The 143,644-nt window shown below is 37.9% G+C and overlaps 1 protein-coding gene, 1 long non-coding RNA gene and 2 pseudogenes across 4 annotated transcripts; 3 read left to right on the top strand and 1 right to left on the bottom strand.

Annotated features, from left to right (window-relative positions):
- The first annotated feature begins 35,731 nt into the window (after positions 1–35,731).
- LOC120604353 (uncharacterized) lies at positions 35,732–36,356 on the top strand. The gene is made up of 2 exons (XR_005653313.1): positions 35,732–35,829; positions 36,166–36,356. It is a non-coding gene; the product is annotated as an uncharacterized LOC120604353 (long non-coding RNA).
- Positions 36,357–49,271: 12,915 nt separating this feature from the next.
- Positions 49,272–137,069, top strand: GLCE (glucuronic acid epimerase). Of its 3 annotated transcripts, none has more exons than XM_039865193.1 (5): positions 49,272–49,407; positions 86,125–86,215; positions 125,555–126,150; positions 128,142–128,387; positions 133,305–137,069. In XM_039865193.1, exons 3-5 carry the CDS (start codon positions 125,568–125,570, stop codon positions 134,327–134,329), a joined length of 1,854 nt encoding a protein of 617 aa, XP_039721127.1. In that variant the 5' UTR covers positions 49,272–49,407; positions 86,125–86,215; positions 125,555–125,567; the 3' UTR covers positions 134,330–137,069. The 3 variants fall into 3 exon arrangements, with proteins under 3 accessions (XP_039721127.1, XP_039721129.1, XP_039721128.1); XM_039865194.1 differs by lacking the exon at positions 49,272–49,407 and adding an exon at positions 76,778–76,789; XM_039865195.1 differs by lacking the exon at positions 86,125–86,215 and having other exon boundaries at positions 49,282–49,407.
- On the top strand, positions 95,162–95,280 carry LOC120604793 (uncharacterized; annotated as a pseudogene).
- On the bottom strand, positions 103,323–103,656 carry LOC120604463 (heat shock factor-binding protein 1-like; annotated as a pseudogene).
- Positions 137,070–143,644: the final 6,575 nt, after the last annotated feature.

The raw sequence follows: 143,644 nt of genomic DNA, 5'->3' as shown, positions 1-143,644 counted from the left end.
GAGCTATCACTAGTTTGCTCTCTGCCTTATTCATTTTGCTGTCCCTCTCAATAAATGTCTGTGGAATGACTATTGATATTACTGATGAGAGGCTGTGAATCATGTCAAACGTTATACATCTCAGATCATGCTGCCACTTTCCTCCCCCAACTATTTTCCCCTCTGACTCAGTGTTACCCCAGTCCCCAAGGTTGGAGCCTGGAGTTGGGGGCTCTGACTCATCCCAGTGCCCCGTCCCCCACCCCATACAGGATCTCTTGATACGTTTTACTTTCTGATCTCACTACACCCCAGTTCAGACTCTTCAGATCCCATGTGGCTTAGGGGTCTCAAGCTTCCTGCTGGTCTTCTTTCTTACACAGTTCATGGTGTCTAAGAAGTTCTTTCTAGAGCCTGGCCAAAACAAAACACACTCCCAGCTCAGACACCCTCCATGGATCCTCATCACCTCCTAATGACGTTCAAACCTTTATCTTGACATTCAAGACCTTCCATAATCCAGCCCCATTTCACATATGTAGCATACAAATGTTCTACTCATTAGCCCTATAAGCATTCTTTATGCCTTCAAGTCATTGTGCTTGGCTTATGCTGATCCTGCTGCCTAGAATGCCTTTCCCAGAGTTGTATCTATATAAATTCTGCTTATTATTCAAATTTCAGCTCAAATACTACTTCCTCCATTCCTGACCACCTCAACCAAAAGGGACCATGAATCCTTTATGATCTCTTAAAAGTATCCTCCTGTTTTAATTCACTTATGACCCTTTGTCATATATCTACTGAATTGTGATGATCTTTATTCACCCTCCATCTACGTGTGACTGGAGGCATTCTGGACCAGGGGCTAAGAACCCAGGCTTTACAATCAGGAAACCCTGGAAGTATAATTACTTTTTCTTCCTAGTAGTTCAGTAACCTTGGGCAAGTTTCTTAACTTCTCCGATCCTCAATTTCTTCACATGTGTAATGGAGAGAACTTTGTAAGTTTACAGTGAGGATTAAAAGAGATAGTCGTACATGTAGAATGCCTCACAAAGAACCTGACAGAAATGATAGTTATTATTATAATAACAACTGTCATTATTACTAGGTCGAACTCTCCTAGAGCATGATGCCTCAACTCGTGTGCCCACAGGTCACCACCTGAGATCTTGCTAAAATCCAGCTGTGACTCAGAAGGTCTGGGATGGGCCTGAGATTCTGCATTTCTAACGGGCTCCCAGGGGCTGCCGATGCTGTTGGTCCAAAGTCAACACTTGGAATAGTAAAGTCCTAGAGGGCAGGGCTTGTGTCTTGTACAGCAGTAGCTCTCTCACAGAATCTAGCATGGTTTCCTGCACAGAGTGGGGCATCATCAGTTTTTAAAATGAATGCATCCTCATGGTGGTGGCAAGAGTGATTTTGCACATAGCCTTCCTTACTCAGAAGATTACACACACATACACACCACCACCACCAGCTAATCTAACCTTGCATAGGACTGAGATTTCCCAGTAGCCCAGCTGCTGTGTTTCAGAAATCAGTGCTCTGAGATGGAACTGGCTGTGCACTAACCTTACAGCCCTGATTAATTCCCTCCCTTTGTTTGCCTCATTATCGTGATTAGGTTCTGCCCGTAGCATAGCAACGGCTAATTGTAGGCTGGTTGCAGAGTGCATAATTCCCGCTATTAAAATTTTATCGAGGCTTAATTGCGCTCCTTTCTGCAGCAGCAAAGCTTCAAAGTTTCAAAAAAGAGGCAATGTGGTTAGTGGAAGCTGATTTTTTAAATCTTAGCAAGCTTCGTAAAGCCCTGCTCTGCAATATCATTGACCTTGAGATGGTTTCCTGTGGCCAGAAAGAAGCCCATCATTTATTTATTAACCCTCCACAAGGTCTGAAAACAATCCCCTGTGGCCAGGCAGAAAGCATATTATGGGTCAGATGCTATTACAAGAAAACCCCAAAGGGCAGGCCAACCAAATAGTTTGGCCATGTGGGCATGTGGGTGGGAGAGCTGCAGTTTGCATGCGGAAGTGGTGCGGTGTGCAGACAGGTGTGTCAGATGGCCCGGAGCCACTCAGTGGCCCTTCAAAACCAGTGGCAGAATCCACCGGCTTTGAAAGCAGTTTTCTAGGAACTCGACTGCCAAATTGCCCCAACCTGTGCCTAGTGATGAACCCATTAGCAGGTACTTTCTAAAAATGGTTTCCAAACCTAAGTGATCACTAGCGTCACCCAGGAGCTTGTTAGAGCTGCACACTTCCAGGCTCCAACTCAGACCTACTGATTTGGAATGGGGGCAAAGGGAAGTATGGGCTAGAAACAGCTCTTCGGGTGGTGCTGAAGCTGAGAGATATTGGGAATCACTAACTTACAGCCAGGGGAACTCTGGGAAACAAAAAAGGCAGCAGAACCAGCTGCCTCCTGGGGATCTACCCACTCACTCTGCTTAGCTTAAATGGGAACCACAAGGCCTAATGGCACGGATGGCTCTGGGTCAGTTGTTCTCAAACTGCAGTGTGCGTTAGAATGACCTGGAAGGTTTGCTAAAACAAATTACTGGGCTCTACTCCCCAGAGTGTCTGATCCATTAGGGCAGGGGAGGGGCCCGAGACTTTGCATTTTTAACAAGCTTGCAGGTGATCCTGGTGAAGCTGCTCTAACGACCACACTCTGAGAACCACTGCCCTAAATGATTCTCCAAATTTGGACCAAATGTCTCTGAAAAGGACTCCATTGGGTTTTTTAGTCCTTACATCACTGAGCATTGCTTTACATGAAGACTCTGTCCTTGTGTCTTAGGCATCTTTCTATAATCCAGAAACAGTGATGTGTTTATAATCAAACTTTGACCTGAGACATTATGAAGGAGAAGAATCCGGGCTCCTGGATTTAAACACAGTAGAATACAGATGAATCCACTACTGCTTTACCCTTATTAAGTCAAGCAAGGCTTTTAAAAGGAGGTGGGAATTTGGGCACTGCTTAAATGAAAGGCAAGTTATTTGATGGGCTGACCTCAGGCTGGGAAAGGCTTTAGATAAGGTGCAATAATGTAATTATGGTGAGTAAATGGGAAATAACCATGAGCACATTTTATAGAGAGGAGATAAATTGAGGGAAGGGGGATGGTGAGAGAGCGCGGGTTGCAACTCAAAACCTCAGAGGCCAAACAGTAATAGAAATGAGTGAGGTAGACAAATCAAATTAAAACTGTGGTTCCAATTTAAACAAGACAATATGGAATGGCAGGGCCTATGGTAATGTGGAGAGCCCTGGCCTTTCTATAAGGGGAGCCTCAACTCAACTCTTCTCTGTTGTTGCCATGGAAGAATATGGGCCCAGGAATTGCTTGCTCTTTCAAATTTTCAAGAGAAGCTGGGAATCTGAAATCTAATGTGAGATTTCTGTACTTTAAAAAACTGAGCCCCAATCAAAATGTCTGTTGGCTATCAGTTTATAACACTAAAGAGTTTAGATTCTACTTCCTAGATCTTGATACACTAGAATGCTTCTGTAGGAACTTGGCATATTTTTTGCTTTTGGGGGGTAAGGGTTAGTTATTAAGAGAAGAAAACAAAGAGTAAGAAAGAGAAGAAGGATGAAATCATGGAAAACATTGTAAAAAGAAGGAAACTATTTAGAAGAAACCTGAGGGATTACATAGTCCTATCCTCTACATAGAGAATACCTCGCCTGTACAACATCCTGGTGTGGTAGACTATTAATTTGGTTGTCCTTGTGGAGTCCCTCCTACAATGACTCTGGGCTTGGCCGATGGGTCATTAGCAAGTATGATGCAAGCAAAGGCTTGATAAATCCTTGCATATTGGAATGTGGCCTCTTGGAATGTTTACTTTTGGGATCCAGCTGCCATCTAAAAAGGCTAGCCATGTGGAAAGACCATATGCAGAGAAAGAGAGGTCCCTGCCTTTCAGCTGTCCTTGCCAAGGTACCAGGCATGCAAGTGAAGCCATCTTGCACTGTCTGATTGCAACCGTGTGGGACCCCAAGAGAGACAAGCAGAAGAATCGGCCAACTGAGCCTCAGTTGACCCAGAGTCATGAGGAATTATAAATCAGTGGTTGTTTTCGGCCACTAAGTTTTGGAGTACTTTGTTACACAGTGAAAATTAATGGAAATACCTAGTAAGCAATTGGCCTATGAATCAGATAGGATTCTGTGGTGCAATAAAAAACAAATATTTGGTCTTTGTCCCTGGTTCCTGCCACGGAACTTCTAAAACCCTTGGCATTCCCTGAATGATACTATCTTTTGTATGCCAATGAGATGACTGCTGGCTGGGAACCCCTGGATAGCTTCAGGATGGGGGTGGTCACCAGAAAGATCAAGTAGACAAGCATAATTAGAGGGTTGGAACTTAGAGCCCTACCTCACCCCACCTTCAGGCAGGAGAGAGGGGCTGGAGATTGAGTTTAGTCACCAGTGGCCAATGATTTAGTCAATCATGCCTATGTAATGAAATCTCCGTAAAAACCTCCAAACAGCAGGGTTCGAGGTGCTTCCGGGTTAGTGAACACATGGAAGTGTTCGCACACACCCATACCTTGCCCTATGCATCTCCCAAGTTATATTTTTTATGATAAACCAGTAAACATAAGAAAAATGTTTTCCTCAGTTCTATGAGCCATTCTAGCAAATTATCAAACATGAGAAGGGGGTTTATGAAAATCTTGGATTTGTAGCTTGTTGGTAGAAGTATGTGACTGATGTCTGAAATGGGTACAGTCTTGTGACACTGAGCCCTTAACCTATGGGATCTGATGCTAACTTCAGGTAAACAGTATCAGAATTGAATTGAATTGAATTTTTGGACACCCTGCTGAGGATTTGAGAACTGTAGAGATTCTGTTTGGCTGGAAGTAACATCTGAGCCACAGTGACTTAAACAAGTAAGGGGTTTATCATGCTCATGTAATGAGACATCAACCTGTGTTTCGTTGGACAGAACCAGCTGCCCCAAGGAGGGCCGGGGAAATGTGACTAACATCCCAAACAAAATAGGAGTTTTGACTAGTAAGAAGGAAGGAGGAATGGGTATATATTTTGCAGTGTTTGCCACTACCTGCTTCTGCTAGGAAAAGAAACATCTTGTGTTTTTCTCACGATTTTCCCCTTCTCTACTAAATTTAGCCATAAAACCACAGGCCCAGCAGCCCCAACAGCCAGCACATATTCATCCCATGCTTGAAGGGAAAGGTCTCTGTCTCAATTTAAGGGCTCAGCATTTCGTATTTGTCTGTCTGTTTCTTCCAGTTTCATTTCATATGAAGCTGATTGATTTTGAACTTGATTCAGCCCATTGATATCACCACTACTGAGAATAGGTCTTAGGGCAAGCAACTTTAAATTTGAAGCAATGGAGATGAGCAAACATTTTCAAATGAACATCTCTTCTGCAAACCTTAGCAGACTTCCAGGATGTTTGGCACAAAAGAAGAGGCCATGAAGGAGCTAAAAATAAAGTCTGCAGTTTACATAGTTAGCCGGTGGCCATTTCATGAGTTAGAAGTGCCTTGGTGGGAGTGGGAGAGAGGCAATAAAAGAAAATGAGATTGAAATTCACTCGTTTTCTTTCTTTTCAGCAACTTCTTGGAAGGAGGAAATGGAGATAAATGAGACATAAAATAACAGAACTTAGACTTGGAAATGCTCTTAGAAATAAATTATCCAACATTTTACCCATTTGAAAATAGTAATAGCTAATATTCGTTGAGTGTTTTCTACATGCCAAACATTATACAAAATAATTTACTTGCATTCTTTAATTTTACCCTCACCACATCTCTGTCCTACTATTTTAACATCTGTTTTATAGGCATCAAGTTAAGTAACTTATTCAAGGTCGCAGTGAGTCATGGCAGGAACAAAATTCCTGGTTATGCACTGCCTCTCCTTAGTTCTTTCTATCCCATCCCATGACAACTTCTGCCTCACCACTCCTGGCGATCCACTTCTCTAGACAACTCCTTACTGGAAATCTTGGTTGCTCAAAAACCCACTCTCACTCATGAGTTAAGCTAAAGTCTACTTTTCTGGAACTCTTGCTGTCTGGTCTGCCCATCAAAGTAATACGTAGGCCAGTCAGTCCCTCTGCTCCATGAGAGTCTTCCAGTATCTGCACTCCACAATCATGCATCTCTGAGCCTTTCTCCTCCAAACTAAACATCTACAGCCATTCTAACCCTTCCCCAGAAAACTATCCTATAGGCTGCACTTCTTCCTCAATATATACTGCAAATTCAAACTTCTATAGACACAAGACTAGTAATGAAAATAAATAAAGCAGGACAGGTACAGTAAAATTTCATGGCCTTGTCACTCTCTTATTTTCCTTCTTTTCATAGCGACATGGATACAGAGATGTTTTTCTCTGCAGATTCAATGATAAAAAGCAACTAATCCTCATTCTCGCTGCTGGGGGACAACAGGGAGTGGTGAGCACTGTGACAAACTGGCAACGACATGCTTGATCTAAAGGAAACAGCACTCAGATCCCGCCAAGTGTTGTCACTAAAAAATGGTGCCAGATCTTCTGAACTTTTCAAAAGTTGCTGGAAATCTGGGTTTCTATTTTAAAACTTTTGATTTTTGTCAGATCGGATTTTTTTATTTTATTTTATTTTATTTTGTTTATTTATTTTTTTACAGCATTCTGTAAAGCCAAATAAAATGAGGTCTGCAGACTGGATCCAGCCCCTGGGCTTCTGGTTTACAACTACTGTTGTTGTCCACCAGTTAGAACCAATATCCTGATGAAGGCTGGCCAGTCCTGAAGACAACAGACCCCTCACCTTGCTTGACCAAAACATCATGCTTCTAGGAATGCAGACTAACTTTCCAATAGCTTTTTCTAGTGGCTGTGTCATATTATACTCTAAGTTCACATGGAACTGTGGCCAAGTGAATAACTTCAAGTCTTCATGTAAAGTGTTGTCCAGCTTGACCCCTCCTGCCATCTTGTGCAATGATATTTTGAACCTTGTTACATGACCGTAGATTGCTAAGTCTGAACTCTCAGCTCTGGTCTGGAATTTCCAGATTGATTCCTGATTGAACTATATGTTTGGCCCTGGGTCTCAGTTTCCCCTAGGGAAACCCTGCAGCCAAGAGTAGTGTGACCCCGGCCCAATACCTGTCCTAGCACCTGGCTCTTTGCCTGTGGTCTGAGACTTAATTCCTGCTTGTCTGAGAGGACATGCATTGTGCCAGGCACTCTCCTTGGCCCTGTAGCATCCATTATCTCTCTTAATGGTGAACCCACTTACTTCCACTGCCATCTGGTCCACATTTTTCAATTGACCTGTTTTGATTATCAAGGAATTTATATTATTCATGCTCTTCCTGCCTCGTTATTGTGAGTAATTGAGAGCAGGGATCTGAGCTATTCAGCAACCTGCACAAAGCCAGCAGTACACGCTCACTCAGATTCCCACTCTTTTTGTGAAATCTTTGTGAAATAGCTCACTATTTTCATGGGGTTGTTGTGAGGGATCTATTTATAGATGTTAAGTGTTTATAATGGAGCCAGGTATGTGGTGCGCACTCATGAATGTTAGTTTGAAGCAGTAGCAGGCAGAGAGCTCATCCTGGTCATTTCCTGGTCTAGCCCCCAGTAGCCAAAGAGAGACACCTCTTCTCTAAGGAAATGTCACAAATCCCCTACCATCAACAAGCTCAACAGCAGGCACCCCGAGTTGTTTTTATGACAAAGGGAAAGATTTGACTCAAGTGATTCACATGGCCCAACGGATGGCTTCTGAAAGACCCAGGCCTGACTACTGCCTCTGCCAAATACTTGTTGTGTTACTTTGGGCCAGTTGTTTAACCCCTCTGAGCCCAAAGTGCTCCATCTGTAAAACTGGGTTGCTAATATGTAGCTTACAGAGTTATGGTGGGGTTAAAGGAGATTTGTAGTAAAACACCACCACATGGTAAGCACTTGGTACAGTAATGATGATGAAAATACTGAGGTGCACTCTATCATTGGCCCTTCCCAGTGAGCAAAAGCAGCCTTCCTTTTTTCCTGCCAGATCGGCAAAAATTAAGTTACAAACTTATTGCTTGGTTGTTGTAAAAAATTTCAAACAAGTGACACAGGCATTTATAAAATAAAAAGTTGGAGTCCTCTGCACTCCTGCCTACTTTCTAGAGAGAGCCACTGTTAACTGTGGTGTATGTCCTTGCTGATGTTTTTCTACACACACATGCAATTTTTAAAGCAATATTAGGATCATACTATATATACTCTTCTGCAGCTTGCTTCTTCCTATAAGATTTTCATGGCCTTTTTTTCCAAGTCAGAGTACATGGAGCGAGTCCAGCATTATAGGCTGAACTGTGTCTCCTAAAATTCTTATGCTGGAGCTTTAACCCCTAGTATCTCAGTGTGTTACTGTTTTTGGAGATAAGGCCTTTAAACAGGTAATTAAGTTACAAAGGGCCATTTGGGTGGGCCCTAATCCAATATGACTGGTGTCCTTTTAAGAAGAGGAAATTAGGACACAAACAGAGACCTCAGACACTTGCATAAACAGAGAGATGACCAGTAAACACATAGCAAAAAGAAGGCCATCCACACATCGAGGAGAGAAGCTTCAGAAGAAACCAACTTGCTGACACCCTGATCTCAGACTTCTAGCCTCCAAACTTTGAGAAAACAAATTTCTGTTGCTTAAGGCCCCCAGCCTATGGTATCTGTTACGGCAGCCTTAGATTAGTCCTAGATAACTAATGTATCCAGCCTCTCATAAGTCACAGACACAGAAATGTGTTTGTTGATAAACTTTTAGGTTGCTTACAGTTTTATGCTATCACTAAAGTGCTTCAGGTAATATCCTTGCAATGTGCCTTTTGCATATACGTGAGGATATCTGTAGGCTCTTTTCCCATATGATATGCACATCTTTAAAAAAATGTTTAAATTAGTTGTACCAATGGAAACTCCAACAGTATAGGCAAATTTCTGCCTCCCTTTTCCCCAAAAGCATAATTTTAAGGACTTATATTCTGTGGCCACAAAACATAATTAAATTGATAGTCCATAAAATATGACACTCTTGACCTTGGCTTTGCTCTGGCCTATTCTAAAAACTTGGCCCCATCAAGCCACCTGCAGAAACATGCAATTTTCCTGAATGGAGAAAGCTCTCACCACACTTTATAGTCCCTTCACAGTGAAAGCAAACTCAATAAGAACAAAGAGACATGCTGCAAACAAAAGTATTGATTTTAATTTTTGAAGAGTATAAATAGATTTGAATCGCACACAGTGTATTGAATTCGGGGATAAAATATTTCATGACAATCTGCCAATATATTTGTCTTCTCATCTTTCAACAAATAGGAATGGGGGCTGCAGAAATGGACAGAGGTTGACAATGCCACTCAGGTAAGCGGCGTTATTTTGAGCTGAGTTGATGCATCTGACTAGCCTTTCGTTTAGAAAGAAAAAATCCGAAACGAAACCATCTTCTGTGGTGGAGTGAACTTGTGGGTGCCATGGCCAGGTCCTTCCTGGAGAGTATAAGGGAATTCCCCAAACTTGAATGGCTTGGCTTTTCCCTCCCCCTTGCTCTTACTCTTTTATATGTATGGATGTGCAAAAAAAAAAAAAAAAAAAAAAAATTTATTAAACAGAAGCCACGACTTATTGGCCACTTGGAGGATGTGTAGAAGAAGAGTGGTCATTCTGCATAGTGGCCTACTGGTTTGGTGCTAGTGTGAGAGAAAAGGTTGCTGTCAGTTGAAATACTTCTGGTCATTGATCTTTGTACCTATCTGTCTCCCACCATGGACCATGGGTTACTTGGGAGCAGAAACCATCAAATCCATCTCTGCTCACAGCCCAGCATAGGTCCTGGGCACTGATCCTCTGCTCATCTGTTGACACACTGTTGAGATAATCTCATCCAGTTTATGACCTAAAATACCATCAAGAGGCTGACAACGCACAAATTCATGTCTCGAGCCTAGAACTCTCTCCTTATCATAAATTCTAGCATTTATATCCACCCTACTCAAAACTTCCACTGGCTCCCAATTTAACACAAAATTAAAGCTAAATTCTTTGCCATGGCACAAAAAGCCCTATCTGATCTGCCCCTTCCTTGCCCACTTTCTCTCTCTGACCCCTTCTTCTACTTCTCTCTGTCTCACCCACCCTAGTCAGCCACAAAAGCCTCTTCTCTGTTTCTTGAATGTGAGAGTCATCTCTCCCGTAGAGTCCTGGCTGTTCTCCCTGCCTGGAAGTCTTCCCCAGGTGTTCGTGCTCACTCGGTGCCTCCCGCAAGTCTCCGTTCCATCCTTGCCTTCTCAGACAGGCCCTACCCTGACCATTCTACTGCAAATGAACCCTCTGCATTCCCACTCTGCTTCCTCTGCTTTATCTTCCTTCATAGCATTTATCATCATCCAGCATGCTCTATACTTCACTTGTTGTTTACTTCTTCCCTCCCAGGACGTAAGTCCACAAGGGCAGGGATTCCTGCCTGTTTTGTTCAGCATTGAGTCCTCCGCACTTAGAAGAGGGCATGTAGCAGGGGTTCAACAAAGATTTGTTTTGTGAATAAATACATAAATAGCTGTTGGTACACTTTTCCTATCGTACATTTATGTCATTCAAAATTCAAAAGGTACAAGATTTACAGCAAAACGTCTTTCTCTGCCCCCTGTCTATCCAACCGCACTTCAGTTCTTCTCCTCAATGGCTGCTGATAAGTTTCTTTTCTATCCTTCTAGGATTTATATCTATGTATCTATTAGCTAGCACTGGTTTTTAATTAACACGGATACTTGAAGGTATTCCGTATCAGCACATAAGAACTTCCTCACTCCTTTTTACAATAACATAGCATTTCATGGTATATGTAAACCTTAAAATGATTTAACCTCAATTAATAGATATTTAGGTTGATTTCAATCCCTCGATAATCCAAACAATGCTGGAACGTTGTATATAGGTTATTTTCATCACTGTAGTATAGTACATTTTAAAAATAACTGAACTTTTAAAATAAAATTTTTAATAAATGAACTTTTGGCCCAATACCATGTTTATGAGGACTGAGTCCTCCCCATTCCTCCAGCCAGGGCTAGACATCTCATTCCGGGAGGGGCTTTTGTTCAAACCCAGCTGAAAGTAACAGCAGCAGTTCATCGGATGCTTGCTGGACAGTAGGTATCATTCGAAGGACTTTACTTAATCCCACTTAATCCTCTATTGGAGAGGGATTAGTATCTCCATTTATAGTTGAAGAAACTGAGGATCAGAGTGGTTAAGTAATTTACTTGCCTGAGGTTAAACAGTAAAAATCAAAAGCAAGATTCTTTTCCAGGTCTCTTACCTTACACTTAGCCTCTCTGTGCCTCAGTTTTCTCAGTCATAACATAGGGATGATAATAGTGGTTATTTCATAAAGTTGTTCTGAGTGTGGAAAAGGAGTCAGCAAGGAATGGAATGGATCAGAAATAGGTGGGAAAAGAGTTCGAGGCAGGTCTCCATGAATGTTTAAGAATAGACAGTGTTTCTCAAAGTGTCATCAAGGGACACCCACATTAGCATCACTTTGGATGCTTATTTAACATGCAGATCCCTGGGACCCTTCCTAGATTTCTTCAGGAGTGGAGCCTAGGGGTCCATATGTTAAACCAGCATCCAGGTGATTCTGATGCACGTTGAAATTTGAAAATTCCAGGCCCTGGATGTGTGTGTGCGTGTGTGTGCGTGTGTGTGTGTGTGTGTGTGTGTCTGTGTGTGTGTATGTGTGTGTTTACTGGCTTTATCCAGATAGCCCTACTGTGGCTCTATCAAAAACCTCTCTTCACCTTTCCACCTCACTCCGCACATATGTTATGTTTTCTTCGTCACCTGCATACCCACTAATCTATGCAAAAGTGATTCCTAGACTCTAAACCTAGAATTCTGTGTGTGTTTCTGATTTCTTTTGTTGGGGGGAAGCAATAGATGGCCCACAAATTATGTGAAGCTGGAGTCTTAAAGGTACAGGGACCCATCTGGCCTCTGGTGTAAAGATCACCCAGTGCTCCTGGGTTTCCACAGTCACTCTGGTTCCCTGAATCTTAGGGTTAGTTCTGACGACCCAATACTGTCTGCAAACTAAATAGGTGGTGAAAATTTAAGTAAACAATATTTATTAACGTTATGATCATGTTTGGCATTTTCTATTACTAAATGATCTGGTACACAGATATTATTCACTTAAATAATCAATCACTGTCAACAAATTACAGGATGCAGAGAATGAAATTAGCAAAGTGAACTATGGATATAAAATTCATTTGAAATTCAATTTAGTGACAACATTAGCTTTCAATTAGTCTGCCCAACTGTTTGAACATCTTCCTTTTGCCCAGATTTTTTTTTTAAATAAATGTAATTAACCTTTTTACTGTTCAATTGCTGTTGGGTGCAACAATATCATTATTACATGGCTTCTATTGTTTGAGAATGACATAATTAAATGGTGACTTGAGATGAGGACATCAGGGCAGTCCAGGGGCTATTTCTATAGCTTCTACTCCTGACTAAGGGGTGGGGAAACAAGAGGGGTCCAAGCAGTAGGACTGGGAGTGCATTTGAGCTGAGGCTGCCACAGTGAACATCTAATATTGCTGCACTGCCTCTGAATTCTCAAAGAAACCTTCCCAAGACCTGTCTCACACTCCAGATCCCTCATTCCCTAGTCCACATGAAGTGGTTTGCATTTCACGTTTTCTGCCTATTCCCCGAAAATTCTGCCCCTTCCCCCGCTATCTGACACCTTTAATCCAGTCACTCTAGCTGGAGAGCTGGAGTCCCTTCAGACTCCTGCCTCTCCCTGAGCTCCCACAGACAATGAGTCATGTCAGTCCTTCACATCTTCTTCCAATGGCAGCTGCTACTCTCTCTTGCTGTCTGTGCCTGCCACAAGCAGTCTGGGTCCTCATCTACACACCCTTCTTGTTCGACTGCCTTGTTACGTCCTTGCCTCTATCCCACAATCCACCCCGCACACTTCTGCCAAGCTTTAACAAACCACTGCCACCAGACTCAGTACCCTGCCACCCTTCTCCACCCACCCATCCTCCTCCTTCACCACCCACCATGGCCTCACCCATTCCACTTGCCTCTGTTTCCTGCCTGTACCGAGGCTGCTCTTCAAATCCGTCTCCTGCTTGCCTCCAAACAGGCCTTGTACTTTCCCGCCCTCACATCTTCGCTCATGCCAGCCACATTGTCTGGGGGCGGGGGGCGGGGGGAGAGAGACCAACAACAACAAAGAAACTTTTCTATTTCTCTTTTTTAAAATCTTCCTTAACCAGGCCCAGCTCAAATGCCGCATCTGCCATTAAGCCTTCCTGGCCACTCACCAGGCTCTGAAGATCGGTTTCCTTCAAATGGCTCAAGCATTTATTATCTGGGATGTTCCTTTTGATCCTTAATAACATGTTTTGTGATTTTCCTCTGCATTCTCAGCCGAATAGTACATACTTTGAAAGTAGGGACATGCCTTGTGGTTCTCGTTTCTTGTAGACAGCTTTGCCTAATGGGTAAAGCCGTTTCGAAGCCTTTCCTCAAAAAGGACAACACCAGTTTCCTCCTTCTCCTATGTACAGGGCTGTCTTGAGGTGGACAACTCAGCTGCGGGGAGAGCAGGCAGCTTGGGCCTTGCAGAGGTGCATAGTGGGCAGTCTGGCAGGATTTCAGTGAGGCAGGCAGGGACCAGCACTACAACATATGGACATCTTGCTTGCTCTGGAAAGCTGCCTCATGTCAGCTGCACCTGAGATGGTGTTGGTTCTGAACTGCATCCTGGCTGGTACAGATGTCCCCTCCCCCAGCATCACTTCAGAGTTGCCCCTGCTGCTGAGAGAGGTGGGGAGTGGTCATGTTGGCAGATGGATGCAGCCTCACATCCTCCCTTCATGAGGAGCCCAGGAGAAATAGTCACATTTAGATATTAGGAATCTTCTCTCCTTTAGAGCCTGGTAGCAGAATTCTGCAGGACTCTGTGGAGAATTCTTGACATCCTAAAGGGGGTGGCCCCAGTGCTAAACTTGTCCCCTGTTAGTTCTGAGGGTAAAAAGAAACAGCCTCACTAATCTCTGAGCTATAGCTTCCCTCCCTTCATGCCCAAGACCAAACAATTTCTCTCTACATTAGCTAGCTACCACTTATGTGCCAAGAGTTGTGCCAAGAGCTCTTTACATTTATCTCATTTAATTCCCACAGCACCCCTATGAAGAAAGGTGGTTTCTGTTTTAGAGATTAGAGGTCTGAGGCTGGGAGAAGTTAGCAAACCCACCTGACAAGCAGAGCTAGGTCAGAAATCAAGCTGGGTCTAAATCTCCCCTTCCAACCACCACCCTGACCTTACCTCTCCCAGGAGTTCTAAAACCCCATTTCCTCTGGGAAGCCTCCTTCACCAGTTGCCTAGATTATAAGATTGCCCCAACTGTCCCAACAGCATGAGGTACTCTGCCTGACCTGTGTACTTATGAAATGTGTGACTTTGGTGATCACCGTACCATGTTCCCTGTGGGCTGACACAGCATTTGGGCTGGAGCCAGGTGTCCTACCTCCAAAGGCATCAAGGCATGAAATGAGAGTCTAGGTGGGTCTCAAGTCACTGTGACAATTGAGCTACCTTCTCCCCCAGCTCACACACGCTTTGGAATACTCTCTGAGATAAAGCCAACAAGACAAGCTCCTCTAGGCCCTTTCTTGGTTTTAAGTTCTGGGTTAACATGCGCTTGATGCCTCAGTAAAGGACTTTATCTTTCTGTACCTCAGTTTCGTCCTCTGTAAAATGAAGTCACCATTCTCTACTTCATTACTTGAGGTGTAAATGAAATACATTTAAAATACATTAAATACCTAGCACTGTGTCTAGCATATTGTGGGTTTCCCACTAATGTTGATTTCTTTCAGATCCCAAATAAGTAACCTGGAGCGTAACTGTGCTTGGGAAAGTGAAGTCTAAGTAATGCCCAAATCACAGGCAGTGCTGCTGGTTTTAAAGATTTACGGACCTCCTTTGTTCACTTAATTTTAGGTTAAAGATCACCTTATCAAATCAGTGGCTCCTTTGTACTCAACAGAGGGGAGATGGTGTGGCAGGAAGAGCTTTAGAATTTGGGCTTGAATCTTGCTTCTGTCACTTATTGGCTGGGTAGTCTCTCTAGGCCTCCACTTCCTCATCTTTAAAATGGAAATAATAATGATACCTCTCGAATTTGGTGTCATGATTAAAGGAATAGTGTTGGGCCTGGTGCAGCTATTAGTAAGAGCTCGAAAATGGCCACTGTTGTCATTACCAGAAAAGTTCTTTGAAGTCTTCCTGAGATGTACCAAGTTACTTGCTAGGAGCTAACCATTTCTTTTGCATAAGCCATGGTCCAGAGATCTGACTACCTAACTGTGTACGCACGGAGAGCTAAAGATGAATACTAATCTGGAGTTACAGTCCTGGTCTGTGTATCTACCCAGCTGTTTCCTTCTCACAACCACTTTTCTCTTTGGAAGTTTCAACCTTCAGCTAGAAGAAGTAGCAAAAGCATAACCAGTGTTCCTGGGCCTTTAAAATGCCTCTGCTTAAAACTCTAGAATCACCAGAGGCGCACTCTAGTTTTTCCTCAAACCCCAGCTCGTTCCATGGGAAACATGAAGAAGAATAGCTTGTTATGCTTTGTAGGGGAGCTCCCACAGGAGCATCTAGGACAGTGGCTCCAAACTCCGCTACACATTGGAATCACCGGAGCAGCGGTCCCTAACCTTTTTGGCACCAGGGACCGGTGCTCCTATGAGAATCCAATGCCTGATGATCAGAGGTGGAGCTGAGGTGGTGATGTTAGTGCTGGGGAGCAGCTGCAAATACAGATGAAGCTTCTCTTGCTTGCTGGCCGCTCACCTCTGTACAGCCCAGTTCCTAACAAGCCACAGCTCAGTACCAGTCTGTGGCCCTGGGATTGGAGACCCCTGAGTCCTGGAGAGTCCTGACCCCAGAATTCCAATTGATTGATTGCCAGGGCACAGGGATTTTTAAAAGTTCTCCAGTTGATTCCAATGTGCAACAAAGATGAGAACCACCGAAACAGAAACCCTCAAGCCTCTTAAGTGAGACTAGTTACCTTAACCTAATTTGCCTGCAGACTAAACCCGCCCTTAACTAGGAGTCAGGAAACTGGCTCATTCATTCATTTATTCAAGTATTATTGCTTCTAATGATACCTCCAGGGCTCTTTCCCTGCTCAAATCAGTAGAGGAACTTCATCTAACACTCAAAACCCTTGTACTTAATCTTTCTGCAAATTACTTGTTTTTCTTCACATCTGAATTTCTTGAGGGTAAAAACTGGGCCTTATTCCCAGAGCCAAAAATTTTAAGTGAGGGAATGCATGTATAAATGTATGAATGAATGAATGAATGAATGAATGAATGAACAGCGGGAGTCCAAGCTCAGAAGGGAGGCAATATCACAGAGAACATGGGATCTGGAGAAGATAGGTTTGGGCTCAGATCCCAGTTCTGCTACGTTACTAGCTGAGCTGCTTTAAGCAAGTTACTCAGTCTCTCTGAACCCTACTTTCCTTATCTATAAAATGAGGATAGTAAAATCCTGATAGTGCTATTATAAGGAAGAGATGATATAATTCATCTAATGTGCTTTGCTTGGTGCCTGGAACATAGTAAATGCCCAGTAGATGTTAGTATTATTAGAATGGGCAGGGGGCTGGTGTTAGAGCTTCTTGGTCATTCAAACAGGAAGCTCCATCCTGAGCCCTAAGTGTGCCGGTGAAGCAGCTACCCCGGCCCTGGGTAGGGTGCCTGGAGGTGAGCAGTTGTTCTGCCTTTTAACCCCCTTACTGCTTTGTGTCAATTACTGGGCAGGTGTGGGCAGCGGCTGTGACTGGGCCGCAGCTGCTGTGGCCTGTCAGCCCCCTGTCAGACTTACCCTGAGGGCAAATACGGCTCCAGCTTTTCCCAGCGAAGCCTCTGGAGCAGCTCCTCAGCTACTGTCTTGGTTTTCCCTCTTGTCTCCCTCTGTACTTTGGCAGTTCCAGCCTTCTGCACAACCAGGGCTAAAGACCAGGCACTGAGGTTCCCTTCCCCAAAGATCAAGTTACAGAGTACATTCTCTGGCTCCACCTTGAAAAACATCAAAGGCTTGAGCAAAAGCAGTCTGCCTGGGGATGAGGAGGCAGCTGCCTACTTGGTATGATTCCAGGGTGGCTGGAAAAATCCCTCAAGCCCCAAATACTTTCCTGCCGTAAGGTTTAACCTCCACCATTAGAGACCCAATCTTATCATTTGAAGCAGCAGATCTCAAAGCGTGGTTCCCTCAGCAGCAGCAGTATCTGGGAGCTCCTTGGAAATGCAAATTATCAGGTCCCACCCCAGATCTCCTGAATCAGGATCTGGGGGAGGCAGTATCTGTGTTTAACACACACTGCAGGTGATTCTGATGCTTTGGTAACCCCACTGAAGGGAGGATGTTTTCCAGGAGGGGTAAAACTCATCAGTGTGATAGTTCAGATTTATTGCTCAGCTTGCCGGGCTGTGAGGAGATTGGGACAGGGATGGAGAGAGGGGCGGGAAGGTCTTGTCTGGCTAGTGCTGCAGTCAGACATAGGTAAGACTCCTAGCTCTGCTTTCTAGTTGTGGCCCTGAGCAAATTATTTAATCTCTTCAGTTTTGTTTGCACCACTGTAAACTTCAGATGGTACAACCAATTCAAAGGGCCAGAGATGAAATAAGATATATAAAGAAGTATACTCGCACACAATAGGTGCTTAGTGAATGCTAATATCCTCTCCCAACTCACCCCCCACCTTGTTTCTCACAGGGAAGAAGTCTGGTTGGAGTGCCATGCTGGGGAGAGGGTCTTACAGATAGGGAATTGTGGATGTGGATGGGATGCTGAGACAGAGAAGGAGGCACAGAAATAAGAATAGGAACTCCATAATTCCCCTATTCTGGTTTCCTCTGTTTTGCAGGGTCCCAGTGGCCTAGTCTCATCGCCATCCTTCCTAGATGCTGGGTGGGGCTGAGTCTTTCCTTACGTTTCGCCTACTTCATTCTAACCTCTTTCTTGCACATGACTTACAGGTCTAAATGTTTCCTGCAGGAAGATGACTGGTAGAAATAGAGAAGTAATGAGCTTTTCTGTAACTTCGGGTCTTTAGGATTAAGAAGAGAGCCAGCAGTTGACACAGAGTCCACCCTGGAGATCTGACGCTTGCCCAGGCATTGCCAGGGCCTCCCAAGGAGCCAAAAGGCAGGCAGCGGAGAGCATCTCAAGAGAGGCAGATGTGCCCCTGGAAAAACAGATGTACATGCACCAGAGCAGCCTGCTTCCCTTTCTTTTACAGCCTGTACATGCATCTTGAGCCTTAGATGGGAGAACAAATTAAGATCTCAGTCTCACTAGGCAGTCTCACATGATGTGGTTCTGGAGTAATGACACCCCAATTTCCCTAGCTCACCATCACCAGGAATTCCAGAATCAATGTTTCATAATTAGTTTAAGAGTTTATCCCATTCACATCTCCATTAAGCTCTGTTGTGGGCTTTTTAGTCAGTCAGCCTGGATTCAAACCCCAGCACTACCATTTGTTAGTTGTTATGTTCTGGGTTAAATATTTAACCTCTTCGAGTCTCGCTTTCTGCCTTTGTAAAATAGAGACAGAGATTATATATTTGTGTACTGTGTATATATATTTATAATTATTTCAAGAGTTAAAAATATGCAGTGCTATTTGGATTCCTTATGAACATATCCCCTCTGCCTTTTTAAATGAACATATTTCTTTAAAGCTGCAGAAAGAGTGGAAGGAGTAAGGACTGAAGTGAATGGTTGTGATCAAAGATGGCTGTATGTTTCCACTAGGACTCTAACTTGGGTGGACTTGCAGACGCCACTGGCACACACCACTGGCACACTGCACTGTCAGGGTTGTGGAGGAATCCAAGACTGACTCCAGTCTCAATAGACAGAGTGTGTGGCTGAGCAGAAATGTCTGCTCCAATCTGGGCAGGGGGCCTGGGCACATGTGCAACCCACATTTGCCATTTCTGCTTTAGTTGCCTCCTCCCTGAAGGCAAAAAGTCAGCCTGTGACTGTTGCAATTACCGGCAGTGGAATTATAGAAGGCATTACCTGGGATCTTCAAAGGCTCACACTGAAAGAGTACCTTAGTCTCTTAATGGAACACTGTCTCCTGGTATCATTTTGGAAGGTTGGAGCTGTCCCCAGTCACAACACACCTCCTCTTGATCTTCATGATGAAAGTCCTTAATATAGACTGGTGAGGAGAGAAAGAGAAGAATATTCTCTCTGTAGTGGCAGGAGACAGATGTGGGGTAGGCTGTACAGATCCTGAAGCCCATTTTGTCAGGGGAGGTGAGGACTAAGGGGTGGGTCAGACCTGGAGAACCCAAACACCCGGCGGCACCTGAACCCCAGCCCCTTGGCCACGCAGGGAATCAGCAGGAAGTCTGCAAGACACACAGGCATTTTATAATATTAATCCGCTAGATCTTTTTCTTCCTGATCATCTCTCCCTCTACATCTGTGGAAGCACTTTGGAAAGCAGCAGCAGTGTATCTGTGCAGAGTGTCCACGTGAGGTGCCAGGGCAGGCCACTGGCCCTTTAGAACAGCAGGTACCATGCCTGGGGCCTGAGGGATTCTGAGGGACCATGAAAAGGTTTTGATTTTAGTATTTTTTGAAACTACAAGAAAAAATGAACATAACAATGAATATAGAATAATGCATCCAGTTGCAGTTTAATCTGTTTTTATACCAATGCAATCATAACCTATAATTTTTTATTTTTTTTTAATTTTTATTTTTTGCGGTGGAAACAGCCCACAAAGGCGAAAGTGCCCAGGGCCCAGGGAAATCATAATGCAGCCTGAGCATGCGGTATGAAAGGGATTTGAACGGGGTCTGGAGGCGGAGCTGTGGTCCCACTTAAAACCCTGTTGACCCTGTGACCTTGAACAAATCATTTATCTGGGTTTGTGGTTTTCCCATGGTCCAGTGTCCTACAAGTCAGGAGAGGACTGAAGGCTCTTCCTCTCCCCTTCCTCTCATCCCAGCTCTAAGGAGTTAGCTGTGAGCTGTGTGAACATGTGTAAACACGCACTAGCTGTATAAGAGGTCAGATTCTCATTACCTAGAGGGAAGGTGGAGACCCACATGCTCATCCTTCGGGGCCCAGCTCAAGTCACTCCCTCATCACCAACATTCCAGAATAACTCACTGCTCCCTCACTGAGCTTCTGCAGCCTGGACTGCCAGACATAATCCATCCAGGGATGACAGCCTGCGCATTTCGATCCTTTCTTCACAATGAGGTTTGCACACCTCGTGAGGACAAGAGTTATTTTTCTTTTCTTCCCCCACCCCTTTGCCTAGCAGAGTGTTAGGCACATGGTAAAGAGGTGAGAGGCCAACTGGACAGAGTATTGGACTCCCACTGTGTGACAGCCAGGCACTTGAACTCTGTGTGTGCCTCAGTTCCTTCATTGGTAAAATGTGGTGAGTGAATGAAGTCAGTGACTTGCCAACTTAAAAAAAAACGTTCAGTAGTGGGACCATTTTGTGCAATTGGAGTCAGCACCCTAATATCTAGAACAAATGAAAAGAGAGCTGCTTAGGCTGAAGCAGGGGTGAGACACTCAGCCTACCTCTTCTCCTCACTGGCTGAGTGATTTGAAACCCAGTGGAAGGACTCCCAGCTGACCTTTTACACAGGGTAATGCTCTGCATGCCAAATGTTTCACAAATACTAGTGGTTGGCCAACTGGTTTGATTTCTACAGGCCGGTCAGTCCTACTGCCACGTTGAAGTGTTCTGTTCCATGGCCCTCCGCCCGGTAGTATCTGGACATTCCATTCCATTCTGTTCCTTGCATACACGGCTGCCCAGCTGGGCAGCTGAAATGCTGCACTGTCCCTCATGGGGAGGGAGGACTCTGTATCTGGGTCAGGCTCATGAGTTTTCATCATATTTACCATGAGACTTAGGGCTCCCTAGGGAGGAAGAAGCTGCTTTGAGATCCCTCATTGTAAGCTATCTGATGAGTGGCTGCTTTTCTCTAAGCTCCTTGGATGAAAACTGTCAGGGGAGATTTCCTAGCTGAAATCCTTTACTCTCTCCAAAGCTGCGGCCAGACACTCTTACGCACTCCCAGCAACTCTGACATCCTTTCCTTCCCAGCCAAGTATTTCACTTACTAGCCATGGACCCTCCGGGAAATCTCCTCAACTCTTGAGCCTTGGCACCCTCATCTACAAAATGGGGATATCAACAACTAGTTGCAAGGTTGGTACCAGCTGGTACACATCAGTGGAAGTATTCTGGTGGTCAGAACATTCAAAGGCATCCATAGCAGTTGGCGAAAAGCCACTGCCCTAAGCCCATGGATTTCCCTCACCCTTAAACACTCTATCTACCCCACTGTGGAACCCCCAGACATCCACAGAATCAGCAGCCTGAGGGCCATGTCTGACCCAGCAAGAGCTTGCAGACCTGGTGCCAGAGATGTGGCCAGAGTCAGTTCTGGCAGGTTGGTATCGAAGCCTTCCTGGTTGTTGAATACTTTCGTATTACCCTTGGCTGTGGTGACGCAAAATAATGTGCCTTTGGCACCCAGGACATTAGTTCCTGGAACACCAGAGAAATGGCAATTTTTACAATCCTCATACTTCACAGCATTGGGCCTCCTAAGTTTGCTTTCCTCAGTCAAAGCTCAACCAAAACATATCCTCTTTCACTTTTTCATACCACCCCTTGTTTCCTCTATCGAGAGCTGAGACATTGAGGTTGGTGCCTTGTTTGTATGTTGATGTTTAAATACTTTTAGATACCCACTGTGGTTTTATGTCTGTCTCTGGATTTATTTCAGATCAGACAAGGTAAAAAGAAGTGAATCCATTTCGTACAAAGTAGTACAGGAGGGCCTCTTCTTAGCCATTAATCTATACTGGCACATGCACAGGGCTGGAGCTCAGTTCACAATGTATGTTCAGAAACCAAAGCTGGTTTTCCCACTTCACAGAAGCCCACCATGAGGACTGAAAGAATCCATCTGACTTGCTGAGCACTGTGGCCAAGCACACATTTTCAAGTAACATATTGCATGCTTCTTAGTGCCTGTAGCTCGTTGAATGGTGGCCCTCCAAAAGATATGTTTATTGTATGTCTCCACCTGTTAGACTATAACCTCCACTGGGGCAGGGATCTTTGTCTTGTTTTTTCACTGGTATATTCCAAGTGTGCCAAGCACATGGTAGATGCTCGATAAATAGTTTTTTGACTGACTGACGTTGACTCACTACTTTTTCTACTGACAGGAAAGGGGAAAGACACAGTGTAGGGCACACTCTTTCCCTGTAAGGGTGTAAACTGGAAGCTGCAAACATTGCATCCACTCACATCCCTGTGGCAAGAATTAGTCACATGGTCACATCCGACTGCAAAGGAGGCTGGAAAACGTAGTCTTTATCTGGGGTGCTATATGACCATTCGTAGTCAGTGAGTGTAGTTATACAAGAGGAAAAAAGAGAAAACCATATTTGGAAGAAAAACTAATAGTCTCTACTCAAAATGATGGCCGAATAAAGATTGTACATTTCTAATAAGCCCCTGGGTGATTCCAATGCAGTAGGGACAGGAACCCTGAAAAAAAAAAATCAATTTCACAATGTGTCTAAGACAAAGTTCAGAGAAAAGAATATTCTATTCAGTAGACTACTCACTTTATAGGTGAGAAAACCGAGACCTAGAAAGATGAAGTAAATTTCGCAGACACCTAACAAGAGAATACCTTTGTAGTAGGCCACAAAGGGGCACAACTGACCTGCTACCTAGTGACAGCATACCTAGATTACAGGTATGTGCAATTCCAAATCAAGTCTTATTCTTAGCTCACCACACCTTCTCCTGAAAGATGGAGCCAATGACAAGGGTAATACTTTATGCCAAGGATTCTCAGTGGGGGATTTGCAACATCAGCATTATCCAAGAACTTTTAGAAATGCAAATTCTCAGGCTTCACCCCAGACCAGGGTGGGACACAACAATCTGTGTTTTAACAGTCCTCCAGATGATTCTGATGTATGCTGAAGTTAACTTTAGGCAAAGGAATGAAACTCAGGGCAGTTTTAGGGATATTTTTCCTGGGACTCCTCAAATAGCCTGTCCTGCTCTGAAAGATCATTTAAGGACCCAGCAAATGGAGGGCCACTAAGAAGAACAGAACTGAGGCCACAGGTAGGTGTCTTCTGTTGGATGAGGTAACTTTCCAGGGACCTAGGGAGGCCTATGGCTCAGGCCCAGAGCACTGGAGGCAGTGGAAGCAGGCATTCTGGCTAAAGACCAGCCAGTACCTAGTTTCCATCTCCTCAGAGACCCAGATCTACACTCTCTTACAGCCCAGTGGTTTCCTAGGCTGCCTTAAGATGCCAGCTTCTTTTTCTCTCAGTTCCTGAAAACCAACTTCATTTTTCTGTAAGCATAATCTGTAGATTTTCACAGTCTCTTTTCTTCTGTTTCTTTTCTCCTTTGTTTAAAATAAAAATGTATCTGAAGGAGAGAAAATGCCACTCTGTCCTTGTCCATAAATATTAGCAAACTAGAAATTAGAGATCTGGGAGGAAGACTGCTTAAGTTCGGGGGGTCCTTGGAGATTCCAATCATTGAGATTTCCTCTACCCCTCCAACTGCAGAAAGCCACTGATTAAATCGAACCCCAAAGAATCCCACTCCAGTCAATCGTTTTGTTTGCTCCCCTTAGCCTTGGCTGTCATATTCATTGTATGACCTTGAACCAGTCACCTAATCCCACTAATCCTTAGTTTCCTCAACTGTTAAAGGAAGGAGTTGAACAGAGTAAGCTGACTTTGTGTTTCTTAGCATTAAATATGGAAATCTAGACATTTGGGTACAACTGACCTGCTACCTGGTGACAACATACCTAGATTACAAATAAATTACCCAATAGCCCATCAAACCCAACCCACAAATATGAGTGAACAAAACCCCAATTTATTATTTTATTATTTTTTATTTTTTTATTGGTTTGCAGCCTTTATTATTTTTAAATTTATTATTATTATTATTATTATTATTTTATGAACAAACCCCCAATTTAAAGAAAACAATATTGTCAGTAAAGTTTTGTCAGCATTTAATTTGTCTCTGTCCTAATGAGTTTAGGAAACCAGGTGAAAAAAGAATCCCTTACAAGAATGGTCAGACAAGCTCAAGTGCCATATGCTTAGTTTGCTGTGACCCACTTCTCCATCCATTCATCCATTCATTTATTTTACATATCTTCTTCCAAAAATTATTTAAGGCAGATTAACAAAGCTAAAAGCTATTACTTTGTTAGTGTGGGGAATACAATACCTTTACTGTGTTGAGAGAGAAGTTGGGGGAAGGGCGGAACAGAAGACAGAGAAGCTAGAATAACTGACAAGAAGCTGAGAAAAAAAGAAAATACAGTTCCTATCTAGCAAAGATTCATTTACTAAGCAAACAACCCTTTCTATTTTTCTTTGGCTCTGTTCTGAAAAGGCCTCCACTGAGCAGTATCGATTGGAGAACTGGGCCACCATCCCCCTGCCAGGCAGAATCCATCAAGCCTGCACCAGCACTTGCAGGAGCTGGTTTTCCAGCTCTGACGGAAACAGGATCCCAGCAGGTTCTTTGTAGGAGCCAGTTTGGGCCTAAGCATGCCTCGAAGAGCGGGGAAACTGAAGGAAGATCAAAAAAACTAGGGCGGAGGGCTCAGAGACGTTGCGATTGGCTTCCTCTGGATGCCGCAGGCCTGGCACCAAGCCCCTGCCCTGTGAGCTGGCCCAGCTCATTGGAAAAGCTGTCAGTCACTGAGGCAATCAATAGACCAACAGGTCTGTCTTCATTGAACAATTCTCAAGGTGTCCTGGGAAATGCCACCAAACTGAGGTGCTTGACCAGTGCCTTGGGGCCTTTGCTAGGGAGAAAATGTCTTCATTCGCTTTAAAAAGTGACCCACTCTTGAAAGAGGACCAGTGACTTGAAACACTAAAGGAAAGAGGAACAGAACATGACTCTACGTTGACTGACCTTATGAACAGAGCTGACTCAATGGTAGGAAGTTAAAGTCAAGGATCCTGAAATAAAAATTTTGGAAGGTGAACTCTTCCTCTTTGTGAAAACCAGAAGGAAGCCAGCAGTGCAAGGTCATGACTGAGAGTGGCCCTTGAGAAAGGCAGAGTTGTTGTACTGTGAGACTTGAGAGGAGGGAAAGCCTACTCTCAGCAGAGGTCAACAGGGGCCACTCAGAGGGAAGTGGAACAGAGAAGATGGAGGCTATGACATAACTGAAGGCAAAGTTGGAAGTATAAAGCATGTTTGGGCACAGAGTCAAGGCCCAGTCTGACTGGAGCCACACCTGCCCCCACAGTTTGGGCCTGAGAAAAGTAAGAATGGTTCTTGTGAGAATGGAATGCTAATAGCTCACATTTGTATGGTGTTTAGCATGTACATATAGAGTATTAACTGGTGAATTTTAATAACAATCCTATAAGGCAGGCATTATTCTCCCCATTTTACAAACAGGGAAACTGAAGTACAGAGAGATTAAGTAACTAGCCCAATGTCATCTGTAAGTAAATAAATGGTAGAGCTGAAATGTGAACCCAGGATCCTGGCTCCCAGAGTCTGAATTCTTAGCCACTGTGTAATCCTGCCTCTATCAGTAATCGAGAAAGGGAGCCAATGTGTGAGGATGACGATGCTTGCAGCTTGGAACCTGTTGCATTGAGGTAGAAGCAGCAGCCAGGCAATTGGTGATGCTTCCTGTGGCTCCTAAGAGTGAGGGTACAGAGGGCAGGTGCCTCGGATGGCTTTCCGGGCCATCTGCCCAATCTCTCTGTTCTTGGGGAGGGAGAGGAAGGAGTTGGAAAGTGACTGTTCATATATATATATGAAAAGAAGATGGAGGATATAGAAAGAGGATGGATATAGATGGATGTTGGACATATATATATACAGCCAGCAGCATATCATCCCTTTTCTCCTGGCTAATACAAAGGCAGAGGTCTTTATGCTGAGCCAATCAATGACCAGTCAGAGCACTCTTTTCATCCATGGAAAAATCAATTAGTCGGTCTGAACCAACAAAGAGTTAGCAACAGGATGGCCCAAGGGATGAAACCTACTTCTGGGAAAGCTTATCCTGTGTAGTTATTCATTATTCATTTAACCTTCAAAACAACCCTAAGATATTGGTAGCACTCTTATATCTATTTTTACTGATTGACACATTTCTCATGGACAAAAGCCTTTTAGGTAAAATATGCATTTGTCGGTGGAAAGAGGCCTGGGCTGAGAATCAGGACACATGGCTTATAGCTCCCACTTTTCTGGTTACAAGTGTGTGTTGTCGGGTCTCAGTCTTCTCACTTGTAAAATGGGGCAGGGTTTGAAGTACAGCATTGCTAAAAGCTCCTTCCTGCTAAGGCTCTATGAGTCCGGTACTATCTTCAGCATCTTGCCTTTCCGTGGCCTCTTGGGCCCAGAGGGCTGCTCAGCTCCTACTCCAGCCTTCCCTCTCCTAGCAGGCACAGGTTTATGGCTTCCACCCAAGCTATGCCCTCCCATACCACCCCATCCCAAGGCCTTCAGTGAGCATCTGTCATTGCTATCCTGCTTCTTGGTGTGAAGCTGGGGAAGGGTGGAACCCTGTTGGGGAGGGGTAGCACCCTGTGGTTCCTGGCAAAAAAGCAGGGCTCTTCCCCCATCTGCCTGAGGAAGGGGAAGGAGCTTGGCAGATGGTGAGCAGAACTCCTCCTGTCCCAAGGCCCTGGGTGGCTGTCATCTGCCACCCTCAACTCACTCTTCCTGTGGTCTTTCTTGGTTGGCAGCACCCACCCTGCAGCCCAGCCAGTCGGCCAAATGGCCTTTACAGACAAAGAGCACTGAGACTTGGTTTCATACTTCTCACCACTTTAGATTTTTGAGTTGGCATTTTCATTTTGTTGCATGAAGAAATTCTGATTCTCTTCTGCTTCCGATACTCTCTGGCACTGGGTCAGGATCGAAAGAGGCCCTCTGGCCCTCTGCTGGGTTCCCAGGTGTCAGAGGCCCAGGCAGCAGGGCAGAGTCCACTTCAGGGACTTACCACAGTGGGACTTAACCACAAGGACTTACCACAGTGACATGGGTATTGAGAGCCACAGGTCTGAACTCTGGACCCAGCTCTGCCTTTTCCTGCCCCTCTCGGAGATCAGAATGTGAAAGTGGGATGGAGTAGGTGACTTCTGAAGCTCTTTCCACTTCTCAGACCCATTCCTCTATATCAAAGTTGGTCCACCACAGCCCATGGGCCAAGCCCAGCCAAGAACTGCTTGTTCTTGTGAATAGTTTTATTGAAACACAGCCATGCTCAATGACTGCTGCTCATGTGTGGTAGCTGCTTTCATGCTACAGAAGTGAGTAGTTACAACAGAGACTATATGTAGCCACAAGGCCTAAAACACGAACTACTTGGCCCTTTACAGAAGGAAGTCTGTGAGCCTGGCTTTCCATAGCCATTGTCACAGTCATAGGGGCTAGTGGGTTGGAAATGACTGCTGCTCTCCTTTTAGCCAAGGCTATACAATGACACAGGTCTCCTGTGGCTAGACGTGTTTCAGAACTCAGAACTGGTCAGATTTTAGTATGGGAATACATACTATATAATATATTTATGTCATGCCCGGTAGAGTCTGAGGTGGCATTCCATAATCAAACACATTAACTTTTTCTGCAGCAAAATCTTCCCACTACATGGGATAAATAAGATCATCAACAGGTTTCCATCAAGGCCAGCTTCTACCACCAAATACATCAGGTCAGGAAAGATATGCCTGCTAAATGAGTTATAAAAATCACTTTGGTTCTCAGAGAATTAAGGATATCAGAATGGCCACCAAGGGATTATGTTATAATTCTGATACTTTATTGGCCACTTAAGGTGGGGGTGTGGCCTGGATCACAGTCCCAGGAGGTGATATGATTATCTTATTTGATAAATTAGGAAACAGACTAAGAGAAGGCACGTGACCAAGGTTATCCAGGTAATAAGGGTCTGAGCCCAGACCCAAGTCCAGATTCGTCTCCAAATTCTAATCCTAGCCTCTTTTAAGACCCAGATTTAATCACTCCACTCCACCATCTTTCATGAAGCCTTCCCTGAAAATGCAAGTCTACGTTTACCTATGACTTTTCAATTTTTTTTATGCCTCAAAATCCAGCACTTAATTCTATGCTACCTGGTATGGTTGAGCCTAAGTGGTCTCATCTTTTCTTGTAGGTCAGGGTCTGTGAATTCCATCTTTTCTTGTCTTTTCCACAGTGATCAGCACCGGGCTGAGTGCTCAATATATCAGCGATGATGATCCACTCTTGATCAAAGAAAGTAGCCAACCTGAGCTGTAACTCCACTTCCTGCACCCAGAGGAACGTGGAATAGGAAAGTAGGAATTTCCAGGTGTGAGTCATGGAGTAGGGAAGACACAAGCACATGCTGTACTTGCCCCTCATGGAAATGAACACTCCTTAATTGGAGTGGCTAGGCTTGGAGGAACATACATATGAAATTGAGACATATATATGTGCCATTTTCCAGTGTTAAACTGTAGACATAAAATCCAGCTACTGCATACATACACCTTAAGGGTCAGGGGTAGCTAGCAGTCAGAGGTGACCAGCCCTCTGTGGTTGGTGTCAACAAGGAGGACAAAGACTGAGTCTGCGTTTAAGAAAAGCATTTGGGTGAATCTCCTGGCTGAGAGCTCCTGTGGGCCTCGGATAATGCTGATGAATATGTGCATTTTGAAATGATCAGGAGTCAGTCTGAGAATCTATCACATATAAAGATTCCTTTGGGGGCAACTAACCCTTTCTCTACTGCTGTGAAGTCCAACCCTTTATGAGGCTGGGGACTTAGCAACATCCCCACAGTCTTTATCATTATCAGCCATCATTGCCAGGGTGAGTTACTGAAATGCCTGCTTGCCTATGGTGCTTGGATAAAGCCTTGTCTAAGATGAGACCCAATTCCTCATCACTTCTCTCAGTGATCTTGTGGTCCATCCCATTTCAGCCTATACACTAGGAGACCACGTGGGGTAGTGGATAAAACATGGCTTCTGGAGTCCAGTACACCTGGGTGTGGATCCTGACTCCGCCATTTAGTAGCTGTCTGGCTTTAAGTAAATTACTTACCTTCTCTGAGTTTTAGATTCTCACCTATAAAAGGGGTTGTTAAAAATATCTCTTTCTCAGGGTTGTTGTGGGATGTAATGAGATACCCACTATTAAATATTTGTATAAGCAAATCTTAAGTCCCTTCCTTTTTTATCCACTCATTATTCTTCTAAGGCGAACAGTAACCTAGGTCAGGGAGGGCATAGATGTGGCACATGTGGTGTCCCTGACCTTCCAATGTGTGTGACAGGCATCAATAATTAATCACTGCACTGTGCTCTGTCCTGCTAAGCTTAAATGAGGCCCCAGAATCTTCAGTACAGTGTTCCAGGCTGCACACCAGTTAGGCCCCAGACCACTTTCTCTATAATTCATTTGGTTCCTCCCTCGAGAATGGGGCCATTCCAGTTTGGTGGACTATTGGGAGGCTCAGCAGGGGTCTATTTACATAAGGAACCAAGGAGTCTTCATGAAAATAACCTATTTTAAGAGAAGAGAGAAGGGAGAAAGGAGTTACAGAGTGAGATTTAAGGATAATGGCCCACAGTGTGGGAGTGGGGATATGGATTCTGCTGCTCAGAATGACCTAGCCCCATTAGACTGATGTCTGAGCCCTTATTTTTATAAAGAAAAAATTATAAAAGATCACCTTCACAATGATGGTTATAATTGCTAATGGTCTGAGATAGCTGCTGCTTTGGGGCCAGCAACTGCCGCTTCAGTGGGAAGAGAGATAGTGCCTCTTTGGACACCTATGTCAGGTGTAGGGCCTGGGCAGATGTTGGGCATAAGCGGCTCCAGCAAAAGCCCCAGAGAGCACCAGCAGCAGCAGGGCCCTTGATGGTGCTCAGTGCGCCCTCTGTGGCTGCTGCACACCGTTGCTGATGACTGAAGACCTCGGCTCAGCAAGGCAGAGCAGATGGAGCAGGCTGGTGTCAGGTGCCCTGAGGCCCCTATAAACATAGTGTGTCACCCATTGGGAACACTCGGAACTACATGGGAAGAAATATGAGATGCCACAGATTAGATAGGAGGAAGCCAGAGAAATATTTTAAAAATAGTATTCTTAGAGCTCCCCTCCAATCCAGTCCCTGGTGGCCTAGGAAACTACGGAGCTGGTGTATGATCCTGAGCCATCATGCATCTTATAAATATGTTTTCTGAGAAGTTTTTGTTTTTCATAAGCCTCTGGTATAGGCACTAGAAGCAGTAGCTGGATTTTATGCCTCGTGGTGTCTTAAGTCTCTAAAACAAGCTGGAATGACAGTAGGCTCTTGAAAAAGGCTGGTCAAAGGAACGAAAGATCAGTAGTCCTCGATCACTGATCTTTATTTGCATTTTTCTCCTCACTTCTCTCTCTTTTCCTTCCTCCAACATGTTTCTTGTGTCCTTAGTTTTCATCACCTCTATCTTTGTCTCCATTGTGAACTTTCTTTCTCATAGTTTCATGCTCCTGAGATCAGTCAATTTTCCATTAATTAATTAATTAATTAATCGAGTCAAGAACAGTTTATTGAGCTCCAGCTGTTCCTTTGTCCATTCACACGGGCACTTGACAAGATGTTTATTGAGCACCAGTGGTGTGTCTGAAATGATGCCAGGAACTAACCGATGGGGAAGCAGAAAGATCCAAACAAGATTTGTGCTCTCTGGGGTCCAACAATTTAAAAAACAAAACAGACAGAAACCAGATGGCACTGAGTTCTGCTGACCCATCGCTCGCACCCTAATCAGTTGCCCCACATTCAGATTGTGCAGGGCAGTCCACTGGCCGTGTCGCTTTGCCTCTTCCCTACGTGCTAATTGGTCTAACATCACTGCTTTCATTGGCCACATAATTAATGTGGCATTTACAGAGGCAGTCAGGCCCTCTCTCCTCTTTAGCTCCCTTCACCCTGCTCCTCTCATTTTTCCAGTGGCCTTGTCTTCAGGCCCTTCTGCTCTTTTCTCAATTTGAATCCTCGGATCTCAGAATTAGAAGAGATCTTGGAGCACATCTTGGAGCACATCTGGTTTCAGCTTGCACCTTCCTGAAGCTGGTCCCTGGGTGCTGGCCCGCACTGCCGGCAACAGCCTGCCCTCTCCACATAATGGATCTCCTGTCCCAGCTCACTGTGGCAGATTCATATGTTGGGCTCAAGTTGACCCACTTTGTCTGGCAGAAGTTAGAGCTCGGAATAATCCTGATTCATCTTTTGAGCTGCAGCCTGTCAAATATTGGAATTATAGCTATTATGTTCCCTTTCAGGATTTTCTTCTTGGGAGTAAATATTTCTAGTTTCTCAACTTTTCCAAATTCAAATACGATCTCTCACAATCCTGAAGAGCTTTCTCTGGACAGACTCTAGTTTCCCTACTAACCCCTCAAAATGTACCCTATCCCCCAAATTGACTACTATAAAGAGGTCTGTCTAGCAATTGAGGCCAGCTGGGCCATTGCCTTGTACTAAGTGACCACTATAGTCCTACATGTGTACCCTAAGTTTGCATCAGTTACTGTTTGCACCCTATTGGCTCTTACTGAACTTACAGTCAACTAAAACTACCAAGTCTTCTCGACTTGGCTAGAATGAGATAGAGTTATATGTTAAGGTTAAAATAAACTACTTACTAGGTAATCCTAGTAGTCCAATCACCAATTTTCCCAGAAAGGAAACTGAGGTCCGGAGAGGTCAAGTGACTCACAGCTTATATAAAGGGGGGCAGAGTAGGGACTCCTAATTCCTGATCTGTTAACTCTTTCTACTACATCAGGCTGCCTTTTGAATGGCTGTCATTTCAGAAAAGTAGAAAGCATCTTCGGTTTTCAAGTCAGTTTTTCTCATTCACTCTTTTGTGTTGTTGGGTTTTGGAACCCAGTGCTTGACCTTGGTTTTAGTTCTTTTGGATTTCATCTTATTCATTTTTCATTCAATCGGTCAAGATCATTTCCAGCCTTGATTTGGTGATGCATTGCTGTGGCAGGTCCTCCCACCTTGTGCTGGAACATCCTCAAGCTCTGGATGCTTTTCGTTCTGCGCCTTCTGCCAGTTTGTTCCACTGGAAGCTTGGCAGAGAAGACACACTGTCTGAAGCCAGACTCACCATGAGCTTCCTTCTCCTCACTCTCACCAGCTTAACTGTTGCCTTCCACAGTGAGTCTCTCTCTTCCTACTTTGCCTCTCATCCTGCTTGTTAGGAGCCCCACAAATCCATTTCAGAGTCTACTCCCAGTGTGAAATTTAGGGGGAAATATTACAAGTAGCATTTCTTTCATTTTGTGAAATAGCCTTTCCTGAGAGTTCATATTTTGTAGTGAGAAAATTCCCTGGACCAGGCATCACTCAGACACGGGTTTCTATCACTTTAGGGACTTACATTATTTCTCTCTCCTCAGTTTTCTTGTCTGCATAATGGGAGAATTTGGAAACTCACAGCTAGTGAGCATCTGCTTGGTGATAGTAGCTACACTAGGGTCTTTATCATTTGCATTTCATTTTAGTTGTTCCCATAAGCCTACACAGCAGGCAATATTCCCATTTCAAAGAAGAGAAAACTGACGTCAGAGGAGTTAATTTGCCAGAGTGCATCCAGTTAGTCAGTGGCAGAATTTCTTCACCTCCTGCCCTCTCTTGTTCAGTAATTATAAATATCAAATAATTTAGCAATGAATGTAAAGCTGCTTTGAAAAGTGTAAAGCGCTCTGTAAACAAGAGAGTATTATGAAAATACTGAGGTTCCTCACTTGTTCTCTCTCTTTCTGCTCTCTGTCACCTCCCTAAAGTATAAGCAGCTGCCTTTGGTCCAGACCTATCAAAGAAATGTCATAAAACCATTTTTCAAAATGTCAAATGCCTATGTACTTTAGCCCAAAGTAATTAAGGCCTTTTATTCTCACCAAGTCACAATGCAGAAGGCTGGGAGTTTCCAGAATGTGCCCCTTCTCCTCCAACCTGAACTAATGGAAATCAGGACTGAAGGCTGAGTCCATGAGAGCCCTTCGGTGCCACAGAGGCCTGGCCTGACTTTGGCCCATCTCCAGCAGTGACCACAGAGTGCTAAATAATAACAAGGTTGAATTATTTATCCAGGGGCCAATGACACATGATGGCATGGTCCACTTCTAGCCGAGTGCCAGGGTCCCAAGGTCTAAGGTGAATGAATGCCAGAGGCAGGTCTGTAATCCTGGTCTGTAGAAAATCACTCCCAGCCCCAGAATGATTCCACCTCCTACAAAGCAGGCACAGCAAGAACGCAGTGCCTGGAGGGCAACTAACATTTCAGTGACATTACTGGGTGTTTATGCTGAGCCAGATATTTGTATATACATTTCCCCATTTCATCTCCACAGCAACACTTATTTTCTCCATTTTTCCTGATAAAAAATTGAGGCTCATGCTCCAGGTTACACAGTTGGCAAGGGGTAGAGTCAGAATGAATGCCTAGGTCTGACTTATTTCTAGGACACTATGTGGACTTTCTCTTAGAATTTCTCTTACCTGACAGTTTTAAAAGCCCAATCTAAGAAGTTCAGGTGGTGCCAAGAACAGTCTCGGGGAGCGATAGATTTTTAACGTGGTTTTTAAAGCCCTTTGTGATCTGGTCCCATTCTAGCTTCTTTTTATTGCAGACACAGTGATCAGAATCATCTGGAAGCTTTAAAATACAGATTCTTGTATTCCATCCCTGGTTTACTGTAATCTTAGTACTTGGAGCTAAGATCCAGGAATCTGTTTTTAAGCCTCCCAAGTGATATGATGGTCAGTTGGTTTGGAAACCATCATCTTACATAAACTTCCTCTTTATTCTTTTTCCAAATTACCACTTATACTCCTATTTCTATGTATTGGCTTCATGCTATGAATTTCCTTCAGATTAGCTTTTCTCTACTTCCACCCACCATTCTTTTAACCCAGCTCACACCCCATCTATAAAGACCTTGATCACCACAGCTTCCAGGAATGGACCCCTCACCTGTATTCCATGAACATCTTTGGCTCTCAACTGGCACATATGTGAGTTGGAATGTGAGTTTGGAAGCTATAACAGAGACCTAGAATAATAATTTTGCCTCATTTAACACCTAGAAATACATTTGTCCTCCCTGATAGTGCAAAAATAATCAGTCCAGTGGTGGCTCCAGGACAGCAGGGACCCAGACTTCTGCTATCTTGTTGCTCACCTCTAGGACAGTGCCTTTGTTCATGTGGTCCAAGATGGCTCATCACCATGCCCACATTCCAGCCAGTAGGAAAAGGGAACATGAGGCGAAGGACAGCAATGACCCAGGAGATGCACAGAACAATTCAGATCACATTCCACAGTCTAGAACTTGATCACATGACCATGCTTAGCTACAATAAAGACTGAGAGATTAAGCTTTATCCTGTATGACTACATGCCCAGTTAAAATGGGGAGTTCTGTTAACTGTGGAGAACAGGTATTGGGGAACAACCTAACAGGTTTGTAATTTTCTGTTTATGTCTGTGTTTCCAGCTAGACCATAAGCTCTGTGAGAAGTGGGCCCCTGACTCATACCTGTTTGTAATCCATCTAGGTATCTGACATATGGAAGGTACCTGGTTGGCAAGATAGATTAGAGTGATTGACAAAGGTCTGGAATGTAGGTCAGATTTCTATTCTAGTCTTTATTCTCTGTAATTTAGGGAAAGTTTCTTAACTTCTCTGGGCTTCAGTATCACAGAATCATAAATTTTAGTTGGAAGGCACTTTAGATATTATCTAGTTCAACCGTCTCATTTTATAGATGAATAAACTGAAAAAACAGAAAGGGTAGTGACTAGTTCAGGACACAAAACTTCATAAATAGAAGAGCCAGAGCTCAAATCTCCTAGCAGCCAACTCAGCTCAACACTAAATTATCTCTCCATATCTGAAAAATGGGTATGAGGGACAGATGACCTCTAAGCTCCCAACTCAGAAACTATGATGCATATACATAGTCACATTTCTATCCCTCAATCAAATTAGATACAAAGGTATCATGGAACCACTGCATCCTGCTGAATCCTGCTATATGCTTCAGCAGCCTAGACAGTCATTAAAGAGGCAGAAAAGTTCAGAGGGTTGGTTCCAAGGTCATCTAAGAAGGAAATCTAGTTGGGGAAGCAAGGGAGAGAGACTTGGATGATCCTATTCTTTGGTCGCAAGCAGCAATATCCAATATTCTGAGAGGATGCTGCTCCAGGTGCCATGGAGCATCTGCCCTCAGGGAATTTGGATTCCAGGTCACACACAGTTAAATAGCAGTGGGAGAAGGTGTACGTAACATTAAACAGCAGAAATGTCATAAGGCAAACTGGCCATAATAATAATAACAGCTTCCATTTATTGCTCAATTGCAGTGTGTGCCCCACTCTGTGATAGGTATTTATTTTATAGGCTTGATCTCATTAAATTCTCACGACAAGCTTCTGGGATTACTGAAGGTCATGCAGCTGGTAAGTGGTGATTAATTGTCAGAGGAGTGGTGTGAAGACAATAAATTATGGAGCAGTTCAGGAGAGAAGCCTGTGGATAGAGTCGTCTGGGAAGGCTCTGGGGAGGAGGAGAGAGTTAAACTGGACCCTGACAATAGGTGAGATCTGTGGAAGGGGAGAAAAGGGGACAAGTGAGTGTGGGTGGCAAAAGCAGCATATGTACAGGGAGCACCAAGTAAAGAAATTCCCAGATAAGGTACGGGAGAAGTAAACACAAGGATAAACAACCAAACTGTGGAATTGTGAGGCTAGGGAGTAGTGGAAAAGAATGACATACCCACTGATCATTCTTGGAGAGGGGATAACAAGTCATGCTGGAGTCCCATAGCTCACATATAACCCATTGCAAAATGAAAGAAAAAAAAGTGACTGAGAAACTCGAAAGGCAATTGGTGTCAAGTGGCTTATAAAAAAGTATTTATCTTTTTATCTAGGAATCTCCCCTCTAAAGAAAACTTCAGAGGCAGTATGAAAGCTGGAAACAACTAGATGTCTAACTATAGTAGAATTGTTGAATATATCATGATGCATGTATATGACTAAATATCATATTGCTTCTAGAAAACATACATTGAAGAATATGAAATGATACCACATAGTGTCCAATAAAGAAACAGAATGCAAAGCTGTTGTACAAATTTTTAACTTTGAATTATATATGTACATATAACAAAATTGTAAGTGTGTGTGTGTATGCGTGTGTATACATCCTCATACAGAAAAAAGACCAGAAGGAAAGACACCCATCATATTTACTGTGATTATTATTGCAAAGTGGGAATAAGGGTGGTTTAGTTTTTTCTTTAGACTTTTCTATATATGCCAAGTTTTATTCAGTGAACATATACTTTTATAGTAATAAAAAATGTTTATTTAAAATCTTTTAAAATATAAAATCTCCATACTCTTCCATGAAAGACTATAATAAACATTTTACTTTGTTTTTAAAGATAATTCATTATCTCATCCTCGAGTATATAGACACTAATATTCCAACCAAATGATTGTTCGGTAATTACTGAATCCATAGATTTTTTTTGAAAGCTCATTTAAACTTGATATTCCTGGGTCCCCGTGTAAACCTCTCAGCTCCATGGCTCCCACTGGATCAGAAACACTAAAGTCTCCCATTAATGTTCTCTGTTGCCATTTAGATAAATCGCCTTCCCCAGAGCCATAAATCCTAAATGAACGACACCCTTATTTCAGGGGACAGGCACCAAAGCCCTTTTCAAACTCAATGATTTATGAATCTGTGGCTTTCAGAATGTCAGAGGTCCTTCATCAATACCCACAGGGCCTTCCCAGGTATAGGAATGCATCACATCAGATGGAAAGCCATTACTGTACTCAGGTCAATGGTTTTCACCTTTATTCTTCCTGCTTGGTTTGGTTTGGGGGTTTATTTTTTCCCTTTCATTGAAATAGTTGGGATATTAGCTGAGTAAGAGAGGCAGTGCATTAAATATGACTTGATCAGAATTCCAGCCTGCCTTTGCCCTCTCTGCTGTAGGGGCAACAAGGAGGTTAATAACCGAGAGAGGTCCCTACGCACTTAACCACAGTGCAGCATCCCATCACCAAGTGACAATTAGGAACTCTCCGTGAATGTCAATGACGGGTGATCAGAGCTTCACCCAAACCAGGCAGACCTCTGCATTGCATTAGCTCAGCTCTCCATTCATCACTCAGCTGACAGCCTCCAGAGCTCCATGTGGATAGAGCACGTGGATCAGTCTTTCTGTTTTACCTAACGAAATGATCTATGCTACTAGGACTGAGTGGGAGAGGTGCAGGGGAGGGAACGAGAGAAATGAAACAGGCTTGTCTTTGGCATGCTTGGGCAACAGCTCAAAGTGTCTGTTTGAGACTTGAAAAGAAATACATCGCACAGTGATCTTGCTTGTCCCTGCTTGCAACTTTCTGGCTCTCAGACAAGAATGGTCCTACCTTAAATAGTTCTCTTTTTGCAGGCAGCATGACAAATTGGACCAAGCACATAGCCAGCTTTGTGATTTTGGACAAGTCACTCTGGACCTATGTTTTCTCATCCTTAGAATGAATAGGTTGGATGAGAACAGTGATTTTCAAATGGAGTTTCTCAAGGTCTTATGGTTCCATAGTGATACCTCAGAACCTACAAAGGCAGGCAGGTAGGGAAGTCAGTGAATGCCAGGCACAGCCGTTTCACATAAGCTTATTGAGTTTTATTTGTAAACTATTTTAAAATGTGCAGAGCATGGTCTTACATAATAATCTCATTTGATCTGCACAACTTTGTGAGGTAGTCAGGATATCGATTCCAGTTCTTATTGCTGCATAACAAACCACCCCGAAACTTGATGGCATAAGACAATCATTTTATTATGTTCATGGATTCCTTGGGTCAGGATTTCAGACAGGCACAGCAGGAAATGCTTTCTATGATCTATGATGTCTGATACCTCAGCTGGAAAGACTCAAAGGCTAGGGTTGACTCATTGGTCAAGGGCTAGATTCATCTGGATGTGTGTTCACTCACATGTCTGTCTGCTGGACACCTACACATGGCCTTTCTCTGTGGTCTTGTCACAGGGGTTAGTTTGGTCTTATTCACACAATAGCAGCTGAGTTCAAATAGCTGGTATTCCAAGAGCAAGGCAGATTGCATGGCTTTTTATAATCTTCACTCAGAAGTCACATAATGTTGCTTCTGCTGTACTCCATTGGTTGAAGCAGTCCCAAAGTTTTACTGATGATTTAGGAAGAGAATAAGATGGTACGAGAATCAATGTCACCTGTAAGAAGAGCTTGTGGAGTGGTAGACAGTGTTGTGGCCATGGTTGGAAAGTACAATCTGCCAAGCTCTCTTCCTTTGAAAGATGAAGAGACAGACAAAGAATTAAGACACATCTACTGAGGGCAGAGCTAGGATGTGATCCATTTTCTTCATATTTGAATTTCTTCTACTCTATCATGCTGCTTTTGGCTCTGGGCTTTATCTTTTTGAATTAACTGGTCATTAATTTAATGAAAAGACTCATTCAAATATGAATCCTCATCTTGGTGTTGTGTGACCAGCCCAGGAAAACAACATCTTCTAGTGGATGGAACATTTTGGTCTCATCTGTTCTCAGAAAATTGGAATGTTATTGTGGTGATGGTTTTGCAATATATACAAATATTGAATCATTATATTGTACAACTGAAACTAATATAATGTTGCATGTCAATTACACCTCGATAAAAAAAGAAAAGAAAAGAAAATGGAAGTGAAAAATATATATATTTTATTAAAATTAAGGTGCAAGTCTAGCTTCCAGTCCAGCATCAGAAGTGGAATCAGTACTTAGCAAAACGTTTTGTTGTCTTTTTAAGGAATCAACATTTAATGTTAAATCCTTTTTAATGGCAAGGCCATATAAACAATCTACTTTGATGCTTCAATTGTTTCTACTTGGAACTTATTTCTCTTCATCCATTCTCACAACACCTAAGTGTACTTACTTTCAATTTACCAATGAGAAAAATGAGAGACTGAGAGCCAAGGATATAGGGGAAGAGTTGGACTTTGGGGGAATTTGTGAAGTATAAAAATTTTCACAGATCCAGCAGCCATCAGTTGGGAAGTGACAATGTCTGGTCCTATGTTGGACACAGAATCCAGAGACAAGTTAATAATGGTCCCTGCCATTGAGGACCTCACAACCTAGAGGAGAATGTATCTAACATAACCACTGCAAGAGAGGGCCTGACCAAAAAGGCGATGGAACACGGAGAAAACAGTAACACGCACTGCCTGGGAGATTGGCAGGCTTCACAGGGGAGATAATATTTAACCTGCACTTTGAGGTAGAGGTTAGAGCTGTTCAGGCAGAGTTCATGGAGTAGAAAAAAGTCCATCATGAGGAATAAACATGGGAAGCACAGAGACATGAAAGTACATGCAAGCTAAACATCTGATCAGTGATGGAGGAAGGTGTAAAAGATGAAAGGAGGCTGGAGTAGTAAGTTGAGGTCACATTGTAAAGGAGTATCAGTAGCATACCTCCCTTCCTGTGAGCTTTACCTTCCTCATAGTCCCACTTTACTCTCACTTCTGAGATCCTGTTCTCTGCCTTTCCATGATTAAATTCTATTCTAGAAAGTGTGATATCAGTCATTTGCAATGTAGTGTAAATGAGATTATCTATAGCCTATAAGCTATAGCCTATAAGTTCTTTTTTGGGGAGGTTTTTTAAATTAGAAATTTAATTTCAGCTTATAAAACAAAAGGCTGTCTCTCTTATTCGAAAGAATGTTCATTTGGCCAGTGAAACCTCAGCCACAGTCTTGAGTCTTGTGGGGAAACATCTATCACTCTTCACCAGACACAGAATCCTGGGCTCAACTAACCATTTGTCCAGTTCAATGTGCCTGTACCATCCTTGATCATTTTGAGCTCCCTCAGTCCCTGGATGAGAGCTTTAATTATCCCGAGAGCTGCTAACTACTTCTTCTAATAAAACACAGTACACCCCATAATGATCAGCTATAGAACTCTTATCCTTCATATACAGCAAGCCAAACTTCTAAGCATGGGGCAGAATGTAAATGTTAACAATCTCATAGCTCATTGCCTATAAAAACTCTTTTATGAGTGTCTAAGTAACAGGCGATTGTCCAGTGCCTGCAGCTAAAGTGATAATTCCACCTCCTACTAGCTGAATGAAATGAGTGCTGATTCACTATATGAGAACATGTGGGTTATAGTGACATTCAGGGAAAGCCAGACTTCACCAACACATTGACACTGTTCATCCACAGTACTTCAAGGGAGGAATGAGAAAATTTCCTTGGGCACTTGGTTTCCTTTCCTTGTTGATTGATGTCAGGTACCATCTGACCTCCTGGCTCATCAGTGCCCCTCTTCCCCTACCACTTGTTGCTAATTTTGAAGTCTTTCTGACTTGGTGTTAGAAGGCAAATGATTAATCACGAAGCTCCATTCTTGCTGCTTTTTCTCAGATTACTCTTAACTTCTTCCCACCATCTCCCACATTCTGACTCCATAGATGGTCTCCTGACTTTTGTTTTACTTCTTGGACTCCCACAATGTGGTTAGCTTTTCTTCATGCTCTACTGTCCTCCGACTGTGATTCCCAAGGGCACGTTGTACCCTGCTATAATCAATGCTCTACCAGATCCCTCCCTGAGGAATTATCACCCCCAGAAGATTGACATCGAGTCAGCCATGCTGTGACTACTGCTTATGTTCCTCTGACATGTCCCTGGGTTAGGAAAGAGATTCTTGCCTTGTTCTCTTGTGTCCAAGCCTCTGCCTTGTGCTGCAGTCCTATCCACCAGGTTTATATCTTATCCTTTTGCTCCCACCTCTGCCCTGCCTGATTCCTTTCTAAATGCTCCATTTCGTTCCTTCGGGATGAGGGTCCCATCTTGCGCTCATTGTGAAAATTGTGCCTTCGGGGGCTGGAGTCTGGTGGAAGGAGAGCCCCAGTCCTTGGATCTCAAGACTCCCCTTGTCATGCTCAGCTCAGGACGAGCTATGGCTGCTCAAGACCCTGATCTTGACTCTAACCCCTTTCCTGTCCATCTCATCTCTGGTCACTGCACTTTGTCTTCCTTCGTGGACTGCTTGCTTCCATTTGTTGCTGGGTCTACCCAGAAACCTGCCATATCTCATCAATTAAGCCAACTGCTATGACAGCCCCAAATCTCAGCAGCCTAACAGATAACAGGTTTATTTCTTACCCACATAGTTCAGGTGTCTGCCACATGGTGATTCAGAACCCACTCTTTTATCCAGTGCTCCCTCCACCTTCTGGAGTATTGGAATCTTTAACTGAACCTTAATTCCAAGGTCCCAGAAGATTAAGGAGGAGATAGAGCAAAAGATATCTCAGGAGATTTTAGGGCCTGGCCAAGGAGTGGAGTTCATTGCTTCTGCCCTCATCACTAGCTAGAACTAATACCTGGTGGCTAAATTGTGCAATCTTCCTGTGTGTCGGGGGGAAGTGGAATGGTTAGTGTACAAGTAGCATTGTCTCTGCTATAGAGTGAAGGCATTTGTTTTTTAAGGGTTATCTCCTCTCTCTTCCTCCCCATCCCCAGTTCATCATTCTGTCCAAAGCCTAGAAAGGACTGGACTCCTGAGAAGACATCTTAGAAGTGACAGAAGTTGTGGACCAGGTTTTTTTTCTTCCCACTACCTGAGCAGAAGATGGACCCCAGGGTGGGAAGCCCTCTGTAAAGAACCTCAGGCCCTACATAATCTCACAAACTGGGCTCTTTTTGACAAGTGTCAGCCTTTCCTTTCTTCTAAGAAATAGTCTCTTTTCCCTCCTGGGGACTTGTTTAGAGAAGAGATACTCAAGTGATAGGTGCTTCACAAATATCTAGATGGAGGGGGAAAATGGCATGAAGAATAATTTAGACAAAACAATGTAGATTGCTATGGAAACCATCTCTAGAACACACTGGGGAGAAAGAATCATTGTTAACATGTTTCATATTTTGCAGAGATATCCAATCACCAAATTCAATTCCGGAAACTTCAGTCATGCTGCCTTCAAAATGGTAGGGTTGTTAGAGTCACAGAACACATGCTGGTTTTCAGGAGGCCCTTTTCTTACCCATCTAATAATCTTTAATGAAGATAATGCTTTAATTAAGGCAACTTACTGTTTCCCCATTGGTTAATTTGAAATCAGTGAAAGGTCAAGTTACCACTAACACAGAGAGTTGACAAAGATATTCCAGAAGTATTTTTATTCTGACAGCAGAGGCTTATAAGAATATGGGGAAAATATGTATTTAATTGAAATGCACGCAAGAAAATAGAAGGTTTATCTTTTGTATTGCGTGGAAAGTGAAAGTGAAGCTGTCTTAAACTATGCAAAAGCAGTATTTCTCATATTTTTCTGCTTCGACACATGTACAAAATTCTATAGGTGTGGATAACTCGTGGTCAGTAATAATGATTTAATATGGCTGTTTAAACAGGACCTCTAGGGGTTGCTAATGAACAGTTTGCTTCAGATGCTACTAAAAAAAATGTCAGAAGAAGGGCAGTGGCTTTTTTTTTTTTTTTATAAGCGAGACCTCAGAGATGTAGGATGACCATGGTCTAGGTGCTGGGCCTCAATCCTGCAGGTACAGGGGGCTCTATCTCTGCTTGTTCCCCAGCTTTCTTGAAGAAAAGATGGATGTCTTCTCCATAGAAGACAAAGCCATTGTCTTACCTTTTGATCCCAGGAAACAGTTAAATGACAAGTCATACTCCATGCATCTGAGACTTCTGGAGAATATGTTTGTGTTATCTTCTCTCCTTTCCTTGTCCCTAGTTTTCCCAATACATGATATATGCAGGCTCAGGGAGAAAAAAGCCAATTTGCTTGCCTGAAATAGATGCCCAGCTTTGATAAAATTATAGGATTTCTTCCTTATCTTCTTTCATTTCCTCCTACAAATATTTGCTGAGCATGTACTGTGTACAGCGGGTCCTCAAATAATGTTGTTTTGTTCAACATCGTTTTGTTATAACATTGATGAGAAAAAAATCAATTTCTGCCTGGAGCTACCGTGTGTAGTTTGCACATTCTCCCCATGTCTGCGTGGGTTTTGTCCGGGGACTCGTTTCCTTACACACCCCAAAGATGTGCACAGGAGGTGAACTGGCATGTCTACATTGTCCCCATCTGAGTGAGTGTGGGTGTGGATGTGAATGGCCCTGTGATGAAAGGGTGTCCTGTCCAGGGTGGGTGCTCGCCTTGTGCTCTGAGGTGCCAGGATAGGTTCCAGCTACCAGCAACCCTGACATGGAATAAGTGGGTTGGAAAATAATTCTCTTGTCTTCATTAATCTTTCTTAAATGTATATACAGCTCACATTTACTTCAGTGTTTACTATTATAAGTGTTTTGGGTCTTTATTTAGAAGTTTGGCGAAATATGCTATAGGAACTTAATTCTTGTTAATATCAATTAGCCTATGGGAAAATTGGTTTCATTACACATCATTTTTCTTAAAGTCATTTTCCAAGAACCTATCCACATTAAGTGAGGACTTAGTGTATCTGGCAAGGGGGAATAGATTGGATTAGCTCAAATGAGGTTCTTCTCTGGGGCAAGGATATTGCTGAACTAAAAAGCAGGGTTCTATTAGAAGGAAGAAGGGGGTGGGGTTCTTGCCGTTGGCTAGGTAACCAAGAGTTACTGCCAAGGTGCCTTTTCATCAGCTTATCTGCTAGCGATTGAGAACTTACTACATGCAAGAAACTGTATATTTCTGATTCTTATCTAGTCCATATGGCTTTTTTTATTTAATGGCAGGAACCATGGTTTACACTTCAAATCTTCACAAAACCTTGTACTTAGTAGCCATTCAGTAAGTATTTGTTAATTTTTTTTTTTCAATTTAATGGTGAAGGATTGAGAAAATGGTATAGAATTCATTTTTTTCTGGAATTGTGTGATTCCAAGACTTAATTTTTGCCCTCACTGCTAAAGGAAATGGAAAATCACCACATTTGTGTTACGGTCATTTAAATTCTGGAGATGTAAATGAATCTCAATATATCTTCTTGCTGTTAAGTTATATCCTGGCCAACTTGTAAGTTATTGGACTCTTTGTGTATGTGGCCCATCTATATGACTTTTACATATATAAAATGAATTTAGACAGGCAACATATGTAGCTTGGCTAACCGATCTCCTTTTTATGTGGCTTTTCCTCTTTTTTTTTTTTTTATTTAATAGGGAAATTGATCTCCCACTGAATCTTAATTCGCTATGTTAAGACTTCAGAAATATAGTTTTATATTCAGAAAGAATTTCAATCTTCTTACTGTCAAACACTCTGCTCTCACATGGGCACTTAATATTGTCAGGATGTCAATTTAATTTTGATAGGGCCCCCACAGATGGAATTTTCAACTTTTTATGCTAGGTTAATATAGATTGATAAGAGGATGTTTGAGGGTTTTCCTTTCTGTTTTCATGGAAACATATACTTTCCCATAAGATTGGATGACAGTAATATGTTTGTGAGGTACTCTAAGCTTTTGAGAGTGGTAAGTTTCTGTACTGCTCCAGGCCTACTATTAACTGCTTCTAAATGGCTCCAAGGTTGTTGTTATTTCCAAGTGCTGTGATGCTCTTAATAGTCTGAAGGCACTGGAATCTTTGCTCCCACCAAGAAATGTTTTTTTTGTTTTTTTGTTGTTGTTTTTTTTCCCCACCTTCTTTGGTACAGTACCACTTGACCTTCAGATATAGCAAGTTATGGAGACAAATTCCTTGTCCTTTGCTCTTTAGGTAGTTTTAGTGCCTGAATATTGCTAAGATGTGAGTTTTTAGATTTTTGTCCAGGAGTAGGAGTAGACTGAACTAATCTCAAGACTCTTGTATTAGCTAGCTATGGCTGCATAACAGGATGTTAAAATGAAGTGGTTTAAAACAATAGACATATTTTATCTCACAGTGTCTGGGTGGATTCTGGGAGAGGCTTAGCTCGGTGGTTCTGGTTGAAGGACTCTCATGAGGTTATATAAAGGAGTTGGCCTGGAGCTACAAGCATCTGAAGGTTAAATAGGGTTAGACTGGGCTTTCCAAGGTGGCTCATTCACACAGCTATTGGCTGTAGGCCTAAGTTTCTTGCCATGTGCGCCTCTGCTTAAATGTCCATGTAACAACAGCTGGCTTTCTGCAGAGTAAGTGATCAAAGAGAGAGTGATCAAGGAAGAGGCTGCAGTGCCTCTTACAACCAAGTCTCAGAAGTCATACACTGGCACGTCTGCCATATTCTCTTTGTTAGAAATTAGTCACTAGCCTAGCCCATACTCAGGGTGAGGGTAATTAAACTCTACCTCTTGAAAGAAAGTATATCAAAGAATTTATGGACATAATTTAAACCACTACAACTCTCTTGATGTCACCCCTATGTTACTGGGTATTTGCAAAAAAAAAAAAAACACCCCAAATCAGAGGTTTGTGGTCAGCAAATGGACAGGTGAACACTGCTCCCTCAGTCTTGGGGTGATTCATACAGAATTTCAGCCTTCCAACCTAACCAAATAGGTGCTCCCCCCAAACTCTAAAAGGATGGAGTGGAGGTTGGGTCTGAGAAAGCCAGATTTCTTTTAGCTTTTCAAATAATATTGTCTTCTGTGCCCCCTGTGAATATGCAGTGGTCAGGAGGGAGCTCTTCCCAGGGCATGTGCAGAGAGTAGGACAGCAGTAAAGATGTGTGTTGAACAGGGATAGGTGCGTTTGGTTGTATTCACCTGGACTAATTGGTCAGACATAGACAGTAGACGGTAAGACCAGAGTAAGAAGTTAGCTGTTTCTGTTCTGCTGCTGGTTGGCAAAGACCAGCCACAGATGGTGAGAGTGAGGCTATGAGAAGAATCCAGTCTTGGGATCAAGCAAGTGCCAAAGCCTCCCGCTGAAATCATCCACAGCACCCCTGAGAGATATGCAGGATCTGTGGGCAAAATTCCAGGCTTGGATCTTGAAAATAGAAACCATGGTAGTTCTGGCTCTTAGCACACAATGCAAGGAAGGGAGCACTTGGTACCAGGTGGAGAGGTTGTGAGAACAGAGTGTGACTGTCAGGCCACAGAGTGAAGCATCGTGCCATAAAGACAGATGGTGAGAGGGGTGCTCCCATCTGTGGTGGCTTACTGCCTTTTCAGTGCTCATCCTGCCTGTGTACCCTTCACATAGGGCCTCTTCTAGAGCTTCTACTTCCAAAGCATTTTATTTTATTTTATTATTTTTTCAAAGCATTTTAATTTAGAAGTCAAATGTTAGTGTTCCAAGCTTTAGTCCAGATTAAGAGCACTTCATAACTTTTCCTTTTTCTTACATTTAAAGACACCTGGGTTTCTGACACACTAATAAGGGAATCATAGAATTGAAAAATTTATGAAAGCAGGCATTGGAGAGAGTAGAGTGAAGAATAAAGTTTCTTTCCAGTACATTCCTGCCATTAAGATACCAGTGCAAGAGCAGAGGGGATGGGAAACATAGAAAACACTCAGATTTATACTTCAAGAAACAGATCTACTACATATGTCATTACTCTACTAAAGAAATTCTGAGGCTCTTCTGCTAACACCTATAGCAGCAGGAGGGAGGAAACTACCTGTAAGGGGACCTTCTCCAGCTGCACTCCTACATACTGAGCAGGAGCCCACCAAGCCAAAGGAACGTGCCAGCCTGGAGCTGATTTTACCCCTTAAAACCTCCAGGTACCCAGAAGCCAGAATTCCCTTTCTAATCCTGAACCTGTATCCAGGGCCTATGTGTATGTCTCCTCTAGATCCTGAGATATTACTTCTGGGCTGGTGGAGTAGCCAAGAAATGACAGTTTTGTAGAGGGAAAAGTGGGAATAAAGACTGGACATGTAGGCTCAAGTGCCCAGTACATTGCAGTATGGGGCCGAACTGTCGGTAGGAAGCAAAGGAGGGAAGATTGCTCTGTGTGGGGACCAGCTCTCCCTGTTCCAGCAGGGAATTCTGAGAAGTCCCAGAATTCTAAGTGCAAACCTGGTCTTCCAATTTTTTAATTTCACAGATTGTTGGCTTGTTTTATAACTTTTACATATTTAGACATTTGATATGTGGGCCTCCAAGTGTAGCCTTTTTGTGAGCCCTACAACTGTTATGGTTGGTTATGGTTCCCCATTTGATACAGAAGCAAGCCGATGCAGCTTGCCTTGGTTTTTAAGGCCTTTTACTATTGGCTCTTCTGCAGTAATCTCCCATCCACCAAAATGACCTAACATAGCCAGGCACTGCCCACATCATTTTCTTAGTGCTCAGGTTCACCCTATTTTTCTCCGAAAGGCCCCTGTTTCTGCCTTGCATTTGGATGGGCCACACTACTGTTTTAAGACCCAGCCCCAAGTCATGCCTCTTTACCTTGGACTGTTCTAATAGCTCTTGTCTGAGTCACTTATTGGCACTCAAAGTGTACAACCATGTATAGTCATGTTTCTTATTACATACAAGATGCGGTTATAAGATAGGGAGACATCAATATGCAACCATTTTCAAACCAGGAAAGGAGACAAAAGAAAAAATAAAAAAAGAAAAGAAATTCCAGGAGAGTAGTGAGAGAATCAGAAGAATGTGGTTAGGGAGGTACCAATGGAGGACATTGGTCAGCATTGTCAAAAGCCAGATTGGTCATTGGGAAAGATGCCTCCCAATAGACCATTTGTCTATTAGGAAAGAGGTCTTTTGTGACCATTGGGGGAAAAACAGATTGTGTGGGCAAAAGCAACATTATAATGAGAAAAATAGAGATTGAAAAGTAGAGACATTAGATTCACTTTAATGTTTCTCAAGAAGTATGATTCTGAGAAGAATGGAGATAGAATAGCTTGAGAGGGTAGAAGAGGTAGGGTGGTTTTGTTCTGTTCAAAAGATGGGGAGTTTGAGTGTGTTTGTGGGAGAAAAGAACTAAATTAGATGGGGGAAATTGATAATGGGGAAAGAAAAGATAGTTAATTAAACAAAATCTGGAAATGGCTGAGATCCAGAGCACAAGTGCAGAGGTTAACCTTGATGAGGAGAAAGGGCACTTCTTGCTGTTGTAGGTAAGGAAATGAGGAGGAGATGAATGAAGGCTACAGGATAGGCATAATAATGAAGAAACTGGATGTAAGGGTGAAGAGAGTGGCTGTCATTGTAGAGGTTAGGCTGGGAGAACCTGAATTTTCTGGGGCAGGTCCAGATTTTATATATTTAAATTTCACATTCTTAATTCACTACTTTCACATTTATTCAATGTTCTGTGTGTGACAGACACTGAGGTCAACAGAAATACAGCTTTTCATGTAATTTTGGAATTAGCTATATTGGTGACTCAAGTGAGATTTACTTTTTACTTTTCTAGAAGGCTTTAAATAGAAATAAATGCGCGAATCAGAAGAAAGTCCTTTGTCAGACCAGCTGTCTCTAGTTGGGGTTTGGAAAACACAGGCATCTCAACAATGGCACCCCGTTTTAGGTGGAGAGGGAGGAGAGGCTGAGATGGAGGAAAGGTAGTTTAGACTCGGGTAACCGAGGAGGGTTGCGCCTTCAATCAGGAAGATGTGAACCTTTGCACACTTCAGGCCACGCTGTAACCAAGGGTAACAGCGCCTCTGCCTACACACTTGTGAAGACCAGCTTCTTCCCTAAACAAGGTGTTATCTATGAAGGTTAGGCAGGTCCAGACACAAGCCAAGCCTCGCTATCCAAGTTACCTTTCCGCAAATATCCACTTCCTTTGACTATTTAAGGGTATTGCTACCTTTTCCCCCAGTTTATTGATGAGGGGCCAGGGAGAGCAAGAGGCGGTGGGCGGGGCGAATCACCTTTCCTATTTTATAATTGGTCATAATAGCCTCAGAGTCCCGCCTTCTGCTCCTTCGCCAACAGGCTCTTAAGGCTGTCACTCGAGCTGCCGCTCCCGCCTCTCACCGTGGCCCCGCCCCTCACTGTGGCTGGGATCTCGCGGGAAGAGCAGCGGACTCGGCTGTGGCTGAGTCTCCTGGCTGCGCGCGGAGCGGGAGGGCTCACCTCACACAAGCGCTTCCTCGCGGAGAGGTTGGAGCTGCTGCAGCCGCAGGCCTGGGCCGCTCCTTCTCTGTCGCCTCTTTCTCTTCCTTAGGGCTCCCCAGTCCGCTCGCCCTCCGACGCTGTCCAGGTAAGGAAGCCTGGAGCGCGTCTCCGCTGAGGAGTAGTCGGGGAGCGGGGACACTGAGCATCCGGGGCAGGCGTGCTCCAGACGGGGGCGGCTCCGGGGGCGGCTCCCGGGGCAGCGCGGCGCTGCCTGGTGGGCGCAAGGCTTGGCGGGGTTCGGGAGTGCGAGGAGCGAGGAGGCGGTGTGGTGGGATCCTGTGTGTGCGCCCAAGGGCGGTGTAGCGGGTGCCTAGGCTCTTCCGGGTGTGCAGGCGGTTTATCGGGGGTCCCAGGGCAGTTCTGGCTTGGGATGTGGGTAGGTGGTGGCGTAGAGGGTGCCGAGTCTTCGGGGTCCAGGGAGATTTTTCGGGGTTCTGAGGTTCCTTGACGTAGTGTAGCGGGGTTCCGGGACAAGGGGTCCCTTTATCCGGGTCTTCGGCTTTTTAGGGGCAGAAGATTCAGTTTAGCAAGGTCCTAGGTCTCTGAAGGGGCAGATTATTGGGGTCCGGTGGAGGGGCTTTGAGCGGGAGTGGGCGTATGTTTCGCATTTCTGGAATGAAGAAGCAGTATATTAGGGTTACGGGGACAAGGGTCTGTGTATCGGGGTCTCCAGAATAGAGGCGATGTATCTGCGTCCCGCAGGTGCTGGGCCGGGCGCCTTGGTGGGCTGCTTGGGGCGGAAGGGTTTACCGCGGAGACCAGCGTCTTTACTGGGATTTTTGCTTTGCCCAGAGGGGGGCGGTAACTTGGCATGGTCTCCAATCTTTTCCGGGGCGACAGAGCGCGTTAGTGGGTCCCCGGGTGGTCTTGAACCGAGGGCGCGGCTCAGCGGGCGCTGGGTTGGCTGCGAGCGCGAGGGGCTCTAGTGGCATCCTGAGTCGGCCCAGTGGACACTCTGTGACTGGTCAGCATCCTGGAACAGGTCTTTTCCGTCTAGGTGAGATACTTAGTTGGAGAGTTGATCCGTGTTGTTGCCTAGTTGAAAAAAAAAAAAATTGTGGGTTTGTTCTGCGGTTTTCTTTTCTCTGCCCCAGGATCCCTGTGAGGGCGTGCTGGTCTCTCCACTCTGGGAGCAAGAGTGGCAGCACCTTAGATGGAGATGTAGACTGGGGTTTTTAGGAGGCGAATGTCCCCAGGTTGAGCGTGGACGCCGCTGAAGACTGCGTGGTTTTGGCTTCCCTCTCCTTGGTGATCTGCTTTGGTGATACTGCATTATTAGATACGTATTAAAGCCTTGCCTGAATGTTAGGCAGAGTCAAGTAATGCCGAGAAGTGTGTTCTGCTTCACTTTGTGCTTTGAAAAGCTGTTGTGGAGAAGGTTAACTTCAAGTTTAGCCTCTAACGTACATACTGGAATTTGAAGTCCCAAAGCTAGAACTCTGCAACAGCGTCGTTTGAGACCTGTAAGGGTGACTTACAGAGCTTTTTTAGAGAATCTTGCTTAACAGTTTTATTGTAAAGGTACAGTTAGTCATGAAATTTGCACAGAGTTTTTGACAACTAGCCCAGACTTAGATGGAATTCAAATAAAATGACCTGTATATATGTGTATGTGCTTTTAAAAAAAAAATCTATAGGTCAGAAAGTGCACATTTGCCTGACAATTCTGGTTAGATGGCTCCTGGATCAAATTTGTGGTGACAGAAGGAAATATCTAACTATGGGAGGTGAACACACGGAGTAAATATATATATATATACGTATATATATATATATATGTGTATATATATATATATGTATATATATATATATATATATACATATATATGCCTTACTGTTAAAGTGTGCAGCTGAAACTTATTGATTTCATTAACTAATGTCACCATAAAAATAAATAAATAAAATAAATTAGAATTGCAAAAAAAAAAAAAAAGATAACTACTTGATCCTAGAGGCTTGTAAATGAAATCTCATGTGACAGGCAGTGGAGCCCATCCATACTCATAATAATTCTGTAATTTTAGGTAAACAAACAAATTTAAGTATGCCAAAGCAAAGAATTTTGCCTGCCTTAGTCTTTTTCTTTTGATCTTAGAATCAGAAAGATTAGGGATAATGTGCTTAATCCTTGAATCTTGCAATAATCTTAAAAAACAATGGAATCCCACATAGCAATATTTAACTCTTTGGAGAGCTTAAGTTTTTTGTTTGTTGTTGTTATAATTCAACCCAAAATACCAGATTGACTTTTATAGTTATCAAAACTGATCAGTTGAGCAGATATTTGTTTGGAACTACAGCACTCCCCTAACTAAAAAAAAAAACAAACCCAAAATGTACTTTTGAAAGACAAGTGATAAGTCGATTTTAATAACTTTTTTTTTTAAAGCAGCTTTTCTGATTTCTAAATAAACATATTGATCAGTCGAAAGAAATTTGATTATCTGCTAGGTGTCAAGTACTGGAAGTACAACAATTCCAGCTCTCATGTAACCTACATGGAGAGAGAGAAAGACAACAAATAAATAAATACATAAGATAATTGAAATTCTGGTAAGGAAGAAATAAACACCTTACTGGAGGTTTAGCTCACTTTTTTTTATAACCCCTGAATGATAATATAATTTTTGTCTTTTGTGATAACCGGAAACCAAGCAAGATTATGATCTACCTTCTGAATTATTAAAGAAAGATTAAATTATGATCAGTAGAGTCTGGTTGTTAAATATATGTTGACTCTTTGAGGATTAGCACCTATTGTTATGTAAGCATATAAAAGTCTGCGAGGTCATTCATCAAACTTACCAGTGTTTGGGGGATTCTTCAAGAGAACGTTGCAGAGGCATGGAAGACAGCTATTAATTTTATGCTTTTATATTATTGGAATCTATTACAATGAGCAGACATTACTTAAGTGTAAATTAGAGAACTCGAAAAATTAAAACATTTTGGTCACTATGCAAATTTGTGAAATGTACAATATTTATCAAGTCTTTTGTCAGTGTTGCCCCTTCTGCTTGTGTGTACTAGTGAAGGACAACAATATATTTCAAGGTTCTAAAAATTATAGGGGTGGGGGAGCGCACAACAAAATAAGAAAAAGACTGAGACCTATGTAAAATATTAAAACCTGTTAAAGATGTTGGAAATTTAATTTTATAATTTAATCTTAGGCCTTTCTTTTTTCAAATTTAATTGTTTCCTGAATTTTAGAAAGGAAATTTTTAGATTCCCTACAGACTAATTGGGCGTGTGTTCTGGCAGAGAAGGTGTTATTATTGCACAGACTTCAGGAAGAGATTTCTTTTTGTCAAACATACACATATCTGATAGATATGTTTTTCTTGTAAGGCATATGAAACATAAAAATAGTTTATATGGTTCATTATTACACTGCTGAAAATGACAATAGTGGAGTGTCTTTTGGATTATTAGTTGAAATTCTAGAATCATAAATATATACTAAAGCAGTTTCTAGAAAAGATAACATAAGACATGAATTCCAGTCTTCACTGTGCAACTAATCGTATGATCTTAGGTAATTCCTTAGTCTCTCAGGGCCTCAGTTTCCATATATATAAAATTAAAGCAAGAAAAGTTCCTGTCAATAATCAATATAAACTCCCAATTCCGAGGATTCTATTGCATTGGTTTTTATGTTACAGATCTGCAGAATTATATGTACAAAAAGGGATAGATGTCATAAGAGTAGCTAGTTCTCAGGATATAGTTAATTCGATGTAAATTTTATGTATCATATTATGTCATATAATTTTAGAAGCCTCTTTTTAAAATACATAGGAAATACTTAATTCCAGAATAGATATTCATGAAGATAAATTATTTCCTTTTGATAATTTAGCTTTATCTGTTAAACATTTTTTTTTTTTAATTTCGGATCCCTGGTTCTATAGTAGAATATCTGCATGACCTTATTTAACTTTGAATGTAGAATGAGGTCTCTAGTGTTTGACCCCCTTTAATTTATCCTTTCCACTACTGCCAAGGCGATTTTTCTAAGATACAAATCTGTTCAATGCTTTCTTAAAACCCATACTTCTTTTTTGCCTACAGCATTTAATTCTAACTATGGCTACAAGCCCTTAATCATCTGGCTCATCTTTTGCCTTCTCCCACTGTAAACCTCAAGCTCTAACTGTAGAAATAAAATCAGTTCACTGAAAATGCCATACTGTTTCCTGATTTGGAGCCTTTTCATATACTCTCCCCACTGCTGAGAATGTTTTTCCTTTTCCTGTCTTGCTGACAAAGATGACTGATTTTTCAAGCTACAACTTAAGCACTATCAGCGTTTTTAAGTCTGGTCCTTTTTCTTTCTACCCCACTGGATTATTTACTTTCTGTGTCTTGTTCATGCATTCTCTTATGTTCCTTAGTATGCTGTAATTATTTATGTCTGTCTCCTGGACTCAAAGACAGGGTTATATTTGTCTTATTACTTTTTGAATCTCTATTGCTTATTTTTCATTGTTGGTTTTCTTATGTTTGAACTCTCCATGCCAAGATTAATGTCTTCATAATACCCGAGATGAGTTAAGCCCAAATTTCAGTCTCATCCTACTTTCCTAAAATTTTGGCCTTTTTAAACTGTCTTATTTTCTTGTACCAATGACCTCAAACCGACATGAGATCTGTAGTCCTTATCCTCATATTTAAGGCATTAGACTCACCACAATATAGGAATTAAGGGTTACTCTGTTAAACTTGCAGAAGTATTGCAGAATTTTAAGGCAACCACTAGTTACTATATGTAAAATTCCTAAGAGAGTTATGAAATAGTTTGTATTTCAGATCTTGGACATTATCGATTTCTAGATATTTTACTTTGGCTGCTTTCAATATGGAAAATGATTGTTGCCTGTGTGTATGGCCTTAATAATTGTTTTATATACATTGCCTTTAATTTTCAAAACATATCCTGGACATTTAATAACTTACTCAGGGTCATTATCTACTAAGAAGCAGGCTATGACTAGATTCAGGTCTGTCTTAACTCCAGATTCTATGACTTTTCAAAATGCTACCCTACTGTCTGAATATGACTGCTTATTCAGTGTATTTTAAATTATTAATAGCTACTTTACTCATTTTATAAATTGAAGTAGATTGTATGGTTTATCCATTCAGTTTTTTCAAAAAAGCTAAAGTAGAGAATTTGAGATTAATTGGACTTTAGAGACCAATTAGTCCAACTCCGTCATATAGTATTTGAGGGAACTGTCAAGAGAAGTTGAATGACTCGCTCAAGATCACACAGCTAGTTAGTTGAGTTTCTTTGTTAAGCTAGTTGTGAACATTAGTATTATAATACTATTATTTGGAAAGAACATCAGATGCCCCGACTCCCTCCCCAAGTTCCCAAGACAAAAAAAAAAAAAAAAAAGCCAAGAGTGGTATTTTAGGAAAGTAATGTCGAGGATCTCAAAGTCTTAAGGACATGGCTCAGAGAAAATCCTGACTTTGGATCCTGACACGTGGAGATGCCTCAATGCCTTTACTCATAGTTCCTTAGTCTTAGTTTCTTTCCTTCCTCTTTTTTTCTTTTTTTAATTTTTAAAACACTATCCACAGTTTACTAATCTTTTATGCCTGATTAAGTTGTAATTAGCATCAGCCTTACCAGTAACCATTTTAGTGCCAACCATGGACCAACTACTAAGGATATAAAAAAAAGCATAAAATCTAGCCACTGCTCTGAAGAGGCTTGGTTTATTTGGGAGTGGGAAACAGTATATATTTAATTGCAAGGTAGTATATAAAGATGTCATGAGTGATACAGCTCTGGGAGATGAGAAGATTAGTCAAGTGTGGACTGGGCTACTGTTTACAGAAGTTTCTATGTAGAAAAGATTTGTCTTAAGCTAGTCTTTAAATGAAGAGTTGGAGTGGTATAAAAGGAGGAAAAGATGGGGGGGAAGAACCTCTCAATATATATATATTTTTAAATCTTACCCTTGCTTACTCCTTTCTGTCATTGGCCTTCTTGCTATTTCAGAAGGCCTAAAACTACAACATGTTCTTCCAGCTAGCCATATGTATCCCTCCCTACTTCCTTCAGGTCTTAACATCACCTCTTCTATGAGGCCTTTACTAGTAGCTATCTTGTTTAGAATTACAATCTGTCTTTCACACATACTTTTTCTATTCCTTTTCCCTCTGTGTGTGTGTGTGTATATGTGTGTGTGCTTTTTGCTATCCAAGGTACTCTGTATTTTTATTATCTTTCTACCACTACTATAGTAAGATCCATGAGGGCAGGGGTTTTTACCCATTTTATTCAGTGCTATATCCCCAGTACTCAGCAGTATCTGTTACAAAGTAGGTGCTCAAATTTTTGTTGAATGAATAAGACAATTGAACTTTAAAGCAGAAAAGTGAGGATGATTAAATCTAACCGTCTCCCCATCCTTTCCTCCCTTTGTCTTGGCTGCTGGCATAGAGGAAGAGGAACTTCCTCGACCCTGTTTTTTTTTTTTTAATAATTTTATAGGACTTTGAAAAATTATATACAGTAAGGTACAGAAATCACAAACAACTCCATGAATTCTGTATATGTAAACTTGTAATCAACCAGATTGAGTTACAGAACACTTCTAGGACCTTAGAAGCCTTTTTCATGCTCTTTCCTAGTCAGTATTTTCCAAAGGTAACCACTGTTCTGATCTCTATCACAATAGATTAGTAGCTTATTCCTGAATGTCGTATAAATGGAATCAAATCATTCTTTTTTCTGGTTTTCTTTGTTCAACATTAGGTCTGTGAGATTCATTTTTTTAGAGTTAGCAGTAGTTCATTCTTTTTCATCATTGTGTAGCATTCCATTTTATGATTATATTTTTCAGTTCTACTATTGATAGACATTTGGGCCGTTTCAAGTTTTAGAACAAAGCTGCTATGAGCAGTTTTGTATTTGTCTTTTGGTGGGCATAAGGATTCATTTCTTGGCTAAATAACTAGAAATTAACCTTATCTCTCTCTCTCTCTAGATAGATACATACATAGATACACATAATTCTTAATCTCATGTGGTTCTTAGCATATGCTAGATGATCATTAAATGATTGAAGATAAACCATGTACTGTGAGTTTATCTCAAACTTACTAAAAATATTGGAGAACAGTTTCTAGCTCATGATTTTTTTTCTTATATCTGACATAAAACATGTAGTATTGAATTTAATCCAGTCTACACATTTCTTTTTCCTTTTGCCTTTTTGTAAAAGACAATATTCTTTATTACTTGCTCTCTCTCCTCCAGAAGATGGGAGAAATATGTGCAGAAAAGAGAAAATTCAAATTAATTAATTTTAAGATAGGAATTTCAGTCCTGGTTGGCTATTTTCCTATATTTTTTTCAATGATAAAAGCCGTTTCTTTCTGACAGTTTGGTTTTGCCATACATTATATTTTTCTACTCTTCTATACAGCTTGAAATCAATTTGAAATCAGTGGGTAGAAAAACTATGAATCTGTTTTTGATTTCTGTTATGTGTTATTAATTGATGTTTGGGGATATGTCAAGCAAAGGCTTTCTTTGATGGCCGTAAGTCATTTTAGAAGTGGCTTCAGTTGGTGAAGGATGCAAATGAGAGACTCTACAATAATAGAAATCTTGAGACATATTTTTCTCATTCGGAAAAGTTTTCAGTTCCCTTTTGAAGTGATTTCTAAGCTAAGACTTGAAAGATGAGCAGGTGGATGGGACACCCTGTAGGGAATAGGATGGGTAAAAGAGCACTATAGATAGGGAACTGCATTTGTAGAGAGCAGATTTGAGGATATGCAGGCAATTCAGGAGGGCTAGAGCTGTGGATTTCAAACTATAATGTGCATATGAATCTCCTGGTAGGAGAAGGGCTCATGAATTTGGAGTTCTAGCACATTCACAGGTGATGGAGATGTTGCTGGTTCAAGGATCACGCTTTGCAAACCACTAGGCTAGAGTAGAGGAAGGAGTAGGGAGTAAAAGCAAATACCATATTATGAAGGATCTTAAAATAAATGTAAGCATAATAGTTACTTGGTGAGATTTGTGATTTCCAAGTGGTCAACTAGTGGTGGAAATAATTTTTAGGGGTAAACACCATCTGCATTTGAAACTATACAGATTAGTTAATGTCTGAGAAATGATAATTTACCCATTCATTAATAAGTATTATTTCTCTCACTAGCAAACTCAGTCCATTTTAAGGAAAAAATTTGGTTATATTTGTTAATTCAGATGTTATATGTTAATTTAATCAGTTCCTTCTTTTAGGGATATTAATAAGTATTATAATTTAACTCATAATTACATTATTAATCTTGTTTGAAGGGATTTAATTTTTGTTCATATTTTACCATGTTATAGCCTTACAGAAAAAGTTTTTTATTGTATTGATTTAAAAATAAGCTAGTTGGTAGTGCTTATTGTATGGTAGGAATGATCTTAATGATACATAGTTTATAGGCTAATGTGTCATTGACTTCCATAAATGTTATTAATTAGAAGGTTTAAACTTAATTAATTTTACCTGTTTAAATGCCACATCAGTTTTGCAGTATTATAAACTTTATGTGTGGTTGGTATGTATGTATAAAATCAAATATTTTCCCCTGATTTTATAAGTTCTGAGAATTCATTTAAAAAACTTGGAGAAATACAAAAGTCAAAAATCTAATGACTCAACACCAATATAAGCATTGCTAACATTATGGTATACTTCCTCCTCCCATGAATATATTTATTCATCTGTATAATGTTTATTCCCCCCGTAAGCAGTAAATCATGAAGATTTTTCTACTTTGTTAGAATTGTTTCAAAACCTAATTTTTTAATAGCAGCATAATCTTCTATTGAGTGGATAAATAATGATTTAACCATTCCCAATTATTGAACATTTTATTCCTCTGCTGATATTAATGAAAATCTTTGTATGTAAATCTTTATCCATACTTGATTATTTTCTTAGGATAGGAATAAAAATATTCAGTCAAGAGATAAATTTAAAAAATTATAGATATTGACACATTGCTTTCTAGAAAGGTAATGCCAATTTATATGCCAATATTCAATATTAGTTTAAAAAAGCTTTTCTAATTAGATAAACAAAAATGATCTTAATTTGTATTTCTTTGATTATCAGTGAAGTTGAGCATTGTAAATTTTTAAAATAATTACATATAAAATCTTTTTAAGACATAATGCTTCATGTTATTTTTAAGGTGAAATATTTGAACTAGAATGAATGTTTTATTGTTAGAATTTTTCCTTTTAAAAGATAAATTAATTTTTTGACTAGTTATTACAGAAACATACAAAATTCAAGGACCCAAACAGTTGCCCCGGAGGCAATCACTGTTACCAGTTTCTTTTGTGTAGTTCCAGAGGTATTGTAGATCATGTGTGTATATCTATGTATGTCAAAACATTAGACGAATTATGGAGAACATTCATTAAAATACTGTCTAGTTCACATGTGGCATTGTGTATACTAAATTGTGTAGTAAAAATTAGAAAGGGTCTAAAAATGATTAGTATCTGGCTTCTGGCCCAGAAGGAAGAAAAGCAGCGTCTGGCAGTATTTGGCAGTAATTTTCTATAAGACAAGTGGCCTTAGCTCTTTTTATTATTGGATCGATTCTTTGACAATACCACTTCTGTTTACAGTACCGATTCTACAATACTGTTTCAAAAAGGAAAGCCAAGTTTTTGATAAATTAGATTGTTGATACCTGAAACTCTTTAAAATACAAAAGCTATTTGGAGGTATTTAAGAGAACATTTAGGGGAAAGATAACTTTATTCTTAGATATTTTAGGGTTTCTTTGCCTTTTGGTTACAGTTTTAGCAGAATTTTCATGATTTTGCTGCTTAACAGTAAAAGTTTGAGCTTGAATAATTGCAAATAAAATTATTTTCCTACTAAACTCTTATTTACCTAATTCAAAAATCAATCAGCCATGGTATAAACCTATTTTAAAAATATATTCTTAAAAGGTTTTTATGCTAATAGCATAGTAGTAAATCATCTCATACATCAAAGGTCTTTTTGAACTTGACTTGAATGCTACTGCTAAATAAGTGGTTTGAGCAATAAGAGTCGGAGCTTGGATTCTACAGAGTTTTCTTGCTTTAGGGAAAAGATATTTACTTTTGTGATAAATTTGTTAAGGCCCTTGCATCCAAAAATAAAATTTTGGGATGACTATTGTTTATTTAATATTAACTCTATGTGTGGGATAATATGAGAATTCCTATTGCTGGGATCAGTGTCTCCTATTCCAGATTAATTATAGGGCTGAAGGGCTGCTAAAGAACTTGTACCTAATAGCGGTTGGTAATATTTGAGAAGTTTTAAGAAAGAATTTATCAGAGGTGGGAAAATACCATCTGGATTTTTTTTTAAATGTTTAATTTTGAAGTAGTTACATATTTATTGGAGAATTGCAAAGATAATACAGAGAATTCCCATGTATCTTTCACCCAGCTTCCCCTAATATTAACATCTTATACAACCACTGTACATTTATCAACACTAATAAATTCATCCTGATTTTCAAAAGAATTCAACAGATCTTGTTTTTGAACACCTATGTGTAAAAAGTGTTTTAGTTGCTGACATATGTTGAAAAGCAAGTAAAGGTTGCCAATAATAAAGCTGGTGACCTTGGTATCATTCCTGAACAAATTCTCAGATTATAGAACACATGATTGTTGGTACTTAAAAAAGAAAACAGTGATCACTAGGAGCCAGCATGAGTTCATACAGAACAAGTCATACCACACTGCCTCAATTCTTTTCTTCAGGGTAAGTATACTAGTGGGTACATTAGGAGATACTCTGGCCACAGTCTATCTAGAATTATATCTACATTTATTAGCTTTTAATTTTGTGCTAGACATTGGGTTAAATGCTTTACATAGATTGCCTCATTTAGTTCTGATTTACAAATAAGGAAGGAGACTCCCCAAGGTTAAACAGCTATAACCCCCAAAGTTATATAGTTATATATTTGACAGCCTTTTATGGTATCTTTGTAGACAAGAAGAGTGTAGTCTGAATAATTACATAGGCAGGTGGATTTGTAGTTGATTAATGCGCTGATGTTAAAAGTAATGCCTTTTATTCTTAGTGGTATGCCTCAAGATGCTGTCTTCCCTCATGTCCTATTTAAGATGTTTGTCAGTTACTCAGAATAGTGAGGGGGGAATGCTAGTATGTTATATAACAGCATCAGGATCCTCTCCTACCCCCCATCCCCTTATTTTTAATAATTAGAAGAAAAGATTATATGTAAGAAAATGTTATAATAATTTCATATTTGATGTGTTTATATTTGATAAGAACAAAGTCCTATGACTGAATCTTTTTTAAAAATCTGCACAAATATAGAGTTGGAGACTCGGACGACTAACAGCAGTGAATTTTTTTTTTTTTTTAAAGCAGGTGTGTGCCTGGATGTGTCTTCTTACTTGTCTGAAGTTAGTGAGTCAGTGGTTTATTATAACTGCCCAAAGGCTAATACCCACTGAAAACAACATTATTTTGAAGGCCGTTGTCCAAAACGTAGTTGATTATCTTCATTTAGCTCGGTATTCTCAGTTCTGTTTGTCACACTTCAAGGAGGGCATTGACAAACAGTGTATTCAGAAGAGAGTAATCAGTATGAAGTGTCTTGAAACAGATACTTGCAAAATAAGTGCAACATTTAGGATTTTCATCTTGGAGAAAAGAACACTTTAGTGGGCTGTATGATAATGTTTTTAAAATTGAGTAATTGAATGATCTTTAAAATTCTTCCTGTCTCAAATCTGTGTTTCTGTGAAATATATGAGGAAATAGCATGCAGAAGAGGGATTGAAACATATTTTTGCATCCCCAGAGGATAGAACTAGGAACAAGAAATGAAAGAGGAAGGAGAATATTGGTACCTAAGATGTTTTTAACAACTGAAATGACAAGAGAAGTGGACATTCTGTCATTGAGGCATTAAAGCATTTTATTGGGTAGAGTTTAATCAAGCTATTCTCTAAGGACTTTCCCAACTCCAATCTTTTCTTTTTTTTCTTTCTTCATTGATTATAATTCCCCATAGCAAAACTTTCTCTTAGGAGTATCACTTATTCTTAACACCTTATGGTTTCATATAGTATCAAGTGTTAGTAATAACATCATCATCATCATCATCATCATCATATAATGCAGATTTAAACAACAGTAGGGTATTTTTCACTAGCCAGATTGACAAAGATTAACAAATTCAGTAATACACAATAATGGCAAGGACATATAGAATTACTCACTCTCATACACTATAGGCAAGAATGTAAATTTGTGCAGTTCTTGGAGGATAAGTTGGCTTTACTTATTAAAATGATAAATGTTTATACTTTTGACTCAGTAATTTTAAAGACTTTATCTTTCTTCATTTTAGTATTCATTACATTATGAAAAGCCCAAATTACTCTTAATATGGGTCTGGTTAAATAAATAGTAGTACAACCACATGATGGGATGTCACAGCCACAAAAAGAAAGAAAACAGGAGCACTTTTGCATGAGCTCATCTCTAAGATGTATTATTGTGTGAAAAAATAAGTTGTAAGACAGTGTTTATGATAGGCTAACGTAACTGTAAAAAAGTAAATTGTGTATTTGTGGGTATAAATACACATAGATATGCACACATTAGTAAACACACTCATGTTTCTCTGTACATAGACTTTTCTGGAAGGATAAAAAGAGGGACCAGTAGTTGCTTCTGGAGAGGGGATAGGAGTTTGGAAGTCTGAGTTCTCAGTAAGACTTTGGTTTGTTTTGGTTGTGTATATTTTTATAGTGCTCGAATTACTTTTTTTTGGTCAAGAGTGAATTGTTAAAAAAAAAAGTGTATTGTAAATTTTTATTTTGAGGTAATTATAGACTCACAGGAAGTTCCAAAATTAGCTCAGAGAAGCTCTGTGTACCCTTTATCCAATTTCTTCCAATGGTAACATCTTACATATCAAAACCAGAAAATTGACCTTGGTACAATCCACAGATCTTATTCAGATGTCACTAGTTTTACATGTACTCATTTGTGTGTGTGTGTGTGTGTGTGTAATTCTTTGCAGTTTTATCATATGTGTAGATTTGTGTAATCACCATCACAGTTGAGATACAGAGCTGTCCCATCACCAAAAAGTCACATTTCTTTATATCCCTTTATAGTCACATCCATCTCCCTAACCTCTAGCAATCACTAATCTGTTCTCCATCACTGTATTTTGTCATTTACAGATGTTATATAAACAGAATCATACAGCATGTAACCTTTGAGACTGGCTTTTTTTACTCAGCATAATTCTCTTGAAATTTATCCAAGTCGTTGTATGTACCAATAGTTCCTTTATATTGTTGAACAATATCCCATGGTATGGATGTACCAGAGTTTGTTTAATCTTCACCCATTAATGGATATTTGGGCAGCTTCTCATGGTTGCCTTTTACAAATACAGCTGCTGTCAACATTTGTGTACAAGTTTTTGTGTGGACTGAGTAGGAGTGTAAATTGCTGGGTAATTTGGTAAGTGTATTGAAGAAAGTGTAAAGTTATTTTAAGAAACTGCCAAACTATTTTCCAGAGTGGTGTACCATTTTACATTCCTTTCAGCATTGTATGAGAGATCTAGTTTCTCTGTGTTCTTAGCATTTAATATTGTCACTATTTTTTATTTTAAGTGTTCTAATAGGTATGTAGTGGTATCTCATCATGGCTATAATTTGCATTTTCCTGATGACCAACGATGTTGTGCATATTATATTTGCCATCTGTGTATCTTCTTTCATGAGATGTTTCTTCATGTCTTCTCATTTTTTAATTAAATTTTTTGGTTTTTTACTGTTGAATGTTGAGAGTTCTTTATATATTATAGATATGAGTCCTTTGTCATATAAGTGGTTTGCAAATGTTTGTCTATTTCATCTAAGTTGTCAAATTTATTGATGTAAAGTTGGTTATCATGTTTTCTTATTATCAATAGAATCTACAGTGATGTAACTTCTTTCATTCCTGATATTGGTTATTTGTGTCTCTTTTTCTCGATTAGTCTGGCTAGAGGTTTGTCGATTTCATTGCTCTTCTCAAAAGAACCAGCTTTCAGATTCATTGATTTGTCTCTATTATTTCTGTTTTGTGTTTTGTTGATTTTTCGCTTTGATCTTTATTATTTCTTCTACTTACTGTGCGTTTAATTTGCTCTTTTTCTAGTTTTTAAAAGGTGGAAGCTTAGGGCATTGATTTGAGACTTTTTTTCTTTTCCAATAAGCATTTACTGCTACAAATTTCTCCTTAAGTGCTTACTACTATCCCTCAGTTAGCATAATCCCACAATTCTGATATGTTATGTTTTTCATTCAGTTAATAATACCTTCTAATTTGCTTCTTCCCTTATTCAACCCATGCATTATTTAGACATGTGTTCTTTAATTTCCAGATACTTAAGGATTTTTCTAAGATCTTTGTATTACTGATTTCTAATGTAATTACATCATGATCAAGGAACATACTTTGTATAATTTGAATAATTTTGAATTTAGCCTTGTTTTATTGCCTAGATCATGGTCTCTTTTCATAAGTGTTCTGCGTACTCTTGAGAAGTATGTGTATTCTGCTGCTGTTGGATAGAGTGTTTTAGAAATGTCAGTCAGATCAAGTTGGTTGATAGTGTTGTCCAAATCTGCATTAAGAATGTGTAACTATCACCACTATCTAATTTTAGAACATTTCATCACCCCTGGTACCCATTAAACAATCATTCCCTATTCCTTTCTTTTCCCCCAGTCCCTGGCAATCAATCTATTTTCTGTCTCTATGGATTTGCTAACTCTAGATATTTCATATAATGGAATCATGCAATATGTGCCCTTTTGTGTCTTGCTTCTTTCACTTAACATATTGTTTTCAGGGTTCATCCATGTTGTAGCATGTATCACTACTTTATTCCTTTTTATGGCTGAATAATACGTCTTGAATAGGTATGACACATTTTGTTTATCCATTCATTCATTGATGGACATTTGGGTTGTTTCTATTTTTTGGCTATAGCGAATACTGCTACTGTGAATATTTGTGTAAAATTTTTAAATTAAACACCTGTTTTCAATTTTTGGATATATCTACCTAGGAACGAAATAGTTGTGTAATATGGAAATTATATAATTAACTTCTTGAGGAATTACTGTACTGTTTTCATGATGGCTATAACATTTTACATTCCCATTGACAATGTATGATGGTTCCACTTTCTCTATGTCTTTGATGTTGTTATTATTATTATTTAAATTATAGCCATCCTAGTGAGTATGAAGTGGCATTTCATCATGGTTTTGATTTGCATTTCCCTAATGTCTAGTGATACAGAGCATCTTTTCATGTGCTTATTGGCCATTTGTATGTCTTCTTTGGAGAAATATCAAATCTTTTGCCCAATTTTTAATAAAGTTGTTTATCTTTTTGTTGTTGTGTTGTCAGAGTTGTTTATTCTGAATGGTATATATTTGTCAGACGTGATTTGCAAATATTTTCTCCCATTCTATCTATAGGTTTCCTTTCTACTCTCTTGCTAGTATCTTTGGATGCATAAAATTTAATTTTGGCAAAGTCCAGTTGATCTGTTTTTTCTTTTGTGGCTCATGCTTTTGGTGTCATATATAAGAAACCATTCCAAATCCAAGGTCATGTAGACTTAACTCTATGTTTTTGTCATGGAGTTTATGGTTTTAGCTGTTATGTTAGGTCTTTGCTCCATTTTGAGTTAATTTTTGTATATGGTGTGATGTAGGGGTCCAAATTCTTCTTTTTCACGTGGATATCCAACTATCCCAACACTATTTGTTGAAAATGTATTCTTTCCCTGTTGATAGTCTTGGCATCCATGTTAAAAATCCATTCACCATAGATGAATGAGTTTATTTCTAGACTCTCAGATCTCTTTCATTGATCTATATGTTATCTTTATGCCAGTACTGCACAGTTACTGTAGCTTTAGTACATTTCAAAATAGAAAACTGTTTTTATTTTAAAAGTTAAGAGCCCTCTAACTTTTTTTCCCCAAAATTGTTTTCGTTGTTTGGAATCCCTTGCAATTCTATAGGAATTTACAGATCACTTTTTCCATTTCTGCAAAAACAATTGTTGAGATTTTGCTAGGGATTGCATTGAGTCAGTAGATCGTTTTGGGGAATATTACCATTTTAGCAATTTTAAGCCTACTCATATATGAACATGGGATGTCTTTCCATTTATTTAGATCTTGAATTTCAACAATCTTTTGTCACTTTCAGTGTCTAAGTCTTGCGCCTCTTTGGTTAAATTTATTCCTGTTTTATTTTTATTTTTTTGAAGCTATTACGAATGAAATTGTTTTATTAATTTTCTTTTCAGTTCATTGCCAGTGTGTAGAAATACAACTAATTTTCATTTGTTGATCTTGTATCCTGCAGCTTTGCCAAATTTGTTTATTAGCTTTACTATTTTTTCTTGTAGAGTCATTAGGATTTTCTATGTATCAGGTCATGTCATCTGCAAATAGAGCTAGTTTTACTTCTTTCCAATTTGATGCCTTTCATTTCTTTTGTCTTGCCTAATTGCTCTAGGTAGAACTTCCAGTACAATGTTTGAATAGCAGCAGTGACAGTGAGTTGTTTTTTTTTTTTAAATAAAATATAAAACTTAGATTTTAATCACTGTTGAAACATGTTAGATTTTTAAGATAGAATAATCTAGCACACCCACTCTTTTGATCAGGACATTCATTACTGAAACCTGTTATGGAAGTTTCTTATAGTTTATAAGAAAAACAGTGAGAGGGGATTTAGGAAAACTGGGTTCTAGTTATAGTTAGGTGACCTTGTGCCAAAAAGAAAAAATAGATCAATTAGACTTTACCAAAATAAAAAAAATTGTGCATCAAACGATACTATCCAGAAAGTGAAAAGAGAACCTACAGAGAATGGGAGAAAATATTTTCAAATCATATATCTGACAAGGATCTAGTATCTAGAATATATAAACAACTCTTACAACTCAACAACAAAAAGACATAATAGAGCTATCTTCAAGTTTCAATTGACCTATTTTCAAGTTGGCCAATTTTTATTTTTCTGCTCAAATCTTCTGTCAAACCCTTCCAGTAAATTTTTTATTTCGGTTATTATACTTTTCAGTTTCAGAATTTTCACTTGGTTCTTTTTTATTACTAGTATCTTTTTATTAGTATTCTTTATTTGGTGAGACCTCATTCTCATGGTTTCCTTTAGTTCCTTGTCTATGATTTCTTTAAGGTCTTTGAACATGCTTAAGACAATTGATTAAAAGTCTAATATGTCTAAAGGCCTTTCTCAGGGATAATTTTTTCTTCTGAGTGGATCGTATATTTTGTTACTTCACATGCCTCATAATTCTTTTTTATTAAAAATTGGATGTTTTTAATATTATAGTAAGTCTGGAGAACAGATTCTCTCACCATCCTGGAATTTATTGTTGCTGCTTTTCATGGAGTTTAGTTTTTGTTTTTTAGTTACTTTTCTAAATATTTTTGCAAAGACTTTGTTCTTTGTCATGTATGGTCATTAATACCTCTGTTCCAGTAGCTTAGTGGTCTGCTAGTGATATGACAGTATTTAAATAACCACACATCTGTGTGTAATTGAATTAAAGTATTTACATTTTGCCTTCTGTAACCCCACCTGTTTTTTGCAATGTTAATTTTATTACCAGTTAACTTAAACATGCTTGTAGAAAATAAAAATCGACCATATTTTCTACCTCCAAAACCAACCTTTTATATGCTAGTGGGTTTGTTTTTTCGTATTATTTTTTCTGTGTATTATTTCTTTATGTTTACATAAACAAACAAAAGGTATCATTATGCATGTATACTTTTTATAGTTTTTCGCCAATATTCGTGAACATTTTTACATGTAATAAAACATTTCTTAAAGCAAGTTTTTTTTTTTTAGTGTTTGTCTAATATAGCATTATCTAAAGTTACAGGAAATAAGCCATTTCCCTGTTGTTAAACCAGTAATTTTACCAGTAACCGAATACTGAAAATAGAATATAACTGTGCTTCATGGGAGACATTCAGGTAGATATCGACTCCAACTCTCTTCTTTTCTCTTGGTGCCACAAATGCCTGCTCCATTCTTCTTTTTTTCTGCCCTCTAGGTCACTCTGCTTACTCATAGTGTCTGTTACCCCATAACCTCGAGTTGCACATGGTTCGATTTGCCATGAATATGTTCGCTCTTACATCCAAAATCACTCTATTTAATTTAGTCTCTCTGTGTCACTTACCAAACTGTTGCTCATTTTGTTTGGGTAACTGCCCTGAGTGTGTCAGAGAACCTGGTGACTTGGTACATAGAGCTCTCCCATCCAAGGGCTGGGCATAGTGTATTCATTAATATGAGAGTGTAGGCTGGGAGACAATGAGGTATATTGTGTGTATGCATGTTGAGATGCTCAAGTGTAATCAAGTAATAATGTTGGAGAGGGTATAATGAGCAAGCAGCTAAAATCTTCAAGAAAGATGGGAAGCTTGGTATATAACTGCAGATGTATTATCAACATGTCTGTTTTAGTTAGGCCTCTTCCAGCTGTATCAGAAGGCCTAATTCAGACAGCCTTATATAATATGGAAATTTGTTAGCTTAGCAGAACTGGAAGTCCAGAGGCACAGTGGACTTTAGGATTAGTTATTCAGTACTTTAATGAAGACACCAAAGATTCATATTCTTTGCATTGTTCCACTCTGTCATCCATAATGCTGGCTTTATACCAAGGCAGGATCTTCCTTGTAGTTGTATAATGGTTGCCAGGAAGGAACCATATGTTCTGCAAGGAAGAAAAAGTCTGGCGTTCTCTTAGCAGAAAGGACAAACAACCAGAAGCTACCAGAAAACCTCTTTTCTTATCTCATTGGCATGATTCCACATTTCTGAACCAATTTCAGGCATTGAGGATAGACCCACCCATGAGCTGAAGTCAGTTCTCCAAGTTGCTGCCACTTGGAGTTGCAGAATGGATTTTGGAGCAGGCAGTCATAATGTCTCCTTTGGTTGTGTCTTAGTGCTCTGAGGTTTTTTATCCATTCTTTTTTTGTTATACTTTCATAGTGAGTCAAAATATGCTTATTCATATTTTACTGGTTTAATTGCCCATGTTCAGAGCTTTCTGTCATATAAAGCAATGTAGCAATTATTAAGCATTCCTTTCTTTAAGAAAAGAATGTTGGGATAGTGAAAAGATTGGAATAGTTGGCAAATTGGAATCTGTATCTCCTTGTAACCAATAATTTTTAACCTCTTTCACCTCCATATAATTGACTTAGCTATCATTTACATAGAGACTTAAGTGATTTGATTTGTATCTCTTTTCTTTCTTCAAATGTTGCCTGAAGCATTGTGATAAAGTAGAAAGTGAGCTGGGTTATGATTAAGGTTCTAATTAATTCTAGCTTCTCTGCTTTCCAGCTATGTGTGATCCTGGGCAAATCACTTTATCTCTCAGACCTTCAGCTGTCTTCTCCATAGGCTGAGATAATACTCCCTGTCTTCTCACCAAATTGTTTATGGGAGTTAAAATGATGTGAAAGAAATATGAAAAGTATAGAGTAGCACACAATTTTAAATTATTTTTAATATTACACTAATTAAAGAGTAGGCAGTTAAAAGGAGGAAACAAATAACATGGGAGATTCTGATCTTAAAAAAATAGATTCTGAGTATTCAAGATATATCAGAAGGTGATGTCCAGCTTTTTTTTTTTTTTGAAGTTAGATTCTTAATGAATAAAAGAAATACATTTTACCTAACAGCTATGTGAATGCTTGATTCTAGTTAGTGTAACCTAATAGCTACTTTTGAAGTATTCCCCAGAATCTTTTTCTTCAGATTTTTGCCCTGGTTTTGGTTAAAGCTGTTTTTGAAGATATCAACTATGGAGCAAATTGTAAACTATAGCGCTTTATGTGGTTTGCAGGGTGTGATGGATACATTTATTTATTCAGGTTATTGACTTCTCTCATGTGCACTCTGTTCTTTTCCTTTCTTGGAGCATTATTCTTTTGAATAACCGTGAGATTTCACACAGAAATGCGGTTGGAGTTTGTTTGTTATTACCAAATGGGATGTCACATTTCATTGCTGAGAACTCTGAAGAGTAAAACCTCATATTGGCGTTGAATGAAATTAAGATGACACTAGACACTAAGGAATTTGATTTTTAAAATACTATTTAATATATTCTTCATGTATAATGTAGATGTGGAGTCTGAGTGTTAAACTGTAGAGTATTAAGTAGAGTTTTTCTATATCTTATTACTATTGGTGAAACAAAGTATATATACCTCTTGAATTGATATCATTCACCTTTTTGTTTTGAGCTAGTTGTTATTATCTATCATATTGGATTTTTCTGTTATATTGGAGATACTGTATAAAGGCACTGAAGGGAGAGGGAAACTAGTATATGTTGGCTTTGTTACCAAGTACCTAACATTTATGTCACTTTATTATTCCTCCAACCTGATGAGAAAGTATTAGTGTCTCCATTTTACAAAAGAAAACATTGAAATTCAGAGATTAAGTAAACTCAGAATTACTCTAATGGAGGAATTCCACTCTCCCTCCCTCTCTCACCCTACCTTCATTACATTTTTCATACCTACCTCATTTAATTACTACAACTCTTCTTTGAGGAAAATGTTATTTTCTTTTGCAAATGAAGAAATGAGCTAAAAGAAGTGTACAGTTTAAAGAATAAGAAAATGAGAACATGGGTACTACATTAAGGAATAGAATTTATTTAAAAGTTTCTTTTTTTTACATTGATTTATTTTTTAAATGATAAAGCAACCTTGCTATTCTCATAAAAACACTACTCAGTCATGATGTTTATACTTTAAATTGTATTCGATTTATAGAAATGTTAAGAATTTTTGCATCTATATTTATGGGAGATTTGGTCCTTAGTTTTCTTTGAATGTCTTTTTTCGTATTAATAATCAAGGTAGTGTGGGCTGTGTAGAATGAGTTGAGAAATGTTCCCTCCTTTTTCAATTTTCTTGATTTTTTTTTAGTATTGATATTATTTCTTCCTTAAATTTTTGTAGCATTCACCAGTGAAGCCAGTTAGGCCTGGGGTTCCCTTTATGGGAAGATTTTAAACTACAATTCTAATATTTTTGATATAGGGTTATTCTGATAATTTTTTCTTAAGTAGTTTGTCTTTCAAGGAATTTTTTTTGTCTGAGTTATTAAATTTATTGACATAAAGTTGTTCATAACATTTCTTTATTATTCATCTTTTAGTATCTATTTTCTCACTTTTATTTTTGATACTGGTATGTTGTTTTTTCCCCTTTTCCCCCCACAACTAGTCTGGCTAAAGGTTTATCAGTATTACTGACCTCAAAGAACCAGCTTTTGGTTTCATTGACTTTTCTTTTTAATTTTTAAATAGACTTTAGTTTTTAAGAGAAGTTTTAGATTCACAACAGAATTGAGTAGAAAGTGCAGAGTTCCCATATCCTCCCTTCTTCCGTACATACATAGCCTCCCCCATAATCAACATCCCCACCAGAGTGTTATATTTGTTAAAATTGATGAACCTACTTTAACAAATCATTATCATCCAAAGTCCATAGTTTGCATTAGGGTTCACTCTTGGTGCTCTTGGTGTTGTACACTCTCTGGGTTTGGACAAATATTTAATGACATGTATTCACCATTATATCATCATGCAGAGTAGTTTCACTGCCCTAAAATCCTGTGTTCCACATATTCACCTCTCCCTCCCCACTAACCTCTGGCCACCACTGATCTTTACTGTCTTCATAGTTTTGCCTTTTTCAGAATGTCATATAGTTGGGATCATATAGTTGGTGTGTAGGCTTTTCACATTGGCTTCCTTTACTTTGTAATATGCACTTAAGCTTCCTTTATATCTTTTGATAGCTCATTTCTTTTTAGCATTGAATAATTTCCATTGTCTGGATATATCATAGTTTATCCATTCACCTAACTGAAGGACATCTTGGTTGCTTTCAACTTTTGATAATTATGAATAAGCCTGCTGTAAATATCCAAGTGCAGGTATAGATAGAGGTTTTCAACTCATTTTTGTCAGTAACAAAGAGCATGATTGCTGGACTATATGGTAAGAATATGGTTAGTTTTCTAAGAAACTGCCGAACTGTCTTCCAAATTGTCTTTACTATTTTACATTTTACTGATCTCAAAGAATTAGCTTTTTGTCTCTTGGGCTTTTTCTATTTCCTGTTTTGCTGTCTTTTGTTTTTCTATCTTGTTTTTTCCTTTTCTGTTTTCTTTTGCTTACTTTTCTTACAGAAAAGGAGGAAACACTTTACCGCTTAGGTTTAATTTGATCTTTTAATAATTTCCTAAGGTAGAAGCTTAGGTCATTGATTTCAGAGCCACTTTTCTAAGATTTAAAAGTGTGTTGTTTCCAGATGTTTGGAAATTTTTTAGATGTTCCAACTTTAATTTAAGTGCAATGTGATCAAAGGATATACTTTGTATGATTTAAATTAAAATTTATTGAGGATGGTTTTATGGCTCAGAAGGTAGTCTATGTGTACTTGAAAAGAATGTGTATTCTGCTGTTGTTGGGTGGAATGTTCTATAAGTGTCAGTTTATTCCACTTGGTTGAAGATATTATTCAAGTCTGCTGTGTTACTACTTTTCTGTCTACTTGTTCTATCAGTATTTGACAGAGGAGTGTTTAAATCTCTCATAATAATTGTGGATTTGTCTGTTCTTCCTTGAAATTCTATCAGTTTTTGCTCTATGTATTATGAAACTGTTATTAGTTTAGGATTCTTATATCTTCTTGATGAATTGATTCCTTTATCATTATGAAATGACCTATTTATCCCTCATAATAGTCTTTGCTATGAAGTGTACTTTTTCTGATATTAATGTAGCTACTCCAGCTCTCTTTAGATTAGTGTTACTTGGTATATCTTTATAGTCTTTTAATTTTAACCTTTTTTGTTATTATCACAGTCTTCCTACAAATAATATTATACCACTTCATGTATAATGTGAGTTCAGGTGCAGTATATTTTCATTGTCCTTATTCCATCCTTTGTCCAAATGTTGTTATACATTTTACTTCCATGTATGTTACAAACCCTATAATAGATTGCTACTATTTTTTGCTTTAAACAGTTTTCTTATAAAAATTTTTAAAATAAGAAAGAAAATATAGTTAGTTTATTTTCATACTTTCTATTTTAGTGCTTTTCATTCCTTTTGTATAGATTCATGTTTTTGTTGAGTATCATTTTTCTTCTGCAAAAAATCTAATATTTTTAATAGTGCAAGTCTGTTGATAAATTCTCTCAGCTTTTGTCAGAAAAAGTATTATCAACATTTCGGAAAGATATTTTTGCTAGGTACTGAATTATAGTGTGTTGAGAGTCTCCAGGACTGTCTTCGGGTTTGGTGGTTTGCTAGGACTCTGAAGACTGAGACTATGGTCGTACTCGTGATTTATTACAGCAAAAGGATGCAAGGCCAAATTAGCAAAGGGAAAAAATGCGTAGGCGAAGTCTGGAGGAAACAAAGCACAAGCTTCGGAGCATCTCAGTATAGTTACACAGGACATGTTTAATTATTCCAACAATAAATTGTGACAGCACTTGTGAAATGTTATCTTACAGGGAAACTCAGAGATTGAGTGCCCAAGTTTTTACTGAGGGTTGTTCACATAGGCACCCTCTGTCTAGCATGTACCAAAATTCCAGACTCCCAGAAGGAAAGCAGGTGTTTATCATAAACCGTATTGTTTGCACAAACACTTCAGGCACAGTAAACCACCTTTCTTAATTAGGGAATGTTAGAAACCTTCCCCAAATCCACGTTCACAGACACCAGCCAAAGGCTAACCTTTCAGTCCAGCCTTTCTAAGGATAGAAGTCTTGAGCTTGCTATGTTAACTCTTTTTGCATACCAGATTGTCTTGTTTTTTCCTTAGTGCACTTTAAAGATTTTATTTTGTTGTCTTCTGTACGTTCTGAGAAGAAATCTGTGATAATTCTTCTCTTTGTCCCATTGTTTCCTCTGGCTGCTTTTAAGGTTTTTATCACTCTGTTCAGTAATTTGTTTATGATGTGCATTATAGATATTTGTGAATATGTGTTTGTGTTTATTTTTCTTGAAATTCCTTGAGCTTCTTGGAACTACAAGTTGTTATTTTTCAACAAATTTAAATTGTCTCAGCCATTATTTTGTCCATCGTTGCCCACCTCTTTTGTTTTCATGCTTCTACTGAACATATTTAGACTACTGATACTGTCTGTCCCACAGATCACTAAAATTGCTGAGTTCTTTTGGGATTACCCTTCTCTGTACCATTGTCTGGAAAAGGTAGACAGAAAGATGGAGGATTCTTTCATTTATTGCTCTTTTGAGGAAATAGTCTGGGATCACAGGTTTGTGTGGCTTTTGTTCAGTGTCAGAAAATAGTTGTTTCCTATTTTTTGTCTAGTTTCTAGTTTCTAGTTGTTGAGGCAGAAAGGCAGTCAAATCTTTGTAGACTTACACAGCGATACCTTTCTTTAAGCACTGAGTTAGGTAACATGTGATAGAAAACAGTGGAGTTATGATTTGAAATAAGTTATATTCCAAGTTGAACCACTTATAGCTTATTAACTTTGGGTAAGTCAGTTAATCTCTTTGAGACTCAATTATGTCTATCTGTAAATGTGTGAAGTATGTGGGAGGTGGGGGAGGATGTGATTATCTCTGCCTGCTTATGGTACAAGTCAATATGAAGATCATAATAAAGATGTAATAGCACTGTGGAAAATGTGTAAAACACTATACAAATACAAATTTAAAAATAATATTTAGAAATTTATCTCAGCTCTTTCAAGTCCTATTCTTTTAGAAACTGTTTAAATATTGTTTCATCTAAGTTTCTTTTATTACTGATAGTCTAAAAAAGAAAATGAAGTATATGTGGTTTGGAAAATGGATGGAAAACACAGGATATTATCTTTTTCAAGGGTTAGAAATTACTTGTGAAAAATTCATAAAGGCTCCTTAAAGTGTTCTGGTCTCTCTCTCTCTCTCTTTTTTTTTTGGGGGGGTACTAGTAGAATTTGATTAAGATTCTTACTCTTCTTCTAGAATTTGATTAAGATTCTTACTCATCCTCTTCTCCTATACTTTGCAGATCCTTAACAGTTATGTTTTATGAAATATTACAATGAATTTTCCACTTTAGATCATCTGTGCAAAGTTGTTTTTTAAAATTAACGTGATTGCTTCTTGTCTACAATGATTCTGGACTACCCTTCCCCTCCTAATTAGTATACATTGAGGGGAATCTGTGTATGAGTATACTTAAGGAGTTAAATCTGTCAGAACATAAATCACAATGATTGAAATATGAATGAAATATTTTGTACCTTTGAAATTATTCAGATTACTCTACAATATTAGAATGTATCAGCAAGAGAATCCTCTTGGTTGGCCCAGTCATTCACAAAACATTGATACAGTGCCTACTGGTTTCAGTCACTATTCTACAACAGTATATTACAGTAAATAAAATAGACAAAAATTCCTGCCCTTATGAGCTTACATTTTAGTGAAGGGAGACAGAATAACAAATAAAATACATAGTATGCCAGATAGCAGTATATACTGTTGAGAAAAATAAAGGAGGGAAAGGGGATGGGGACTGTTGGGAGACATGTCGACTGGAGGAGGAAAGATAAGAGAGAAGGGAACATTTGAGGTTCCCTTGAGGTGCAGTCTAGAGCATTCCTGTTTTAAGGTAAAGCAAGTTCAGCTGCTCTAAGGAAAATGTGTGCCTAGTGTATTCAAGGAACAATGAGTTGGCTAGTGTGATGGAGTGGAGTGAGCCTAGGGGAGAATAGTTGATGAAGACAGAAAGATAGTGGTAGCTAGTTAATGGAACTTTGTGGAAATTTTGTCTTTTAATCTGAAAAAAGAAGTTATTGCAGTTTTGAGCAGAATGATCACATGACCTGACTTATTTTTTAAAAAGGATCACCATTGGTGGGTGAATGGGAGTTTGAGGCAGAAATAGATCATTTAGGAGACTATTGGCAATATCCATGTGAGCTTGGTAGCAGTGGACATGATGAAAAATGGTTGGATTCTATTTTAAAAGTAAAGCCAACATGGATGAGACATAAAAGGGAGAAGAGAAAGAGAGAGAGGGGAAGCAAGTGTAACACTAGATTTTTGGCCAGAGTTACTGGACGCTTACAGTTGTTATTTATTAAGATGGGGAAGATTGTGGGAGAGGAGCAGGTTTGTGGATGGAATGGTGGTGAGATTAATCAGGAGTATGGTTTAGAACATGTTAAGAAATACATATGAAATGTCCAAGTAAAAAATGTTGAGTAGATAGTTGAATGTATTAGAGGATGAAGAGAGGACTAGACTGTTTGTTTATAAATAATTTTGGGAGTCATCAGTTGGTAGATGGTATTTAAGCCTTCCACCTCAGGAATGAGTGTAAATGAAAGTACTATTATGTACCCAATTCTAGTATGTAGGTTTTTCCCCACACCAAGCAATTCTTGGACACCCACTGGGTGTCTTACAGTTCAACTTGATTCTGACACTATCTGTTTAGAGATAGCATCAGATTTCTCAGGTTAAGGCTCAGTCTCATAATACTGTTCTCCTCCCACCCTCCTACTTCAGATTTCAATCTCGAGTCCAGATTCTCACCTATGCTTCTGACCCACCAGCTATAGCTCAGAGGTTGCAACCACTCCCTCCTTGTGTAATTCCAAGGGTTTTAAGAGCTCTTTTCCAGAAATGGGGATGAAGACCAAATATATCTATTTATTATAAATCACAGTATCACAGAAGAGAGAAGAGGTCTAAGGACTGAGATCTATAACATTCTATATTTAGAGTATAGAAAAATGAGGAACCAGTAAAAGAGAATGAGAAAGATGAAACCCAGGAGAAAGGGATGTTCTGGGATCAATAAAGTATTTCAAAGAAGGTGCTATTGTTTAGTCAGCTGCTGGTTGTAGGTAAAGTAAGAGGAGACAGAATTGATCATTGTATTTCTCAATGTAGAAGTCATTATGACTTTAAAAAGTGTAAGTTTGGCAGATAGGTGGAGCAAAACCCTGGCTGATGTGGATTCAAGAAAATGGGAGACCCATATGAAGATGGTGAGTGTAGATAACACTTCAGAATTTTATAGAGGGGGAGCTATGCACACATGGTATGTAGAGTTCAGGGAAGGGAGTTTATTTTTGTTTTTAAATATAGACTGAGAATGATCCAGTAGAGAGGGAATATTTGACAATGCAGTGGCATGATAATTGCTGGAGCAATTTCCTTGAATAAGTGGAAGGGATCTAGTGTACAGGTGGAAAGGTTGACCCTGTCCAGGTCCTGTCTTGGAGCATGGACCAGTTTTTTCATAATCATTGATATTATTCCATAATAAAATGATCTATAGTCTAGTGGAGGTTGAGAGTTTACTATACTAATATAGTTAAAATTATGCTATATACAATACTAGAGCCCTCTTTGACTCTTATGCTACCTGTAAATGCTTGCGTACACTTAAAGTTGGATGATGAATGATTATCTCTTCCCTCTATGCTCCAGCCTTACTGGACTACCTGTAGTTTTACAAACTGACCATTATATTTCATACTTTAATGCTTGTAACTCACATTTCTCCCTTTTAAAGAATATGTCAGTGCCTGTGCCTCTCCAAATACATAACCTTTCTTATGTCCCCTCTATACCTTCCATATGTGTACTTCAGTCAAAGCACCTAAAACATCTCACCCGATACTAGATTGTTGATACTTTGATCCTACCCATTATTCAACTCTTGGTTCCTTTAGTAAAGTGTTTTTATTCATTGCTATGTGCCTATATTAATTATCTATTGCTACATAGTAAATTATCTCAAAACTTAGCAGCTCAAAACAACATTTATTATCTCACACTGGGTGAGGAATACTGAAACAGCTTAAGTGGGTATCTTACAAGTCTACATTCAGTGAGTTAACTGGGCCTGCAGCCCATCTAAAGGCTTGTTGTGGATGAATCCACTTCCTAGCTCATTCAGATGGTTGTTGGTGGGATTCATTTCCTTATTAGGCTGTTGGTCAGAGGCCTCTCTTGATTCTTTGCCACATAGATCTCTCCATAGAGCATCTAGAGCATCTCCCTTAGAGCAAGTAGTCAAGATCGAAACAAGTAAGTGAGAGGGCAAGAAAAAGTGCCAGCAAGAAGGACATCACAATCTTTTATAAGCTAATCAGAGAAGTAACATCCCATCACTTTTGTCCTTTAGAAGGAAGTCACTAGGCCCAGCCTACACTAAGAGGAACAGGACATTACACAAGCATGTGAATGCCACTGAGTAGGGATCATTGGCAGTGCATCTTAGAATTCTGCTGCCCAGTCCTCATACCCTGGTGCTATAAAATGCTTAATTTGTTCAGTAAACTAACTTTTTCCCATGCACCCTCATAACTGGTAGCATGTCTTTGTAATAGGGCTGACCAAGGGTACAAATTCAGTTTGAGTATTTCAAACAACTTACTACAAAAGATTCTTTCAACCCATGTTCCTGGTGTCATTAATGACCTGCCTTAATGAAATAAGTTAATATTAGTAAAAAGTTAAAATCATTTTATTTGTTTAGGACCTAAATGAAACCAGGAATACTATTTAAGAAAATTAGAATATATGCAGTATATAATTTAATGGAAATTCAAGAAGTATTCTAAGAGCTAGGTATATTTTGAGATAATTCAATCTTCCCAGTTTTTCCGAACACATATGCCATTTTATGACCTGGATAGACATAATGATATATCAAAATCTATGCCATTGAAGTATAGTTAAATTCGATCCCTACTGTAAGATAATCATCTTTCCTTATAAAAATAAGCTTTTAGCAGGCTGGAATAAATATCATGGATTTTTATATTTTTATTTTTTGCACAGTTTAACTGTTTGAGGCAATTTAATCTTTAGAAGATAACTAGGGAATCTCATCTTAGACTCATAACATGTTAGATATTAGAAATAACTTGTCTAATCTTATCTTTTTACAGATGAGGAAATGGCCACCAACGATGTAGCCAAACTTGCTGGTGGAAGAGCCAGTGCCAGATTCTAGGCCGCCTGATTCTATTCAATGCACTGTACCATGCCACATTGCTAAGAATAAACCATACTGGAACCACTTAGGAATCTTTAAAAATACTGATGCCTATCCCATCCCCAGACATTCTGATTTAATTGGAATGGGATAGAACTTTAGCATTGGGATTTTTAAAAGCTCCAAGTTCGGGAACCTGCCCCAAAAGGAATTAGTGTGCATAAGGACTTGGAACCAGAGTAAAATCAATAATAGTACAGACTTACATCCATTCTGATTCTTTAATCATATATTTAGCTAGTTTTTCTCTGTGCAGTAAGGAAAAAAAATCTTTACATTGAGAATAGCCAATAGTTCTGCTGAGCAAAGGCTTTCTTAATAAAGCTATCCTTTCACTCATAGTGTATATTTTGTAAATGAGATAGCCTGCAACAAAATTCTTCTTAATCATTAAATAGGAGAACAGTTATTTGACACTGATCAGGCAAGGAGTCTTCTGCCATCTGTGTTGTGGCATGCTCTGCTGTTGTTTTAACTAGATAAAATTCTAATTACTATTAAACAGATTGTTTATGAGGTTTTTAATATTTTAGAGCAAGTGTATAAATATAAAGAGGCAAAGAAATTGTTCCAAGTTTAAAAACAAAAGGCTTTTCCTTTGAAAGTAAGTTAATCAGGATTTGACACACTGGATTGTTTAATAACACTTTTCTCTGCTCGTTTTTGGTTCTCTGTGTTGCAAAGAATGAGAAATTTTGCAGTTTGAGTATAACCATTCTGTGGGGCTATCATGTACTCTTTGGCACAGTGTTTACTAAACGTTGTAACTAGAAAATACTAATTCATTTTGTTTTAAGATATTCATTCTTTAAAACAATATCTTTCCTTCATAATGACAGATGTGAAAAGTGTGAAGTAGAAGAGTTAAAAATAGGAGATTGTGGTCAGATTAAAGCATTTAAGAGTTTTAGATCTTTTGTTGAAGTAATGGCAGGCCAATAGCAAGAGGCTATATATTCAGATTGCTAGAGTAGAGGTTAAAGGGCATGTATTAGTTTTCTATTGCTGTCATAGCAAATCACTACAGACTTAATGGCTTAAACAACAGAAATTTGTTATCTTACAGTTTTGTAGGTTAGTAGGATAACACAGGGGTCCCACAGGGCTAAAATCAAAATTTTGAAATGGTGTTATTCCTTTCTGGAGGCTCTAGGACAGGATTCTTTTCCTTGCAGTTAGAGGGCTTAAATCACAGTTGTCTTGCTGGCTGTCAGATGAAGGCCCTTCCCAGCCCCTAAATACCACCCTTACTCAGTCCTTCACTTGTGGGCTGCCTTCTTCCATTTTCAAAGTCAGCACCTACAGGTCAAGTCCCTTTAACACTTCCAGTATCTCCTCCTCCTTCCATCTCATCTCTCTCACCCACCTTCTTATTTTCACACTCTTCCTCTTTAAAAGACTCATGTGATTGGGCCCACCTCAATAATCTAGGATAATCTCCCCCATCTCAGTGTCCTTAACCTTAATTATAAACTGAAAGTCCTTTTTGCCATTTAAGGAAAACTAGGCTGGGGAATAATTGTTGGGGCGGGGGGTTGGAGCTGGGAGCGGATAGTGGGGAAAGGCAAGGATATATTTGGATGGCTGTTATTCTCTGTCAGAGGGGCCTAGGTTCCTGGAGTCAAGGAAGCCAAGTGTCAGTATTGATATAACTATTGAAAGTCTTCATTTATCCAACAAATAATTTTTGAGTCCTTTGTGATAGGCATTGCAATAGGTACTAGGGTTGTTGCGGTGAACAAGACAAGGCATGGTCCATGCCCTTAAGTATATAGCAGTATACTTATAAAAACAAGCAAGGCAAATAGAGCAATGCTTTCTTTATAAAAAGATCCATTGTGTATTTTATATTTACATAAGTTCTTTTAAAGCAGGTACTAGTGTTCTTTGTTTTGGCCCTTTCCTTACCCTACCTACAATAGCATTTTACATACTAGATGCTCAACAGATACTGTTAACAAAGGCTTACTTTATTTTTCCTTTGTGTTAGGAATTTAGCTCTCTTTTCTTCTACGTTCTACTCCAAAAGCAGTGAAGAATTTTGAGTTCAGTAATTCAGACTCAGATTACAATTTAAGATTTAATCAGATACCTGCTGAAGAATTTTTTTAAAAGTCTTAAGAATTATCATGTACTTCACTTTATTTTTCTTAGTAAAACTCTAAAGTACTAAAGGTAGCTTAAACGTGCTGTCATTGTATAAACTTTACTTTATACGATGTATAAACTTTAACTCCCCGCCCCCCTGCATTCAATAGCCAGAAAATATTTATCCAATTAAAAAATAATCAACAGTTGCTTTAAACCAGTGTTCATCAATAGATAGTGAAGAATTGCCAACTCAGAGGCACATTAAAACAAACTTCTCAGTATGGCTTTTCTGTGGATGAGATGTAGGGAAGAGGCATGAGAACTAAATGTTAAACCAAGCTGTATTCAGAGCCTGCAATGTGCTGCCGGAACAAAGGAAGATTCCTGCTGGGATTGCTAACAAACCATTTACTCTCATACCCATTCTGTGAAGGGAAAACAGTCTTGAAGTTGTACCCTACACAAAATAAACCAAACTTTTCATTCCCTATGGCCAAACCATGGGGAATCTATAGAACAAAGGCTAAGATTGCCTTTCACACTTCATACCTATACCTTTCATGCTACATACCCATGCCATCAAAGGAAAACAGGTAAACACAGTCTTTATAATTCGTAGAAACTAAGAATGACATATAAACTGAATTCCCTAAACACTTGGAAACTCTCTCTGTCTCTCATCTCTCAGTAAGTCTCTGAGAGGAGACGACGCTCTGTCTGTGGAGCATTATTCCTTCTCTAATGAACTTTCCTTTTGTCTCTAACTCTGGGGTGCACTAGAATTTTTTCCTGCATGCAGTCAAGCATCCTCACCCTTTCTCTCTTGGTGCCAGCCTTGAGTCCCCACTTGGGAGGATTTGCCCCATCCTGCATCAGATGGGTACTTTAAAAAAAATTTAAAAGATTTACTATCTGTTTTTGTTTTTGTTTGTTTGTTTTACTACTCTTAGAGACTTTGTCTTCCTCATATATAATTCCATGTTGTGCTCCCACTGAGTGCTGAGTGTCAGTCTACACTTTATGGAAAAACTGCAGGATTCTTATCAATTGTTCAAAGACTTCTAAAGATAATCTTTAATTTTTTCAGTGATGGTCAAGGTTACAATTCTATATTTTTTAGTTTACCAAAGCAGCAGTGAGAAACTTTAGTAATGACAGATTAGGGTAAGCATAGGTATATGAGATTTATAGATAATCTACCCAGGCATTAATTTCAAACTTCACTATTACAGAACTTTTTGTTAGAACTGGGTAGAGTGGCTAAATATACTTGTAACACAAGTTTAGCCTACAAAGTGTGAATGTCACATGGGGTCTTAGGGCACCTTAGTTTCAATATATATCCAGTTCTCCACTCAAAATTCCTTCATGATTCTTTGGCAATTTAACATTTTTAACAGATAATTTCTTATCAATATGACTTTTTATGTCTTCAAACAAATAATCTAACTATGTTTATACATAATTTCATTTCCGAAAAATAACTTTTAGAATAGTAGATGGAAAATTCATTTGATTTGCCTATGTAGAGATGGCTGTTGTTATATTAAGTTTGGATGATACTAACTTGGGTGAAGGAAAGTGATAGCTACTTTTATTTTACAAAGGTGGTTGAAAGTACTATAATCTTTAAGGTGTTACCAGATAATGTTGATTTCTGTGAACTTTTTTTTGATGCCTCAGTGTCTAAGAAAGTAACACCCTGTTTGGATTTAGCTTGTATGTAAAAATTCTTATTAAATGGAAATTTTTCAAGAAAGCTGGAAGTACATCAGTAAATACTGCAATATTAAAAATGACTGAGGTTCTTTTGATTCTTTTAAAAAGAAAGGGAAAGGAGAAAACCCTCCATGGTTATGGACATTAAAATAAAGGAGTTGGAATTGGCTTACTTACAGTGCCATAGAGAGACAGATGAAATTTACTGACTTACTGAAAACTTTTGACAGGTGCATTGCACCTTTAGAAGTCAGATTTGAATTATTAAAGCAGCCTCTGTTTAGTAAATTGAACATCTACTGAGAAGATTAGATGGAGGAAAAAGCATGTTTTAATGGGTGTCAAAACTAAAATGGCCTTAGTGAACTATTAGAGAGATTACATACAAATGGCTTCAATTAGAAAGTATAAGGTTCCAGATGTAAGTCATTTATTTTTCTAGATTTATTTATGGGGAAAATCAAAATTCTTGGAGCAAGCCATTTCACTTCTAATCGAATGTGATATTAGGAAAACAAAAGGCCTTAAGGCAAAAACTATTTCTCACAGGAATTTTTTTTTATTTGAAATTAGTACAATTGTAGATTGGCCTTTTTTCAAAAAAAAATCTCTGATTCTTTTAAAGTATAGCAATGTAGAGTTGTTGCTAAATTTACTAGCATAACTGAGAACAGTTGTATCCTTAAAAACAAGTAATCACTGAGTTTCACTTAAATACAAATATTTGGCTGAATATGATTTAAAAAAAAAAATACCTAAGATAAACTTAGGAATTGAATAGATTAAATAATATGATAAAGGTGTTCAAGATAGTGACTTTGTACTTATGTTTTTTATTTAAATTAATTTCTGTGGTATATGGATTTGAATGTGTTGTGTATATATATAGTATATAATGGAAGCTTATAGTACTGCTGTTTTAGTTGAGGTAAGATAAACTGTTATGGAAGAATGGAATTAATTCTGAAGTAGTATATTATTTGATTTACATTGTTGGCTCACCTTGTACTTATTCAAATAAAACAACTAATTTTTTCCCTGATAATAAAGGTGGAAGCAAATGATGATGTTTTACTTTTTTATTTTCAGAAAGCTTTATGCATTTGAAGTAGATTAATCACAAAACATTTTTTCCCCTCACTGGAATTCTCTAACTATAAATCAGTATTCCTTTAAAAAAAAAAAAAAAAGATCAATTGAAGTTCTTTTATGATGCCATTAAGTAGAGATCAGTATTTACTCTGAGTTGAGTGGGGTTGTGATTGTTAGCAGATTAGATTCCTTTGTCAGGTGATGCAGTGCCTAGAGGAAATAACATTTAGGCTATTGATCCCCCAATGTTTCTACATGTCAGGACTGAGCTGAGAAATTTGTCACTTCTTTCATCTTAAAAGTAGCCAGAATAAATGAAGATTTTTACAGACTATAAAATCCTAACTAAATATTCTGGAAAAACCTTGATGATGTAAAGGTTATTTAAATATCAGAAATTTATTTTTTTTAATGAACATGCAGTAAAATCAACTTTTTCTGTGCACATTTGATGAATTTTAACATGTCTGTAGATTCATGTAACCATCATCACAGTCAATATCCAAACAGTTCAATTAATTCATAAAACTCCTTCATGCTATCCCTTTATAGATGTATCTTCCCCACCCCACCAGTAACTCCTGGCAATGACCATGCCATTTTAGTTTTGTTTTTTCAAAAATGACTGTTAAATGGGATCATACAGTTTGTAGCCGTTTAAGACTGTTACACATACATTTACTCAACATAATACCTTAAGATTTATCTAAATTGTTTTGTATATATTTCATTCCTTTTTATTGCTGAGTAATATTCAGTTGTATGGATGTTCTACAGTTTGTTTATCCATTCATTCATAGGACTTGGATTTGTTTCAAATTTTTAGCTATTTGATATAGAAGCCGTAAACATTTGTGTACAGGCTTTTGTGAATGTGAGTTCATTTCTCTTGAGTAAATGCATAGCGGTGGGATTGCTGAATCATATGGTAAGTGTATAATTTAACTTTATAAGAAGTTGCCAAACTGTTTTCTAAAGTGGCTGTACCACTTTGTATTTCCATGAGCAATGTATGATAGTTGTAGTTATGCCTACTTGCCAGCACTTGGTATGGTCAGTCATTTTAATTTTAGGCATTCTAATAAGTTTGCCATGAGATCTGATAGTGGTTTTAATTTACATTTTCCTAATGGCTAATGATGTTGAATTTCTTGTCATGCACTTTTTGCGATACCTAGATCCTCTTTGGTGAAGGGTCTGCTTGAGTCTTTTGCCCATTTAAAAAAATTAATAGAAACTTTTATTTTGCAGTAACTGTAGATGTATAGAAACGTTGCAAAGATAATACAGAGTTCTTGTATATCTTTCACCCAACTTCCAATAATGATAACATCTTATAAAACCAAAACCAAGCGTGTTTATCAAAACCAAGAAACCAACCTTGGTAACTTACATTAACCAAACTCCAAATTCTAAACCTGGATTTTGCCAGATTTTCCATGAGTCTTCCTTTTCTGTTCCAGGATCCAACTCAGGATTCCACATTGCATCTGTTATGTCTCCTTAGTCTCCTATGGTCTGTGGCAGTTTCTCAGTCTTTCCTGGTTTTTTATGACCTTGATAGTTTTGAGTATTAGTACTGGTCAGCTATTTTGTAAAATGTCCCCCAATTTGTGTTTGTTGTTTTTATGATTAGACTGAGATTAAGAGTTTTAGGGAAGACAATCAGAGAGACAATAAAGTGAAGTGCCCTTCTCATCACATCATGTCGGGCAGTACGTGATACCATTACTTGGTTAAGGTAACGGTATCATGGTTTGCCAGGTTTCCCCACTGTAAAGTTATTATTTTTGTCTTTTTGTATCCTATTCTTTGGAAGTGAATCACTAATTCCAGCCTACACTCGAGGGGATGGAGTGATTATGCTTCATTTTATTGATCGAGGTGTATCTATATATCTATATATTATTAGAAATTCTTCTGTAAGGAAGTTTGTCACTTCTATTCTTCACTCATTCATTCAGTCTTCTATATCAATATATACTTATTTTATACATTGGCTTATAATCCAATACTATGTCAATTACTTTTGTTGCTAAAATTATTTCAGTGTTGACCCCTGCCATTGTCCCTTTGACATGTCCTCACCCTTTTTTTAGTTCTTCTTTGATTTCTGGCACTACAAGATGCTCCAGGATCATTATGTATTTTCTTCATGCTGCTCCTTCAGTCAATCATTTCTCTAAGGAGCTCTGTTATGCTTTGTTTTTTATAGGAGAATGATGTTTAGAGACCGATGTCTAGGTGCTTGGTGTACTCTTTGCTATTGGGGTGTCATTGTTTCTAGGCCTTTCTTGTGTTAGGAGATCCCATTCTGTCTCCTAGAGCCAGCACTAGATGGCTTCTCCTCAAGCTTTCTCTGGGCTAATGCCTACTTCTGGGTTTTGGGCTCTGTTAAATTCAGGCTGGAGGATACCAGCTAGGAAACAAAATGCTCTTTCTGTGGTACTTAAGATTCTGGTCTTATCTAATCTGCTTGCTGCTGTTTACATTTCAGAGTCCTCAAGTAGCTGCTCCATGTATTCTATCCAGATCTTGTAGGTACATTCACTCAGAGAGACAGGTTGGAGCTTGATTATACCATTTTATCCGGTACTGGAACCTGACTCAAAGGTTTTTAATTTTGTTCCTCCAGGAAGTTGAGAAGAAACTGAAGTTTTGATCAAATATATTTTGAGTTTGAAACCAGACATGTGCTAGAGTTTAGATTCTTTCATTTGATTAAGGTAAGATTGTTTAATAAAATTTAATCATATACTCAGTATACATTTTCAAACTGATATTTTAATGTGTGCTTTATTAACACATTTTAACTTTTTAGTCTACCTTAGAGTGTGACCTTAGAAAGTATTTTCATGGTTCCTTTATAATATGAGTAGCTAATAGTCCATGTTACAACTTCTAGGTATGAAGAGAACATGTGATTATATGTTTACTGAAGGTGTTATATATTGATAATCAGGTTTGTTTGCTTAGTGCTAGAGTTGGCACATTATGGCCTATAGGCTAGTCACCTGTCCTGGTAAATAAAGGTCAATTGGAACATAGTCCATCTATTCATAAAGTTGTCTGTGGCTGCCTTAACACTATAGTAGTAGAGTTTATTAGTTGCAGCAGTGTCTGTATGGCCTGTAGGCCTAAAATCTGGCCCTTTAAGAAAATTTTGCTGGCCTAGAAGATTAAATTAGGTGTTCTTATTATGCTATGTAATTATATGTGAAGTCATAGCTAACCAATTTTAGTTGTAGATGTTGTCATGTATGAAAACTAATTACAGATTTGAATATGCATATGAGTATGTATGCTCCTACCCCAGGCCTGACTTCTTGAAGTGAGGGGGTCTGTATTATTTCTTAGGAAGAGGTATTCATTTTCCGAAGTTATTGGTTTTTAAAATAAGACAATGCTATGAGCAGCTAAATGCCAAGTGCTTATTTCTAAGTAGAAGTCTTTATTTTGCTTACATTTTCAAAAATAAAAGTTTATGTGATAAAAGTCTGGCTTATTCTTGCTCTAAAATAATATTCACACTAATGTATTTATATTTTATTTTCTTGGTAAATTTAAAAACAACTAGTAATATTTTGAGAAAAATAATTATGTATTTTTAGTATCCGTCCTAGTAACATAGCAGTTTAGAGTATATGAAGTTTTAAATGAAAACATTCTGATATAAAACTACATTTAGTGGTTAAAGTTTGAATTATGTTTCTCTCCAAAGTTTATATTGAATCAGTTATACCTGTTTATGATTCCTAAAATTATGAGTGTTTAAAAAACGTAAGACAGAAGGAGAAATTAAAATTTGAGCCTGGAGAGTCTATAAAATGTTTGCTAGGCTTCTCAGGAGTCTCTTGGCTGAAGAATAAAAACATTTTTTAAACATGATATATAAATTAGGATTTCCAAGCAATATCAAATAAAGGAATTTCTCTTTTGTTTTGAATTTGTTTTGGACATCAAAATCTTTAAAAGATTTTTTTTACTAGTTTCTATGTAATTTTAACAAAATAAATTTCTGAAATCTTCATCTCTTAAGAACTATTTGATTTGAATAGCAGCCTCTTTTATGTTATGCATAACCTGAGATATTTTTGGACTCCTAATAGGCTTCTGTGACGTATCTTTGCTTGTGTTCTTATAAAGCAAATTTAAAACTTTTTAAAATTTATTTTTTAAAGGGGAAATGTGGGAATTTATTTGTAAGAATGTCTGCATCATTTTATACTATCATACATTTTATATTTAAATCAGTATAGATTTAAAATTAGAGTACTTATACATTTATGTTATGAAAGATGGATAAAATTAAGCTGCAGAAAGAATTCATAGGACTCTTGTTAGCTTGAATAATTGTATGAGGCCACCTTAGCATTATGTGTTTTTAGCTGTGGTCTAAACTGAATTGCATTTGTGAAGCACCTATCTGATTCATAGACTGAGACTTATAAATAAGAATTCCCTTTTAAATGATGGATGATATAAGAAGGTACTGCTAAAGCTTTTTGCTTCTATCAAAATCATATCTTAAGATATCTTTTAAAAATCTTCCCTGATTTATATTTCAATATGGTACTTAAAAGGAGAAATAAACTTATAGAAAAGTTCATACTTTGATATTTTTCTTCCATATTATTTCCCATGCAAACTTAGATTTTTCTAGGCCAACATAAAATATTTTAAAAATCAAATACTGAGTCATTGCCAGTTTGACAGTATCATTGAAATTAGTTAAAGATGGGGGCAGAATTTCTTCTTTAAATTGAATATGCTGCTTTTCTACGGTGTTATGGCTGGATAAGAAAGGACTTATGTAGACTCGTTTTAGAATTTTTTTCTGATCATATCTCTGACCATATTCAGACTAAAAAAGAATGTTAATGTCTTAGTCCATTCAGGTTGCCATAACAAAATAAGATAACTAGATAGTTAGTAATCAATGGAAATTTATTTCTCACAGTTCTGGAGGCTGGGAAATTCAAGATAAAGGTGCTGGCTTTCTGATTCATAGATGATTATCTTTTTGCTGTGTCCTCACATGGCAGAAGAGGTGAGGGAGCTCGCTGGGGCCTCTTCTATAGGGCACTAATTCTATTCATGAGGACAGAGCCCTGATCACATCCCTAAGGCCCTACCTTGAAATACCATCACTTCGAGGGTTAGGATTTCAACATGAATTTTGGGGTGACACAAATATTCAGTCTATAGCAGTCAACTTGTTAATTTTGTAGACCCTGATCAATATCAGTGTATAGCCTTTAGAGCAGTAAAGAAACTAGTTTGGAAATGAACCTCCAAGGTTTATCCTCACAGGAGATAATATATAAAAATCTTACTTTAATTGACCACTGTGGGACTTTCTTTAAAAGAAACTTTAATGTATTTATTAAAAGCTTTTCTTTATACACAGTCATTTTATTTTCTACCAAATAATATTTTTAGGAAAAAACACAATTTTATTCACAAAGTTTGCTATCAAGAAAGATATGCACACATTTGAAAGAGTAGAGAGGGATAAAGGCTGTTTTTTTAAAGCTTCCTTTAAAAAATAACTTTTTAAAAAATAATTTTAGATATACAGGTAAGTTCTAAAAACAGAGCTTTTGTATATTCTTCAGTTTCCTTTAATGTTAATATCTTATATAACCTTGGTGCAGTGATCAGAACTGAAAAATCAACAATGACGACTACACTACAGACTTTATTAGGCTTTCAACCAATTTCTTCACGAATGTCCTTTTTCTAGGATCCCACATCATATTTATTTGTCATATTTCCTTCATCTTCTTCAATATCTGATAGTTCCTCAGTCTTTCTATGTCCTTCATTACTTTCACAGTTTGGAAGACTACAGGTCAGGTATTTTGTAGAATGTCATTCAATTTGGTTTTCGCCAATGTTTTCTCATAGTTAGAATGAATTTACAGATTTGGGGAAAGAATAACAGAGAAGTGATGTATCCTTCTCAGTGCATGGTATCAGGGATTACATGATGTCAGTATGTCTCATTACTGGTGATGTTGTTAACCCTGATCACTTGATTTTGGTGATGTCTGCCAGAATGCTCCACTGTAAAGTTACTGTTTTTCCCTTAATTAATAAATGTTTGGGGAAAACATTTATTGAGGTTACACAAATATCCTATTTCTCCTTAAATTTTTGGCCACTAATTTTAGCATTAATTGGTGGGTCTTGCCTGCAGCAATTATTACTCTGATGTTCTAATGGTGATTTCCTATTCCACTCCTTCTTTCTACATTTATTAATTATAATTTATCTGTTAGAGTTGTCTCTCTCTACATTTATTTAATCATTTATGTCTGCATACTCATGGATATTTTATTCTCTGGATTAGAATCACTGCTATTGTTATTTATTTTGTTGCTCAAATTGTTTGGCCATTGGGAGCCCTTTGAAGTTTGCTTTTGTGTCCTTTCAGGGTGCAATGTGTGTGTGTGTGTGTGTGTGTTTCTGGTGCTACAAGATGCTCCAGGCTCACTTTGTATATTCCCTGCCCCAGGCCGGGAATCACTCACTTCTCTCAAGAGGCCAGGTCCATCTAATTGTAGAATAGTATTTAGGTCTAATTGGAGATAAGTATTTAGCACCCAACTTCTGGGTGCTAGAAGTGCTCATTGCTACTGAAATGTTACTGCTTCTAGGCCTTTCAGCAGTCAGAGCTAGGATGTGTGTGTGTGTGTGTGTGTGTGTGAGAGAGAGAGAGAGAGAGAGAGAGAGAAAGAGAGAGTGCGTGTGTACAGAAATGTTTATTTCTGTACATACTATCTGTCTATATATACATAAAACAGATTAGTTCATACTGATACCTCCAAGTCCAATCTAGCACCATAAGGATTATTCTAGCATTCCCTTTTTGCTTATTTGTAACTACATTTACATATTTGCTATACAGCTATAGTAGTTCTAGAATTGCTAACCCATATTCCTATGAGAAACAGATTTACCAAACAGAATAGTATTTGTGTACAGTTGTTTTGTTTTGTTTTTTTATTCTCACGGTATCCAGCCAAAATGCTATTTTCCAAAGTTAGTTAAGGCAGGTCTTCCACATCTCCTTCACTCCATGTCACTCATTTGTGATACAGTCAGATTCTTTTGTCACAGTTTGCATTCCCTGACGTCCTAGTGTGTTTTGTTGTTTAATCTGTATCCTATAAAATTCACTCTTTGTGTTACACAGTTCTGTGGGTTTTGAGAAATGCAGAGTCGTGTATTTACCAACAACAGTTCTGTCAACCCCCAAATTACCTTGTGCTGCCCCTCTAGTCAGCCCATTTTCTCACCCTAAACCCTGGCAACTGCTGGTGTGTTTTCCATTTCTTTAGTTAGCCTGTTCCAGAATTTCATATAGATCATGTAACATGTAGCCTCTTAGGACTGGCTTTTTTCACTTGACAAAATGCATTGAATATTCATCGACCTGTACATAAATCATTAGTTTGTTCTTTTATATTGCCTAGTAGCATTCCATTGTATTACCACATTTTGTTTATCCTTTTACCTTTTGAGGTAAAACTTTCCAGTTTTGGGTTGTGATAAGCTATTACAAACATTTACATAAAGGTGTTTTTTTGTTTTTGTTATTATTTCATTTGGGTAAATACCTAAGAGTGGGATTATAGACTTTATTGTAAGTGTATATTTAACTTTATAAAAAACTGTCAAACTTTTTTCCAAGTGGCTATACAGTTTTGAATTTCTACCACCAGTGTATGAGAGTTCCTGTTGCTGTGCATCTTTGTCCACATCTTAGTGTTGTCAGTTTGTTTTTGTCTTCTAGCTGTTCTGATACATGTGTAGTGGTATGTTGTGGTTTTATATTTCCCCAGTGACTGATGGTGTTGATATGCCATCCATATCTTTGTGAAAGGGCAGCTGGTCCCTTTGATTTCTCTTGATTTTTCTCCTTTTATGTTCATCCGGGTGGATAGAGTCTTTACCAGTATAATTTTTTAATTGAACTAGTTGCTATCATCTCTGAATGTTTAGCTATCTTTTATAATAATACACATTTCCATATGTGAGTTTTGGTTTTCTGTGCTTATTGCAATATAATGAATATATAATTTTTTCTATAGCTGAGTCTTTGAATGATAATTTCATTATTATCCAAAGCTAGATGGCTTGATAAGAATCTATCATAGATTACATCTTTGACTGAGAAGACATGCAAGACAAGGTAAAATGTAATAAATTCTGTTAGTGCTAAAGATTGACTTTGGATTGACAAATGTCACTTTAGAAAAAGAAATTTTAGGATCTGAGGTAAGATCTTTTCCCCCTTGACTATCAAATGAACAGAAATACTTTCTCGGGATGTCTGTCAACATATGCAACCTCTGGTATGTTCTTATAACTAATCAGTTAGTATTAGATGAAAGAGATTAGAAATGACTGTTTTTAAACTTGGGCCACTTTACCTAAACACTTAAATTGACATGTTAAAAATACTTTAGAAAACATGGCAGAGTGAGAGACGTCCCCAGATCTCTCCCCTTGAAACATTAATAAGCTGAACATCTAAAACTCAACAAAAAACACCCAAACTGCACACCAGCACGTCTGAGCGTGGGATCTGCTCATAAGAGCTACCACAGGTCAGAACCCTGGGTGTTGGGCGGTGGACTGGGAGAAATAAAGAAGCTGCCTCTCGCAGCCACCAGAGCTCCCTATAGGAGGAGGGGGAGGGGGAAAGGAAAGGCAAGTTCCCTGAACAGCCCTACTTGGGAGTATTGTGAGCTCCGCGTGACAGTGCCCAGTCATCAAGTCAGAAGTCAGAGAAGCAGACAGCAGAAAAACAACAGTAGATTTTTACCAGCTGCAGTTGAGGCTGAGCTGCAGCCTCTAACTCCCAACCCAGAGGGACTCTCTCCTCATATCCTCCAACACTGAACACTGTGGGGCCCCAGAAGAATCTGAGCAAATGCTACCGAAACTGTTGCTAACACTGGTAGGGACTGAAACTGAGGATAGTGAGCGTGATTAAATATAAAAAGGCATTTTTAAGCCTTCATATAAAGCAAGGATCCAAAAAGCTTAGACACCACATACTGGAAACCAAAAGAAAAGCACCTTCTTTGCATCAGGCTAAAGAGAGACCTTTATATAATAAATCCTCTTTCTGTAAAAAAAGCAGAATACATTTCCATTAATACCCAGGCAGAGAAATAGTCCATTTAACATCATGAACAACCAAGGTGACAAAGCATTTCAGAAAGAAAGAGAAAAATCTCCAGAAAATAAGCTTACAGACATAGAAATATGTGACTTAAAAATATGCGACTTAAATGACAGAGAATTTAGGATGGTACTTCTGAAAAAAGTGAGTTCCGAAACAAGTCATATCAACAATTTCAGGAACTGAAAAAACAACTAGATGAGCAGAGCAAGGAGATTGAAACCCTCAAAAAGAACAGAATAGATCTTCTGGAGATTAAAAAAAAAAAAAAATACACTGCAAGAGTTGAAAAATGAAATAGCATGCTTGGGAAATAGAGTCGACCAAATGAAGGAAAGGTTCAGTGATATCAAAGACAGATATCTAGAAATTAATCAGAAGGAAGAAGAATGAAAAATAATGAAAGAGAAATACAAGAACTAGCTGATACCATCAGGAGAGGAAACAAGAATAATGGGCATTATTGAAGGAGAGGAAAAGGAGCAGGGACTAGAAAGCATTTTCAGACAAATAGCTGAAGAGAATTTCCCAAATCTAAGGAATGATAAGGATCAAAAAACAATGGAGCTTGGAATTCAAGAAGTCAACAGAACTCCCAATTATTTCAACCCAAAAAGGCCTTCACTAAGACACATTGTATTAAAATTATCAAAAATCAATGACAAAGACAGAATTCTCAGGGCAGCCAGGGAGAAGAAAATGGTAACTTGTAAAGGAAAACCCATTAGATTATCATCAGACTTCTCAGCACATATCTTGCTAGCCAGAAAGGAGTGGAATGAAATATTCAAAATATTAAGCGAAAGGAACTACCAGCTTAGAATAATGTATCCAGGTAAGTTCTCCTTTAGATATGAAGGAGAAATTAAGACTTTTCCAGGCATACAAAAACTGAGGGAATTCTCCACTACAAGGCCTGCACTACAGGAAATACTGAAAGGAGTCAGCTCACCTAAAATAAAATGACAAAAAAAAAAAAAACCAAAAAAAACCATAATTAGGAGTAAGATGACTATCAGGCAAATAAAAGCAGAGGAGTGCAATCTTTACTAAGAACAGGGCATTTTAAGCTTAAATAATAAGAGAATTGCTACAGCAAGATAGTAATGAATGTTCAGCACATGTAGGGACAGACTGAGACAACAATGACTGAAAAGGGGAGGATTCAAAGACTAAATGGACTAGGATTACATGGACAGAACTCACCAATAAAAAGGCACAGAGTTACAGAATGGATCAAAAAACAAACCCAACCATATGCTGCTTCCAAGAGACACATCTCAGTTCCAAAGACAAATATAGACTCAAAGTGAAAGGATGGAAAATGATATTCAAGCAAATGGCATTCAGAGAAAAGTGGGAGGTACTAATATTGGACGAAATAGACTTCAAAATAAAAAAGGTGAAAGATACTGAGAGACACTTCATAATGATAAAGGGAATGATGCATCAAGAAAACATAACACTTATTAATATCTAGGCTCCCAATCAGGGAGCCCCGAAATATGTAAAGCAATTACTCACAGAACTAAAGAGAGAAACAGACCAAAACACTGTCGTAGTAGGGGACCTAAATACCCCACTGGCAGATATGGACAGATCATCCAAACAGAAAATGAGTAAGGAAATAACATCCTTAAATGACACATTAGACCAGCTGGACATAATTGACATTTACAGAGCTTTCCATCCCAAAACAGCTGCTTATACACTTTTCTCTAGTGCACATGGAACATTCTCAAGGATCGACCATATACTAGGACACAGAAATAGCCTCAACAAATCTAAGAAGATTGAAATCATACCAACCATATTCTCTGATCATAATGCTTTGAAACTAGAGATCAACTGCAAAAAGAAAGCAGGAAGAATCACAAATACATGGAGATTAAACAACATGCTACCGAAGTAATAACTGGATCAGAGAAGAAATAAAAAGAGAGATCAAGAGATACATAGAAACAAATGATAATGATAGTACAACATATGAAAACTTTTAGGACACAGCAAAAGCAGTCATAAGAGGAAAGCTCATATCATTACAGGCCTATCTCCAAAAACAAGAACAAGCCCAAATAAACAACCTAACACTTCATCTTAAAAACTAGAAAAGAAAGAACAAATGAAGCCTGAAGTCAGCAGAAGGAAAGAAATCATCAAAATTGGAGCAGAAATAAATGAAATTGAAAACAAACAAAACTAGAAAAAAATAAATGCAACATAGAGCTGGTTCTTTGAGAAGGTTAATAAAATTGACAAATTCCTGGCTAGATGCACTAAAGAAAAAAGAGAAAGGACACAAATAAACAAAATCAGGGATGAAAGGGGCGATTATGACTGATACCACAGAAATACAAAGGATCATACAAGAATACTATGAAAAAGTATATAATACCAAATTTAATAACCTAGAAGAAATGGACCAGTACTTAGAAAAACACAACCTTCCTAGACTGAATCAAGAATAACTGGAGTCTACAGCCATGCTACCCTGAGCAAGTCCGATCTCGTCTGATCTGGGAAGCTAAGCAGGGTCAGGCCTGGTTAGTACTTGGATGGGAGACCACCTAGGAAGACCAGGTGCTGTAGGCATAAAAAATAAAAAAAGGATTGTAAGCTGACAAGGTCCTTGCAATCTGTGAGGTCAACCAAGGGTTGCCTGGCCTAAAAAATAAAAAAATAAATAAAAAAGAATAACTGGAAAATCTAAATAGACTGATCGGCAGTATGGAAATTGAGACAATCATCAAAAACCTACCAAAAAGTCCAGGACCAGATGGCTTTACCAGTGAATTCTACCAAACATTCAAAGAAGATTTAATACCTATCCTCCTCAAACTCTTCCAAAAATCGAAGAGGAGGCAATACTTCCCAAACTTATTTTATGAGGCCAATATTACCCTGATACCAAAACCTGGTAAAGATAACACAAAAAAAGAAAACTACAGACCAATATCTCTCACGAACACAGATACAAAAATCCTAAATAAGATTTTAGCGAACCAAATACAGCAACATATTAAAAAGATTATACACCACGATCAAGTGGGCTTCATCCCAGGGGCCCAGAGATGGTTCAGCATATTCAAATCAATTAATGTGATACACCACATAAACAAATTAAAAAATAATCATATGATTATATCAATAGATGCAGAAAAAGCCTTCTACAAGATACAGCATCCATTTACAATCAAAATACTTAAGAAAATCGGTATAGAAAGAAAGTACCTTAACATAATAAAGGCTATCTGTGACAAATCCTCAGCCAACATTATACTTAATGGTGAAAAACTAAAAACTTTCCCCTAAGATCAGTAACAAGGCAAGGCTATCCACTATCACCACTGTTATTCAATATAACATTGGAGGTCCTAGTGAGAAAAAGATATAAAAGGCATTCAAATAAGAAACGAAGAAGTTAAACTGTCACTATTTGCGGATGACATGGTTCTCTATATAAAAAACCCTGAAGACTCCACAACAACACTACTAGAAATAATAAGCAAATACAGTAAAGTCTGTTCAAAATCAATGTTCAAAAATCCATAGCGTTCCTATACTCTAATAATGAAGTGTCAGAAAAAGAAGTGGAAAAATAATTCCTTTTGCAATTGCAAGAAAAAGAATAAAATACCTAGGAATAAATCTAACTAAACATGTGAAGGACCTATATAATGAAAACTACAAGATCCTATTAAAAGAAATCGAAAAAGATACAAAGAAATGGAAAGGTATTCCGTGTTCTTGGATTGGAAGAATCAACATAGTTAAAATGACCATGTTACCTAAAGCATTATACAGATTTAATGCAATCCCCATCAAAATCCCATCGGCATTTTTTAAAGAAATAGAACAAAAAATCATGAGATTTGTATGGAAACACAAAAGACCCCGAATTACCAAAGCCATCCTGAGAAAAAAGAATGAGGCTGGAGGCATCACTCTGCCTGACTTCAAATTATACTACAAAGCGACAGTTATCAAAACGGCATGGTATTGGCAGCAAAACACACACGGACCAGTGGAACAGAATCGAGAGTCCAGAAGTAAACCCATATTTATATGGGCAAATAATTTCGACAAAGAAGCCAAAAACATACAGTGGAGAAAAGAAAACCTCTTCAATAAATAGTGCTGGGAAAACTGGAAAGCCACCTGCAAAAGAATGAAACTAGACTATTGTCTGTCACCACATACCAAAATTAACTCAAAATGGATTAAAGACCTGAATATAAGACCTGAAACAAAATGCATAGAAGGAAACATAGGAACTAAACTCAAGGACCCTGGACTTAAAGAGGTTTTTATGAATTTGACCCCCAAAACAAGGGAAGTAAAAGCAAAAACAAATGAATGGGACTACATCAAACTAAAAAGCTCTGCTCAGCAAAAGAAATCAACAGGTAAAGAGACAGCCATCCGAATGGGAAAATATATTTGCAAGCAACACCTCCGATAAGGGCCTAATATCCAAAATATGCAAAGGACTCATACAACTCAATAACAGCAAAAAAAAAAAAAAAAAATCTAATAAAAAATGGGCAGAAAACCTGAACAGACACTTTTCCCTAGAGAACATACAAATGGCCAACAGATATTTGAAAAGATGTTCAACGTCGCCAGCTATTAGGGAAATGCAAATCAAAACCACAATGAGATACCATCTCACACCTGTTAGAATAGCTATAATCAACAAGAGAAGTAATAATAAATGTTGGAGAGGTTGTGGAGAAAAAGGAACCCTCATACACTGCTGGTGGGACTGCAAATTGGTACAGCCACTATGGGAAATAGTATGGAGGTTCCTCAAAAAGCTAAGAATTGATCCACCATATGATCCAGCAATTCCTCTAAGTACTGGGTATTTTCCCCAAAGACTTAAAAACTCATATCTGAGAAGATATTTGCACACCGATGTTCATAGCAGCAGCATTCACAGTGGCCAGGACATGGAAGCAACCGATGTGTCCTATGATAGATGATTGGCTAAAGAAGCTGTGGTACTTCTATACAATGGAATATTACTCAGCCATTTGCGACAACATGGATGGACCTCGAGATAATCATTGCTAAGCGAAATAAGCCAGACAGAAAAACTTGAAAATCACATGATGTCACTTATATGTGGGATATAAACCTAAAAGCAACAAATGAACAGAACAAACAAACAGAGACTCATGGACATGAACTATAGACTAGTGGTTACCAGAGGGTAAGCGGGGGAGGAGGGGGAGGGTAGAGGGGTAAAGGGGTCAAATATATGGTAGCTGAAGGAAACTGGACTTTGGGTGGTAAACACAATAGAATATACAGATGTCAAATTATAATGTACACCTGAAAATTATATAATTGTATTAACCAATGCTACCCCAATAAACTTAATAAAAAATAAATAAATTTTAAAACTACTTTAATATATTGCTTCATTGAGCTGAATTAGTAAAAATGGGTGGAATACTCATCATTTTCTTGCATTTTAAATACTAAAAATCCCTGCAATTCAATTAACTAATTGAATTCCCAGCTTATACTTAACTTTTATCAGAATGGAATAAAGACATGAAGTTTTAGTGATTTTTACCCTATTTGAACTTCATATTTACTATTTCTGTTTTGTAGAGACCTGTATTTAATCTCTTAGAATGTGTGCAGGGGTGCCATGTTATTTAAGTTGATTTTTCTGTTTGTTTGCTATATAAGGTTCTTTTAAAAACATATTGTATTATTACATAAAATATATGCTTAAATTGGGAAAATACTATATGCCTTAAAGGATAGTATTCCTCTCACATCATTTGGGTAATTATGATTGATTCTATTGACAGATTCCAGTTAATCTGATGTGTTAACCCCTGTTTCAGTAAGAGAAAACCAAAACAGCACTTTATTTATATATTCAGATTCTGAAAATAATGTTAATAATATTAGAGGTCATTATAAAGAGAAAGATGACTTTCTTGTCTGCTTTAGAATGAATACATTTCTTTAAACATCCTATTTGATAGTGTGAATACATCACTGGTATTTTAGTGGCTAAACCCAGGTTTTGATGTAGGTATGATGATGACAGTTTTTGAATTTAAGCCAGCAAGTTTTAAATTGGAAAGTGCACACCTTTTTATAGTAGCTGCTCTGGTCATAACATATTGTTTACCTTCTCAGTCTCTCTTTGTGAATAAGATATGACAGTGTTTTCCTAGCCTTGTGAAAGGAGGAAAAAAGTACTATATATATTTTATTTCCCCCATTTCTTTTCCTGAACAGCAGTGGGGGGAGGGAAAAAAAGGAAGGTGTGGGTTTTTGTTTGTTAAGGTCATGATGGCAGCCTACTTCCTTATTTATAGAAGACTCAGAAGGTGAAGTTTGTGACTTCAGTTGAGCATCCTTTACCACCCCAGACTAATAAAGTGGCAGCTACAAGCAGTTGTGCTTGTGTGACAGTTGACAGTATCAGTTTTACCTTACAGTGTTTAAATCATCATTTCTGAAATTGGAGAATTGAGGAAAGATGGAATTTAACTTTTGAGCAGTTGCTCTTTAGTTAACTTCAAGCCAATTACTTTGTTTTGCGTGTTATTTAACGTAATCCCACAATTAGCCTATGGGATATGCATGATTACCCACATTTTACAAATAAAGAAAATTTATCTAAGGTAATACAGCTAGTAGTGGCAAAGTCAGGATTTGAACCATTGTTTTCTTACCTAAAAATCTATACTCTTCTCTACTATATTACACTTCTCCTAAAATTAGAAAAGTAATGAAAATTAGTAGAAAATCTCTATACACTTTTAAGCCTCTGGTATGGAAGCTAATAATTAGATAAGACTGAGATAATCTCAACCTTATGTAGTATTTTTTGCATCCTTAAGGGGCTTCACTTTGGGAAAACATTATATGAGAGAACTGCTAGCATGGAACGCATTAATGCTAATCATATGACTGAGTCTCTAACTGATATCTCAGAGAGGATTCTCTGATGATATTAGTGATAACTAATAGCTTCCTTAAAAATAAAAATTCTCTTGTCAGAAGTACTACACATTTACATTGCCGTTAGCAATAAAAATATCAAAAATTCAGCACATTCGCAATAACTCTAATTAAACTCTTAGAATAATATTTGGTTTAACATTTGCAAAACAAATTTATATAATACAAGTAACACTTTAAACTGTTTTGTCAATAAACTCATTTTATGGTAAATCAGTAAATTCCATTTGCATAGTGATTAAACCATCTTTATCTGTAGTAATGTTATACTGTCAAAATTAACAACTATATAGAATTTTTGTCAGTTGTAAGTTTTAACATTTTTGTTACATTAGTGATCTTACTGTACACTTAATTTATCCAGTCATTAGTTATTTAGTGTTCTTTATTCTAGCATATTAAAATTCTCCAATGACTAAACATAGAAAATATTTCAAATATAAAATCATACGGGAAATTGTTTCAGTATGTATAAGCAATCATACTATAGACTTTTTATTTTAAAAGTGCTATATGTTAGTTGACATTTGGTAAGGAAAAAGTCCAGAATTCAGTATTTCTTTTGTATTCCAGAGTAAACTATATTGCAACATTAAGTAGGATAATATAAAAGCATTTCCTGAGTCTATTTTTTTGGTGTTGCAGTTAGATCAATAAAGGCAGTAAGTTGAAGTGGAAAGCATAGCCTTAGGAATCAGTAGAGTTGAATTCTAATGTTGGTGCAGCCAATACTAGTCGTGTGACTTTAGACAAGTCATTAAACATTTGGACTGTGGTTTTTAAGATTATTCCCAGCTCTATGATTCAGATGCCAAAAGTCATGTACTAAACCTAACATAAAAGGTATATACAATTGGCCTACTTTCTTTTCTGGTTCTTAACCAATAAATAGAGATTTTTATTTTGTTTTGTTTCTTTAGAATGGGTAGCTCAATACAACTATGCTGGTGAATTTAAGTGCTTATGGTACTACATATACCTATAGTAATCCAGTACATGTAAAGAAGTATGATTTTTGCCATTAGGAATAAAAAACTATAACATTAGCCAAATATTTTTAAAGCTTTCCCCCCCTTTTTTTTGCAGGCAGGAGCTAGGGAAGGGTTAGATTATTTGGTCCTCCGAGCCCTTAGTTCTGGGAATGCCTGCAATACACTGGGCATTTTTGCAGGCACCTTTTGCAACTTGGAATTTCCTGTCATCATAATTAGAATATATATTATCACAAAGATAAAATATGGTCTTAATTCTAAATAACTGATTTGTTAATTCTAAATAACTGATTTGTTAATGATGATTAAGATTTTGAGAGGCAGTTGTGCCTCTTGTTTCTACATCCCAGTGACTAAGATGTGTTTAATAAACACTTGTTGATTGGGTCATCATGTATAAAGAATAAAATTAATTTGTAGAATAGTAAAGGTTTTGAAACTTGGATAGACATTAGATTGAAAATATACAACTTCCCATAAAGTATGTTTAAATTTAAAATTTTGAACTTTGACTTACATTTTTAATTATTAAAGATTCTCTCACTTTTTAAAAAATATGATAGTAGTGGTGGTATTTCCTAACATTTATTCAGTATTTTCTATGTGTCTGGCATTGTGTACTCATTTAATCCTACTCTATGAAGTAGTTATTCTTGAAGCCCATAGGATTATAAGGAAACAGATGTAACCAAGTTAAACAACTATCTTAAGGACACAGAGTTAATAAGTGATAGAGCCAGAATTCAAACCCAGGAGGAGGAGTTAGAAGCCTTCATCCTTAACTACTATGCTATATAGCTTCCTAACTACTATGCTATATAGCTTCCTAATGTTATATATGTGAAGCTTCAGATTTTTTGTAGGACTTAAGGCTCTAAAGTCATCAAAACTCACCCTCCTAAATACACAACACAGATACTTTTTTCAATTCTTCAATATTAGTTCAAGTCATTAGACTATCTTTTGATCATAGAATTTTCTGTCACTAAACTGCTTATCTTTAGGTGAGTTGGATAAGAATTAGGTCTTTGACACAAATACCAATTTTGTTTCAAATTGTTAACAGTTTGAAACTATTTCATGAGTAATAAACATGATTTTGGCAAAGTTCAAACATTGCTGTTGAAATGTCAAACTAGATAGAATTCTGAATACTCTTAGGATAAATAGATATAACAAATAAAATGTTTTTATAAAGATCTGATAAACCTCCTAGTCTCTGTAAACCCTACCTGTCTCACAAATGTACTAATGCGGTTGACAGGAAAATCTGAGGCAGTAATATAGCCAATCAGTCACTTTTTAAATGTAGCATTTTTACTTTGTTCATAGGGTTTGTTACAAAACAGCATAGGAACAATGGCGTCTTCAGAGTACTGCTAAATTGGCAAGGAGGGAAGTTCATACTAAAATGAATTCTAACTCTTTAGTGAAAAATCAAAACATGGCTACATGGAAACATTATAGGGACTTCATGTTTGAATTTCTAATCTGTAAATCAGGACTTTTAATACAGATTTCATGTCTTCAGTCAGAGTAAGACTGCTAACTAGTATAATCTTGAGTAGATGTCAGTAGGAAAAAAGTACACATAAAATTATTGGCTAATTAAATCAATGATGATTAATTGTTTAAATGTAATTTGAGGCAGTAGACCATGTATGAGCAAGAAATTTGTTTTGCTAAGTCACTAAGAGTGTGGAGAATATATGTTACTGCCCCAGGCCTCAATTATCCGGACTAGACTAATTTGTATGTTTTACAGTAAAGATATCCAATTAATCATTAGAGATGACCCCTATTTATATAAAAGGATACTTTGGAGAGAGAATATCAGTATTAGTAAAGCCCTGTAAACAACACAAGTCACCAGTCTTAAATATTTTCATTATAGAGCTGATACTAATGTAGCAAATCAAATCTGGATAGATTAGAGAGAAAGACAGAGATAGAGACAGAGACAGATAGATGTCATGAGCAAGTTGCATTTAGTATAGGAGCACAAGTTTGATTTAACCTTCAGAACCCAATCAGTGTAACCAGATTAACAGAAAAAAGAAAAAGAATATTATCTCAACAGGCTATATCAAGTTGAAAATTTGATAAAATATACCTGTTCGAGTCTTATTAAATGTTTTTAGCAATCAGTCAGTAGAATAGACCTTTCTTAATCTAATAGGAAGTTATACTCTCACTCTACTCCCCCAAAAAACCTACAACAAGCCTCACATTTAGTGATGGAATAGTAAAAGCATTTATTTTGAGATAAGGAGTAAAACAAAGATGTCGCTTATATTAACCACTTGTATTCACCATCAAGTTGGAGCTCCTAGACCTGAACTGTCCAATACTACATGTGGCAATTTTTTTTATATACTAAAAAAATGGACAGTTTTATGCAGGAATCACCAAAGTTTTAGTGTTTAATATTTAATAGTACAACTGACCAAGGTCCAGGATGTGAAGTTGTTGTATGTTCCAGAAACTTGGGAAAATCACTCTATAAACTAATATATATTATGTGATAAGAAGAATGCACACTTTATAACATAAAACCTGTCTACACATAGTAGTTGCAAAAGGCTATTTGGTCTTCACTTGGCTTATAAAAACAATGTTCCACATTTCTGTGTAAATTACCAACTTTCAATTCTTTTACGTGGCAGGTGTCTTGTTTTAAAATCCAGTTCTTCCACACCACCAGCCTGTGTCATGAGGTCTGCAAAATTTTTCTCGGGGTCATCAATGTGACCACTCATGTCATAAATTCTGTCAATGATCTGATTGGTCATGGTCTGAAATTTATCTTGCATCTGTTGCAAGAGTGTCTCCATGACCTAGGTGAGATTCTGCATGGTCTTGAGGTCAATCTCAGCCATCTCCTCGGTTCCTAACCTGGCAGTGAAGTCTCAGACCATCACCGACCCACATGTGGCAATTTAAATTTCAGTTAGCTAAAATTAAAATTATAGATCATCACTCACTGGCTACATATAAGATGCTCAATAGGCATATGTGGCTAGTAGCTACCATATACCACAAATGTAGAACATTTCCATTATCACAGCAAGTTCTATTGGACAGTGCCAGCCTAGACCGTGCAATAGGGAAGAAGCATAATGATTAGAAAAAGAAGAATAAAACTGAAAGTATTTCAGTTTTCAGAACATGAGTGTTACGAAGAAAATTAAAAAGAATCTACAAACTAATAGGATTAAAAAGTGAATTTAGCAAAGTTGCCAGCTTACTGATTTATATACAAAAATCAATTTTAGGCCTGTATACCAGCAGTAAACAAACAAAAAGTGAAAATTTTTACATGACATATCAATATTATCAAAAACATCAAATACCCAAAATTAATCTAACAAGACTTCTATCCTGAACATTTTAAGATATTATTGGGAGAAATTAAGACAAATAAATGGAAGAATATGCCAGTTCATGGATTGAAAGACTCAATGATTGAAAGATGTCAGTTCTCTCCACTTAGATTCAATGCAGTCTCAAACAAAATTCCAAAAGATTTGCTTGTTCTTTGAAATCAGCAAGCTGATTCTTAAATTATAATGGAAATGCAAAGGACCAAGAATAGCCATGATTGTTTTGAAGAATAACAAAACTGGAAGATTTATACTATAAGATATCAAGACTTATTATAATGAATTATTATACAGTAATAAAGACAACGTGGTTCTGGCAAAGAAAAGAGAAGCCAATGAAACAAAATAGAGCCAACAGATGCATACAAATATGGTCACTTGATTAATATCAAAGATAGCATTGTAGTGCAGAGAGGAAAGGACGTTCTTTTCAATAAATTGTGCTAGGTCAATTAGATATCCATGTGGGGAAAAAAAAAGGTGAATCTTGATCTCAACCTCAAACCATATAAAGAAGTTAATTACAGATGAATTATAGATATAAAAAGTAAAATAACAAAGCTTCTGGAAGTAAGCAATATTTTGACCACAAGCTAGGCAAAAATTCTTAAACAATGCATAAAGCATTGACAATAAAAGAAAAAAATGACTAATTGGACTATGTTAAAATTAAGAAATTCTTATACCATTAAGATACCATTAGCAATGAAAAGGCAAGCCACAGAGTGGGAAAAAGATATAGCAACTTGCATTACATATACCTGACAACTTAGCCAGAATACATAAAAAATTGCTACTCAGCAATAAGGAAGACAAACAACCCAATAGAAAAATGCACAAAACACTTAAAAGGTCACTCACTGTCCAGAATATATTTAAAAAGTAAACAGACATAGTAAAAATATCCTCCATTTCATTAGTCACCTCATTAGTACAGATTAACCCATGATGAGATACCATGCCGACCCTACAGAATGTCTAGACTTAAAGTCTGACAATACCAGATGTTGGTGAGGGTGTGTCGTATCTGCCATTCATTTTCCACAGCTGGTGGGAATACAAATTGCTTTAACCACTCTGGTTAATAATTTTTTTTTTGGTCATTAAAGATGAACTTATTCATATTCATACCATATGACCTTGTAATTCTGCTTTTTAGTATATAGCCAACAGAAATGGAACCATTTTTTTCACCAAAACATATATGTGAGAATGTTCATAGAGCAATATTCACATAGCCAAAAACTGAAAACAATCCAAAATTTTCAACAACAGCAAACTGGATAACTAAATAGTAGCATATTTGTATACAGTGGAATACCAGACAGCAATGAGAATAATGGAACAGCAATGGAACTATTGCAGTACACAACCACGTAGATGAATCTCAGGATACACAGATAATGTTCACTGGAAAAAGCTAGGCACATAGATAATGTTCATCTGGTCCCACCTAACAAAGTTTAAAAGTAAGCCTTGAAGCAATCAGCTTCCAAGTAACTTAAGTATGCCCAGAACAAAGCTGAGAAACACTTAAAGGAATACAAAAAATCCATACCATATGATCCAGCAGTCCCTGGGTATTTATTCAAAATAATTAAAATCAGGATCTCAGAGAGGTATTTGCACTTCTTTGTTCATCGAAGCATTATTCACAATAGCCAGGATGTGGAAGCACTCTAAATGTTCATCAACGAGTGAATGAAAAAAGAAAATGCAGTATATACACAATGGAATATTATTATTCAGGCTTTAAAAAGAAGAAATTCTGTCATGCAACAACGTGGATGAATTTTGAGGACCTTATGCTAAGTGAATCAAGGCAGTCACAAAAGGACTGCTGCACAGTTCCACTTATATGAGTATCCAAAGTAGTTAAATTCATAGAAGCAGAATAGTGGTTGCTAGGTGCTAGAGGAAATGGGGAGTTGCTGTTCAATGAGCATAAAGTTTCAGTTACGCAGGATGGAAAAGTTCTAGAGATCTGCTATATAACATTGTGCTTATAGTTAACAGTACTGTACACTTAAAATTTGTCAAGGGTAAAAAATTATACACATTTATTTGCCCATTCACTTGCTATAAAATTGCATTTTCTATTTTAAAAAGTATGCAATATATTCATATAGTGAAGATTAAGCACAAAAGATAAATATGTCCATAACAAGTCTGGAAAAAATATCCAGTACCCAACAATGTAAAATTCTTAATGTTTTGCATCCTATCAAAATTTATCAGACAAACAAAGAAGCAGGAAAATATGACCCATAACTAAGACAAATCAATAAGAAGAGAGAAAGAAATGACACATCTGACTGAATTAGCGGACAGGGACATTGAAGCAGCAATTACAAATATACTCCATATGTTCAGGAGGTAGAAGGATACATGAACTTGCCAAGGAGAGAAATAGAAGTTATTTTTTAAAAGACACCCAAATAGAACTTCTAGAGATGAAAAGTATAATATCTGAAATGGAAAATACAGCAAATGAGATTAACAGATTAGACATTGAAAGAGAAAAAGATTAGTTAAAACCTGAAGACATAGCAATAGCAGCTATCTAAAATGAAACATCAAGAGAAAAAACTAATTGGAAAAAAATCAGTGAGCTATGGGGCAATATCAAGCAGTTTAACACAAATATAATAAGTTTCAGAAGATGGCAAGACAAAAAATATTTTAAGAAATAGTGGATAAATATTTACCAAGTTTGATGAACACTATAAATCCACAGATTATAGAAGTTCATAAATCTTCAAGCAGAAGAACCAGGCACAATAATCAAAGTGTTGAAACTAAATGATAGAAATCTTGAAAATTACCTTAAAAGCAGCCAGAGGAAAAAAATATCACCCTAAATGACAGATGAACAAATATATAAAAATTAACGTCGACCTCTTGTCAGAAACTATGCATGTCAGAAGACAGTGACATCTTTAAAATACTGAAAGAAGGAAAAAAAACTCAGCCTAGAACTCAGTACCTGGCAAAAAAACATCTTTCCAAAGTGAAGGCAAAATAAAGACTTTTGGATCAACAAAGCTGAGAGAACTTGTCACCGTCACCAACAGACCTGGACTACAATAAATGTTAAAAGTAGTTCTTCAGGCAGAAAGAAAAATTATATCAGATGGAAAATTGCATCTACAAAAAGAAATTAAGAGCACTGGAAATGGTGCATATGTGGGTGGATATAAATGCCACTTTTGCTTCATTTAAGGATTTTTTTCCTTAAAAATAATTGCTTAAAACAAGAAGGAAAATATCGTGGTGTCTGTAATATAAGTAGAAGTTGTTTTTTTTTTTTTAAAGGTATAGTTAATAAGTCAGTGGCAGAAATGGAATCATGAAAAATGCTCACTAAAAAATGGTAGGACAAAAAGAAAAAGAACAAAGAAAAGAGACAAATAGCAGGATAAGATTTAAATCCAACCATATCAATAATCACATTAAATGTAAATGGTCTAAACATCCTAGTTAAAAGAGATTGTCTGACTGGATTTTTTAAAAAAGAAAAATATATATCATCTACGAAAAATGCTTTGAATGTAAAGATATAGGTTAAAAGTGAACAGATGAGAAATATACAATGTAGACACTAATCAAAAGAAAGCTGAAGATCCTATATTAATATCAGAAAATGTAGATTTTAGAGCAAGAAATAAGATATTTTGTAATGTAAGTGGGGTCAATTCATCAAGAGCATATAAAAATCCTAAATATATAGGCATCTAATAACAGCTTTAAAATAGATGAAGGAAAACTAGAATAATTAAAAGAAGACAAATATACGATTATATTTGGAAACGTCATCCTTCTCTCTCAGCAACTGATGTTTGTTTAAATGTATTCTACATAAGAGGCATGATTTATCCCTGTTTTTTTAGTTTGAATATTTTCCTTCTAATTGAGATTTGCTGTCTCATTAGCCAAAAGATTATGCCTGCCAAACCTGATTATCAAAGTAGTATTAAAGTGCAGAATTTATATAAATATCTACAACCGGGGGTCAGTAAAAATAGTAAATATTGAGGTTTAATAATTGCTAGGTATATTAATTTTCTATTGCTGTTGTAACAAGTTACCACAAACTGAGTGGCTTAAAACAATATAAACGTTTTATCTTAGAGTTCTGGAGGCCAGAAGTCGAAAATGAGTTTTCACTGTCTACTTTTCTTTAGAGGAGAGATATAAGTCAGTGTTTAGGATAGCAAAGTAGAATAAGAGGCAGGAATTATATTCATAGAAATTTATTCAAATGTATTCCGGGAATAATTAGAACATTATATGGAAGGATAACAAAACCACATTGCTATAGCTGCTTTGGAAGGAAAAAGTCTATTCACTCAAGCATTCTCTTTCTCAAGGAGAATTTGTAATATAAATGCAACCACAAGGGTGTATAAGAAATTCATCTTTGGAGAGTTACAAGGTTTAGAGTAGTGTAAAATCATGGACTAATTTAGAGTATTTCTGTTTAAGTGGAGGGTGTACTGTTTGGAGAGGAGCAGCAGACTCTAAGGAATATACGAATGAGAAATAATTTTCTAATAGTTTAAAGATATAGTTTATTTGATATTACTAAAGATTGTAGAATATTCATATTTGGACATTTTAGGGTAATTTCTCATTTTTCTGGAAAACCTGAAAGAAGGTATACTGGCTTAGAATTTGATGAGTCATCTTAAGGAATTCCTTACAGAAAAGTATGTTCAAGTTGGGCACGTTTAACTTAAGGGCGTTCTATAAACTCCAAGAGTTTCGGGCCTAGAGTATATGAAAAACATGTAAAAGATTCTATACAACTCCCTAAAAATCTTGAAACCACCAAATTCCTGACCTCCTTAGTTACTTCTTATAACTAAAGTGGAGAATGAGAAAAGTTTCATTGATTTTGTTTGTTTTTAACTTATAAATCAGATCCCTTGTTTCATTTCTGCATTCAGGCTATATAAATTTATACCAAGAAACTGCTAGAAGAATTTAATTTTTAGTGAAGAAACAGACATCAGTATCATACTTGAACATTCTTCCCCTTCCCAATCCCAGGCAATAGTAAGGGAGTAGAAAACATTGGTGTCCTGTCTTCAAGTTCAGTGTATAATGTAAAGCCTCTTTAAACTCAGTCTGCTTCATAGAGATGGAGTTTTAGCACCTACAAAAAGAAAGATCTCTATTCTTATTACAAATTTGCATCATAGGGCATAAAGAAGGTCAGTTTATAACCTAGATTCCTATTGGATTGTTTGGAGGACATAGCTGCTTGGTGGTGGCTTAATAGAGAGAGGAAGATTTGTGTATCATCTTAATTTCTTATTCCTTAATCAGTATTTGCCACAGTTTTAAACCTAAAGTTTATAAGCTGTAGAATAATACTTTAAATTCTATTTTGAAGGAGCAATTTTTTAAAAAACATGAAGCATCGTGTGGGCTGTATGGTGGGGCTTGTTGCAAGAAGAAAATATAGATATTGATATATGTTGTATGTATGTATAAATATAGGTATATGGAATATACATGATATACACATATATTTATGGAGGAAAGAATTTTGATTTGGAAAGAAAAACACTTAAATTTCTCTTTGCCAAATATTTGTAATTTAAGTTTCTCCTTTGTAAATAATCTCAGTGCCAATATCTGAGACTGTTTATGTAAATGTCAGTAAAAACTTAGTTTCAACCCTTAGATAATGTATAAAAATGTATTTCTATACATTAAGAAATGTTATTTTGGATAAATTTCATTTTTACTTCTGCCACATTTTTTATTTAAGTGAATGGAATTTGTGTTGTAATTTACATTCATCTCAAACTTAAAAACCAACAGTAAGTATACCCTGTGCTCAGCATGCAGTAAGGTCTTAAGTAAGAGTTAAATAAAGTTCCTACAGTGCTGAAGTTAATTCAATTTGGTAACTTTCCCATTTGCTTAAAAAATTGTACATCTGGGAAATCTTAGCTTAAATCTTATTTAATTCACATTTGTTACTGATAAAATTTATTTTCCATATCAATATATCATTCTGTGAAAAGGCAGATTTTATTTGTTTCTTGATTGCTGTTCTTATCAACTTTTATGAGATAATAAAAATTACAAAAGCTTAAAGAAAGGTGTTCTTTTGGGGGGGAGGGGTGAGACATATACTCTCTTTTTTCAGTTTGCCTATTTGGAAAATGTTAACATACCACATAATAGAAATTGAAGATGAAAAACTTGTTGACTGTTTTCCAAATTTGGAAGGTACTATATGACCTTTGAGACATACTTTTTTTTAAATTTAGCATGCTGTAGTAGTAGAAGATAGGAAATGAAGTATTATGAAAATGTAGTGTAATGGCAAACATTTGACTAAGTGTTCAAAAATTGGGTTCTAGTCCTTTAATCTGGTTTTGGTTGCCAGCTGTAGACTTTGGACAACTTAGTATCCTCTGCAAGAAGAAAAACGAATCTAAGGTTTCTACATTTTTTTAAATATATACATTATCTCATTTCGTCCTCAAGACCACCCTGTGAGATACCTAAGGGATAGTAGTACCTCTTCTGTTTTACTGATGAAGAAACTGTGCTTCACAGAAGCGAAGTAACTGGCAGTAGTAGCAAAGCTTTTAAGTAGGTGGTTAAGTCAACAGTTGGCTCCATGTCAGTTTCCTACCAGGAAAATGGAGATTATACCCACTTTGTAGTTATGAAAATTATATGTGATTACATTAATTAATAAGGACTCAGAACTGCTAGTCTCTTCTCTTTCCCTTCTTTGTCTTCCACCCTGCTATTCTGTTAACTATTAATAAGAGAAATCTAAAATATGGGGGCTAACCTTATGTTTTTTTAATTGCAAAAGACTATATAGCATCAGAAGACTGGTATATTAGATGTTTGTTTTTATCATAAACATTAGAAAAACACTAAATCAACTAGCAAATAGAGTTCACAGTATAATCTAACAACCTGACAGTTTGTTCTTACATGATTCCTGTTAGCACATTCGACATTTTCTCCAATGTGATGCTTTCTGCGTAGCTTTGTGGAATAGCTCAGAACTGCATTCTACTACATCTGTGTCAAAAATTAGTCCTATAATTTCTTACATTTAAAAATCAGCTTGGGCACTGATTTCTTCCACATACAGGTTCTGCTGGATGGCCAAGACTGTATCTTTATGCCTTACGATTGTTGAAAATTACTACAAACAAGCAACTTAATGAACCTTTCCTCTTTTGTCGTTCCTGTTTTACAGGATTGCACCAAACTTGATAAAAACTTATTATCAGCAGCTATTTTATAGAACTGCTTAGGATAATTCTACCAATTTGTATTATAAAGTCTCCCATGCATGAACCATGCAAAGTAAAACACATTAGCTTTTCTTCTCAGTTTCCTAATGAGGGGAGAAATCTTACACAGCTGGAGAAGCCTGGAACTCCTTTCTAAACTGATTTATTTACATGGCATATTCTTAGTTTGACACATGGCTTAAAAGAAGCAGAGACCTTTTTTAGTTAAGTACTATACAGTACTTCAAAGAACATTTTAGCTACACTATAATTGTTTAGCTTTTCCGGATACAAAGCTGCTCTTTAAAAAACATTCCTGTCCTAGTTCTTTATATTATTGCTTTCAATGTGAGGTAGAATTAAGCTGAATACATTTAGAAGCTCTTTTCAGAAACAAATTTTAGTTTCAGAAGCTGCTGCATAATACTAGTAGTTTAAGATGTCTGCACAAACCAAGGGCAAATCATTCTGCTCTGATCTAGATGATGAGAAAGTAAATAATAACTTAGAGCCAGATAGTATGCTATTGTGATCTGATATAAAGAACCTACACTTTGAACCCAGATAAATCTAAGTTAAAATCCCACTGTGTGCTTGTTAATAATTTTTCTTCAGCAGAGTTAAAACTAGTTTCCTCAACTATGCTGGTGATAACAAGAGCTTCTTCTTAGGGTTTGATTTCAGTAACAAAGTATGTGTAGCACCTGACATGGTAAAACTACCCACTAAATGTCTCCTTTCCTTGTAACCTTTCTTCCTATGCCCTCAAAAAAAGGAAAGAAAGAAAAAACAAACTAAAAACTTCCTTTATCATTCGAATGTGGTTTGGTGGTTTAAAAGAATAAAACTAAACTAAATATGTCTCATACAAGTTTGAAGATAGATGAAGGTAGCAGGGTTGACCTACCCATGGAATGCTGGGAATGATTTTCAGCACAAGCTCTGCACTATGGGAAGACTAGGTTGCCATATTAGGTAAAACAAGGCAATAGATTAGTTTGAAAATATACTTGACTATAAACACTGTGACTAGTGTGACCAAATAAGGCATTCCAATTTAATATTTATGGAATACCTACAATGGATAAGACATTCCGCTGAGAGATATGATACACTCTTTTGCCCTTCTGTCTTTCCTCTTCTTTTTGGGCTACAACACAGACGTGATGGCCAAGGCTTCAGTAGCTTTCTCAGGCTATAGTGTGATGTAAAAAGGTAAAAAGTGCCTAGATTCTTGATGACGTATTAACTCTAGACTTCCTGTTTCTGGATTTTGTCAACCAAAAGGCTCATTGCTAGTTTACTGCCAACAGGAGTCCCCAGTTTGGGGTATAGTGAAGGAGGGGAGACTTTATTCAGTGCCAATAGCTCAGTTGTGACACAGCTCAGCTATGGAACAGCATAGTTGTGAGACAGCTCAGTTATGATACAGCACAACCATGGAACATCACCATGGCTGTGATAGAGCTTAGGCAGGGTGGTCCAGGTGAGGCAGCCCAGGCAAGGTGGCTCCAGTGTTACAGCTCTCCTGTTACAGTTTTGCTCCACTCCAGCCAGACAGCTCCACCTCTAATATTACAGCTCCAGGCAGGGAAACACAGACTTTGAAGGAAATGTAAAAGTGTACTCCCATGAGGCAGAGGTAAAGGTGGCTTATATAATGAATAATGCCTGCCCCTGGTCCCTGATTGGCCAGTTCTCATGCAAATGAGGGCTCCACATCTTCACAGTTTGATTGGTCAAAAAAACACCATCCTGATTGGTCAGAATGGAGCTGCTCTGATTGGTTGGTGAAGATGCAGTAAAGCTATAGCTATGCAGCTCTGATCTGACAGGGAAAGACTCAGTCTTGTTGGTTGAAATATGATGCTAGGAGCTCTCTTATAAGGGTCAGCTTAGACAGCAGGAACACAGTGCCTAAGGCTTGGCAGCCCAGTTTGGCTTTTCCCTGAGATGCAGCATGTGTGTGTGAGACTTCTGCAAACAGTAACTGCTAGACTCTGATTATGAATTTGAGCCCAGTTAACCACAAGGAGTCCTTTTTGGCAGGTATATTCTTCTTTTTGGCAGGTATATTCTTAAGGTCAACAGTTCCTTTTACATGAGTGAAAAATAGCAATGACTGGAACATCCAAAGATGTGTTTCTGGTGTCTGCTAGTAACAGCAGAACCTAATTCTAACATTTAGATAGCAGTCTGGGTACAGGCATCTTACTCCCTCTAACCCCACCTCCAGTCACCATTGAAGTGACTAAATATATTTAAAAATAGTATACTGGCACTGAAACATGGAAAATATAGAAATGTCAAAAGGACTTAGGAGCCAAATGGAAGAGACTTGCACTGATGAAAGATGGGATAATTTGAACATTCAAAAGTAATAACTGCAATGAGTATGTTTAAGACTTGTGAGTTCACATATTACTTTAAAAACCTTTATTTTTGGAAGTTGTTAGAGAACCAATTCATTATTTTAAAAATTGGTAAATAAAAGGAAAAATTCAAGCATTAATTCTGCCTTTCCTATATAAACCGTATATACCATAAGATAACTAAATAGATCATAAGGGCAAAATTTTCTTTGGAGACGTATTTCAGCTAATACATTAGGAAGGGCTGATAGAATTGGAATAGCACCATTTTGTTACCCCTAGTGAAACAATCATCAGTGATTGCTAAAACTAGTAGATGGACTGCTATTGGAGAACTTTATAATGGCTGGATTAGACTGACAACACCTAAACACACAGATTACTACTAACAACAAAAAGACCATCAGACATTATGTACTTCCTAATGAAAGTTCATACAGGAAATAACCTGGGACAAAATCTGAGATAAGACTTTGCAACCACTAAAAAAGAGGAATGTGGCATTCAATACAGGGCAAAAGCATACTCCTGATACTGTCAACATAAGAAAGGTCCACCATACATGTAGAGAATTTTTATGAGTTTGAGCCAAACTGACAATAGTTGCCAGGAAGCAAAATCTCAATGGAGTGAGAAGATGCTCCAGAGAATGGCAGTTGTGCAGCTTATTTTATATATTAGAATCAAAGAAAGAGACATAAGGAGTGTTACATGAAATCTGTTGGTGGTAGATTAAGGGGCAGGAGAAAGCAAAGTAGAGACATCTCTGGGATTGGATTAAAAAGTGGAGAGACACAAACTTCTTTTACATTGGTGGGGACCAGATAGTTAATCATTAATATTTACAGCACACAGAGATGGTGTGTGGGGAACAAGATAACAGTGAAGGGTCTTGTGCTCTGGTGCAGAGTTGTCCCCTAAGGGGTCTGGAAGAGAAGATTTCTCTGGCATTTCAGGTATGTTATCTTTGATGCAAAAAGACAATAGATGGGCTCGCTTAAGGTAAAGATTAACCTTTGCCAAGGAAACTACAGGCCTAGGATGTGACTACCTGCCATGACCCACTTTTAAGTTAGGAATTTTATATTCAGACCATCCTGTGTGGTTACTTTCAAGTCTCTGAGTTTGTAAGGCCTGCCATGCAGGCCTACCCAAAGCTTGTCAGATTTAGTATGTTATTAGTACTTTTAATAACAAGGGAATTTTAGAAAGCTTTTTTTTTTTTACTTGCAAATTAAAAATATTGTGGAGTCTTTGGAGTAAAACATGGAAAATGAGTTTATAAGTCAGTATACCTAGGTGAAAGGGAGCTAGCTAATGGGGAGGCATAAATTAAAAGGGATTTTAGATAAAATAGGTTAAAAACTAAAAGATGAAGTATCTGAATAAACAATAGAATAGTAACTAGATATTCAGTATCCAAATTAAATTGTGCAGCAGAAACAATAGAAAGCAGATTAGAAACTTCAGGCAGCTGACTCAGTGACATGGAATATGAGTCTGAGAAGCTGTCCCAGAATGCAAAGGAAAAGGAGAAAAGAGATGAAAAAAGAAAATATGAAGAAAAAGATGATAGACATAAAGGATAAAGTAAGAGATTCAACGTAGAGCTAATTGATGTTCTTCAAGAGATGGGAACAAATTTAACAGAAGCAATTATTAAACACACTGTAGGAAAACATTTTTCTAAACTGAAGGATGACCCTAGTCTATAAATCAAAAAGACATTGCCAGATAAATACTGGAAAATTTAATAAAAAGAAACTAACAGCTATCCTGTTGAAACTTTGTACTTTTTCTTGTTAAAATAATAATAATCAGGCATCTGGGCAAGAAGAAAGACAAGCAAAAGGAAAGGGAAAAAAAGGCAGACTAGCCTTACATTGCTCTTATAATTAAACATCACAGTTTGGACCCCAAAATTTTTTAGCCAGATAAGTTATTTGACTAAGAAGAAACAGATTTTTAGTTCTACAAGCCTTCAAAGTGTATACCACATACCTACCCTTCTGAAAGAATTCGTTCAAAATATGTTCTAGCTGACTAAGATTCTTCAGTATACAGGCAAAAGCCACAACTTGCAGCATTTTTCCAAATATGACTTTATGCTTAGGGTTTTAGCAAGCACTTGAATCACTACTTTGTTAACTTTAGAAAAAGCAAGGGCATTAACTGAAGTAGTCTCTCTGGAGTATATGGATTAATTATACTATAAAAATCAGTATGCTAATGACCTTAATCTTCAGAATTGCCTAAAATGATTCTGAGTTTGGGCAGCATACATATTTCGTCATTTGAAAATAATACTAGTTATATACACTTGATGTGCATATGGTATATTATAGTGATTCTCAAAGTGTGGTCCAACGGCATAGATTTCTCACCTGGAACTGGTTAGACAGGTAGATTATTCAGCCCCTACCCAGATTTAGCGAATCAGAAACCCTAGTAAATCAGAAACCCTAGCAATCTGTGTTCGAATGAGCCCTCCAGGTAATTCTGATGCCCAGTAAAATTTAAGAACTGCTGATATGGTATGGTATATTGGTACCCAAACCTAATTAATCATCAGAATCACCTGGGAAGATCTTGAAACATCTCTTCCCAGCCCAGATGAGAGTTAATATTCTGAGTTTGGGAATCCCTGACATAATAGAGCTTGGAATCAAGACCTAGTTTCCCTGACTCCACAAGCTACTTAATATTGTTAAGCCTCGGTTTTCTCTTTTGAGAAAAATAGCACTCATTTTCCTGCCTGTTTCATTGAATTGTTGCAAGAATTAAATGAATAAATGAAAACGAAAGTACTTTGCAGTATAGATAAGGAATAGCTGTAAATATATTATCTTGTGTTTGAAATGGGGTTCACATTTTGGTTTTTAATGTTCTTCTGGAGACCAGTTTTTCTTTTTTACTTCATTAATTTAATGTTTTTGTGTGAACAGGGCTTCTTTCCTTCTATTAGTATGGAAAGGTAGTTGATCAGGTTCCAGTCAATGTCTGTACGTACTGCTTTAAATTACTTAACAAATGTTTCTTGTATTATTCTCTCTGCCTACTTTATGGTTGCTGCATTTTAGAAAGCTGGAATTGCTTTGGTGGTCTATTGGCACTCTAAAATTTTCCTACAGAAGTAAGCGTGTCAGGTGGAATGCGTGATATGCTTAGAATATGAACTTCCAAGTTAAAGAAGACATAAATAAATGGAAAACATAAATAAATGCCGAGGATATGGAGTAACTGGAACTCTGTGCACTCTTGATGGGAATGTAATATGTTACAACCATTGTGGAAAATAGAATGGTGATTCCTCAAAAACTCAAAAATAGAAATACCATCTGATCCAGCAATTTCGCTTCTGGGTATATATCCAAAAGAATTAAAAACAGGATCTTGAAAAGATATTTGTATACCCATATCTATAACAACATTATTCACAATAGCCAAGAGGTGGAAGCAATCCAAGCATCTGTCAGTTGGTGAATAAATAAGCAAATGTGGTGTATACATGCAATGGAATATTATTCAGCCTTAAAAAGGAAGGCAATTCTGACATACACTACCATATGGGTGAAACTTGAGGTCACTATGCTAAGTGAAATAGGCCAGTCACAAAAAGACAAATACTGTATGATTTCATTTATACGAGATACTTAGCATAGTCAAAATCACAGACACAAAGTATATTGGTGGTTGCTAGGGGCTGGTGGGAAGAGAGGAATATGGAGTTATTGTTTAATGTTTAGTGAGTTTCACTAAACATTTCACTTAACAAAATGAAGAGAGTATGGAGATGAATGGTAGTGATAGTAGTACTATGAATGTATTTAATACTGCTTAACTGAACACTTAAAAATGGTTAAGATGGTAAATTTTATGTTACGTGTATTTTACTACAATTATTTAAAAATCGAGAGAAAAAATGAATGTGAGCTTTCATACTCTGGGTTAATAGAAGACACCAGGTGGTCTCAAACCTCTTTGCAAATAGAGCACAGTACCACAAGTGTATCTTCCCCTAACTCCCAAGTTGTATTTTGAGTGTTTATACAATTAACGTGTTCTTTATTAGATGATTATCCTTTATTTATATAGTTTGGAATTTCTCGTTTTTGTTTTGTTTTTTCCTGATATGGCAATGAGTGTTTCTAGGAGAATAGCAGAGAAAGCAAAAGTATTGGTTTAAGTTGCTTCAAAGCAGATTTGTGTTGAGTAACCGAGCAGATAAATTTGAGCTTTGATGTCACAGGTAATTTTCATTCTGAGGGTAATTACACACAATCTATATCCAAATTATATGCTCTTGCCAGAAATTAAGTAGAAAAGAAGTCATAGCATGTTCTAGGTTGTGGGTTTTTGTTTTTGTTTTGTTTCGTTTTGGCCATGGCTAATAAAAAGACAGTCATGAAATAAAAATATTTTTATCTTAAGATTTATACTTTTTTACACTCTAACTTTTTATACTAATGATAGTTACTCTCTCTATATATACTACCACCTTGGGATTTTTAGAACACCAATACATTATTTTCAAAGCCTCAGATTAACATGGACTGATGAAAGAGTTATTATGCTCTGTTTCTGTCTCTAAAGAAAGGTTTTGCTTCAACAAGCTATCCCAGAACATCATAATTATTAGCAGAAATGAAGCTTTGTAATGCATTTGTAAGCTGTTGCTAGATTTGTGAAGCCCATGGGGATCCTATTTTCAAGGGCTTAATTATTCTAATACACCTGGAGACCAGGTAGCTTTATTAGGCTATGTAAATATAAATATTCACAATTATGACTCATTTCTATTCTTTTCTTACATTAATATGGAATGTAATTGTACTGTTAGATTTGAAGAAAATTCGAGAATCCAAAAACTCCAGTAGCTTTATTCAAAATGCTTATAAATTTTTAGAATAACTAGATAACTTTTCCTTAAATTGTATTTTATCTTTGCACACTGTTTGTTGTTTGAAGGTCAAAGTTCAACTTTGTCTAGAGTAAGACCTGTTAATGTTTGAGTTCAGTTCACAACTGGTAACCTGTTACAAATTAGAATATCTCCTGGGGAAAAGTAGTAATCAGCTTCTGAAATATATATCTGCTCAAAGATACCCTATGACAAGTCAGTTAAAAACACAATTTGGAGTCAGACAAACTGGAGTTCAAATCTCAAGTGAACTGTCAAATGATCATGTGACCTAGGGTAAATTACTAAACATCACAAAAGCCTCAGTTTCATCATCTGTAAAACAGAGAAACAATTTTAAATCACGTTTAGGTTCTCATTTTTCTTGGCTTTGTCCTAGCCCTCTTCAGTGAAGCTCTTGTGGGCTATTATACCTTAGTCTGTCTCTTCATCTGTGAAATGCAGATCATGTGCCCCCTGCTCAGTTTCTTTGGGATGTTTGCCTAGAAATATAATTTTATGTGAAGCATTGTGAGCCACTTGTATCAAAGATTATTTTAACTTTATTATTTAAAAAATAGACTAGCAAAATTACCTTCCCAGATTGTCTCTTATTGTGGGTAATTGACAGAGAATACCACTTGTTTACATTACTAGAAGTGGCCTGACCACCAGAAATATTAGACAGTTCTCCTTTGAGTTAGAGCTATCACAGAATGCTTAACCATTTGACTGTGTAATTTAAATCTTGGTCTGTCAAGCAGTAAACAGATGGAACATTAGTAACAGCAGTAATTAAATTGTAAATCTATTTTAAAGAGTTGGCCAATATACAGTATGACAATCCATATTCTGTTGCGTTTGTTATGTTCATTTTCTTTTTTTTTGGATTATGATTTCAGAATACCCACATATGGGAAAGAAAACAAAATCGTCTCTTTCAAATGTCTGTTATTTTTTAAATTGCATACTTAACAATGTTTGTTCATTCAGCAAATCTTTATTGAATGCCTACTCTGAACTAGACACATTTCTAGCCACTGGGGACCCAGGAGAACAAAAATCCCAATCCTTGTGGAGCTTGGATTCTAGTGGATTGGAGATGGCTAATAGCCTAAATACATATATGTAATACCAAATGGTGACAAATGCTATAAAGAAAAATAAAGCTAAGTAAGGACCTAGAGAACGATGGGGTGAGAACTGCTATTTTAGATAGAGTGGTCAGAAGAGGCCTCTTTGATAGATTGACCCTTGAGGAGGGGCCTGAAGAAGTAAGGGAACAAGCCAGTGGGTTTTCCGAAATGAATGCCAGGCAGAGGGAATGGCAAGTACAAATATCTTGATTTGGGAGCATTCTTGGCTGTTGGTCTTCTATTCGTTCCACCTTGAAGCTTTTCTTAACATCTTAAAAAGGTAAGGGAGAGTTACAGGCTTCCCCCTGTATGTTTCATACCATAAGACTATGTATGTAACTTTTCTTGTCTCATAAGATCGATTTCCCACTAATCTAGGACAGGGTAATGCCTTACCTGCCACATAGTAGCTCTGAATAGAAGCTGATTGAACCAGTCATTCAGTTTGCTTATCTGTTGAGCAGCTACTATTCTTTCTATGTACTTGGCACCAAAGAATTATAACAAATGTAGCTCGTTAGATATATAAATAAATAAGAGAAAAGAATGAGCAAGCAAATCTTGGTCTGCATTATTAGAGGAAAGAAAAGGCTAATAATTTTTTTCCAATGAAATCTTTTACAAATTTATTTAAAGGTTTTTCTTAACTGAAGTATGGCCTTCATATTTTAAACACTGATGGTGATATCCAGTTTTAATGTTTACTGAACTACTTTAATGGTTACTTGAAATATGCAGTTAAGAAAATGAATTTGAAAAGTAAGTTATCACAGAAGAGTTCTTTGAATTGTACATCATTTTAGAAGAGAATAATTTGCTCTGCCAAAGGAAAACTTATATTTTGCTTTCCCTAATTTTTAACTACTTTTGCAAAGTTTTTCCACAGTTTATGATGCTTACTGAATGTTATTTTCTGAATGTTATTTTAGATATCCAGAGTTACTATAAACCAATTTTTATTGCATTATGTTTCTAATAAAATAAATCTTTAGGATCAACAATAGATGAGGTTTCAAGGTTTTTGAATTTATGGGTTTTTAAACTCTTTTTTTTAACTTGAAAGATTAATCTAGTTCATGGATGTGCCAAAAGCTTTAAAGTAAGTAGGAAGCTTATCACCACACAGCAGAAAACCCTCATTTTAGCTTTTAAAGTTGCTATCATTTATACTTAAAATGTCAATGCAGTGTACTTTTTGAAATTTGACAGTTTCTGTAGTCAGTTTCCTAGGATTTGAACAACATTATAGTAAAATGATCGCATTTACCTTTAGATAAGCTTATTTGGTAGTTAATACTGCATGTCAGTACTCAGGGTTTTCTTTCTCCCATCTTCTTTTATCTCCCCTACCTCTTTCCTTCCCCTCCCCCACATGTCAGTGCCTAGTTTCAAAACTAAATATTTATAGACATTTTTAACTTAAAATTTACATTTCTTTCAATAGTTTTAACAAAGTTGTCTTTGACCTTAATTTTCAATTTTTTTACAGTTAAAAAACAGTAAATTTAATCATGGAAGCATTGTTTACTAAAGTGAGATCATATTATATTACTGTTTTGTAACCTTTTTTAAAATAATCTCCATATGTCTTTCCATCTTTCCTTCTTTTCAAGTCCATAGTCAGATTTCCTAGTGTAGGATCAACTTTCACATCTGTTTGTTATATCCCTTACATCTCTTAAAAAAAAAGAAAACATCTAACCCAGTCTTCTTTTTCTTTTCATACCACTCATTTATTGAGGAGATGGGGCCAGCTCTTCTACAGGATGTCACACCTTCTAAATGTGTCTGGTTGCTTCCGTATTTAACTTGTTCCTCTATCTCTTATGTTTCCTATTAACTAGAAGTTAAATCTTAAGGCCTGAGAGATCCAAGTTAAACATTTTTGTTTGGGATATATGATATTATGTACTGTTTATTTTAACTTATTAAGAGACACCATATCTGGATGAGTCACTGCTAATGAGACTGAATTAGGGTAATGACTATCATATCTCTTCATTGTGGAGTTTCATCTTTTTCTCCTTTTGATTAGAAAATAATGCATTTGGTGTCACTTTGCATAGTATGAATCTCTAGGTCTCACAGTATGAATCAAACATATACCTAAATATATAATATTTACCTAAATTAGTAATTTCATGAAGGATTCCATAATGCTAATTTTCTGATTAAAAAAAATTCAACATTATTAGCCATTCTTTTTCTGTAAAATAGAATTTTTTAATATCGAGGCTATTAGTTTGTTCTCCTACAAAGGTCAGATAGATAAATTTTTTCACTTAGTTACCAATTTTCACTAGCTCAGAAAGTGACATGTTCGTTTGTTTTCTGGCTTTCTCCTTTTTCATATCATTGTAGACTCAAGATTTTTATTGATTCAGTATGGTTCATTTAATATCAATACTAATTCTCACAACTTTGACTAGTGGGGAAGGAGACTTTTCAGGCTGATTCCTGTGCTGTATCTTTTTGCTACTAGTGATACTAGTTTTTAAATTATTGAAATGTTTAAACATAAACAAAAGTATAGAGAAAAATAGAGTAAACCTCCAACATATCTTTTAGCTTCAGCAATTATTAACACAGTTCTAATCTTGTTTTACCTATCCTGTTTTACCTACTTTTTTGATCCCCTGGATTATGATCCCATTGATATTTGAAAGTTTTCTTTGTTTTCTGACATGGCAAGGCCCCAGACCTGGAGTCATCCATTTCTTTAAGAAGCCCTGATTGCTTTTAGTAAGGAATGGTATCAGATAACAAAATCTGGGTATAAAGCTTATTGAAAGCTTTTAATGTTGATTTTTCTTTACTTTCCCCTCATGTGCCTCATTACAATGGTATCCTAGTTCTCATAAGCAGGATTACTCTCATTTGAGTCATGGAGGACAGGCACTTCTCAAAGATGAGATAAAAAGCTTTATACGTCTATTTTAATTGGTCTAAATGTTGGGTATAGCTGACAGATGATTCAAATGTTGGCAGATAAGTGTTTTTAATGAAGGATTAAAAAAATAAATAAATATCATTTAGTACTATCAGTTTGCCTGTACTACAATATAAAGAAATCCTCAATTTATAAATATTTGACTTCTGAAGGTTTGCTTGTACCACACTTTGGTTTTTTAGTAATCAACACATTTTCTCATAATAATAATGCAGATGAGAAAATATGTATTTCAGCTCTTAAAATCTGTGTATAATTTCCAAGATAGACCAAACTCATATCCTTGCCCCCTTTTCCTGCTGATGCCCAGTGAAATAAAATGTATAGAAATAAGAAATGAAGAAGCCAGTAACAATAAATAGAATGATTACCAAAGAGTGATAATCGAGCAGATTTCTGGATCTCTGTTCAAGTACTGGAAGGCACAACTATATCCTCTTCTCATTCCCTCCCACCCCTGCAGTTGGATTGCAGATAGCTCGCATGAACCCCAGGCAAAACACCAGGCAGATTTTCTTTAGAGAAATTGGGGAAAGCTAAGGTTTCTATAGTACCAGTTATGTCCCCAGAAAAAAAGGAGAAAAAAAAAATCTTTATTCTCACATTTAGAGGGTCTGGTCTGCTGGCTCCCCACCCCACATCCTAAAGGAACAGCCAATTCCTAACCCACACAGAAACCCCCTCAGGAGAGCAGTCTAGCCAAAAAACAGACCATCTTCACAGTAACAGAAAATCTATGTTGGCTACTGAGTCATTCAGGCCTAAATATGAATGAGTAACCAGAGATCACCAGGCATGTAAGGAAAACTAATAGCATGAAAGAGAGACTAAAATAACCAGAAAAACTGCCACTGAAGGAAATAGAGCTAATCAGAGAGAACTTTACAAAAGAGGAACCCTAATATACTCAGAGCTGTAAGAAGATACTACATTCATTAAATAAGAATAAGATTTCAGTCTTCCAGATTGAAAGAGCACACCAGTGCTGAAATAGTGAATCAGATATCTTACTGTAATGCATTCTCACAAAACTGCAGAATTCCTAGGAGAAGCAAAAGATCCAGAGGGAAGTCATGTACAAAGTGACAAGTATCAGACTGAAATCAAACCTTTCATCAGTAACAAAAAATGCTTTAAGACAGTAAAATATTGGCTACAACATTTTGAAAGAAAATAATGTGCAACCAGGGATTTTATATCCCTGCCAAACTTATTCATCAAAGGTGAGAGTAGTAGAAAGTTGTTTTCAGACAGGCAAGGACTCAAAGTTTACCTTCTCTTGGAGTTAAAAGAAATGAGTGGATTACACATTCACCATCAACCTTCTTGAAAAATGAAATTATTGGATAATTTTTCATTAAACATATTCATTCTGGGCTTTGATTTTTTTTTATCCCATTGGTGCCAAAAGGATTTATTGAGAGGAAAAGGGAAGGAGGATTACAAACAATAAAATAAGTATTTGTGGATTTAACCACAAAATAAATTACAGAGCTACTGTGGCAAACAGCAGTGAGACTACTCCCTTCACTCTTAGCAGGCTAAAATAATACATTTATTGCACATATAACTAACCCATAATTTTTTATATTTCTCAATGACCCCAGCAGCAGACAGCCCATGACTGCTTGCATGTAATCCCAACTGGCTAGAACATGTGGCCAGCAGGGACATCAGATTCTTCTCCCATCATGACTGCAATGACATGATCTGGCTTATATTTAAAAACATCATTCTGACTGCTGTAGTGATTAGACTTGGGGGTAGAACAGTAGAGCAAGAGTAGAAGCAGAGAGACCAGTTTGGATAACATTGAAGTGTTATTCCAAGTGAAAGATGACAGTGGCTCTGACATAGTGGTATCAGTGGTATCAGAAAAGAGGTTGGATTCTGGGTATAATTTGAAGATAGAGCCAATAGGATTTCCTGACTGATTTGATGTAGGGTGAGCAAGGAAGAAGTCAAGATTTCTGATCTGAGCAATAGGAAAGGAGGAACAATTTGAGGGGGAAAGATTAGAAGTTAAGTTTTGGATGTTTTATTTCAGAAATCCATTTGACTTCCAAGCAAAGATGTCAGTTGCTTGGATTGACACTTAGATATGTGCGTCTGTAGTTCTGAAAAAAGGTCTGGCCTGGAGATAGAATTTTTGGGAGTAGTCAGCATATAAATTGTATTTAAAGCTATGAGATTGGGTGAGATCACCTAGGAGTGAATAGAGATAAAGAAGAGGTCTGAGGACTGAGACCCAAAAGCACTCCAACATTTAATGTTCAGGGGCTGAGAAGGAATGATCAAAGATGACTGAGGAGGAGCAGCCAGTGGGGTATAAGGAGAACCAAGAGAGAATGGTGCCCCAGAAGCCATGAGCAGAAGGTATTTCCATAAGAAGTCATCGACTATTTCATACTTCTGAGAAGTCAAGCAGGATGAGTAGTAAAAATTCACTGTTGGATTTGGCAACACAGATGTCAGTGTTTACCTTAACAAGACCTGATTTTTTTTTTTTTTAAACAGCTACTGAATTGTTAGGACAAAAATATGTATTGGAACCAACTATTTAATAAATGGAACTATTAGATATTTCTTTTCACCTACGGGCTTTATGAAAACATTAATAAGATACAAATGGAGCCACAAATTTTGGGAATCTGCTTTAGAGGATCGTGCCGAGAATTTTAAGAGGGAAAAGCACCACTTGCCTTTTGTCTCTGCTGAAAGTTTGAGTTAGTAATTTTAAATCTGATCAGATCACGTGCAATTAATAAAATTCCCCTAATGAAAAAAGAAAGAAAAACTTATTGTATGAAACGTCAGTAGTGCATCTTTGCATGAATTTTTCTTCTTGCCTCCATAGGTATGGTCTGAATATGCGTTGCCTGGCAGCTCGGGTCAATTATAAGACTTTGATTATCATCTGCGCACTCTTCATTTTGGTCACAGTACTTTTGTGGAATAAGTGTTCCAGCGACAAAGCAATCCAGTTTCCACGGCACTTGAGTAGTGGCTTCAGAGTGGATGGATTAGAAAAAAGAGCAGCAGCATCTGAGAGTAACAACTATGTGAACCACCTGGCCAAGCAGTCTGAGGAGGCATTCCCTCAGGAACAGCAGAAAGCACCCCCTGTCGCTGGTGGCTTCAGTAGCAATGGGGGAAGCAAAGTGCTAGGGCTCAAATATGAAGAAATTGACTGTCTCATAAATGATGAACACACTATTAAAGGGAGACGAGAGGGGAATGAAATCTTTCTTCCATTCACTTGGGTAGAGAAATATTTTGATGTTTATGGAAAGATGGTTCAGTATGATGGCTATGATCGGTTTGAATTCTCTCATAGCTATTCCAAAGTCTATGCACAGAGAGCCCCTTATTACCCTGATGGTGTGTTTATGTCCTTTGAAGGCTACAATGTGGAAGTCCGAGACAGAGTCAAGTGCATAAGTGGGGTTGAAGGTTGGTATCTGCTCTACTGCATTTTTTTACCCTTATTATATTGGGGAATAAGAACCTATAGGTGTTAATTGTATAGCAAGTGCATACATAGCCTGCTTATAAGAGACCTTTTATCATGCTGACTTAGCAGGGAGGAACAGATTAAGTCTGCCTAGGACAGCTTTCTAGATGGTTTAAGCGTTGCAATAAGATCATACCTGATCAAATAGGATTATTCCATTAACCTACCTCAGAATCTAAAATTCTCACCAGTAAGACCAAGGCACAGCATCTCCAGAAATTTTATGTAAAAATATATAGTTGTTATTTGTAAAAGGAGATGGAAAAGGGACAGAGACCATTCAATGGACTCATCAATGTCCCAATAACAGTCTCATTACCAGATTAGCCAGGTATCATCTCTGGATAGATGTTTAAAGTCCTCAGTACAATATAATACATACCATTTTCTCTGAGCTTATCCTGAACTCCTATAGTCTATCACCTGTTGTCTTTCATTGTCTTTCAAACTTGGGACCGTGGGGGTTCCTTATGAGTATATTAGTACAATTTAGAATTTGTACTTGAAACCCCATATTGATCAGAAAGCCAAATTGAATTTGACTTTTCATTTACTTACGATTTGTTAATTTAGTTCTCAGTTCTATTTACTAAACTTTGGGATTTTTTTTTTTTAAATCTTTCTTATGTTTAGAAAGTCATTTGCCACCTGACGATCAGCTCTTCATCTGTATTTTCTGTAATAGTTTTGTGGTTTTGTTTTTATATATATAACTTTAGTCCAGCTAAATTAATTTATGTTTTTGGTAAATGGTGTACAAGGTTTGGGTCTTACTTTAGACATTTTTCCTTAACATGTCTTGAATAATTTCTTTTCCCCACTGATTCATGATGCAATCTTTATCATTATATTAAAATATTTTGAATACTGGAGTATGTTTCTGGCCTCCTATTCCATTGATCCCTCTATCAATTCTTATACCAATTGCATATTTTCGTAGTTATCACCCATCTTTAATGAGATTGTATAAGCCTTTTATTAAATGAAAATAATTCTATTTGAATTTTGAAAAAAAATCTCCCTCTTGGAGAAGGAGTACAGAAGTTAAAAGTTTATTTGTAGCCTAGGTTTCTTAGCCTCTGTAGTCTCTAATGTCTTAAACTGTGTTGAAACTACATCAGAGGACGTACAGTTTTATAGGTGCCCAGTTTCTACTGGGACTAGAATTACAGATAAGAGTTTATCTCTCAACACATATACCATGATGTAACAATACAATATTCTGCACAGTGGGGTATGATTGTATTTCCTATGTAGGAAATTACTAAAATAAACACTGATAACATTTCAAGGTTTTCCTTAGAACTTTATAAGAAATAATCCATTAATGAATTATTTTCAAGAATCTAATGTTTAAAATCTAATTCATTAAAAAATACTTGGTCTCAAGAATTTCATTTTAACATCAAGGATATGAAAGAGAATCACAAGCTATGTTTATACTTTAAGTTGCCTAGTCTTAACTGGCTTCCTACATGAATACTTTAACCATCAGATTACATACTTATTAGACCAGACCTTAACATTCTCTGCATGTATTTAAATTGTGTAAAACTTGAACGTGTGAAACAGGATTATGAAACATGACATCTATAGCTATGAGCAAAAGTAACACATAAAAAGTCAGTCCTTAAAAGGCAATCTACAACATTACATTGCTGTATACAAATAGTGAATGAGAGTGAATGAACACTTAATTTTGTTTTTCATATCTGGTTAATTTGGTACTATTTTTTAGTAATTATGAAAACGGCATAATACGGAAGCTCAAAATTTGCTGATAATCGTATAATATCCCTAGAAGTAAAACTGAAGAGTGGTGTTCAGAACAAACTTATAAATATCTGGACATAGTTATTTATTTTGTTTCTATTTTATAGGTGTACCTTTATATCTGGACATAGTTATTTATTTTGTTTCTATTTTATAGGTGTACCTTTATCTACACAGTGGGGACCTCAAGGCTATTTCTACCCAATCCAGATTGCACAGTATGGGTTAAGTCATTACAGCAAGAATCTAACTGAGAAACCCCCTCACATAGAGGTATATGAAACAGCAGAAGACAGGGACAAAACCAGCAAGCCCAATGACTGGACTGTGCCAAAGGGCTGCTCTATGGCTAGTGTGGCTGATAAGTCTAGGTTCACCAATGTTAAACAGTTTGTTGCTCCAGGTAAGTGATACATAATGTGTCTGCTAATTTTATGTTCATTTATGGCATCTGACTCTTCCTTAAAATTCTTTTTATGGTTTTAAAAAACACATTAGCAAACCCTTTATATTGCATATATAAAGAAACAAATGGTGTCACCCAAATGAAATCCCTAAGAAAGGAACAGCCAAAAATCCAAGGTTATAAAAGGCATATTTACTGTGTGACAAGCCAAGCCATAGATTGAATATTAAGGTCCAGCTTACTGCCTGGTGTGCATCTCCTTCCAGGGATCTACATCCTGCAGGAGTGAAGTTCCTCAGTTTAATATTTTAGTATAGTATTTATTCTTTAACTTTTAAACTATTTTATAATAAGGTAGAAATTTTACTTTATAGAAAGGACCATCCTTTCCTTTGCCTATTTTTTACCAGTAGCTTTTAATTTTTTCAGGGTAATACAACATTATCCACTAGGCCTGCTTCCTATATTGAATTTCGTTAATGCACTAGATTGTCTCAAACTTCATATAAAACCATTTCATTAATAAAATCATTTATTAAATCAAATTAACTTTATGCAACATTTCCCCTTTTACTAAGACAGTATCATTAATTAGGATGTAATGCATTTTTCTCCACTAATCAATATCTATGAGAATTAATGAGTCCATTACTTAAAAAGACAATGAAATAATTTTAGTTAGCACCTCAGGCTTAAATTTTCTATGGAGAAATGTTATCAAAAACAGAACTCATTCCCCGCTCCTGCCAACCTTGTAGTTGGTAAATAAAAAAAGAAAAAAGGTTATAAGACCTCTTCTGTATTCTCTCCTTGTCCTTTATTGATGACTATGTAATTCACAGACCTTGAAAACCACAATACAGATCTACTCATTCTGGATGGCCTTAAGTAATGGATTTACGAGTGCTTAATGCAGTGAAAATAATGGGTGACCTTTTGTTTTTATTCTATGACTAGAACTTCTTTTCTCCTATGGCATTCTGTGATATTCCATCCAGTACATAGAGCATCTTTGCTTGGCTGGGTAAGAAAGTATGTAGAAATGTTTAAGAATATTTAGCTTGCAATACTTAAGAGGTTATTGCAGTAAGAAATGATTAGACTAAGCAAAAGGACATTTGGTTTGGGATGCACCCAAGGTGCTTATTTTTGCATTAATAATGTTGTCTGGATTAGAGTGGAAAACAACAGTCCTCATCTTGATCTCCTCAAGTGCTGGGAAGTTTTCTAGAACAATCTTTTGAATTCTGTTTAGAGCCATAGATTTCATGATACACTTTTAGATTCCCTGTGTAATACAAAAGATAGGTCCCCTTATACTAAATGAGGGACCCACACTTTAGCCCTTCATTCTGCAGCCAGTAGCTGGAGATAAAACTACTTCCTGAGGTGGTTTTAAGCATATAGAGGAGAGAACTCTGTCTGTGACAGTCACTCTGCCAGTGGGATACAAGCTACTTACAGTTGGAACTCCCTGCTGGAGGGAGTGTGCTAGCTGGGGTGCTTGTTCTCATATCCTGATTGTGCCTGGCATTGCATTTGATACAAATATATGAAGGAGAATGACTTGAAGTTACTTGGGAATTTTTGCTCATAGCAGGAGAAAGAAATCCCAGAGGTGAGTCTGTTTTATTAAGGCATGGGTATGGGAGATGAGGCATCTTAGAAGATATAGACCTCGTGGGAGATAAATCAGAGAATCACTTTTGAGAAGAAATTTGGACTCATACATAAAAGTATGGACCTAAGTAAGGTGAGACTCTGGATAACAAAGACCTGAATGCTGTCAGCCTTTTACTTTTTCTTTTTTGGCCTTGAATTTTTTTCCTTGAAAAGGACAACATCATCTAGAAGAAAGAATCATAACATGGGTCTGCAGCATTGTTTTATTTATTGAATAATGTTTTGTTCCTCTTCCTAATTTTAAAATGAAACGAATTGAAACTTTCTACCTGTAGTATATTAAATTAAAGGAGCTTTCCCAAAGCACTCTCTTCACTTCATTTCCATGACCTCACTTTCTCCTTTCTCTGTAGCCATTCTTTCTCAGGCTTCTTGTGAGCTTCTCTTCTACCTGACCATTATCTCTCACTATTCCTGGAGATTCTGAGTAGGGCCTTGTCTCACTTCACATAGGTAAAACTGTTGATAAAATGAATGAGTGATAACAGTTTGTGTTGTATGTGAAAACACTGATTTAAAGACTACTCTTAAATGCTTATCATTCTTTGTTGCCTAAGGTATATGTACACATATCCAAAAAATAGACACTTGTAGTGACTCCTAGGAACTGCTCAGAGAGAGTAGGGGTCATGAAAACTTTACATTAGCAGATTTAAAGCAGGGGTCTCCAGATAGCTAACCTCCAGTAGAGCTCAGAGCCTTGCCTAGTACATTTCCGCAGTGGCTGCCACAACCACAGGCACATTTCATTTGCTACCATTCGTATCCTGAGTGATGCTGACAGTTTATTTAACTTCTCCGTACATCTATAAAATGATAATTAAAAGAACTATGTCAAAATTCTTTTCAAGATTATGATTTTTGGTAGATCGATTTAAATTGGGGATTGTTCTATGTGGCTCAGTAATCCCCTCTAGTGGTGTTAGGTTTTAGGAAAACTAATAGTGGTTTTTTAAAAGGTTACATCTCACAATATCACTCATTACTGAGTTCTTTGAACTAATCTGTTATGTTGAGACATTTCATTGGATTTGTATACATAAAGTGAAAATTAGAATGAGATTCTGAGAGAAAAATGAATACTTCTACAGTTTCCTCCCGTTTGGACTTCTAAAGATGAGTCATTGTTACCCAGTTTGGTGAGAATGGATGTCATAGTTAATACTGTTGTCAGATTAATGAGGCATTACCCTAAGAATGAAAAAATAAGTAGTACTCAAGATAGTCTGTTCTGCTGAATATAATTTAATCTTGAGTGATTTATAAGTCAGCGGAATCCTGCAGTGTTTCAGGGATGTTATACTGAGCATCAGATTCCATTTTACTATAGATGCAGGAAAATGCTAGAAAGAGATTGCATGTTCACATTTTTCCAGTTAAATGAATTTTTACTGTATTAGAAGTATACTTCTGAAATCACTTTTTAAAAAATCAAAGAGTCATTTGATGCATCAGTCTATCATGATGTTCTTGTTCTTTCCATAATTGTCTCATTAAATGAAGTAGTAAGAGCCTTGGTTCAATTATATCTACACTGGTAAAGTCCAATGTTAGGAGAGTTAAACGATCAACTAAAAATGCTAATACTCTCCAAACTAATCACACTGTGTATACTGTCATCAGTTCACATTTCTAATCTTTGTTCCTGGTGACACTAAAGATTTCCCCAAGGACAGCTCAAAGCAGATCTGATTCTATGACTGTATTTAAGAAAAATAACTCTTCCACTAATTATTCACATGAGGATGCCGTTTCCAATACAATTTCTTTTTCACAGTTTTTGAACTTGGGTCCAGGAATCCTGGTTTCTAGTTCCTGCTCCACCACTAATTAGCTTTTGGCTTTGGGCAAACCTTTTAACCTTGCAAAACCTCCATATCTTCATCTCTAAAATGAAAGTGATATTTCCTGTTCTACCAGCCTCAGCAGATTACTGTAGCGATCAAAGGAGATAATACATGTGAATATGTTTTGAAATTTTAAGCTCTATAAAGATCAAGATATTCATATTTGCCTTTAGTGTTATAAAATGTGTACAACATATATTTTTTGCTGCTGTTCTCACTGCCCCTGCTCTCTGGTTTAATGTGTTCAGTTTCTTTTCTTGGTAGATCTAGCCCAGCAGTATTCCAAAAGTCATCTTTCTGGGAGTTAGCCATCATGGCATTATACATATGCAAGAGAAATTTCCTATTTGATAATTTGCCAGATAAAACAGCTTTTACTATTTTATCAGCCTCTGAAGCCAGTGGCTTCAGAATAATAAGAATAATCACTATCATATTTTACTATGTTCAAAGCCACTATCTTTTTTTTTTTTTAATTCTCACAATTACTTTGCAGAGTAATATTTTCTCTCTTTAACATATGAAGAAACCGAGACTCAGAGTATATTTATTGAACATCTCAAAGCTAGTAAGTGTTAGAGTAAGAATTTAAACAAGTTTGGTTTTTTTAAAACTCCAAAGTCTGTGCTTCTCCCTCCACCTACCCTACTATCCCTCACTTTTTGTTAACTACAGGAGCCTCTTCCTTAATTTCCAGAAATTTTATTCACAATTCCAGCAAATATCTGAAAACAAACCTATCATTTTAAATATCAAATAGTGATTAAGAGCATGTAATGTAGAGCCATACTTGACAACCTGGGTTCAGATCTTTGTACCTTAGTCCTCTGTGTCTAAGTTCCTTATCTATAAAGTGAGAGTAATAATCGCACTTACTCTGTTAATTTGTATGAGGATTAAATGAGTATAAAGCGCTTAGAACATAGTAAATATTTATTAAATGTTAATTAAATAAAAATTTTTACATTCATGTATAGCCATTCTTTCCTTCTGTCCTCTCTCTTGCAATATTATGTGCTGAACCAGCTTGTGGCCATTTTTTTCTTTTTACAGAATAGATGTACTAGAACAGTCATTGATTATTGATCAACCAGTGTTTGATCTAGAAAAGGCAGTTTGATCAGCAGTTCCTTAGCCATTTGCTCTTAGCTCCCTAAATGTAAACCACACAGGCCAAACGGTAAGAGCCTGTGATGCTCACAAGCCATTACGGACTCACCAATTCTATCATTTATGGTTGAGTAATAATAATAATCATCTGACAAAATATCAAAGTGTTAATTTTGTACGATTAGTTGTTCTCAAGGATAAATTGCAGTTAACTTTTAACTACAAAGAGATTTTATTCTAACCAGACTTTGTTGGTATATTTTATCCTCTACAGAAACCAGTGAAGGTGTATCTTTGCAACTGGGGAACACAAAAGATTTTATTATTTCATTTGACCTCAAGTTCTTGACAAATGGAAGTGTGTCTGTGGTTCTAGAGACCACAGAAAAGAATCAGCTCTTCACTGTACATTATGTCTCAAATACTCAGCTAATTGCTTTTAAAGAAAGAGACATATACTATGGCATCGGGCCCAGAACTTCGTGGAGCACTGTTACCAGGGACCTGGTCACTGACCTCAGGAAAGGAGTGGGTCTTTCCAACACAAAAGCTGTCAAGCCAACCAAAATAATGCCCAAGAAGGTGGTTAGGTTGATTGCAAAAGGGAAAGGATTCATCGACAACATTACCATCTCTACCACAGCCCACATGGCTGCATTTTTCGCCGCCAGTGATTGGCTGGTAAGGAACCAGGATGAGAAAGGTGGCTGGCCAATCATGGTGACCCGTAAGTTAGGAGAAGGGTTTAAGTCTTTAGAGCCAGGGTGGTACTCTGCCATGGCCCAAGGGCAAGCCATTTCTACATTAGTCAGGGCCTATCTGTTAACAAAAGACCATATATTCCTCAATTCAGCTTTAAGGGCAACAGCCCCTTACAAGTCTCTATCAGAACAGCATGGAGTTAAAGCTGTGTTTATGAATAAACATGACTGGTATGAAGAATATCCAACCACACCTAGCTCTTTCGTTTTAAATGGCTTTATGTATTCTTTAATTGGGCTCTATGACTTAAAAGAAACTGCAGGGGAAAAACTCGGGAAAGAAGCAAGGTCCCTGTATGAGCGTGGCATGGAGTCCCTCAAAGCCATGCTCCCCTTGTACGACACTGGCTCAGGAACCATCTATGACCTCCGGCACTTCATGCTTGGCATCGCCCCCAACCTGGCCCGCTGGGACTATCACACCACCCACATCAATCAGCTGCAGCTCTTTGGCACCATTGATGAGTCCCCAATCTTCAAAGAATTTGTCAAGAGATGGAAAAGCTACCTTAAAGGCAGCAGGGCAAAGCACAACTAGAGCTCACAACCAAAATCATATTTCAGCCTCTGCTGTACACAAAAACTATGGGCCCTCTCTCAGCAGAGCATTGGCACATATTAAAAGGTCGTAGACTAGGTTATTGTGGATGACATCAAAGTGATAAATGATCCTTTAAACCAGCCTTCTGAGATAACTGCATTCCATGGTTTGGATATTTAGAAATGTAGATGGAATTTAGAGCAGGAGACTGTTTAGTCAGTGGGCTAAACAAAGATGTTTAACTTTGCCTTGCTCATCACCCTGTACAGTTCCACAGGTAGCCCAGTCCCTCTCGGTTTGGGAAAGCAAATGGTAAGTAGCTATTACTCGCCAACTGTCTAGCACTTACCTGAAAACTTAGTATGGGGTGCTTTTAAAATGTGATTATTTATGCTTATGTTGAAAGCAGACTTTAAAAAAATAATGTGCTGTAATACAGTAAATATTTACTTGTAGCCTGAATAATGGACTGTGTGCAACTTTTTTAAATGATTTTTTTTCCCTATAGATTAACTTCTTGGGGGCAAATGAGCATTTGTTGCATTTGTTCAGTTTGTTTTTTACAGAGAATACTTTGAATTTATGGTTTTCTTGATGTGTAAATTAAAAACACTGTTCAGGCTTCACAGTTATGTCATGTAAGCACAACTAAAACAAAATATGTTGACTGCACAAGAAATTACAAAAATATTATCAGTTTTACGAAACTTGATCTACAATCAATAAAGTTTTGATAATCAGTCTGTCCCTCCCCATTCCCCATTGTGATGGTTTTCTTGTCACTAGAATTTTATATTTCATTTCAGACTACACTCAAGAATTTTGTCTATTTGGCGGAGACATTTTTGGAACATTATTTGGGAAGTTTTATTATAGACCTAAATTTGGGAAAGAGCTAGTAATTTTGATAAGTCCACCACCACTACCCTTTTAGAATTTTTGCCCCCTTAAAGAAAAACACTAAGTGAAATATTACATACAAGAATTATAACAGGCTTTTTTCCTACTTAAATCATTCTTGGTCATCAACTTTCCAAACTGTTGACTCTGCTCATTATTCTTTTTCCTTGCAATTTTAATTTTACATTATTTCAGCTGTTGGATAGAAGTGATGCTACTGCATTTCCTGTACATGTGTGATCAGACCTTTATTTGGCTTTTTTATCTCACTATGTCTCATTCATTACACCTATACCTATAGGCTTCCTAGCCCACATACCCTGGGCAATAATGTTTCAAGCATTAGGTCAGAACTGAGGGAGGTTGATTTTGCTATCTTTTGTTTTAGTGTATGACAATGCACTAAATCAATACTATAACTCGTAGAGATTGGAAATATAAAACCCCACAGTGCAGTTTGTCTATGACCTGTATTAAACGCCCATCACAACTCTATGTTGCCCACAAAACAGTTGTGGGTTATTAGGTTTCTCCCTAGCTTTTGACCTTTGTAGTTCTTATACATTAGATGTCCCAACAAGAATATGTGAATGCCTTCATTTTTATTTTCAGTTTTCAAAAATAAACTTTCCCATTTTTACTTCATTGTATTTGTTATTATTTTAGAACGTTCCAGACTTCTGTCTTGTGTTTGCATACTGGTACTTCAGATTATGGGAATCAATGAAAACAGTATGGTACTGCTTCTGTGACAAATATCAGTGCCTTAAAAATGTGTCTGTCTTTTTCCACTGAAAAAGGAAAGACATTTTGATCTAGAAATGGCATTGCTAGTTCTTTGCTGTTGGTTTCACACTGCCTTCCACATTGCAACAGCAACTTGATTTTTCTTGTGATCCCAGAATTTTCTAAGCGAGTGAGTTGAACCTATAGCAGCACCATCAGTACAAACTACTGGTTCTCAAACTTTAGAATGCCTCAGAACCACCTGGGAGCTTATTGAAATACAGGTTCCAGGTATTCAGTAAATCTGCCTGTGTGCCATGGCAATCTGCATTTTTAACAAGTGTTCAGGTGATTCTGATTCAGGCGATCTGGGGGCATACATGGAGGAACGCTGCCCAAGACCATCCATTGCATTTTGTTCCTAAACACTATGGAGTTTTCTAGGGTTTAAAATCATGTAAAATGTTTACTTATTTTGAACTTAAAGAGAATGGGGCAGGTATTTTAAAGTTTTGTTTTGTTTCTTTAAATTTTTCTTTGTTTCAAGATTATGGGTATTAGTTTTTCACACTTATTGTGAGTTGGCTTTGATGTTGAATTAAATCTGTTGCCACTTCAGTTTTAAAACCAGCCAAAAGTTTCCAGATAAAGGTCAAGTTTGACCCTTTAACAGTTACTGTACATAAAGGCTTCATCCAAAAAACATCCAGTGTATGTGAGCAAATATAAAAATGACACACAAGCACAACTCTCCGGATGTGGCAGTCCTTTTTCTTTGTCAGTGTGCATACTTTCACTGAAAGCTGCTATTTTCATCCTTCTTGTAATTGTTTTTCTTGTTTTTCCTCCATTGTACATGTGGGTTATATACCATGTGTTAAATATGCAATAAAGTGTTTACTGGATGCCCTTCTGAAGGGTAGTCCTTTGTAAAGCTGTACAGACTTTGCAGTTTAAGCACAATGTGCACATGTTAGTTTTATATACAGCAAAACTTGATTTTTTGCAGATGGAAAGGTATTTTGTTTCTATACAAGGTAAATGGATTGTTTGTGCTTAATGTAAAGCTGCTTTATAAAATTGTAAAATAAAGTTTTTATCTTAAAAGGAATATACCTGGATATTTCTCTTTCTTTAATTATTCTAAGATTATTTGATCCCAGCAAGCAGATTTATGATCATCATTTCCTGTTCAGCTTGTGACAACTAGTCAGGCAACAAATGTTCGTTAAAAGTCCTATCAGGCCCTTTAAGACAACATGGGGAAGCCTATGTATCACATAGGCCTTAACCCTAGAAGGTTTAGTCTATAGGGGGAACACAATGTCTACAAAACAGTTTCAGAAAATTAAAATGTTGAATTGTGTGGTCAGTCAGAGAAAGCATTATAGAAATAGAGCCTACGCAGTGGTTTCAGCCCTGAGTACCAGGTAGAAGAAGAGGAGGAGTAACATGAGGAAAAACAGGGTGTCATGCCAGCTGTGAAGAATGCCTTTCCCATGTTAATTCAGGCTGGAAACTATTTTTATCTGACTTAGATTTACTTGAAAGTTGGTCCTTCCTGTATTTTCTCTACTTGCCTCTTCTCTGGAATAATAAGCATTATTTAATCTCTCCCCTCACCCTTCTCAGAGAGTAATGATTTAGGCTGCCAAATACATATAAAACCAGAGACCAGTCTGGCGTCTGGCTTCTGGCTTCATGTTGTGTTTCATTGCACATTATTTTTGTTATAAACATTCTGTAGCATTTATATAATGGAATTCCAATAGATCACCAGTTTTTTCCAGCTGTTGGGTACATACATTTTGACAAGCTGCTAATCTCCGTTCTTGGCCTCTTTTCCTTCTCTGTCATCCTCAGTTAGGAAACAGCCCTAAGGGTGCAAGCAGTTCTTGGTCTGGATGAGGTCTCTCAGGCTGCTCTTGCTTTGATTTTGCTGTTTATAGCCAAACTTAATACATTAGCCATTCTGCTATAGCACACTGAACATCACATATTTGTCTCCCCATTGCCCTTGAGAGGGGACAGACCCTCCATGCCACAGAGGACTTATTCCACAGTCTGTTGAGCTCTCCTTTCCTGGGGATGCCTCCTTCATATTCACAGGCCTCTGATGGCCATGTGACCCTGCCTCATCTGGCCATGACTGTTAGACCAGGGGCGAGTCAAGTCACTCAAGCTGAGCCAATCAATCTTTTCCCCAGGAATCTGAAATTTGGATGGGTGAAAAAACTGAAGCAGAGACACAGTGAAAAATCAAAGATGAAAACAGTATCTTGACAGTGCTCCAGGCCCCAGATCCAATGCATTTCTGAGGCCAGCTGCATTCCACTGCTATTCCATGAGATACCACTGTATCTTTAGGATAAATTCCTCTGTGTGCTAAGTTGGCTGGATTTGATTTTTGTTACTTAGAACTAATGAGCCCTAATTCATAACACACTATCTCCATTACAGAGGAAAATGTAATGTAAATTCTACATTTTCCTCCAATCTGGACCACTGTATTTGCTAGGGTCACCATAACAGAATACTACAGACTGAGGGGCTTAAACAACATAAGTTTATTTTCTCACAATTCTGGAGACAGAAGTTCAAAGTCAAAGTGTCAACAAGTTTGGTTTCTTCCAAGGCCCCATTCCTTGGGGCACAGATGGCTGCCTTCTTCCTGTGTCCTCTGTGTATTGTCTGTGTCCTTATAAGGACATCAGTCATACTGAATTAGGGCCCCTTTATATAACATCATTTTTCCTTAATTACCTCGTTAAAGGTCCTATCTTGAAATAAGGTCACAATCTGAGATTCTAGGAGTTGGGGCATTTTAGGGAGACACAGTTCAGCCCATGAGAACCACTCTTCACTCTTAAGTACACAGAAACTGAACTAGCCAGGGTTGCCATTCGATTTGTTGATAATCAAGGCCAAACCTCAGAGGTCTCTCGGGACCATTAGGTGGGCAGAAATCTAGACTTGGGACTCAGGAGACAGGGCTCCCCAGCTCTGCCACTGGAGCATCAGGAACTTCCTTCACCCCATGGGCTTCCATTGCCTCATAAGTCCAATTAAAGAGAACGAATTGATCTTAACAGTTTTTATAAACAAAATATAACCACTAAACTTAAGCAGTGGCATTAAAAAATATATATATAGGCATCGACATCAGCTGCTAGATTTTTATTCTTCCTACCACGTGCCATTTCCACCAGCCCATTCTGAATACCAAACTCTAAGGTATTAAAAATATATATATAGCTATAGAGTATATTAAAATAGCAAGTTGTGGTGAGATTTGTTTAATGACTTTTAAAAATCTCAAGTCTGCATTATTGTAAATGTTACAGTTAACAATACAGCGATAAAATATTGATTTTCATTTTACCAACTCATTAAGGATGTCAAATTGAAAATGGATGTGAATTTAAATGTTGTATGGGTGATGAATTTCAATGTTTGCTGCTCACTTTCTGATGAAATGAGATACATTTACCATCTGGTAAGCATGATTGGTAACTTATGTGTGTGCGCTACATTTCCTGAATGTCAAGTAGCAGCAACACTAATTTTGCTCACCCTTTCCCAGGAGTAGAAAGATGTTGTAAAATGATAGGACTGCGAAGCAAACCACTGAAGAGCAGTAGCAGAGAACAACAAAAGGGGATGGAAAAAGCCCAATGAAGTATCAGAAATAGAGCAGGCCACGAACGGACTCATGGTAAACAGATCTTATTAGGCAACCCCAAGCTCACAGAATCTAAGCTCACCACCTGGAAGAGCCGGTACCTTCCTACAATTCGGTGCTGTTTCTCATCAGCACCTGGTAAAACCACAGAGATATGAATGGCTGCCCCGTTTCAGTTTAGAAAACCTAGTAAAAACAGTTCATCTCTTTGGGGACTAGAGAAGAAATAAATCCCTAGGGCTAGGTGGGGGTGGGGAATCTTGGCAAAAGTGCATGATCTTAATCTAATGCCTGTTATTCTGTCTTCCTTTTTATCACCAGTGAAATGAAATCCGTGCGATTTAATTGAACATAGAGTGGGAGGCCCCAAACTAATTCTCAAACCCATCAGTAGCATGGCAAGACAATCAGGGGAGTATGTCTTCCCAACTCCTGCAGGCAACCTAGAGAGGCGCTAGCTTCATCTGGAAATATTCACCACGAGATATTACCCAAGCAACTTCTTATGCACTCGAATAAATATTCAGTGTTCTTAGTGTCTGGGCACAGCAAACTATGGTTCTGTATTGGCGTTTCTTGATAATCCTTGTTTAAGAACAGGGAGAGGGAAAAAGCACCCTTGTCAGAGCTCCCCAGGCTAAATCTCATTTACAACTCACCTACTCCAAGTCTGACTCTGGTAGTAGATGAGAAAAGGAAATGCTGTTTAAGTAGCTTGTTCCAGGTCATGCAATTCTTTCCCCTTAATATTATTGAACATCTTTCTACTAATCATGTGCTACCTGCCAAGACACAGAAGATGAGAAGGTCCTGTTCCTGCCCCAAGTCACAGCCTGTAGTGCTCTTCCTCTGGTAGGCTTTGGGTACCGGCTCTTCCAGGTGAGTAGCCTTCCCTTTCCTGAATCAAAGACCAAGCAATGATGTTAACACTCACAGCTAAAGTGACCAAGGGCCCCCAGTTGAGCTCTTACAAAAAAACTCCACAAGCATTCTTTCTAATTCTGGAAATACGATGTGAACTTTACAGATGAAAAACAAACTCGGAGTTTGGCAAGTTAAACAACTTGCCAAAGGTCATTCAGTTATTTGACAAGCCAAGGCCTGGAAGCCAGGTATGTCTGACCCCAGATTCCATGTTCTGAACCATTGTCCCCAAGCAGTAATAGCCAAGATCTACCATTTCCTGACTCCGCCCCAGGGAGTCCTGCGCAAGGTGCTCAACCAGGGATGCAGATATCAGCCCCCGGCGCTCTCCCACATCCGCCAAGTGAGGAAATGAGTCCATTTCATCTGTGGACTCTATATCAGATCCGTTCAAATTGGTACTTGCTCCACTAAATGATTAAAAGAGCCCAGATTAGGTAGTTTTTCAACAATCAAACCTCCTTTGGCGTGGGCCCCATTGCTTCAGCATCCCTGGACCCGTCTTTTTATGTTTGGTTTGGGATGACCCAGCATCACAGCCCCTCTGTAGCCCCTCCAACATCCTCTTGCTGTTTATTGTCTTCCCTAATGGACTTGCAAAAGCCATATATATTACAGAGGAAAGTGCTGCGCTTGTGTATGTATGAATGCACACACACACATGTGTAAATGCACAGAAAATACCTGGAAGGATTCACAGCAGTTACCAGGCACTCTGCTGGCTGCTGCCGATGCAGTGATGAGTAAGACTGCCCTGCCCCCTCGATAAGCCGGAGAAGTAACAGGTTCAGGAGGCACACATTTTTTATTCTTGGCTATGAAAACGAAACATGTTTAAAATATTACCAATTCCAAATTAGAGTTTGAATGAATGAGATTCTAAAGATTCCTTTCATTGTTTTACTTTATCCTCAGCATGGTTCTAGGGGACCAGTGGAGTGGGCATCTCCTTCTAGTGGAGGAGCAGAGGCGTGCATGTGTGGTGACTTTCCGGGGGCAGTGTGCTGGTGGCAGAGCTGAACCGAAACCCAGACCTCTGGACTTGCATCTTAAGTCTCTTCATCACGCTGCCCTTACATCCTATATGGGAGCATAGAAAGGAGCCTCCACAGAGGGCGCTGCCTGGCGAGGACCCAGGCAGGGCCTCCCTTGCCTTGTCTCCTTTGGCCCTGAGCTTGGCATGAAAGGGAGGTTGGGGGACACTTCTCTCTTGGTTTCTGTTCATCTATGGTTATCAGTTCTCCTCTATCTTATCACATCTAAGCTCTCCTGGTGGCACAGAAGGAAGTGACCCAGAAAACCACCCAAAGGTCTGCCTACATGTTGCCCAGTCACCTTGTTTAAAGCTGGATTTTATCTAAAGAAAACACATTTTAAGGGAAAAAAATACTCTATCTTTAGGTGCCCATTACTTCGTAAACTTTAAGACAGTTTTGTTTTATTCCCAAGGAAAACTCAGGCTGAGTCTACCCCGCTGAGTGGCTCCCCAGGCTTTCATTTTCTTGTAGCCATGAGAAGGGCTGCATCACGTTGGTGGTGACTGACCCATTGCTCACCAGCTGTGCGAGGTGACTCCTCTGGTTGTGTGGACACAGGGTTGCAGGGGCAGGAGTGTAGGTGGAGTGATCATTGCAGGAGCCCCAGTGAGGGGAGGGTGGGCAGGACTGAGGTGGGGTGGTGAAATGTGATTGGATTAAGAGCGACAGCAGAGCCAATGGGCTGGTTGTGCAGAGGGATAACGAGGAATCAGAGCAGCTCCTAGGTACAAATGGCAGGAGGGCTACTGGCCAAGATGGGAAGTATGGATATTCTCACAGAGGTCTTTTGAAGACTGGGTCCCCTCCTGGGCCTAAGAAGAGTACCTTTTCCAAGGCTATTTGAAGGTATGAGGAGGAAAAAAGGGTGTGGTGTGTGTGTGTGTGTGTGTGTGTGTGTGTGTGTGTGTGTGTGTGTGTGTGTGGGATGGAGAGAAGAGACATGGGTTTATCTGCATCTTCTTAATGGAGGGTGCCAGAGTGATGGCTTCCAGCCTAACTTTCCCTCAGCTGCTCTGCTTTTCCCAAGACCTGGGTTTCCATTCGCATCTCTCTTCACAAAGAAATGTTCCACCTCTCAGGGAGCCCTGGGTATATTCTGTTCTTGCAACATAAAGAGCCCAACTAAACAAACAATTCTAACGCCCCCTCCCCAAACTCGTGAAGTCCATTTCTGTCAGAAACAAAGGCTATGCAAACATATGAAGTGAGATACAGTGATAAGGAGCACCCTGGAGGCTGCCTTAGCTGGGTGGTCAGGGGGGCTTTACCGAGGAGATGAGATCCTCGGAGCTGATGACTAAATGAAGAGAAGCCAGCCTCAAGAAAAATCAGGAAACAGAGTCCCAGGCAGAGGGAATGGAAGTCAAAGGCCCCAGGGTGGTGCTCAGCCGTTCGAGAAGGTCTCAATGTGGAGTAGAGTGAGTGATGGGGAGAGGCTCAGAACAAGAGCCAGGCTGCAGTGAAGGCAGGCACTTCCTGTGGGCTTTCTGGGCCTGGTGAGGAATTTAGATTTGTTTTTTGGGCAATGGGAAACTATTGGAGAGTTTTAAGCATCTGATTGTTATTCTAAAACAATGTCTCTGCTGGCTATGTAGACAGGATTGATTACAGGGAGCAGGGGTAAAATCCCATTGGTGAATCAAGTGGCCACTGAGCAAATCTCCTGGGCAAACCTGCAAGGAGACAGAATTAACAGAAAACCGAGAGAAGTCAGGAAAATCACGCCCAGCTACAGTCATTTCAATGGACAGAAGAATCCGTGTGCATGCTGGAATGACCCAGAAGAAATGCCAGGCTGTCCTCGGTTCTCAAAGAACAATTCCAATTCTCAGATGAAGAAACGAATTTGGATCTGAGGACAGGACTCCTGTCCTTACCCCAAGCCCACCGCATAGCCAGCCCCCCGCCGAGTTGTCCTCCACACTTACCGCTCCAGAAAGCCATTCCAGAAATCAGATTGAGCGCTGGGGCTAAGCTATGATTCCAGTCAAAATGCACACTAAACCATCAGCTATTTTTATCATCTACACTTTGGTGTGAATG

The sequence above is a fragment of the Pteropus medius genome, unplaced genomic scaffold (assembly GCF_902729225.1).
Source record: "Pteropus medius unplaced genomic scaffold, Ma_sr-lr_union100, whole genome shotgun sequence".
NCBI classification, from domain to species: domain Eukaryota; kingdom Metazoa; phylum Chordata; class Mammalia; order Chiroptera; family Pteropodidae; genus Pteropus; species Pteropus medius.
This window is presented reverse-complemented; position numbering and strand designations above follow the sequence as displayed.

What these genes read in the sequence shown, in the direction of transcription:
- GLCE (XM_039865193.1), top strand. Translation starts at nt 125,568, where the DNA reads ATGCGTTGCCTGGCAGCTCGGGTCAATTATAAGACTTTGATTATCATC. An exon ending in GTGCATAAGTGGGGTTGAAG is followed by an intron (nt 126,151 to 128,141) that starts GTTGGTATCTGC and finishes TCTATTTTATAG; the next exon opens with GTGTACCTTTATCTACACAG. An exon ending in TAAACAGTTTGTTGCTCCAG is followed by an intron (nt 128,388 to 133,304) that starts GTAAGTGATACA and finishes TATCCTCTACAG; the next exon opens with AAACCAGTGAAGGTGTATCT.